Raw genomic sequence first — 144,179 nt, forward strand, 5'->3', positions numbered from 1 at the left:
GGAGGCCAGAGTAGTGCCAATTGTGGAAAGAATGGTAAGGTTAAGGAAAGGACACATGCTCCGGGAACCTGATTGGCAGGGACCCAGGGCACACACAGTCAAAGTGCATCGGAAATCTGGGAAAATGTGTGTGGAGGGGGCTTACTGCAACAGAAACCCACTTTCCTACACCGTAACAGTAGATATGTCGGGCCCTCTTTAGCTTGGACATGGACGTGTGGACCCACCCGATATTATGAGATATAACTCTGCTAGCTTGGCGTGAGAGATGGATTGACGGGGGCTGCAGAGAACTGGGAGATCTATATGAGAAACCAACCTCACATTTGAAGAGGCCAACAAACATTTGCAGCAGGACCAGGACAATTTCTGACGTTCAATAGAATGACTGCGGTGGTGGGTAGATACTGGTCCAGTTTTCAGGGGCAAACACTGGAATCGCGCATAATAAATGCAGTGACGGTCCTACAGACGGGTGGTAGATGCGTTTCCCAAATATATAGCGCCTTGATCTAGGATATGGTGCACTCCCCTTTATGGTGTGGGCTAAATGGGAGTGGGATATGGGAGCCCCTTATACTGACTCGGGATGGGATAGAGTACTGGGATACCATAAGATTGTAACGAGTAATGCCGGTTTCGGCTGACACAAGACAAGATATTACATTAAGCCCATTTTACCCCTCGTGCTTCAAGTAAAATCTACCCGAACATACAGAGGAATGTCCATGATGTAGACGGACTGCAGAGGATCTGTTGCTCATGCCATGGTCCTGCCTGATAATCTCAGAAACATTTTCAAGGTTGAGAGCAGCTTGATCCCTGAAACGCTGTGGCTGGGGCTGCATCCTAAATATTAAAGAGGGAAAATAAGATACAGATTTCTGTTGCTGGTATTATTTTTATTTTCCAGGATTCATATAGAGCATGGCTACCCAACGGGCCTCCCAGTGCTGGTACAGACCTTCGCTCTGGTGGGATAAATAGATGCCCCTAGAAGAGGTACGTTTTCAATAGCTTCCTAAAGGTAATCACCGATTTCTCCTTCCTAATAAGAGAGGGAAGCTTATTCCAAAGCTTGGGAGCTAAAAAAGAAAGGGAGCTGCCACCTCTTCCTACTTTATTGATCTTGGGAATGAGAAGATTCTGACTCGGAGCGTAAGGTTCGTTTGGGCACGTGAGGAGTGATCAGACGTGAATGGACAAGGGTCCTTTTTTGTAAAAAGCTCGGTGGACTAAGCAGAGAGACGTAAACTGTATTCTCTTCCAGATTGGCAGCCAGTCAAGAGCAGCTACGGCCGTGGCTGCTGATGTGCGCTTAGGAACATTAAAAAGTGTACGCGCTGCTGCGATCTGAATTACCGGCATAGGGTTAGTAACATATTTGGGACTGCCTAGATAACAGGAGTTCCCGTAATCTAGGCGTGAATTAATCAGACCTTTGATTACTATTTTGCGCAGCTTAAAAATGTTCTTAAGGTGCGGAGAAGTCCGAAGCAACAAGGTGCCAATTTTTTGACCTGGACTTCCATAGATAATCTTTCATTAATCCAGAATCCTAAACTCTTCACTGATGGAGCAGGGCCGGGAGTCATTACTGTTCGCATTGCGCAGAATCATGATGCAACGGACACACCCAGGAGGCCCTCCTATGTCGCGGCGGTTTGGGGCGTCAGAGAATGGTTGGTGGCAGAGGAGCTCTGTCCTGCTATGGCTCGGACGGATGGTAGGGCCCAAGAGGAGATCCAAGCCTGGCAGATCAGCTGCTAGACTTGGAGTCCACCGCGGCGGCACGGACCCCTCAGGGCGCGGAGTCCCCTGAAACTGATCGATCCACCGGAGATGGAGGCAATAATGGGGTGGACATGGGTATGTGGGCAGGAAATAGGATATGGCTACAGAGAGCAATCTGACGGTCTAAACGCGGTTAACGAAAAGTGGAAATGTCGACAAGCACTGCACTTGTAGTATTTGTTGTTATACAAAACAAATACATAGCTGTGGTTTATCCTGCATGGTGAACCTTTGGCAAACAGTTAGAGGTGTGGCAGCATGGTGCAGGTATTGAGGGGCAGGAAAGGCGGGATTCCCAATTGGACCTTGGGAGACCAGGTAGTAAGGAGAGGGAGACCAGGTAGTAAGGAGTGGCAGCTTGGTACAGGGATTGGGGGTGGGTGGCAGAAAAGGTGAGTTCCCCGATTGGACCTTGGGAGGCCAGGCAGTGACACATGGCAGGATGGTGCAGGCATGGGGGGGCAGGAAAGGCAATCCCACTACTGGACCTTGGGAGACCAGGCAGTGAGATGTTGCAGGTATGGGGGACGGGATAGGCGAGTTCCCCCATTCGACCTTAAGGGACCAGGCAGTGAGGTGTGGCAGCATGGTGTAGGTATGGGGGCAGGAAAGGTAGTTACCTATTGGACCGTGGCAGACAAGGCAGTGAGGCATGGCAGCATCGTGAAGGCATGAGGGGGGCAGGAAAAATGTTTCACCCATTGGACTTTGGGAGACCAGGAAGTGAGACGAGACAGCATGGTGCAGGCATGGGGGACAGAGAAGGCAGGTTCCCCTATTCGACCTTAAGAGACCAGGCAGTATGGTGGAGGTATGGGGGCAGTTCCCCATTTGGACCTGGGGCAAACAGGCAGCACGAGGCGTGGAAGCAGAGTGTGGGCCTTCAACAGCGGTTCCTCAACCTGCTGATATTCCCAGAACTCGTATTGAATATTTTGAAATTAAAATAAGCGGCGCAATTAAAGAATGTATTAATGTTGACACGGAGTTCAACCTGGAAACGGGGATAAGAAATGGAATGAGAGACCGGCGAAAATAAATAAAATACAGCTCCATGCTTGGGGAACAGCGTGTGGGATGCAGTTACTGCTGTTAAAAAAACAGCTAAAAGAGAAAGTAATGAATCCTGAGAAAAATGTGCCCTTGTAAACGCATTTTGGTCTTTATTAATGGTGAGAACAAGTTTCTAGAAGGATTCTGCCTGCAGATGATGCACTTGGACCTTTCTTCTATTGTCCATTAAACATACATTAGGCGGCATTAACGTCCGGTGTGGAATAAGAGTAATTTCGTATTGTGGGTTTGACTATCGCGTTTGTACGCGAGGAATCGCGCGAATGTTGAATGCTTTGTGAGGGTGAAAGGTGGAGCCAGAGGCCACCTCTATTAAACACCGCGATGTTTTACATTTTAAGACTGTGCATGCATTTCACCAACAAATACAGGATACGAGCCTATGAAATGGTACTTTCTTGGAAGTCTGGGTACAGTGGATGTAATAGTTTCTAGCTTTGAATACAAAATAAAATCGTTCAGACCGGAAAGTAGCGGTGCCCTGCACATGCTGCACGAAAGGCAGCGGGGTAGGACGATCATCCAGTGGGCCCCCTTCACCCTGTCATTGTCGTGTAGTTCCTATAAACCAATATAGGATCTGCACGTTTAGACAACGTACACTATAGGATTGGTGTCCGGACTGATTCTAGACACCCCCACCGGGTATGTTCGCCTGTATAGCAGCGAGCTCATAGTGCCACTAGAAACCCCTCATACCAGGGAGAGAATAGTTCTTGGCAACTATCGAACATGACAACCCTGAGCCCTCGGGACCGTGGAAACAGTGCGATACTTTTCGCTCAGTCACTCGTGCTCACTTTGTCTCAGAGAAATGCACAGAATAAATGGTGGGGACGTTTTTCAATAAGCATTTATTGAACCAGCGTCATTCTAGTGTAAGATAGGTGTGCTGAAACAACCATTAGACACAAACAGATATAAATGATTATAAGCACCGATAACGTAAAAGGACGGTAGATGTATACCATGGTGCTAAAACAATGAATACAGGCGAGTATATAAAATACATGATAGTAAAATGCGTACTCCTACAATGCGACCCTAACTAGATGTACCCAAGTGTACCTAGCATGTATGTAGGTGTAAACCCAAGAATCCCTCTAGCATAAAGTCAACCCCATTACCTGAAGTGATAGACTGTGGGACCCAGTCTTGGTCTCGAGATGGATACCCCGCAAGGGATGTCAGACCACTGCGAGCTGGAGTGTCTGCGTGCAGGAGCCTCAGCATCTCACGTTAGTGTGCAGCAAGATACGGTGTTTATATACCCAAAGTTGTACCCTCCGGGGTTCTACCTTGCTGTGTCATGTCGGACTTAGGATGACGGAGGGAATGACCCTTGTACATAATTATGATGCAGGAGATGGTAGTCCTGCTGAGTTTCCAAGAATCCTCATGCATAATGGATGAGGCTAGTTTCCAGGGTAAACCCTACGTCCTGTAAGCAGCACCGTAACTAGGTAAAACATCAATGCCAAGAACCGTTATGTGGTGGAATGGTGGGGGAGAATATAGGTGAAAGGTTAGGTGACTACCTGAGCCTATTTTGGGGTACCTATATGGAACATAACATCAGGAGGTCCCTAGTCAGACTCAATCTGCCTGGAGACAGCGCCAAACCAGTGCCAGGTCTGGCAGAAACCTCTACCTACGGAAAGCAGGATTTGACCCCCACACAAAGCTGGCAAGTGTTATCACATGCAGGTATGGCTCTCATTCCTCACTGCATCACTCCGCACTTACACAAGTTTGTCACAATATGAGCAAACTGCCCACACACAGGCCCCACTGTACCCTCTTACACTACCAACCAGAACAGCCTTGGCGTAGCGCTGTATCCTGTCACACGAGCAATATTCGGTACGTCAGGTGAGATATACAAACGCTACTGCAATCATATAGAATATGAATCGTACAGGGCGGTGACAGAAAAGTAAATCATTAGCTTAAAAAAAGACAGGAAATGAATTCAGGTGATTGAATGAAACACCCTCCTGGCTCTCAGCGTCACTCACATGATGCTTGGGTTTCCCTCTGGGCTGGTAAGGCTCCTCATAGCTCTGGAGGTGCGGGTCATTCTTTGGTCACATTGCGTCCAGGCTATGCCTTGCTTGAACGATCGCTTGAACTCCACATGGATCACCCGCCTGTCCTCCCACAACACTTGACGCAACCAAGTGCCCTACATCCTTCACAAAGACATTCAAGACCAGAAAGGTAGGAAAAGGGTTTTATTTACAGCATAAAAATAAATAAGCCCTTGCGGGGATCTGGCGTGTTCATTGGAGGTTATCACACATGGTCTTCAGAGAGTCACAGGGACACATACCCTCGTAGTCAGCCAAGAGCAGGGTTGTGGGGGCCAGTTGGGTCACAAAAGTGGCGCCCGTGCTCTAGGCAGAGGAGGAAAGTAGGACCAACCTACAACGTTTTCCCTTGAAACCCAACCTCGGGTAGGATTTCTGCTCATTAATAGCTTTGAGAGTCCAGCAGCGACCTCACACTCAGGAAGTTCTTCAGACTGATTTCAGTCATGGTGGTACTCAGTCCTGGGGCTCACCCACGTAGTGACAGATGGCATCAAAGTCTAGTTTCAGCACGTTCACCTCATCCCGCAGAAGCTGCACCAGTGCCCGACTTTTCCCTTTATCCCTGCGGAGGATCCGGCCGACCTGCAAGGGAGGCAGAGGTTTGCTCAACACCAGCACATTTCACAAAAGCATTCCAATAACGGATACACTATCCCCCTCCCATGGCCAAGCATGGACCCTGTAAGACACCTGCACAAAGTATGGCCACATTCGATCCCACCCAGCAGCCCTTTCAGGTGAATGGTAAGTTTTAGCCCACACAGGATCCCGTCCCTACACCGACGAGTATCCCCTCTAAGGGTCACATGATTCCTCTCTGAGCACCGGCAGCTTCTGATGCCAACTGTGACTTCACTCCGGCAGCTTGAAACCTATCAATCAATCAATCATGGTATTTGTAAAGCGCACTACATACCCACGAGGGTCTCGAGGCGCTGGGGGGGGGGGGTGGGGGGGGGAGAAGCTGCTACTGTTAGAAGAGCCAGGTCTTGAGAAGTCTTCTGAAGGGGGAATTTTCACAAAGATAAATTCAGTCGCAAATCTAAATTGATGACCAAATGTTAACTTATGCCAGCTAGGAATTCACAAAGCATAAGCATGGGAATATGGGCGCCTATCTTGAGGTAATACTCTCTTTCCATTGGCTGATCTTAGGTGGGGACGCCAGGGTCCAAGCATCAGTAGCCAAGGAAGAGGGCTCAGCTCACCCATATCAGAGTTCGTCTTGTTCTTTAAAGTCTCTGACATTTCCACATCTTTTCTGCTTGACATTTACTGCATTAACAGATAGGAAACATACTGCTCGCATGATAGAAAATTTGCCTTTTCACTGTGAGCGGATTGTTCTGGTCTTAAGTCTTTATATCCTGGTCACTGCTCAATCTGCAGCTGCCGCACCTGTACAGCACTCTGTGGCCCTGGACACCTGGTTCACGCTTTAGAAAACCACGTAAGTAAAATCAGAGAGGACTACAGCTTTCTTAACACCACAAAGGATGTTTGTAGGTCCCAATGTGACTTATAAGCAGTTTTCAAATCCGCCTGATAACACCAGGCAACAGTTTGAACCAAAAGTAAACAAGGTCATGGACCGAGGGGTCTGCGCCCTGGCCACACATCAGACGGTGGTCTGCAGTGATGCACTGGAGAGAAACTGGGCCTGTTCCTGGGCTTCTGAAAACTCTTGCCTGCACACAGTAGTTCTTTGTTTCTGAAATTGATTCAGGATTCCTTGGTCCTAGAATCCGTCTCGTTTCTGCCTGTTCTCCTGCCCGGTGATATCGGTCCTCAGGCACCTCAAGTGTGGAAGCGAAGCTCCTCTGTGGATCACTAAAGGCTCCACTCCATTGACACTCTTAGAAGGTTCTCAGTGCAGAAGATGGCACATGTGCGGGACTTCCACTGGTTGGTGTGACCTCTCTACCTGTTCCCATCGCTTCCACACCGTTGACACGCAGAAGGTTCTCACTGCAGCAGATAGCACACGGGTGGCACGTCTCACTGGTTGATGTGACCTCTCTGCCTGTTCTACCGCGGATCCACTATGGATCACTGAAGGCTCCACTCTGTTGACACTCATAGCAGGTTCTCAGTGCAGGAGATGCACACGTGCAGCACGTTTCACGGGTTGGTGTGACCTCTCTGCCTGGCCATTAGGCGGATACTTTCCCTGCCCTTGGTTTATGATCATTGCTGTCCATCTGGGGATGGTCCAGTGGGTGCCATCTTCAGCCCAGAGTACCCTCTGCCAGCAATGGTGAATGGAAGGTGGAGTCTCTGGAAGAAGCGGTGATGGAGCTCAAAGCCAACACTGTGGCGAGAACATATGAAGCAAGCGCCATTCATCCCCCATTGAGGTCTCTAGTCCAGTGAGTGGGTGCAGGACACATCCACCAGCTACACTGGATACTAAGTTTGCCTATCGGAATATGGCTTTTAGGGTACCACTAGACGCCCATAAATAGGACTGCATGAGACTGGCTCCCAGGAGATACAGCTTTCGGCATCGAATGCTGATGTTGCTAGCGATAGCCACGCGTCCCTTGCTGTTCTAATGACCTGGAACTTGCAGCTTCAGATTCATGTAGCCTCCTCCACAGTGTTTGGAGTATTCTCTCATCCTGCGACATCCTGGGCTCACTCTGGCCTCTATTTTGACCAACTTTCACCAAACTATTTGCTAGCCAGCATGGAACTTCCTCTGTGGTGAAGGTGTTCTCCTTCCCTTGATTTCCCCATTTATCTTGCAAAAAAAAAAGTTCGCATTTTTGGGTGAACCTCAAATAGTGAAATGTAAATCTTTACTGGGTCTCAAAACTTAAATCTTCATAAGATCAAAGATGCCCCCAGAGCCCTTTTCTGGAAGTACTCCTTCAAAACCTAAAAGGTTGCTCTGTCCCCCAAAGCTCTACTTCCTCATATTAGGATTGGAAAATTATGAAAACCTTTCTGTTGGTGGAAACTTTCAACTCAAAGCTATCTTAATATTTGTCTTTGAAAACGTTTTGCTCCTTACTTAAATGCTTAGTAACTATTTGTTTTTAGAACAATAAATTGTGTTGTGCAGCACTTTGATGCCTTTTTGATTTTACTCAAGCCTCATTAAAACAAAATAAAATTGCCAAAAAGGTTCACATCTGCTACAAAGCAAGCTGTGTTGTTTGTGCCCACCACCAACTACAAGTCTAATCACGTGACCACAAAACACTCCACCCACCTGACCACTATGTGGCCCCAGCACCACCATGACGAAATCCTCCTCCGCCTTCGGGATGAGAGTCTCCAACATGGACTCCTTGATTCCTGTGAGACAAAGAACACATTCTCCATTAGGGGGAAAGAATCCTGCAGACACGATAGAAGCACGAAAGAGAAATGGGAGGGGTGCTAGATCCGAGGGGAGATGAGAATGTGGGAGATATAACAGCAAGCACAGAAAGGGCGAGACTGACAAGGAAAGATCAGATGAATGAGCGAGAACAAGCTAGGAAGAGTGCAGAGTCAGAAAGAGGGACCTTAGGAGAAGGGAGAGTAGAGAGAGTCAGCGCAGCTGCCAGGTGTATGCGAGACCCAAGGGATCGGAGGACAACGTGCCATGCAACGAGCATTGCCTTTCACTTGGAGACAGAGGAGCCAGGTGCTTCTGCTTTGACTCTCAGGGGGCAGCCATAAAACAGCGAGGGCTTGCTTTTAGAGCGTGGTGTGGGGAAGAACGCCTAGTTCAGCGAGCACATTACTCGATATATATACACTATGTCCAACCACTGTTGCTCATTTTGTATACACTATTATAGTAACACTTTTTCAACATTTGTGTCTTCAAGGACTTCTTTGCACTTCAACCCTGGACACAGTTGAAACGTGGTAGCCTGAGCTGCAACCAAAGCGCATTGTTGTGTTAATGTGACCAGCGATACACAGTTTAGTACATCGGATGCTTGCACGGTTCTTTGCCCGGCTGCGTTGAAAGTGACTACACTGCAACGTCTCATGGTACTTAGCAGTCAGGGGTGAAGAATGGAGAACAAGGGGCAGCGATGGTCGTGGAGGGACAAGGGCCCTTACGCTTGGGCAGATGTCGGTTGAGGAGGAAATGCAGTGATGTAGGGTTGAGATTTAGGAAGCGCTCTTGCAGGGGGCAGTGCCACATTCATACGGGCCGGAAGAGCGAGATAAGAGTCGAAGACATACAGTCCTTATCCTGGACTTACAGGGAAAAACGATGGGTGCGTTGGCACACAGACCTGTGCGCAGAGGCTGCCAGCCCTCACAGACTGGGATGTGCAGCAGTTGCATTCCTCCTCTCAGCAGTCTCCGACTCCAGATGGCAAAGCGCTGATTTGTGCTCAGGTTCTGGGAAAGGCAGTTTGCGTCCAACCAAATGACCACTTTGATGCAAGTAAGTCCAAGCTTTCGGACGGGACCAATTTTTCTGGTTCTCCCACATGTAAACACTTCCCACATAGATCAAAACAAAGACAGCATCCTTCCAACCACGCATCCTACACGGTGTAGCATGCTACCCAGGTAGGACAGCACTTCAGCCCTCCACACCGGGGTAGTACGTGCTATATAAATGTTACAATATAATACATAACCCCTTGGCACCAGCCGCAGGAGGAGTGTTTCTTTGAGGTTGTGGATTGCACTGCAGGCGACCTCTGCATAGTCCGTGGCTATAGGGGCCCTGGCTCCTACAGGACAGAGGATGTGGGGATCGTTAGGGAGCCCGTCTGCGGACTGGAGGTGTGCCGTCCTGATCTTTCCCTTCGCCGCCACCTTCAATCGTTGCCTCTCTCAGGCAACGCGAGGACCCGTCTGAGCCGGCTCGGTCCGGGACAGGTAAACAGGAAGGTTGTGAATTTACACCCAGACGTGGGCGTCTGACTTCACAACGCTTCGTACAAGGAGGTGGGGAGCGGAAGGAGCAACGACTAAGAAAACCCTATGGAACACCCGACTACCTCAAGAGCAACGTACATACGGAGGACCTCGCCTCCCACTTACCCAAGCACCAACACACTCGCATTCAGGAGGCCCAGACATGACCGAATACAAGGAATTACACTGGCAGATCAAATGAGCAGTCTTCCCCAGAGCATAAAAGGCTGCACCCCAGAAAGCGATTCGATGCTTCATGGTATGGTCAAGGGAACTGGAGCCACATTGGGTGGGCAACCATCAACCAGCAGACTCTTCTCCCACTGATGGCGACCATCAGGCAGATGATGTAGAGTGCCTTGTTAAGAGTCTCTTGATGTGGGTCTGGAACATGGATGTCCTGACCAGACAAATGTACTTGATCGTTCAGAATAAGAACATGGGTGAGTCACATGCCCTCGGCACACATAACTTGACCGTACATAGTTTTCCCTCTCCCTGCTAGCTTTCCTTCAATGGAGGGGAGAAAGAGGACCGTGGAAAGAGAAAACAAGAATATGATTAGGAAGAGACAGAGCAGGTGAGGTGGACAGATGTGAGAGGATGGTAGAAACAACGTGATGCGAGGTAGATGGCAGAACGCGAAAAGATCACACATAGTAACAGGGCAGTTTGAGAGGGACCGAGAAACAGAAGTATGATGAAAAGAACAGAGAGAAGAGGAAGCAGGAGAGGAGATATACGGCAGGAAACACGAGAAGAGACAGGAATGAACACAGTGCTGGAGAGAAGGAAAGAAGGTTAGGTGGGAGCAGAGAGACAACAGAGAGGGAAGGATTAGAGGAGTGGCTGAGTAAGAAGAGAGCAGGGGATAAATACAAGAGGCAGGGAACAGACACCGATACAGACCATCCAGAATGCGGCCCTCCTCTGTCCGACACACGCACACCTCCGGGCTTAGCACATCTTCAATTCTTATCTGTAGAGACAGGAAAAGAAATGTATATATCAGTTCAGTTCATAAACTTTATTCGGGTAACTTAATACCCATAAAAGCACAACATCATAACAAAAAATAAATAGCAAAATGGAGGATTGACAGTACACAATAATCAAACTTTTGTAAGAATATAACTATAACATTTGATACGTTTTTATGACAAATTAAAAAAGAACTTCATTGGTAATGAATAAATAATATGCTGTTAATAAAACATAGCTAGCAATTACACAGAGATAGTCAATTGGGTAAAAACTCAGGGATCGGGCATAGTCTTACGTGCTCTGGTGGCAATTCTCAAAAAGGTGCTTATGCGAAGGACCAGCTCTTCATCAGCCAGGGAAACTAAGCATGTGTAAGCATTATCCAAACTAATAGGTCTTCTCCTTTTGAAAAATTGATTTAAAAACCACTTAGTATATTTTGTGTAATACTTACAAAAAAATAAAAAATGTAAAATTGGTTGGCCGCTTACCCCGTCACAAGGGCATGGTACATGATCAAGATTATGGTGATAGGGGGGAGGAGCCAATATGGCGACCGGGACGGCAGCGTAGGCTCCCGGCTCCGTGAACCTCCGCACCCCGCACAGATATCCTGCATGAGATCCTTAGCCTGCGCTATCTGCCCGTGTTGGTGAACAAGAGCGGCAACCGATCGTGTGACCCCGAAGTTTCTGGCAGCGGTACCGCCGGAGAAATGTCCGTCTGAAGTTTGCGGCCTGTGCAACCCTGGAACCGGGACCTCGAGTGGACACCATGGCCGGGCGGCAGTTCAACAACAGCGGCCTTTGGTGACTGGGTGGAGTCGGACTACCGGAGCGGTGCGAATATCGGCCTACGTTTCGCCGTGGTCGTTCCTACCACTGAGAGTGGCGGAACGAGTGCGTGCCCGAGGTGGCAACTCCAAGACTCTCCGGTGATTGCCTCAGCCTTCGCCGGTGAGCTGCCCGGACGCCGCCCGTAACTCGCCCTGATTCTTGCGGGCTGCTCCCGGATTTTCGCGGGCGCTGGTCCGTGGTGGGGATGACTGTGGCCCGTGACCACACACCGGACACATTATTTGCCTGCCCCCGGAACCCTGTTTCCAGTGACATGGAACCCGAGGCGTTTGTGCCCGAGTCCCGGTCCCGATCTGGGTTGGACCTACCCAGCGGCCATTTTGGTAGGATAGAGTCCACCATCCTGTACACTGGGTTGCAGCAGGATTGGGAGGGTGCGACTCTGAGGAGCGTAGCGGAGCGAGCGCCGGGAGCTGTACTGGGGTACGGTGACCTTCTCGAAGCTCTCGGTGCCCTTCATTCCACCTTGGTTCACGGCGCCTGGGTGTTGGGGAGTAAGCTCGATGGAGTGACATCAGCGTCGGAACAGTTGCGGCCTGCCTGTCCCCAGGTACGCTGGGACTTCTTACACTGCACACGGGAGGACAGTGTCGTGGCCGCCCCTGTGAATAGTGCACACCTGGACACTCCGGACAGTATACTAACGTGCGATCAGCTGGCTGTGGATCTGGTCTGTTCCGGAGGTTTTGGACCTGAGTGGGGGGTGGTGGCCTTGTCCCGTGCGCGGCCTCCGGCGACTCAGGCAATATCCAAGCAACGGTCGCCTGCTCTGGCTGATTCCGCCTTCCTGGACCTGGTGTGCAGTGTAAATCCTGGGGCAGCACTGGGAAAGACGACCCTCCATAGAGCTGACTGTGTCGATCTTCAGAGCCTTCTACCCTACCTGTGTGTGTCGCTTCCTGATCTTTATTGGCCGCTTCTCTTCCTTGTAACATTGGACATGGCACTGGGTCGATGGGTATGCATGGGTAGGTTTGCAAAGAGTGGCCAAGGATAAGGCTGATCCTTCAGAGGTGGTCATCTAATAGGCGGGCGGGCTCGGGAGTTGCGTGCTCTCACGGCATAACGGTTAGTGTACTAAGTGCGTAATGCTCCTTACTTTTCTTTGACAGGGTCGATTTTGTGTTGTTTATTGTATGCTTTGCGGGAAAATATATGGTGCGGGAGGGAGAAGCCGGGGGCATGTTTTGCAGGCCCTCCTCCAGTTTATTAATACTCTCTCTACCCCCCGTCTGGTGGGGGCTCTTTTCCTACTCCTTTTTCTCTGTTTCTTCTATATTTCGGGTCTGGTTCCGGGGCGACAGGCACACTGCTGGGGAGGGGGGCCGTACTCATCTGCAGAGGTGCAGGGTGGGGGGTTGGGGGGAGGGGATTCTTTAGTCTTTAAACCTTTTTTTCCATGGCCTCCTTTTCTTCTCTTATTCTTCTTTGTCTTTTTCTGGGATCAGCCTGGTAGAACTCCTTTGTTGTTAATCACTGCTGTTTCCTGAGTGCCATAATTTCCGTGGTGTTTCCTGGGTCTTAGGGCAGGGGGTTGCAGGCGCAAATGGCCGTGATATTTCTCTACATCCTGAACTTCCTGTTTCAGCGCCATTGCTTAGATAGACTGCTGTTTATTGTTTACGTTCATCATTCTGCCTGCCATTTTTCGCTGCTGGGAAACTGTTTGGCACCTGATCCTTCCATCCTCCTCTATTATAAAATGTAAACCTTTATTATCCTGGTCTCCTACTTGGGCTGTTCAGAGACTGAGAGTATGCTAGCATCGAGATTCTGCTCCCCGAGGTGCTGACTGTGATCAAATTGCTTTCTGTTATTCTGACTGTTTAGCGGCCGGCCCCGGGGGTTGTAGGCCCATACGTGTAATTGATTGAAATATCAATAAAGGTTTTTCAAAAAAAAAAAAAAAAAGAAAAAAAGATTATGGTGATAGCCGAGAGGAAAACACAATGCAAATCTGACAGTTCCTGCTCTAAGGCGGAATAATAGACTCCTTTCCCAGTAGCTCGTGCGCAGGGTGAGATATATAGGTAGAGAATGATAATGCTGTTCTATTGACATGTAACTAAGAACGGAAGTTTTCTTGGATTCCAGGCCAATCCGGTCTGTGTTATATAAAAAGTAAAGGGCATCTCTAAGCTCCTTTTTTGGCACGGTGTCAGCTATATTTGCATTTTAGAAGATACTTTCTTTATTAACACTACACAGGCTTTGATGTACTCCCCTTAGCCAAGGAATTTCCATCCCTTTCTCACACATAAGGCAGTCATTAATAATCTCTCTAGTGAGGGAGGCAGCCTGGTTCTTCCATACCGATAGCCAAAAAAGGGCAGGACGAGCGCGTATAAAATCCTATATAAAATTAAGATTGAGTTCTCTGTGGCAAATGTATTGTTTGGTAGAGATTGGGATGCCCAAAAGTTTCCTGCAGAATGTATTTTCTTCCTGCTGGATGCAGGAACAATTTGCAATGCCCCAAATCTCAGCCCCGTAGGTGGCCACAGGGACGCACTGTAATTTAAAAATGTTTAAAATGGCCGGTATAGCACCAGTGGTCTTTGGACGGGGAAGACTAAGGATTGAGTTGGAGGCCTTTGAGAACTTGCTCCTGGAGTGAGCAAGATGCTCAGTCCAGGAGCCGTTCGTAGCAAAGACCAATCCAAGATAGGGAAATGTACGTGTGCTTGTCAATTTCTGGCTACCCACTACAATAGAACTTAACTGTCGCTTCCCAGGACCACAGGACATTAAAAATGACTTCTTAAAATTGACACATAGGTCCAGGCTATCCATGTATTCAACAAAAGTCCGAAATAAATTACGCAGAGAGATCGGCGTGCGGCCTATAATGACCGCATCATCTGCGTATAATAGAACGGGGAGAGTTTTACCATTAATCATGGGGACGTCATGGGTTGAGGTTTTAAGCAGATTGTTCAGCCCATTAATGTAAATAATAACAAGCATTTACAATGCAATGGTCTCGGCATTGTTAAAGTTAGAGCTATTGGCATTGCTCATGACATTCTTGTATGTTTTTGTTTTTAAAACATTTAAAGAAACGGCATTGTTATTTACAATGTCAATAGCTTAATCACTCTCCAATGCGAGACCTATTGCATTTGCACCCACACACAGAGCCACCTACACAGAGCCACCTACACACGCAGAGCCACCTACACATACAGAGCCACTGACATAGAGCATTCTACACACAGAGCCTCCCTCACACACACATCCTCCCACACACACACACACAGAGCCTCACACACACACACACACACACACACACACACACACAGAGCCTCCCACACACACACACACACAGAGCCTCCCACACACACACACACAGAGCCTTCCACACACACACACACAGAACCTCCCACACACATATACGCTACAGCCAGGGCTTTAAGAGGGCCGGGTCTCACCAGTGAAGAGCATCGGCAGTTTTTTAAATGGTGCCTCGAAACGGGTCTCTATCGGGCTCTGTTTTGTGCCCTGGCACCAGCGGTCCGTTTTTGCTCCGTTTTGTGTCACAGCAGGCCCATTGAAGTGCGTGCTCACTTCTCTCTAGTGGAGAATTTAGCTTTAGCGTTGTATCCTTTAAAGATTTCCCTTCTCTTGAAACTCAGGAGCAGCAACATCGTCGTGTTGTCGCCAGGGCTTAAAGTGGAAGCTTTTTCAATATTACATATAATAAGCCATAGTTGCTGCTTATTTATCTTGTGCAACTAAACCACTGACAAAGCCAATAGTCCTTACTTGTTGTAGGTCTGATGCTAATTGTTGTATCATATATCTGGATAAAATGACAGAAACAGCAAAATACAAGCCGGGTGGCATACTATGCTAAGCACAGATTTTTAATTTACGTGTTTAAGCCACGCCCTTAATTATATTTGCCACGCCCCTTTGAGCGACCCCCCCCCCCCCCGTTTTTCCATCCCACTTAAAGCCCTGGCTACAGCAATTCCGTTATGTAGTGAGAGCAACATAGCAAATGGATTACAACTTACAAGCATCTCTCCCGCCATCTCCGAATGTCTCCCGACCACGGTATTCTTCCACTCCCTTCGCTTCCCGCCTTACTGCCCCAACGCCCGGTGTCTGTCCACACCTTCTAACCAAATCCTGAGTTGCAATTTTTTCGTAAAGTCATAAGGGTGAGGTGCGCAGAATGGACAGTGTCACCGGTATGAGTGGTAAAATCAATGTACGGGGAAAGGTGCATTGGACGATGCAATGAGGGTCCCAGCAAAGGTGGCGGGGGGGGGGGGGGAGTTACAAAAATAAATACCAAAATGTAAACTGCTGTGACAGCCATCCTGGGTGGAGGGAGTCTGAGGATAAAGCGACAGCAGTGGGTGAGTAGGGCTCGTATACAAACTTTTTTGAACTGCGTACAATATTCCAATTAAAGTGGAGGGGATGATGAACCTCTACTTGAGCGGTTTCACAAAGCCCGCTCCGTCCCGCCAAAATTTCAAACCGTGGGCGGATCTCTGTCATCGCGAACCCCCCGCCTCCGTCTAATAGGGGCCCTCATTTTTGGTGCAATTAAAAGTAACCGTAGTGGGGCATTTCGTCTCTGTCCGTGCGCTCTTTTCGGCGGTAAATCAAGTTTAAGTTTATTATGTTTTGGCTCTCAAAGAGGGCCACATAAAATAAAAACACAATTATACAACAATACTTACAATAAAATCACAAACAAACAGATGAGAAGGAAATACATCATATTCACTGGTCAGACAATTGACAAATATTTCTCTATATATCATTCAATAAATATTTAAAAAACCTTTAAAAAAGTTAAAAACTTTAAAACAGAACATTTCATTTGGAGGACAATAAAGTGCATGAAAAAAGGTATTTACATTTAAAATTCCTAATTGTAAACAAATAGGTTTCAACCATTTGTAACGCAATAAGCGTAAAGCAGGACAGATAAACAAAACGTGATTACGATCCTGTACAGCATTATGACAAAGATTACATATAGGAGATACACCATACCATTTAGCTAAAAGGGGGTTTAGTGGAAGCAAATCTTGTCTTAAAAGGTACCATAACCTACGGACTCTATGGGGGATATTCCATGTGAGGTATTGTTGTGGCAGCTTTAGTGTATATGAATTTAAAAGAAGTTGCCTTTCCGATTCTCCTTGTTGGGCAATCATATTCAATTTATAACTGAGTTCCCAAGATGCACTTTTTAATTTAGACTTTAGTTCAGAGGGAGTAAGTAAAAACAGAGTACTTACATCCAACTCTAACAGAGTTACTGCTTCTCTAAAGTTTTTTACTAACAGGGAAAACTCATTGAAATTGCCCAGAAGCTCATTTTTTATGGCTTCCCGTAAGGAATCCTTTTTACCTCTAGCTAAGCAAGCTACCCACCTTACCAGGGCAATCAACCCCTGTACCCAACAACTTCGGAGTCCGAATTCCAATCTACATGAGGATACAGAACAAGCTGTATTAATGGAAGTGATTCTTCTTAATATCTTTCCTTCCATTCTATGTAAAAATCCCCAGTGTTTTAACTCCACTAATTCCAACCCATACAGTAAGGTTGCAGGGATCTTTGCCCTAAATACATCCATAAATAGTGGTGTCTCTTCCCTGTAGCCTTGTACAAGGAGCATAATCCCATACCATGGGCTAATGCTTTACGCGAGTTATGGTCTGTATGGAATTTCTCACTTAAGTTTGCCGAGATTATTTTACCCAAGAAGGTGTAGGTTTTTACCACCTCTAAATTATGTCCGCCTATGGCCCATCTATAATTTTCAGACCTACATTTTTTCTTTCCAAAAATACACATGATTTTACTTTTCGAAGCATTAATCTTCATGAAATTTGCTTCTGCGAATTGATTTAATGCATATAAGCGGTTAGACAAGCCCTTCGGAGTTAAATCTAATATGAGGATATCATCTGCATACATTAAAATTGATACAGGTGATCCTCCAATTATCGGGGCTATCCCACCGCACACTGAAATGGAAGAAGGAAGGTCTGCCGTATAAAGAGAAAACAATATAGGGGCCAATATGCACCCTTGTTTCAGCCCATTAGGTGAAGGAATAGATTGAGACAAACCTCTTTCTCCACCTTGTAATACCTTACACCACGTGTTCGAGTGAAGGGCTTTTATAAGTTCGAGTAAGTGTAACGGCATCCCTAGAATAGCGAGCTTTCTCCACAGGGTTGGTCGGTCGACCTTATCGAACGCTGTGAAGAAATCAATGAATGCCGCATATATTCCACCACCGCGAACACGTACGTATTTATCGACAATCACCTGTAATGCTGTTAAATTATCAAGTGTACCATGCTCTTTACGGAATCCAGTTTGTTCCAAGGGTAGGATGTCATTCAATTCCATCCATTCAGAAATTAAAATCAAAAGACATTTTGCAAAGATTTTCCCTATCGCGTCCAAAAGAGCAATTAAACGATAGTTCCCAGGACTATCCCTCTCTCCTTTTTTAAATATCGGGATTAATATACTTCCCCTCCAAGAATTAGGGACTGATCTCGATGAAAAGCAAGCATGAAATACTGGAAGGAGAATCCTACTCCAGGAAGTAACGTCTTGTTTTATTATAGACATGGGCAGCTCATCCGGACCCATAGCTCCGGACGCACTCATACTCTTTATCACTGAAGCGATGGTTTTCTCAGTTGGAAGCTCTATATTAGGCTGACTATTTAGGGCTGGATCCCAGCTGTCCTCCTCTACATTATTAGAGGCATACAAGCTAGATATAAATGATATCCAGACATTTTCAGCAATAGAGATAGGGATAGGGGAAGTTCTTACCCCACATCCTTTCCCTATTAGGGTCCAGAATTCTCTAGATTTATTAAAGGCCGATGCCTCTCTTAACCTAATCCAGAGTGAATCTTCTTTTTCTCTTTTTAATTTTATTCTAAGTCTAGCTCTCCTTCTTCTTAATAAGGCTATCTTATACTCATTTTCCTTAGTTCTGCTAATGTACTGTTGCCTTACGAGTTTATTTATTTCCTTATTTAGGGGTAGTAATAAACTGGGAGGGAGATATAGCTTCTTGATTCACTCGTCGCTTCCTCCTCGAGTGATCGCTCCCCTGCCTGCGCTCTCTGTGCAACGTGGTATCGTTATTTCAAAGCTGCACTGTTTGGCGATTTTAAAGCGTGTGCATTTCTTTGCCATTACTCGCTCACTTTAAGTAGACCTGTGCATTGTTTGTGTGAGCCCCCGGCGCCCTGCTCTGCCCTCCCCTCCATTTTGAGCTTGTTGTTGTTGTTGTGCTCTGTCCCTTGAGCCCGCCACGCCTCCCAGCTGAGCCGCCCTCGCCCCTCCCCCTCCACTCTCCATATATGACAGTAGTTCACGCGCGCAGCGTTTACGCGCAGCGCCCGCGCCCAACCCGCGCCGAAGGTGCGCCAAAGGTAAGCCCGTCTACGCCCGTCCTCGCCTGGACCGCGCCCAGCGCCAGACCCCCTGCCCCTCGCGCTGCGCTGCCCTCCTGCATCACCTACGATGCCGCCACCCTCCTAGCCCTCAACCCCGGTCGCGCCCCCAACTGCGTCCAAGCCGCTCCTGGACACACTCATGGCCCTTTCTCATGCCACTCCTGCAAATTCAGCGGTACCGACAACATCTCTGCTACGTCCACACCACAGATTCCCGACCCCAACCACCTACAATGCATCCTTCTCAACACCCGATCGATCCACAGGCACGCCATTGACCTATGGAATCTACTAGACACCATTTCCCCGGACATCGCCTTCCTTACGGAAACATGGATGAACGCTTCCTCCGCCCCAGACATCACCATTGCCATCCCTGAAGACTATAAGATCACCCGCAAAGACCGTACCGGCCACACAGGAGGAGGAATCGCCATTGTCCACAAGAAATCTATCCGCATCTCAACCAGCTCTGACGCCAACCTCGCCAACTCCGAACACCTTCACTTCCAGATCCACATCGACCCCAAGACCACACTCAGAGGCACCCTCCTCTACAGACCACCAGGACCCCGCGCAAAATTCAGTGAAGACATCACGGACTTCATCACTCCACACGCGCTCCCCTCCAAAGATTACATCCTTCTGGGAGACCTCAACTTTCACCTTGAAAAGACCAACGACCGCAACTCCACCACCCTGCTGGACAACCTCGCCAACCTCGGACTTAAACAACTAGTCACTTCCCCCACCCACATCGCAGGGCACACACTCGACCCCATCTTCACCTCCAGCAACCATGTCTCCTTCAGCCACACTACGGATCTCCTCTGGACTGACCACAGCTGCGTTCACTTCACCTACAACAAGCCAAAACCCACCAACCACCTCCAACCAACTCTGCAAAGAAACTGGAACAAAATCACCACCGACCAGATCTCCGCATCGCTCCTTCTAAACACCCCAGCCCACTCTTCTAACCCAAACCAAGCCGCCGCCAACTTCACCCTATGGCTATCCAACACCGCCGACACCCTAGCACCACTGAAAAAACGTCAAAGCAAACCTGGCAGCAAGAAGGCCTCATGGTTCAACGATGATCTTAAGAAGTCCAAGAAACTCTGCCGCTCCCTTGAAAAGGCCTGGAAAAAAGACCCATCCACTAGCACCAAGGACGCCTTCAAAAACGCCACCCGCACACACCACCAACTAATCCGAAAGGCCAAGAAAACAGCATTCAAGGATCGACTTGACAACAACGCCCACAACAGCAAGGAACTTTTCAACATCGTCAAAGAATTCTCCAACCCCTCAGCCAACTCCAACGACATCACCCCCTCTCAAGCCCTCTGCGACTCCCTAGCCTCATTCTTCCACAACAAGATTGCAGACATTCACAACAGCTTCGACAACCAACCCGGAGACCAACCCACCCAACCATTTGCTGAACATTCTCCCCCCGTAAACACCCTCAACGACTGGAACCCAATCTCCACTGAGGACACAATCCGCCTGATGAATTCCATCCACTCAGGATCCCCCACAGACCCATGTCCTCACCACATCTTCAACAAAGCAGACTCCGTCATAGCACCGCACCTCCGAGACGTCATCAACTGCTCCTTCAACTCCGCCACCTTCCCGGAGAACTGGAAACACGCTGAACTCACCGCCCTTCTGAAAAAACCCACAGCGGACCCCACCGAACTCAAAAACTACCGCCCCATTTCGCTCCTTCCATTCCCGGCCAAAGTCATCGAGAAAGCCGTCAACAACCAGCTCGCCGCCTTCCTCGAAGCCAACAAATCCCTCGACTCCTCACAATCTGGCTTCCGAGCAAAACACAGCACTGAGACCGCCCTAATCGCAGCAACAGACGACATTCGAACTCTATTGGACAATGGAGACACAGTCGCCCTCATCCTCCTCGACCTCTCTGCAGCATTCGACACAGTCTGCCACAGCACCCTGTTACAACGCCTCAATAACATCGGAATACAAGGAAAAGCACTTGAATGGATCACCTCTTTCCTCTCCGGAAGAACCCAGAGAGTCCGCCTCCCACCATTCAAGTCCGAGGCCACTGAAGTCATCTGTGGCGTACCACAAGGATCATCACTCAGCCCCACCCTCTTCAACGTCTACATGAGCCCCCTCGCGGCCATCGCCCGCCAACACAACCTCAGCATCATCTCTTACGCGGATGACACTCAACTAATCCTTTCTCTCACCAATGACCCCAGCACCGCCAAAACTAACCTACACGAAGGAATGAAAGAAGTTGCCGAATGGATGAAACAAAGCCGTCTGAAACTGAACTCAGACAAAACAGAAGTCCTCATCTTAGGTACATCCCCCTCTGCATGGGACGACTCCTGGTGGCCGGAAGCCCTTGGAAAAGCACCCATCCCGACAGACCACGCACGGAACCTAGGCGTCATCCTGGATTCTTCACTCTCAATGAACAGACAAGTCAGCGCCGTATCCTCATCCTGCTTCAACATTCTTCGCATGCTCAGAAAAACATTTCGCTGGATCCCCACCGAAACAAGGAAAACAGCCACCCATGCTCTAGTCACGAGCCGACTGGACTATGGAAACACCCTCTACGCAGGTACTACCGCTAAACTCCAGAAGAAACTCCAACGAATCCAAAACGCCTCAGCCAGGATCATATTAGACATCCCGCGCAACGAACACATCTCCAGTCACCTGAAAGACCTCCACTGGCTACCCGTCAATAAGAGAATCACTTTCCGACTGCTAACTCACGCACACAAATCACTCTACGACATCGGACCAGAATGCCTCAACTCACGACTGTCCTTCTACACCCCCTCCCGCCAACTACGTTCTTCCAACCAAGCCCTCGCCACTGTACCTCGCATCAACAGGACCACCATGGGAGGCAGATCCTTCACATACCTGGCTGCTAAAACATGGAACTCACTCCCCGCTTACCTTCGCCTCACCCAGAACCACCTGGCATTCAGAAAACAACTTAAAACGTGGATATTTGACAAGTAATCCTCCTCCCCTTTCTAAGCGCCTTGAGACCCTCTGGGTATGTAGTGCGCTATATAAATTCTCTGACTTGACTTGACTTGACTTGACTCTTAGGTTTACTTAATTTCCTAGCTCTCGTGGTAAGGTTTTCCTTAAGAATTTCAAAATATAAAAATTCCCTACCCTGCCAATCATCTAGTTCAAGTAAGGTTTGGGCAAGAATATTTTGTACATCTTTCATAGTGGAAGGGTCCCAGAAACACCTTCCAGACTTGCAATGAATAGAAACACCTTTATTAATTATAGACCATGATTCAGTATCTGGGGTTTGTATTGAAACTATTATATTAATCACATTATGATCGCTCAAACAAGATTGAGAGATCACCATGTCCTGAATATAAGAAAATGAATCATAATCCGTAATTACATAGTCCAAGATAGATTCACCCCTAAAAGAATTATGTGTAAACTTAGCCGGAGTGTCAGAAGGCATCCTACCATTTACAATTAACCCCTCTACATAACTAAGTTCTTCAAGTAATATCTTTCCTCTTTTGTTAGTTTTCATTTTACTAGGAAAGATTGCTTGGGGTATATTGTATGCTTCTTCCTTAAATTTACTTCTAAACAGGTCTATACTAGAAGTGGACACTTTACTATTTAGGTCACCCATAAGTAAAATATATGGGGGGTGATCGAGCTCTAGTAATTGTTTTACATAAGAAAACATTCGCTTCAGAACGGTATTAAAGATCTCTTCAGGTGGGATGTATGCATTAAGGATTACAAGAGAGGTCCGTCTGCCTGTGGACGCTAGCTTATTAATAGTTATTGATTGAAAGAGATTACTAGTGTCCTTATAATGGGAAAATTGCCATTGTAATGAATTTGATAAAAAACAGGCTATTCCTCCTTTCGCGTGCCCTTTTTGTGAGGGTGTGGCAGCGGCCTCAAATACAAAATAATTTTTCCCCCCATAAAGAGAATCTTTGCACCATGTTTCCTGAATACATAGCACATCTGCATTCAGAGAGAATAGATAATCAAACTTCTGAGGACAATTATGTAATCCTGCAGCATTCCAGGATATGATTTTTAATTGTCTGTTAAAGATGTAAAAGCGGTCTTAAGTTATTCGATGTATTACTGGATAAAACTCCTGGGAGCCAATTCCAGTGTTGATTATCTTCTGTCATGGAAGTAAGTAGATTTTCAGGGGAAGAAGGTACCTGAGAGACCATACGCTTTCCTCTAGAAACCCGTATCTTTTCGGCGGTAGTTTTCTTCCTGGTTTGGTGGCACGCGGCGGCCAGACAGACAAAAAAAAGTCCCCGCCTGCCCGCAGAAGGATCCGACGTGTCCGCGGAATCCGCCGCCCCCACCGCCGACGGCCATGATTCTGGTCAAATCATTTAATCTACCTGTGTCTAACAAAAATGACTGTGTCCTTGTGTAACGCAACGGGTGCTCGTGTAAAGTGCTATATTAAACTCCGGGAAAAAACAAAAAGTTAAAATAGGTCCACGTAGATCCCCCGTCTCCGGAAATGATATTTTCCCAAGTAGGAACATTTGGCAAACCTCGCAGTTTAGCTCAAAGCGAATGTTTCTGGGAAAGGTCTTTTGTTGAGCCGCTCATCACATTGCCCGGGCCCTCTCCTCCCCTCGTATTACACCACAGCACTCCCTCTGGCAGCTGAAAACACTTTCAGGCAGAATCTATTTCCCACGGGCCACGGCGGGGGAGGAAGGAGACTGGTAACTGCGACACTCTTCGCAAACTAGGAGAACGGCCTGAGAGGAACGTCTGAGGCGCGACGGGAGCGCGAGGATCGTGACCCACGAGTTCCCTTCCTTGCTCCGAGGATGAGGTGCCTCGGTGTTCGCTGCCTTGGCTTTCTCTCCTGTTTCCCTTTGGCCGTCATCCTCTCAGAGGCTCGGGTAACGTGTGAGTACGTAATTTTTTTGGGGTTGGTATTTCCTATATGCAATTTTGTTCTAATGCGTGTGAATATTATCGTTCGACTCCCGCTCTCTGCGCGTGCGACCAGAAGTGCACAAAACCAGTAAATGTGAGCTGAATGAATAGGATAACAAACTGTTACAGTTAGCTTTTCCAAAGTCGGGTTGTGTAATACGGTCTAGGAGACGAAAGTCGGATAGTGGCTTAAGAAAACAAGCACACCACTGCCTTTCTCCGAGGTGAAGCAGAAATGCCTCGGAGAAACGCAGTGGCGTTTTCGGATTCGGAGGCGTGTTTTTCTTTTTCTCTCCTCTTGCCATTGGCTGGAGGAGAGAAAAACACGCCCAGCGAAAAGTAACAAAAATACACGCCCCCAAATCCGAAAAGGACGGGGCTTGTTTTGCGAGACAAGCCTCTTCTCCAATGGCTGGCCAGCATTTAAGGAGAGAAGAGGGGCGGGTTCAAGCCCCTCTTCTCCAAGTCATTAAATCTCGCGAGCGAGACTGCGCAAGCGCAGCCTTTGCTAGCCGAGACCTAAAAAGGAGGGGGGCCAAGACACAACCCTGTCTGACCCCCCTTCCTACCTTGATGGCCACAGAGACCTCGCCACCCGTGCCGATCCGCACCTGCGCCTGAAGGTCTTTATGGAGGTACGCTAGGAAATGTACCAGAGGTTCGTCCAAACCATATGCCAAAAGAATTGCCCAGAGCTTCGACTTATTAACAAGGTTGAACGCTGAGAACAAGTCCATAAATGCCATATAGACCAGGGACTTCCGTGCAATGGTATATTTCCCAATAACCAAATTGAGATTGAGACATTGCTCGTTGGTACCCACCTTGCTACGGAAGCCTAGCTGACAGTGCTCTAAGATACTATTTTCCTCTGTCCAGGTTAAGATTTTATTGTACAGGACTCTTCCCAATATTTTTAAGGTATTGTCAATTAGTGAGATCGGCCTATAGTTACTAGGCTGTGACCGATCTCCTTTTTTTTAAAATTGGGACTATAATACTCTTGGCCCATGTATCTGGTAACATAGTGTGAGTTAAACTATTAAAGACATTTAAGAGTAGTGGGGCCCAGAAATCTGGTTTCCATTTTATCAGATCAATTGGTAACCCATCTGGGCCAGGTGCTTTGTTCCTAATGCTCTGTTGAATAGCCTCTACTTCAAAAATAGTTAACTCAATGGTAGTAAAGGGGCCATAATCGTATTGGTCAAGCTCTTGTTGCGGGGTAGCATAGATTTTTGAGAAATGATTTTACCAGGTCTCGCTTGAAATATTGCAACTAATGGGAGTTAATAACTGACCCATCGATCGAAGCTCCCTTACTGCGGACCAAAAAATGTTACCCTTTTTTGTGCTTGCGGCCTGGGATAAAGTTTCCCAGCGTTCATTCAAGAGGATTCCCTTCCTTTTCCGGATTGCTATGTTGTATTCCCTCCTTGCCGATTGTACGTCTGTGGCACATCTCGGGTTAAGTGACAGTGCCCTACGAAGATTCCTATTGGCCAATGTGCACTCACGGTCGAACCATCTAGGATTGTTTCCTGCCAAAGAGGCAGGTTTCGACAGGAGTGTTTTAATAGCTAGGCACAGTTTAGAGAAATCCAGAACTACCTCAATGTGTGCAGTCTGTAGTGACAAGCAGGAATTAATAAGGTGCATATTGCCTCTAACTAACGTTTAAAAAAGTTTGCCACTGTCAACGCTCTTCCATACTAATCTCAAATTATCAGTTGAGGGCATGAGATTTTTTGCCCCGCATTCGAAGGAAAACGCAGGCCTGGATGCAGAGCTCAACACTATTTTAATGGGGTTATGATCCCCATAATCCTTTGCAATTACTTCAGTGGCCAATAGTTGATCTTCAAGGCAGGGAGAAATACAAATAAAATCAATGGTTGACGAGCAACCCCTTCCCCTAAATGTTGGTAATTTTTTATTAGTGGTATTAGGGCTGCTCACCAAATCCATAACGTTAGTCAGGTTGTTTGATTTTAAAAACAATGTTAACTCTACTCCCCTACGAGACGAGGGCCCAGGATTACTTATTCCTTTGCCATGCGCCACGCCATTGATTGTAGCATTAAAATCTCCTCCCAAGAGAATCCCAGTAGATCCCTCCATGTTTCGCTGAATATCTAAGTTAGAAATGAAATAAAAAAGCCCAATGAAGTTCCTGTTGGGAACGGAATAAAAATCATTGTAAAAATTCACCAAATATAAACAGATCCTCCTTTTAAAAAGAACAACTTGATAATTTCTACTATTTGTTGAAAGAAACTTAAGACTGCCGCCAGCAGCCACGTTAATCCCAATAAATAGCCCCCCTGATGGTCTTCCCAAATTAGGGCTGGGGGCTACTACACTAAAACAATGAAACCCTTCGATGTGAAGATCATCGGTGGCCCAAGTCTCCTGGAACATGACTACATCTTGTTCCTTTGCAATGCCCAACCAATCTTGGTCTCCGAGCCTGGATTGAAGGCCCGCCACGTTCCAGCTTAGGACGCTCAGGTTAGCTCCCATATTTACCATAGTTGGAACTGATTTATCATTAGAGAGTGGGAGTGCGATGTCTAAATGATCCTCCACGTGGACCTGTTAATTGGTCAACAACGGTGGTTGTCAATCCTGTGCGTCCAAATTGGAAAGTGCATGGAACCTATTGGCTGCCAAGGGTATTACGTGAGCATCCCTAAACAATATAACTGGTGGTTTATAGAAATAACCTATGGGGAGTGCGCAAATGTCTGTATTTTGTGAAGAAGATTGCTCTTGAGTGCTAAGTAAATGACGGACTGTGTGTGGTCTACGAAAATTAAGGACAATGCAGTCACCATTGATGTTCTTATCCGAGTGGCCAACCCACCCTACTCTCCTGGCCATGATAATTTCATTCATTGAAGAGGGGTGGAAACCTTTATGTTTACGTAGTCTATCTGCAGATTTATTGCGGAGGTCTAACCAGGATTCCCTCTGTCCCTCGGCAAGGTTAGGAACACCAGCCAGTACTAACACATAAGGACTAGAGGCCGGTGGCAGGCTCAACACATCTGTGTTAGGACTTAAATGTGAATCCCTAAGGTGGTCTGCAGCGACATTGTTTGGGTCAGCCACAATAGTTCCCTGCTGAGGCAGGTTACAATTAACACTACCTGCGGTCACGTTGAGATCGCCTGGATTACATGTTTGAGATGTGCCCAAACTCCCCCTCTGCGCGACAATAGGCAAGTTGTTTTGATTACAATGGGAAGTACTGGGATTGACGAAGGGGGTAACCTGGGGGGGGAAACAACACCCATCAATTGCGTTACAGGCCCATGCTTGTTGACCACTGATGATATAGTATTCCCTCGTCCCACTTCATCAAGAACTTTGTTCAACCTCCCACCGCTTAAGTTGTCCACAATACGGTCCAATTGCTTAAATTTCCCCACAGCAATTCAACATTTTTGTCAATCACATCCTTGAGGGTAACCAACATAGTCTCAAGAGCTTCCGTTGCGAACCCTGTTTGTGTGGCTCCCCCCGCAACACCTATGTTGACCTCATTGCGCATAAGTTCAAAAGTAATGTCTGTCTGGGTTGCTACTGAGTTTGTACTGGCAACCACGACAATATTTGGGCTCCCAACAGGATGGCGGCTTTTAGCGTTTTTAGAATTGGGTTTGGCAGAGGTAACATTTTTTTTTTTTAGTAGGTTGAACACTTGATTTAATATTCCTCTGTGCCTTAGCAGCATTATCCCTAGTGTTAATACAGGGTACATCTGAAACAGACACATTAGGGGAGTCCCCAGATGGTAAAAGTGGGTTGGGGGAAACAAAGTCAGGCCTTGCTGGTGATCTGTTTGGTATGCTCAGACAGGTTGTGTTAACATTAGCAGGACCACCCAGCGACAAACGGGATTGTAACGTGGCAGGATCCAAAGACAACCGTCTTTCAGTCAAGTGAATTTCATGAGCTAAAAGTGATTCAGCCCTTACAATAAATGCGTTCAGGGTCCCGGCTACACCTTTTAGTTTGCTCATTTTATAACAATAACAATGGACAGTAAGCTGCTTCACAGTACCTTAACACGGATATCCCGGGATGAGGGGACAAGACAGCGTTGACTGCTACTGCCGGGGCCAAATAACGTGGAAGAAATGCGGCTGCGCCTCCTGTGCAGCAAAGCAGTGTGGGAGCAGTAGTCCTCCCCCTTGTGGCGGTTCCCGCGAAGCCGCGCTGTGATATATGCGCCTCCGGGCGCGGTAGAAATGTGGCAGCGCCTCCTGGCGAACGTGTGCAGCAAAGCAGTGTGGGAGCAGTAGTTCTCCCCCTCGTGGCAGATTGACAGCGGTTAAACAGGTTACTGATAAGGCTGCAGGTGCTCCTGGGAGCGAATGGGCAATATCTGGGCCATGGCTGCTGATAGTGATAGTGGTAGTTCCTCTTAACCCAAAGGCACTGCTGCCCTGCTGTCTCTCTGATAGCTTCTGTCTCTTCGGTCCTGCCTCCTTCTGACTCGGTGTATGTTCGCCACCTGTGATTCCTCCAGTGCCTGGGGCAGCAGGTGGCCGCAGGCGTCCCGCTTGCTGCTGTGCTCCCCTCCGAGGCTCAGCAGGAGCTCTCTCAGCTCTCTCAGCGCGTGGGCAGCGATATCTGAAGATCCCTATTCGCGTGGGCCACCCTCGCGCTGTGCCTCTCAATCTTCCTTGCTCCACCGTCACATTTTAAAAGGAAACCAATTTGAATCTACTGACAATGTTTAAACCATATCTGCGGGTATCCTTCCACTCTCGGCCCGGTGCACTGTTGCGTGAAGTGAAAACCGGAGGCAGCAGAAGGATTTATAAGAATGGCATCTTCACACGTACTCTAGTATTCCTAATCTCAGCGTTACTCCTATCAACAATGTGTAACAGAACAGTCTATTTTCCCCAAACTGTACACAGATGGTGTCTATCTTTGCCTCAGTAGCTGTGCGGACTACGTAGATCATTTGGTTTGTAGAGCACAAACAATTCATTCCACAATCAATTCGGGGCACGTTTGTAACAGAGCGGATGCCCAGACGGGCCTTGTGGTTCTGGGTGGGGTGGGCAACTGCCATGTTGGTAGAGATTCTGGTATTCTGTATCGGATGGGATATTGGTACAAGTGCCAAACCTTACTCCCTTCAGAGAAAGAGAGAGGGGGGCTGCTGATGGTGGACAGCGGATAACCCACTTCTACAAAGGATGCTGAAACAGGGCTGGTGCAGGGAGGCACTTCAGTTTGAATATGCTACTTACCAGTATGCATCTGTTCTTGGCATGTAGGGCTGCTGACATTCATATCTGTGCATAGATCGCCGCCTAGTGTTGGGTCCGGATGTTTGCACGTTGTTGTCCTGGAAGAGTCTTCGAAGTATCCTTGGATAGGTGACTCCTCCCCTGGACTACAGTGCGCATGGGCATCCTCTCCATCCTCAGATTGTTTTTCGCCATTGTGGCAGTGATGGAGTAGATACAGAAAGTGATGACCATGCTTGCAGTAATTCTGAGAGCTGCAGCTGCGACAGGCGCCGGGGAGGAGGGAGGGCGATATGAATGTCAGCAGCCCTACATGCCAAGAACAGATGCATACTGGTAAGTAGCATATTCAGTTCGAGGCATGTGGGCTGCTGAATTCATATCTGTGCATAGAATACATAGCAGTGCCCTCTATTAGCGGAGGCTATCCGTGCCAGCTGCAGCGGTCTGAAAAAGTGTCTTGAGAACAGCCTGTCCTACAGCTGCCTGCTGTTTTGACTGCACATCTACACAATAGTGTTTTGTAAATGTGTGTGTAGTGGACCATGTGGCTGCTCTGCATATATCATGCAGGGGAATATTCCCTAGGAAGGCCATGGAAGCCCCCAACTTACGTGTTGAGTGGGCTCGTGGTGGAATAGTTAATGTGCGTTTTGCCTTTTGATAACAGATTTGAATACACTTAACTATCCATCTGGCTATCCCTGCTTTGGAGATGGCGTTACCTTTGTGGTGTGGGGCAAAGGCAACGAACAGTTGTTTTGTCTTCCTGAATGGTTTAGTCCTGTCGATGTAGTACATGAGGGCCCTCCGTACATCTAGTGTATGTAGTGCCCTTTCTGCAACAGTTTGTGGGTTTTGGAAGAAAACGGGCAGTTCAATAGTCTGATTCATGTGGAACTGCGATATTACCTTGGGCATGAATTTGGGGTTGGTACGTAGTACGACCCTGTTGGCGTGAACCTGAATAAATGGCTCTTGAACGGTTAGTGCCTGGAGTTCACTAACTCTTCTTAGGGAAGTGATCGCTACTAGGAAGGCCACTTTCCAGGTAAGGAATTGAATCTCGCATGAGTGTAGAGGTTCAAAGGGTGGACCCATCAGGCGTGTGAGGACCAAGTTGAGGTTCCACATTGGAGCCGGTGGGTGACTAGGTGGAATGACTCGTTTGAGCCCTTCCAAGAATGCTTTGATGGCAGGCACTCTGAATAGAGAGAGGTGCTGCCTGGTTTGCAGATAGGCTGATATTGCGGTCAAATGGACACGTATAGAGGTGTACGCCAGATTGCATCGGTATAGGTGTAAGAGGTAACAGATGATGTTGTGGATGGATGCGTCCAGCGGGTTGATGTCATTATTACCGCAATAAATGACGAACCTTTTCCATTTGGCTGCATAGCAAGCCCTGGTAGTGGGTCTCCTGGCCTCCTTGATGATGTCCATACAGTCAGGTGGCAGGTTGAGATAGCCAAACTCTAGGACTTCAGGAGCCAGATCGCCAGGTTCAGCTGTTGCGGATCTGGGTGCTGAACCTCTCCATGGTTCTGCGTCAAATGCGCGGGTTTGATCCGCAGCCTTTGATGCGGCACCACGGAAAGTTCGAGGAAGGTGGTGTACCACGGCTGGCGTGCCCACGTGGGAGCAACTAGGACGAGTGTCAGGGAGTGTTGTCGTAGTTTGCGAGCCACCAGCGGTATCAGCGGCGCTGGGGGAAAAGCGTACGTAAATCTGCCGGACCAGTTCATCCATATCGCATTGCCCTGCGACTGCGGATGTGGGAATCTGGCGGCGAAGCTTTGGCATTTTGCGTTTTCGCTTGTCGCGAATAGGTCTATCTCTGGATGACCCCACTGCTGGAAGTACGGTTGGAGTACTGATGGGTGTAACTCCCACTCGTGCATCTGGTGGCTGTGTCTGCTGAGCAGATCCGCCATCTGGTTGTCCTTGCCAGGGAGGTGTTCCGCCATGAGGAACATGTTCCTCTGAATGGCCCACTTCCACATGCTCTGAGCCAGATGAGACAACTGTGGAGAGTGTGTTCCTCCCTGCTTCTGTATGTAGTACATGGCAGTCATGTTGTCCGTCCGGATCAACACGACTTTGTTGCACAGATGTACTTTGAATGCCTTCATGGCCAGGAAGATTGCCATCAGTTCCAGAAGGTTGATGTGCATCTTCTTCTGTTGTGTCGTCCATAGTCCCTGCACTGTGTAGTGGAGTACATGAGCTCCCCATCCCTGGAGAGACGCGTCCGCTGTCAGTACTATTTGCGGAACAGGCTCTTGGAACGGTCGGCCCTTGCAAAGGTTTTGTGGATTCCACCAATGCAGAGAGTTGTATGCCCGACCGCTCACCAACACTAGGTCTTTCAACTGTCCTTGAGCCTGATTCCACTGACGTGCTAGGCACTCCTGAAGTGGGCGCATATGTAACCTCGCGTGCGGGACTATGAAGATGCAGGAGGCCATCATGCCTATCAACTGCATAAACACTCGCGCTGGAAGCGAGTGATTGGGTTTGAACTTGGAGATCAGCAGTTGTATGCTGTTGATCCTCACTAAATTTGGCTGAGCTGTGGCCGCCAGAGTGTCTATAGTCGCACCTAGGTACTGTTGTACGTGTGCGGGCTGGAGATGGGACTTTGGGTAATTTAGTGAGAATCCCAGACTGTGAAGAAGGTGAATGGTGCGGGACATGTGGCTTGCACATTGCTGGGCTGACTTCGCTTGAACGAGCCAGTCGTCTAGGTACGGGTAGACGTGTATATGCTGCCTCTGTAAATGTGCTGCCACCGTAGCTAGGCACTTTGTGAAAACCCTGGGCGCTGTTGTCACGCCGAAGGGAAGGACTTTGAACTGATAGTGCTGCCCCTGAACAGTGAACCTGAGGTATTTTTTGTGTGAGGGGTGGATGGGTATGTGAAAGTACGCATCCTTGAGGTCCAGTGAGGCTAGGAAGTCTCCCTGCTTGAGAAGCGGAAGGACTTGCTGTAGGGTGAGCATGTGAAAGTGCTCTGAAAGAATGTACTGGTTCAGGGGTCTCAGGTCTAATATAGGCCTGAGCGACCCGTCCTTCTTTGGAATTAAAAAGTAGAGGGAGTAAACCCCCGTACCCTGCTCGTGGATGGGGACGACCTCTATAGCGCCTTTTAGAAGCATACTTTGCACCTCTTGCTGTAAGAGCGTTAAGTGCTCTGAGGACATAGGACGGTTTCTTGGTGGTATTGTGGGTGGAGTGGAGGTTAACTCCAGACAGTAACCGTATTTTACAATATCTTTGACCCACCTGTCCGTGGTGATGGAGTTCCACGTGGACAGGAACCTTTGTAGTCTTCCCCCGACAGGTGTTATGTGGTCGGGAGGAAGGGAGAGGGCGTCACTGCTTGTTCTTGGGGGAGGACCTGGTGTTGCCGTAGCCACGTCCTCTGCCCTTTGTACTGGAGCCACGATATCCACCTCGGGTGTTTTTATCGTAGGTGGTCTGTGTATTGCCTTTGTTATACGTTTGTTGTGACCCCTGTCCTCTACCTGCCCCCTTGTTTCCGGGGCGACGAAAGGAGCCGCTCCGAAAGGACTGAGTTTGGAGGGCGCCCATGGACTTTGCAGTGTCCGTGTCCTTTTTTATCTTTTCGAGGGTGGTGTCAACCTCTGGGCCGAATAAATAGTCGGGGTTGACGGGCTGGTTCAGTATGTTGTTTTGTACCTCAGGCTTGAATCCTGAGATTCGTAGCCAGGCATGTCGTCGCAGCATGACGCTTGTGTTTATGGCCCTGGCAGCCGTGTCTGCAGCATCTAGTGCACATTTGATGGAAGCATTTGTGAGTAGCTGTCCCTCTCTGATAAGAATTTCTGCACCTTCTTTGAACTGGTCAGGGAGATGTTGGAGTAGTTGCTCCAATGTGTCATAGTGCGCTCTATCGTAGCGAGCGAGGAGCGCTTGAGTGTTGGCTATGCGCCATATGTTGGCAGCCTGGGCGGCAACTCGCTTGCCGGAGGTCTCTAGCACCTTGGACTCTTTGTCCGGGGGAGGAGCGTCACCTGTCGTTTGCGAGTGTGCCCTCTTGCGAGCATTCGCTACGACGATGGAGTCGAGTGGTAATTGTCCTTTGATGTAAGTAGGATCCCCAGGTGCTGATCTGTATTTTTTATCAATCCTGGGGTTTATCACTCGTGCCCTGGTGGGTTCCTTGAAAATGTCCTTAGCTGGTTTGAGGACCCCCTTCAGCATTGGCAGAGTTTTTACATGTCTTTCTGAGGATGCAAAAGTGTCCATTAGAAAGTCATCCTCGATGGTATCTGAGTGAAGCTGTACCCCATGGTTATTTGCAGCACGTTCAATAAGAGCGTTGAACGCCGCAGTATCCTCCGTGGGAGATGTTTTTGCCCCATAGAGTTGTGGGTCCTGTGTATCGAGAGGTGCACTGGGGTCTGCAGGGTCGCCCCAAGTTTGATCAGGGTCCTGCTGGTCATCAGGGTCTGTGTCTACATGGTAGGGTGCTTGGTCATCCATGTAGTCCTCCAATGCATCCGTGTCGGAGCGTGTGGGGGAGAACCTGTGTGGATCCTGGTAGGAGGAATGGAACGGTTCATAAAGGAGAGGTTCCGATTCCACAGGCAGCTTCCTTTTTAGTGGGATCCTGAAAGGGTCCAATGGCGGTTCCGAAGTTATTCTTCGGTCGTGGAGAATCATCCTGCCAGTGTCGGCGTCGATGACACGTGACGGAGACGTCTCGTCCGGTGGAACCGGAGTCTGGGTAACCCGTGTCCTGAGTTGGAACATCTTCGGGATTGTTGACGGAGGCAAGCCGAAGGTAATGTTGGCTGGCCCCGTAGAGGTTGCTGGAGCTCCGATCGGGCTGGAACCCGACGGGTCTTTGAGGGCCGCCGTGGTTTTGTTGCTTTGCGTCGCAGCAGGCCACACTTGGGGCGTCTTTGAGGCTTTGGCACCGGGCAGGTTCGTAGAGCCGGGCGTGGATTTTTTCGGTGCCGGCGGGTCCTCGAGTCGAGGTGTGGAGATCACCGTCGACGTCCTCGATACGTGAGGCATCGGCGTCGTCGAGGGAGCGACGCGAGGCGAAGCAGGCGGTATTGCCCTCGGTGTCGTTGGCGTCGGTAGCCGAGTAGGTTTCTCGGTGCCGATGGCCTTTTTCCGTTTGTCGACTCCGATGTCGCCCGATTCCAGTTCGGCACCGAAGTCCCTCTTGGTGCGGTCGGTGCCGACGCGTTGCGCTGGCGTCGAAGGCCTCGATCCGACCAGCGCCACTTTCAGTTTCGGTTTCGTATGAACCGGAGCAGCTTTCGGTTTCGGTTTTGTGGTAGGGAAACCAGCTGGCTTATGCAGCAATGGCTGCCGCTGAACGTCCGAGGGCGGGGCCGAAGAACTACGGGATGGGTCTCGGGTAAGGCCCGAAGGCGATCCCTCGACCGGAGCTAAAGGCTGTGGCGCTGGTGTTTCTTCGGTTTGAACAGGTAGGCCTTGTTCATCATTGGAGCTACTCTCTTCGGCCCCTAAGGCCTCCTCGTCGTCTCCTACCTCGGTGTCGTCTTCACCTCTGTGGAAGAGTGACTCGTCGCCCTCGTCCGATCCGGGGTCGTGTTCGGAAACGGGACTGGAGGGTATGACTTCTAATTCTTCGACGTCGGCCTCGTCGAAGATGTCTGTTGGGGCCGGTGCCGCGTGCCGCGCCTCGAGTCTCGCCGCTCTTCGGTTCCTTAGAGTCTTCTTGGAACGGAACCGGGCACAGGCCATGCATGTCGATTCGTCGTGGTCCGGCGAAAGGCATTTGTTGCACACCGGATGGACGTCGATGTGTGGGTACTTCGCATTGCATACCGGACACCTTTTGAATGGCGTCCTGGATTCCATCGTCGAAGTAGTCGATGGACAGGTAAATGCGAAAGAAGTCGGTGCTGAAAGTTAGTAAACTAACAAAATGCTATCGAAACCCGATCGATAAACAGTACCGACGCGAACTAAAGGCCTTTTGGCCTCGACCAAATATTTTCCTAACTTGAGCTAAGATAGCACATCCGAACCCAATGGCGGAAAAAAACAATCTGAGGATGGAGAGGATGCCCATGCGCACTGTAGTCCAGGGGAGGAGTCACCTATCCAAGGATACTTCGAAGACTCTTCCAGGACAACAACGTGCAAACATCCGGACCCAACACTAGGCGGCGATCTATGCACAGATATGAATTCAGCAGCCCACATGCCTCGAACACATATTTACATTCCTGTAGCCAGGTTAGTGTTAGTACAGTTTATTTATATGGAAACAACCATAAAGGAACTAGTTCTTGTTACAATTTAATGTACAATTCCAAAAATAAAACCGAGAGGGAAACAAAGTAAGACATCTCTGGAGGGGTATAGAGATGCCATAGAAGCTATTTGTACAGGTGACTTAAAATATTCATTGTGGAACAATAGGAAACAGATATTTAGCCATGAAAGGGCGAGGTGGGGTTAGGATTTGTTACTAAAGATAGTGGTCAACAGGAGTGTTTTAGTGTAAGTAGCAGGTGTGACTGTCGATACACATGCTCTGCATACTCCTATCATCTATTGTGCTCGGACATTTGCAAGTTGATTTTGTTCGAAGAAGTCTTTAGAGTCACGGATTGTATTAAGATGCCTCCTTTAGTGGGCAATGTGAACACAGACAGCAAGATGCACCAGCAGGCTGCCACCCATATCCCGGACATCTTCGGCAAACAAGACCCATTCGGTGCACAGGAAGTCAGCCCTGAGGTATTCTGCCGCACCAAGCCACACCCAGCCCAGAGGCCATATTGTCATGTGCCTCCAACACAGAGGAAGAAGCGAATGGAATGCTTTGCTGACCTTCAGGACCCACGCCGCTCGACTGAAGACCACACCCTGGGTCACAAGTCGGCCAAGAAACCCACTCGAAGCCTCATAAGAGGTCTCACAATGAGGCAGAGCACCGCTCCCAAGGAAATCAAGCAGCGAGCCGGATGCACAAAACACTACCACCTCCAGGGCCTCAGCTGCTTTAAGGCTAGAGTTGACACCAGTTGAAGGCCTTGGATCAAATGAAGGACCGTTCCAAGGATGTTGACCCCTTCCAGCCACGGAGCCCAATGTGGCCCAAAGCCATGGACAAGCCTCAACACTACTCAAAGATGACGGCACCATTGACGCTGGTGCCCAGGCCCCTGTTGACTTCAAAGCCAATACTGGCACTGAAGAACCATCGATGACCGGCTCCGAGGATTCGTAACAGCCCATCCTGAAACGGCTCAAAGAGGAGCTCAATGCAAAGTAGGGGTGCCTATTTATCCATCCCCTAACGGAATATTTCAGCAGAACCACCTCAGCGAAGCTTGCAGAGAGACTGCCTCAAAAGAAGAGGCTTGCTTTCGAGGAGGAACCCCTCACTCTGAATCAGATGCCCAGGAGACAGGGGCACCAGCCCTCACCTTATGCTCTGTCTCCACCTCCTCCACCTCTACCTTCACCTCTTCTACCACCATTGCTGTGCTCACACACATCCCCACTTCCGCTGAGAGTTAGCTTAGGAGCCAAAAGGCTCCTTCTCTGAGCCAGGTAGCCTCTTTGATCCCACTGATCCATGTAACAGCCCTTTCTAGTCAGGGCCCACAGATGACCCTTGGAGTGACCATGATGTAGGTACTCCAGGTGACTGAGACCTCTACCACAACCCCATCATGGCATCTTCCATAACAATAAATTCCGCTGCATAACGCCGTCGTCGTCAAGCAGGCAGCAACTTTTCACAAGGTGGACATGCAACTACTCCACACAAAAAAAGAGGATGCCCTAGTTTAAACACTTGCAGAGTGGATGTGCAGTTCCTGCCCATGCTCAAGCGCATTCTTAAATCCAGCCCTGAAACTTTCAAAGAGCACATCAAGGCAAGGGTATCAACACCCCAGGGTGGTAAAAAAATACAAGCCTTGCCCAGTGACCCTGTCTACATCAGAGGCCATGCCCCTCCGGCCCGCTACTCATCCATACTGGCCAGCAGAAGGGCCCCTGCTCTGGGCACAAGCGATGCCACGCCGCCTGACAAAGAGAGCAAGAAGCTTGATGCAGAGTGGAGAAGGGAGGACATAGGGGCAGTTCGTCACAAGCCAACTCTCCACTATGACAGATCCCAGTGGGAGGAGATGCAGGAGCTGGAAAAACTTCTCCCAGAGTACAGGATGGGGGGGGGGGGGGGAGGGGGTGCTTGAGGGCAAGACCATCATCAACGCCAACAACCATTGCGTCCTTAATGCAGCAGACACGGCCTCCCTTCATTAGACACTAAGGTCGAGCTCACACGGATATAAGCCGGAGGTCCAACAACATTTCCTTAACCTCCCATTCAACGAGGATCATTTATTTGGGCCACAAGTTGTTGAGATCAAGAAGGACACCGACATCATGAAGTGGGTGCCCTCCAACCTCCAGCTGCTGGGGGCTCCTGTCAGGGGCCAGCCGCACTCCTGCCAGGTGGCCAGCCGCACTCCTGCCAGGGGGCCAGCCGCACTCCTGCCAGGGGGCCAGCCACACTCCTGCCAGGGGAAAAGCCGCACTCCTGCCAGGGGAAAAGCCGCACTCCTGCCAGGGGGCCAGCCGCACTCCTGCCAGGGGGCCAGCCGCACTCCTGCCAGGGGGCCAGCCGCACTCCTGCCAGGGGGCCAGCCGCACTCCTGCCAGGGGGCCAGCCACACTCCTGCCAGGGGGCCAGCCACACTCCTGCCAGGGGGCCAGCCACACTCCTGCCAGGGGGCCAGCCACACTCCTGCCAGGGGGCCAGCCACACTCCTGCCAGGGGGCCACCCACACTCCTGCCAGGGGGCCACCCACACTCATGTCAGGGGGCCACCCGCACTCATGTCAGGGGTCCAGCTGCAATCCTGCCAGGGGTCCAGCCGCAATCCTGCCAGGGGAAAAGCCACACTCCTGCCAGGGGAAAAGCTACACTCCTGCCAGGGGAAAAGCCACACTCCTGCCAGGGGAAAAGCCACACTCCTGCCAGGGGAAAAGCCACACTCCTGCCAGGGGAAAAGCCACACTCCTGCCAGGGGAAAAGCCACACACCTGCCAGGGCGCCAGCCACACACCTGCCAGGGCGCCAGCCACACACCTGCCAGGGGGCCAGCCACACTCCTGCCAGGGGGCCAGCCACACTCCTGCCAGGGGGCCAGCCACACTCCTGCCAGGGGGCCAGCCACACTCCTGCCAGGGGGCCAGCCACACTCCTGCCAGGGGGCCAGCCACACTCCTGCCAGGGGGCCAGCCACATTCATGTCAGGGGCCAGCCACATTCATGTCAGGGGCCAGCCACATTCATGTCAGGGGCCAGCCACCCTCCTGCAAGAGTAGTCTTTCCACCTGCAAGTGGGTAGGAGCTGCACCAAATGTACCTTTAGGGGCAGTAACAATAAGGGAAGGGGAGGAGGTGGTCCTGATAAAGAGGCCTACAACTCCAAACACTGACTTACCAGGCCTCCTCCCCGAGCACACTCCTGTCAGCAGAAGACTACAGGGTTTCCTTCCCTGCTGGGAGGAAATCACCTCAGAATAGTTGGTTCTCGCAGTCGTCTTCCACTGACACTACACAGAACTTTGCAAACCCCTCCCCCCCCAAACATCACACCGCACACACATCCTCAGAAGAGAGTCTTTTCCTGTAAGAGGTACAACTGAGCCTGGTCAAGGGTACAGAAGAGGTGCCCCCTCACCACAGGGGCAAGGGTGTCTATTCTACTTACTTTCACATTCTCAACAGGCCACTTCCCTAAAGCAAATCCTTAACCTCAGATCGATCAACAAATACATCTTGTCGGAACAATTCCACATAACCACCTTCATCATTCCTCTGATACAGGAAGGTGATGACATGATGGCGTTAGACCTCAAGGAGGCCTGCTTTACACCCCCATCCACCACTCCCACCAGCAGTACCTTTGTTTTAAGGTAAGTGGCCAGCACTACCAAATCAAGGTACTGCTTCTGGGGCTACCACAGCCCTCAATGTGTTCACCGATCGCCTGGCGGTGGTAGCCACTCATCTAAGGAGGGGCGTGTTCTCTCATCTCAACGACTGGCAGATGAAGGGTGCAAGAAGGCAGCAATGCCCAGCCCACACTCCAGCTGCACTCTCCCTGGTCCACAGCCTGGGATTCCCTATAAATGCCCCTCCAGGTCCAGCCCTTTCTGTGGTTGATCCTAAACGCCAGTACAGACAAAGCCTACTCCAACCAACAGACGGTGTTGACATTTCAATAACCATTGCCTCTTTTTCCCCCCAGTCGTCACCTCGCAGAACAGTATTGTGCCGCCTAGGTATGAAAGCTTCTTGCATTGCTGCACTACCCCATGCCAAGCTCCACATGTGCCCATTGCAGGAGTGCCTCTCAGTGCAATGGTCACAAGCGGAGGGTCACGGGAAGATCTACTGTTTCTAAAGTCCAGAAACAACACTCTCTGCAGTAGTGGAACAGCAACAAGCTGTAGCAGGGCAGGCCCTCTGCAGACCCCATCCCACAGGTGACCGTTACCACAGACATCTCTCTGGCTGGGGCAAATCTAGGCAACATGACAAACAAGAAATGTGCCCCCCCCCCCATGCCAAGGATGCCACATCAACTACCATGAGCTATATCCCTAGCTCTAAAAGCCTTGTTTTAGGTCACTCAGGGCGAAAGGATCCCCATCAAGGCAGGCTTTATTACCACATATAACATCCAGATGCAAGGAGGCACACATCCTCGCCAGCTCTCAGCACGAACGCCGCAGAGCTGGTGCTGGGCGATCTGCCACCTGGCGGAGCACCTTCCCAGAGTAGACCAAGACTCAGCAGGAAGCATCCACAAGTCGATGGGTGGAAACTCCACCTGCAAGTCAAACTCCCATTCTTGCAGCGTTGGAGCATTCCACTGATGGACCCGTTTGGTACCCAAGACAACGCAAAATACCCAGACTTCGCCTCCAGGTAGCCGCCCCACAGTGCATGGCAATGCTCTATGGATGGAGTGGTCAGGGTTGTTTGCCTCTGCTTTTCCTCCTCTTTCGCTTCCTCTGTATATGGTAAGGAAGATGCACTCCTGCTGGCCGCCTTGTGCCGGACTTGCCTCCGGAGCAGCCGGACCCTCTAGAGCCCCCTCTGGAGGGCTTCATCTGCTAAGTCTTGCCCCTGCAAACGCCAGGACTTGGCGCCGCCGCGCTGCTATCGCCGCCTGCACGTGAAGCAGGGAACATTCTTCCTCGTGTAGAATCCCCGTCCATGCGCTGAGCTGGAGGCTCGGCGGCGGATCGGCTGCTGGTTTGTAGGGTCTGATGGCAGAGCCCATTGAGGCCCAGCACTTCCCCACCTCTAAATGCGGCTCAAGAACTACAGGTTTGGTGGTTACGCTGCTCAGTCAGCTTACAGCTGGGACCCCCGCTATGCCACACCCTAAATGAGCTCCTTAAGTCTTTTCTACAGATGTACAATTTTTTTCAAGTATAATCAATATGGGCATTCATAGAGAGCGTGGATCAAACCGGGAGCCCGTGGAATTGACTTCAGAGGAGAGCTTTGGAGTGACACCACGTAACCACCCATGTAGAGACCTGCGCGTTGGTGAAGTTTGAACTTATTCTTTCATCTAGACAAGCCAACTCCGTTCTGGGTTGACACTAAGAAGGGTTTAGATTCTGCGCAGTTCGGGAGGTTTTGTAGGCAGGTTTTAGGTACATTTGTGTATTGTCTGCATGCTGGGGAATTTAGACACTGGACTCCTCCATCATGACTCTCCGGGGCTCCATTTTATTAACACACTTTTGATGTTTTACAAGTTAACAACAATCAGTATATCAAACCCTTTCCAATTCAGCCATCGCGAAGGCCAACTAAGAGTACACACATTAGAGGCGCGGCCGCTGTCCTACCAGGATAGTTGAGAATGTTCCAATAACTTGAGTGATAAGTAATGAGAATGCAGAGGTGATCGCAATACATGGGGCACATGAATACCTGCTGGTCTAAGAGGTGATATCCTTAGCAAACAATACTTTATAAAAATAACACGTGAATATTCTGCTGGTGGGGTGACAAAGATGCTAAAATACCGCAGCCTGTGTAACGAGAGCTAGGGAGGTGCTGACAGGAGGGCGGGTGTAAGTTGTGGGAGGGGTCGGGATGTCAGCCCAGAGTTGGTGGGTCTCTCAAGGGGAGAGAGGATGTTGCCCGTGCTATCTATCTGGGGGCAATCCTGCAAAGTCCATTGTGGTGCGCCAAGCATCTGCATGCTCCACCTGGTACTGTGCACACCTCCCTCTGGAGGGCTTCCTCTTTAAATTTGCCCATTTTGGTACTTCTCTGCACTAGCACAGTAGATCAGGGCCCGGGGGTCCTTCCAGTAGATCAGGGGCCCGGGGGTCCTTCCAGTAGATCAGGGGCCCGGGGGTCCTTCCAGTAGATCAGGGGCCCGGGGGTCCTTCCAGTAGATCAGGGCCCCGGGGGTCCTTCCAGTAGATCAGGGCCCCGGGGGTCCTTCCAGTAGATCAGGGCCCCGGGGGTCCTTCCAGTAGATCAGGGCCCCGGGGGTCTTTCCAGTAGATCAGGGCCCCGGGGGTCCTTCCAGTAGATCAGGGCCCCGGGGGTCCTTCCAGTAGATCAGGGCCCCGGGGGTCCTTCCAGTAGATCAGGGCCCCGGGGGTCCTTCCAGTAGATCAGGGCCCCGGGGGTCCTTCCAGTAGATCAGGGCCCCGGGGGTCCTTCCAGTAGATCAGGGCCCGGGGGTCCTTTCAGTAGATCAGGGCCCGGGGGTCCTTTCAGTAGATCAGTGCCCAGGGGGTCCTTCCAGTAGATCAGTGCCCCGGGGGTCCTTCCAGTAGATCAGGGCCCGGGGGTCCTTCCAGTAGATCAGGGTCCGGGGGTCCTTCCAGTAGATCACTATTTGGCAACAAGTTAGTATACGTGCCAGGCCAATATAGCTGGAAAATACAGCTTTTGCCTTGAGCCTGGGAAAGAGCCCCAATAAGCAATAGGGTGGGGTTTTCAAAATGTGGCACACTAGTTGTAGTAATGTACTGAACAACGGTCTCCCGATCTAGGATGAGGGCAGGGCATGCCCATACCATGTGGTAAAAATCAGCACCCGTTACAACGCTTGTGCTGTAGGGAACATAAGATTTATAAGTTTAGGGGAGATATAAACTCTAAAAAATATATATTAAATACGCTTGAATCTGGAGTGTCTTGAGGTGCGTCCGGTGTGCTCTGGTATAGAGTCCCAAGCCTTCTCCGAAACTGGAAGTTCCATGTCTTCTACCCAACAGTCTTGTAGGTCCCCCAAGTTCCCTTTAGCTTTTCTCAGAGTGCTTTATACAGTAGAGTGAAGGCTTTGACCCTGCTGTTCGTCGTGCATGTGACCTGCATGGCTTCTTGGGGTCAGTGGTTCTTTCGCCCCATGGAGCCAGTATGCCTGAACCGTGGCCCACACTGCTCCATAGATTAAGAAATGGTGAGGGGTGTGAGAAAGTGGCTCTGTATATACTGTTCCCAAATAGGTACAGTGTGTACAGAGTCCACAGTCCCCAGAGGTTTGGCAGAGGTTAACGTTAGATATAACCTTACTCTCTAAAGTGGTAGCTTGGTCGAGCAGTAAGGCAGTATCAGAGGACAGTGTAAAGCATTTGTTGTACACACTCAGTCAGCAAATGGTCTCACACACACAATAACTGAACTCTAGGCCAATGGTTTATATATAAAAAATATATGCTTGTTTTATTTTAGAACCAACAATTGGTATTAAAATATACTTTCTCAGAATGAGATGCTTTATATAAATACTTTTGCAATATGCAATTGACTTTTGTAAACAGTTACAAGTGGTTGCAATAGGCAACACTATTTTAAACACAGTAATGCATAGAGTTCAATGGAAGTTTCATGTTATTTGCCACAGATTACTTTTAGGATTACTTTTGGAATTCCAGGACTGGATCCTAGATTCAGTCCTGGGTCAGTACTTAGAATCAAGTGATGAAAGTCGACTTAATTACTGTAAACAATATTTAGCTATTTTAAAAGTTGACATATTTCAAAGAAAACAGTCAATGATTCCCTATGGAAGAAAATTCAAGTTGCAGGTACAGTATGTTCTCGTTACTTTTGTAATCCAGTACTGGGTGCCTAGACTCAGTACTGGGACCTTTATCCAAAACAGGTAAGTAATTACGTTTTCAGATATTATATGATTTTTAAAGAATATTTAAAGTTTGCAGAAATTGACACTTACAAGAAATTTCACAGAAAAACAGTCAATGATTTCCTATGGAAGAAAATTGGGTTACTGGTAAGTACAGTTGTAAGTATTTTTCAGAGTCAGTGCTGGGCACCAAGATCCAGCACTGGGAGCTCACCTAAGAGCAGGTGAGTATTTTCGTTTTCGTTACTCGGCTGATTTTTGGTGAATATTTTAAGATTTGAAAAGTCCACACTTAGAAGAAATTTCAGGAAAAAGCCAGTCAATGTTACCCTATGAAGAAAATCGAGTTAGCGGTTTAAAGGTAAGTACTCGACTGGCAGAGTTGAGGTTCTGGGCATAGACTCAGGGGTCCCCCAGGGTCAGGTAGGTACAGTTGGTTCACCCTCAGCGACTCTAGGGCGGCCGGGTGCAGAGAGAGTTAGGCCCAATGTTATCCTATGAGGGATAGGGGGGCCTTGGTTGGTGGCTGCTGACTAGCAAGCCACGCGGCTGTGGGAGCTGGGCTCCGGGTCACTTACTCAGGGAAAGTGGGGAAGTAGGTAGGTGTAGAGGTTGCACTGCCAGGGCCACTCGGGCGGCTAGGTGCAGGGTGCTTTTGAGCCTTCGGGCACTCAATTGGTTTCAATGGGAAATCTCCGGTTTAGAAAAAGACTGCAAGCTCGGGGACGAGGACTCTTCAGGTGCCACCACCACTTCGAGAGGTAAGTTGGGTAGATGGAGGATGGGTAGGTACCCTGGGATTGGACACAGGGGGCTGCAGGGCGCCGCGTGCAGGGGTGCCTTTTGGTGTCGGGAAATCTTACCCTCTGTTGATCGCGGTTGGGGTGGCACTCTGTTCTGAGGCTGCAGGCTACTTCAGGAGTGTCGAGGGAGATCCTTGGGTGCCGGACTCGGGGTCACAGTCGTTGTGGGGTCGTCCTCGTGGTCTTTGTTCACTCTGGCACTGGCCAGGCTTGGCTGGTGCAGAGTGTGCTGGGTTCGCGGTTCCGGTCTGCTGCCAGGGATTAGAGGTAGGTTTTGAGTAGAGCCTCAACTCATGGGAGTCCCAGGGGCTTAGAGCCAAAAGGTAGCCAGGTCCTCCGGGGTTTGTGAGGTTGCTGGCCACAAAAGATGCCGGGTTGGAGCAGGAGCAGGTTCAAGGGTCGACAGGCCGGTAGGGCTGGGTCCAAAGCAGTTGGTGTCTTCCTCTTCTTAGCAGCTGCAGGGCAGGTCTTCTTTCTTCTTGCTCTTCTTTGTATGTTGGAATCTGGAATCTGGGGAAGGAAGGTTCAGGGTGCCCCTAAATACTAGATTTAGGGGCGTTACAGGTAGGTGAAGAACAGGGGCCAATGGGTCCCTGTCCTGGGGTGGGTACACCCCCTATCCTGCCTCTCTCCTTTGGGAGGGGGGCAGGAGCCTAGTCCTGATTGGGCAGGGCTTCCCATCTTCAAGATGGCGAGAGCCCGGAGATGGGCTTCACCTCGCCTCCCCCACCTGAGGGGTGGGGTTGGCAGGCTGGCACATCCCCTGTCCTTATTTGGGGTTTCCGGCCAAGCTTCCCGCCAGAGTGGGGGGTTGCAGTGGGCGGGGGAAGCTCACAGAGGCGGCATGCCTTTGAAGCTTCCCCCTGCCCATCCTGGGGGAGGAGATTTAGCACCTCGCCCAGGATGTGCATTGTTGCAGACCCAGGAGAGCAGGGGCTCTCCTACCCAGAGGTCCAGCAACAGGTCTGCTGTGTGGCAGCCGAGGAAGCCTCAGAGCAGACGTGGATTGTAGGTTAGGTTTCAGGGGTCCTCTCTAAGATGCCCTCTGTGGTGCTTGGTACATTAAATCTCACACTGGCATCAGTGTGGATTTAATGTGCTGAGCAGTTTGATACCAAACTTCTCAGTCTTCAGTGCTGCCATTATGGTGCTGTGGAGTTCGTGTTTGACAAGCGCCCAGCACCATATACTCTTAGATGGCAGCACTGCACTTACAGGACCCAGGAAGGGACCTGGGTACTGTAGGGGCACAGGGCTCCTGCCTCTGTGCCCACACCACTGGCATAGGGCACCCAGCTAGACGGGTGGCTGATGTATGCCAGGGCAGTGTAGGTTGTGGGCATGGCACACAAGGATGTGTGCCATGTCGACTCTCTGTTTTGTCTTGTATCCAGACACGCAGCCTGCAAAGGCAGTGTGCGAGTGTCAGGGTACAGGGCCTCTAAGGGTGGCAGAATGAGTGCTGCAGCCCTTAGAGGCCTTCCCTGGTCACAAGGCCCTGGGTACCTAGGGTACCATTTACCAGGGGCTGACATGTGGCCAGGGTTTGCCAATTTGGGTTTTGGCTGTTAGGCAGTTTTTAGGGAAGGAACACAGGCCCTCGGCACCTGATTGGCAGGAGCCCAGGGCACAACAAGGAAAAGTGCATCAGCTATTAGGCAAAAAAGGGGGGGGGTTACTGCAACAGAAACCCACTTTCTTACAAGGGGGGGATCTGAAAAGTTTCCACAACAGCCTAAAGAGTCCTAAACATATCCACGAAGAGGTCTTGTAGCGTTCGGGGTCCAGCCCTCTCCCAACTCTCGGGGGCTCCATAAACAAGATGTACCGTGTTGATGCCAGAATGGAATCCCGTGGGATTCAGCAGGTCATTAGTACATGCTCAGTGGAGTCGTTTCCCGTTCTAATAAGTTGTTTACTGTTTATTAAGTATGAGGCGAACAAACCTAGAGCCTTCCCTATGAAACCTGTGTGCGTTTCTAGAATGTGAAAACGACTCTCATGCTCGATCATTATAAAGGCCACAGAGAGGTTCAGAAGGATGAGCAGACAAGTGTCACCTTTGTCCAATATGCGCTCAGCTGCCCTGCCGCCTTCTTCTGGAGTACACCCAGTTAGACTGCCCTCATTACAGCCGAACCAGCTGAAGAAAAATGGATGAGCTGTCATGAACCGAATACACATACCAGCAAAGGTGAACATGATTAGAGAGAATAATACAAATAAACATTATGGATACAAATCCTGGCCTATATTCATAGCAATATCTGCGAAGCTATGTAAAGCTTTCCAGATACTTGGTACAACCCAAGTGACTGGCACAACCCAAGTGACTGGCACAACCCAAGTGACTGGCACAACCCAAGTGACTGGCCCGCTGGTTTATCAGTGGGACAATGCCCCTGGGATGGGCACAGTGGCCGGGGTAGTTAAGATGATCCTCGTCTTCTTGACAGAGGAAGTTATACATTTTTGTGCCTTCACAACCGGTAATTGCTTTGTGCGGCTGCATAGTAATCCATTGGTAGAATAGCGCACCTAGTTATCGTTTACTGAGCTCGTGTCTTAGGGACCTGTTGCTAAGCAGCTCAGCTTGGCAACCGCCTATCATGAGGCAGCTCGTTCGTGAATAGCACAGCAGCCGTGCTCATTGTTACTATGGTTAGAAGCCATGTGTGGAAGTGTCCCTCTTGAAGAATACAATGAACTAGCCATACCGTACAGCCATCACAATGCGCACACAACAAATACTGTTCGCCCCATTGGTTTATATCCAAAAGACAGATGGTAAGGGTATTTAGTGAGACATTACACTATGGCGTACCTTGTAGCTAATCATCATCAAGATATCTTTATTTCGGCGATTTGCCTTAAAAAGTACAAAGAATAAATATATACACAGACAGACCTGACACAGAATAAAATAAGTCATAGCAATACATTAGGTGATGATCAGACCCCTTCTTCTATTCCACATTGCTAATAGAAATTTGGAAACTGCAAAAACTATACATTCAGATGTGTCTGTTTTAAGGATTCTAAAAGCATGGCTACATTGCCGAAACCCCATGTTTTTGCAGATAGGCACTATCCAACGTTTCCTTGCTTTTGAGTATGCAGGGCAAAAAAATAATACATGGAGCTCATCCTCTTTATCACAGCTACAGCCAGGGTAGGCCTCAGTAGAGGTAAGTGCCCAACTACTGGTGAAAGCTCTCAGGGGTAAAGTGCCATATCTCCATTGAAGATATAATTTTCTTGATGCAATGGGATAGATAATATCCATAAAATTCTCAAATTGATAAAAATCCTTGACACTTAAAAAAGATTTGGTTAAAACTCCATTCTTAGGGGCAGTCTGTACTCTGTTTACTTGCTCAGCCACGTAGATCTTAGTAAGCATCTTCCGCGAGATCACCTTGCAGCTTGTTTCCGGTTCATACCACATGTCGTCTAACCCGAGTTTGATAAACTGGGATTTTATAAACATAAACCAAGGGATTTTTAGTACACCATTGCTAGCCAAAATTTCCTTCAACTCTAGTCTATAATGCAATAGTTCCGGCGTAGTCCACAACCTGTGCCAGTACCTAAGGGGCTTCAGGGCTAGTTCATCATCGATCGGCCTCAGGTCCAGATCCATCCTTAAAGGATGCAGCGGGGTACTTTGTGGGAGTGATAATAGCTGTCTGATGAACTTATTTTCAATTTTAGGAAGTTCCAACCCTGTTAAATGCCCCCAAAGTTCCGCTCCATATAAGATTGCTGCCCTAGCCTGGCTCTTATATACTTCAAGCGGGGGTTTAATAGGTTTATATGTAGACGTATTAGAAAACCTAAGAATACCCCCTGCATACTGGGATAGTTTCAGCTGCGCTTTAGCTATTTGTGGACCCATGAAAGATTTTCACTTAGAGTTACTCCTAGATAATCAAAGGTTTTTACCCTTTCCAAATTTGATGAATCTAATTTTGGGTTCGGCCGTGTGGAAGGTGAGGGATTAAAAACCATATACTTTGTTTTATTCACATTGATTTCCAGGCCACGACCTCTACAAAAGTCCTCGAAACTGTCGAGCACACGCTGAATTCCCATTGGTGATTTAGAAAGTAGCAGAGTGTCATCCGCGAACATAATCGCTGGCACCCTGCTACCTGCCAAAATTGGGGCATCATTATTAGGGGCACTATTAAGATGGGAAATCACACCATTGACGTATAGGCAGAACAGGGTAGGTGCTAAAACGCACCCCTGCCTCACCCCTCTGCCAATGGGGAACTTGGAAGTTAAAGCCCCATTCTTCCCATGACGCACCTGGGCAAAATTACCCTCATGCAACTTAATCAGTATTGCCAGGATTGGTAGTGGCACCCCCAAACTGACCAACACAGCCCAAAGTTTTCCTCGGGGCACTAGATTAAAAGCGGAGCGGAGGTCCACGAATACCATGTAGAGGCTGCCACCCTCAATCTTTGCTGTTTTCCAGAATAGTAATAACAAGCGAAAGATTTGGTCCATGGTAGAGGTGTTCCTCCTAAACCCCGCTTGGTATTGGCACAGTATAGCGTGCTCCTCCATCCAGTCCTGCAGTCGTTCAAGGATGAGCCGCGCGAAGATTTTTTGCGGGACATCTATGAGGCTAATGGGCCTATAATTTGCCGGTAACAGAGGGGAACCCTTCTTGAAGATGGGAACGATTTCTGCACCCAACCAAGTGCAGGGCACATTCATTCCTCTCAAGATTGCATTAAATAAAATACATAGATATGGTCCCCAGATCCCCATTTGATGTTTAAAGAGGTCTCCCGGCAGTTTGTCTAGCCCTGGGGCCTTACTGGATGGAATTTTAGAGATGGCATTAACAACTTCCTCGACCGAAAACTCTATATAGTCGTAGGGATCATTCGATGTTGGTAAGACCGGATGTAAATCCATATCAACTTCAATAGCGTACAGGGCTCTAAAATGGTCTTCCCAAATGTTAGCCTCTATATTAGGTTCGGTTGCAGGTTTGGGATCGCCGCTTCCTGTGTTAATTATAGCCCAAAATTTACGGGCATCATTCTGTTCTAAGGCACAGGACAGGTCGGTCCATTTTGCATAGTCCCAGTCCTGTTTGGTCAGCTTCTACATAGCTTTATAGTGTGTTCTCTTGGCGGAGATAAGGATCTTGTCATTGCCATATTTTACAGCCCGAATCAACTCTTTTTTTGCCAGGCGACAAGCATCATTAAACCAGGAGGAGAGAGGAATCCTATTCTTTCTCTTAGTTACCAATGGATTGAACACATCAAATAAGGTACTAACTAGATTCGTATGCAGAGCCTGCAATTTGATATTAAAATCAGGAGGAGGTTGTTGAGATGTTAGAACATCTAGTTCAATGAAACATGGCAAGATTGAATTATACAATTTTGCCAGGTCCTCGGAAGACGCCTCCACCTTATCCCACTTGACCCTGCGCCGATCATTCGTTAGGACTAGCCTATCTGCTCGAACATCTGTGTCCTGGTTCCTTCGGTTGTGTGACCGGAGAAACCAACTCCAGCCTCAGCAGATTGTGATCACTGTCATCCCTTACAATGACCTCAAGGTCGATAACCTTTGACCACAGCTGTGTCCGAACCATGATGTAGTCTAGACGTGATTTGTGGCCCTTTTTATTATATGTGCACCTAGAAGGTGTATCTGAGTAGGTGCGTCCGTTACAGGCCCTAATTGAGTGACTTAGTGTAAGGGCCGTTATTTGGACTGCTAAGGGGGACCATGACCTAGTGTGTGGAGATTGGATTTGCGGAATGGACCAGTAGTCATCCTCAGTTGCAAGTGCACCGTAATCCATCCCCGGTAAGGGTTCATAGCGACAATTCAAATCTCCTGCTACTAATAGGAACACATCCGTTGGAATGGAATACAGAAAATTTGATAGTTCGTCAACCGTAGTGGACTCACTAGCTAGACTAACAGGTCTCGAGTAGACATTCACAGCAGCCAGCTTAAAGCTATTAGGCCATTTCAGGATTACACACTGTATGTCATCCGAGTGGGTGCAAACAGACTCAGCTGTGCAACCCAGATGAGTTGCCACCCATGTGGTAAGACCCCCAGATGGTCGTCTGTTGGACAGGCCACACGAAGGGCTTGCTCCCTCCCCGCACGACAGGGCCCGAGCTCCGGACCACCAGGCATAACCCACGAAAAGCACCTGTACCCCGTCTCCCGACGGATCCTCTGCCCTCGGACCTCTACTCATCACGGGGCCCAGCCCCACCGGCTTCCCCGGCCGGTTCAAGCCGCCATCTTGGGCCCTGCACCACGAGGCCGCATGGCCTCGCCCCGACCCTAACCCCGGGCCTGGCCGGCCCCGACATCCCGGCACCACCATCCACCCAGGAGGTGAGCGGACCACTTGGCAGGTCAATGGGAGAACGAAGTGTCAAGAGCTCTTTCCCCGCCAGGTGCCGATTGCCTCCAGCTCCCCCAGGCGCTGGCTCCACCCCCTGCTGGGTGTCTGGACACCTTCATCCCGGGCCCTCCGACCTCCAAGTGCGAGGGTCCGGACATCAAAGGGCGCCTGCCCTATAACTGGGGCAACTCCGGAGCAGGAAGGCAGTTGTATCCTGGAGTCGAGAGACACCGAGAGAACTCAGCCTTGACGGACTACTGGCGCTGCCGTAGCCCGCTCTTGTGAACCATCGTCCTGCCTGCTGGCGCTGCCGCGGCCTTCTGCAACATCCATCCTCGTCGGGACCTGCTGGCGCTGCCGCGGCCCGTTGTAACGACCATCCTCACCGGGACCTGCTGGCGCTGCCGCGGACCGTACATCGACCATCTTTCCGGGACCTGCTGGCGCTGCCGCGGACCCTGTACCGACCATCTCGACCGGGACCTGCTGGCGCTGCAGCGGCCCGTACCAACTAAACCACCAAGCTCGAGGATTGTGAGCTAGTCATCATCTCATCCGAACTACCTGACTGGTAAACAGACTGTCCCGCTACCCCTTACCCTGCATTGAGAGACTTGAATCGAGGGGACCCCTGAGTCCAGACCTCCTTGTACCATTCAACCGTACCTTAAGAAGTGCTTATAAAGAACACTGAACCTTATCCGTGTGTGGTATCTGTCTGTGGGGGGGGGGGAAGTTACTTGTCTGTACGATCGCTGGAGACGGCTCTCCCCGGAGACCTCTCCTCCTGACCCCGGCCGACCCTCCCGGTCCGTCTACCCTTTCTAACATTGGTGGCCAGCGGCGCGATCCGAATCAACGCGTAATCGTACAGAGAGTAGCTCACCCCACGACAAAAACACGATGTCAGCCAAAGATAGCAGCTCCACCGAGAAATTCCAAATGGATAAGTTAGAAGAATACAACCACCGCGAACTGAGACAATTCTGCATAGAACTTGGCATTGCTACCACCGGCCTGAGTACCAAGGATGATCTAAAGCACGCCCTAGAGTCGTGGACAGAAACTGGGGTCGCCGGACCCTCCGACCAAAGCAGCATCACACCAGAGGGGAACGCCACGGCTCCCGAGGAGCGGGGAACGGGCCTCTCGCAGGAGGAGATCCGAGAAAGAGAAAGAACCAGATTGCACGAGTTGGAAATGGCACGACTCAAGATGGATGGGGAACTCAAGTTAGCTGAACAGAAACTCAACCTCGAGCATATGCGGCTCCGAGAAGAACGAGAAGAGAAGCAGAGACAGAGAGAGCTGGAGGAGAAAAAAATAACGCTCGAGCACGAGCGCCAACTAGCGGAGATAGAACTTCGGAAACAGAATAAAGAACTGGGGGTGCCTGAGCGACCACACACCCAGGGGCCAATCGAGAAAAAAGTCCACATCCCCAAGGATGTTGTCCGCGAGTATGTCCGAGAAGACGACATACAACAGTGGTTTAAAGCCTACGAGATCGCCATGACCTCCCACCGGAGCGACCGGAGTGATTGGGGAGCCGGACTTTGGGGGAGGTTTATCAACGAGGGTCGCGATGCCCTACTGCAGCTCCCAGATCACCAAATGTCGTCCTACGACCACATGAAGGCTGCCCTCCTCACCCGCTACGACCTCACACCCGAGATGTACCGCCAGAGGTTCAGAGATTGCACCCGGATCCCAGGTACAACTTGGGTAGAATACGTGAACTATTTCAGCCGTGCCTTCGAGGGTTGGATCAAGGGGAGCCATGTCACCACCTACGAACAACTCTTTAACCTTATGGTATGGGAACACCTGTCGAACAACTGTTTCGTCGAGCTCAGGCAGCACCTCCTCGACAGTAAGCTGACTGACCCCCGGCAGCTCGCCGCCGAAGCTGACCGATGGGAAAGCACCCGAGTGGGCCGGAGGGGGCCACACGAACAGAACAGAAGCAACCAAGGCCAGCACCGTCCTCGGGGAGGAGGAGGGGGCCAGGGGCGAGGGAGAGACGCCTTGCCGGCAACACCCGTGGCCAGCACCCCGCCTCCGGCCGGCCGGGGCAACCCCCCGTGGCGTCCTGGGTTCCGAGCCAACGTCACGTGCCACCGATGCCAGCGAGTCGGCCACTACGCCAATGACCCGAGCTGCCCGCAGAACCAAACACCCAAGCCCCGCCAGGTAGCTGCCGCCGCCCTGGGGGAAGAGCGATTATCGGAGGAACCAGAAGGGTATGAGCCGGCCCAGCAAGAGTGGGAACCGGCCGCCATGGTCCTGGCGTGCTTAGGGGGAAGAGACATGGTCCCGCGGGCTCCCCTACCCGCTAACACCAGGAAATACGGTCAGTGGGTGACCATTAATGGACAGCGAGCCGAGGCCTTGCGTGACACAGGCGCCAGTATGACGGCCGTCCGCTGTCACCTGGTGAAGCCCGAGCAGATCCTGCCGAACATTCTCTGCCCCGTCCGCTCGGCAGACAACTCTGAGAGTATGTGTCAAATGGCCTGCGTCCCATTCGAATGGGGAGGGGTCTCCGGCCTGTTGAAGGTGACGGTCCGGGACGATGCCCCCGTGGACTGCCTCCTGGGGAATGACCTCGAGAGTTCCCCGTGGGCCACCGTTGAGAGAAGAGAGCACCTGGGGATGCTGGGCCTCCCGGACTGGGCCTGCATAACCACCCGGTCCATGGCCGCCCGTGCCGTCCCCCGATCAGAAGAACCGGAATGGCCAGCACCTCCGCCCCCGGTCGCCCCAGTAGAAGACAACGACGAGGCCAGCCTCCCGGACCCGACGACCGAAGGGGACGCGCAACCCCAGGACCTTCCTGACCTGGCTCAGTGGCGTCAAGAAGGGGGGCCCACCCAAGAACAGTTCCGCCAGGAACAAAAGACCTGTCCCTCCCTCGAGGGACTCCGCCAACAAGCCAGCGCCCAGAACGCAGGGGACTCCACCGGAACTCACTGGGTCTACTGGGATAACGACCTGCTATACAGCGAGCAAAGAATCGCCGAGCTGGGGGCCGGTCGAGTACTGGTGGTACCTCTCCACTTCAGAGACTTTCTGCTCAACCTGGCCCACGATGTCCCCCTGGCTGGACACCTGGGCCAGGACAAAACGTACAGCCGCCTAGTGACCCACTTTTTCTGGCCGAAAATGAGGAACGACGTCCTGAACCACTGCCGATCTTGCCCCACATGCCAAGCCAGCGGGAAGAGTGGTCGGAAGCTGAAAGCCCCTCTGCAACCCTTCCCTGTGGTCACCACCCCGTTCGAGAGGGTGGGGATAGACATTGTGGGGCCTCTGGACCCCCGCACGGCACAAGGACACAGGTTCATCTTAGTACTGGTGGACCATGCCACCCGCTACCCCGAGGCGGTGCCCCTACGGACCGTGACAGCTCCGGTGGTTGGCCGGGCCCTAATGGGGATCTTCTCCCGGGTAGGCTTCCCCCGAGAAGTCGTCAGCGACCGAGGCACGAACTTTATATCCAAATACATGAAGTCCCTCTGGCAACAATGCGGGGTCACCTACAGATTCACGACCCCCTATCACCCCCAAGGGAACGGACTAGTGGAGCGTTTTAATCGCACTCTCAAGGGGATGATTGGGGGATTGGAAGAGCCCCTCCGTCGCCAGTGGGATGTACTACTCCCGTGCCTCCTCTTCGCCTACCGAGAAGTTCCCCAGAAGTCCCTCGGTTTTAGCCCTTTCGAACTCCTGTACGGGCACCCTGTGCGAGGGCCCCTCAGCCTAGTAAAAGAAGGTTGGGAGATGGCCCCCCCTAAAGACCCCTCCAGACGTCTTCAAATACATCCTGGCCCTACGCAATCAGACCCGGCGCTTCAGAGAGATGGCCAAGGCGAACCTCGAGGCCAGCCAGGAGGACATGAAGAGGTGGTATGATCACAATGCCTCCTCCGTTGAGTTCGAGCCTGGACAACAAGTATGGGTGATGTCCCCCACCGAACCATGTGCCTTGCAAGATAAGTGGACGGGGCCCTTCAAAGTGGTCGAGCGCAAAAGCCCCGTCACTTACCTCATCGAGCTGGGGACCTCCCGGAACCCCCTTCGGGTCCTCCACACCAACCGACTCAAACCACACTTTGTGCGCTCAGAACTCAGCCTCCTGATGGCTACGGACAGTGGGGCAGAGGAAGACTCCGAACCCATCCCGGATCTTCTGAAGACTCAGGAGAATGACGGCTCCGTGGACGGGGTCCGGCTCTCTGACGCCCTCACTTCGGAGCAACGCCAGGGCTGCCGGAACCTCCTGCTGCAGTTCGCTACCCTGTTCTCCCTCACCCCCGGGGTCACCCCTTGGTGTTTGCACCACGTGGACACCGGGGACAGTCCCCCTGTCCGACACCGGGCCTACCGTGTACCAGATCGGGTACGGGCCTGCATACAGGAGGAAGTGGCCAAGATGCTCACAATCGGGGTCATCGAGCCCTCGGACAGTCCCTGGGCCAGTCCGGTTGTATTGGTTCCCAAAGCCGCTGCCCCCGGCACCGCACCTGAACTGAGATTCTGCGTCGACTACCGGGGCTTGAACGCTGTCACCCGGACCGACGCTCATCCGATCCCCCGAGCAGACGAGCTGATCGACCGGCTGGGGGCCGCCCGCTACCTCAGTATCTTCGACCTAACAGCGGGCTACTGGCAGATCAGCCTCACACCCAGGGCTCAGGAACGGTCAGCCTTCTCTACCCCCGATGGCCACTACCAATTCAAGGTCATGCCCTTCGGCATGAAGAATGCCCCCGCCACGTTTCAACGCCTCGTGAACCAGGTCTTGGCGGGGCTCGAAGAGTTCAGCGCTGCCTACCTGCCTAATGGCAGCCCCCCGTCACCCAGACCGAGGTCCGAGCCTTCTTGGGGCTCACCGGCTACTACCGGCGGTTCGTGAAGGACTACGGCAGCATCGTGGGGCCCCTCACGGGTCTCACGTCCAAGAACCAACCGAAGCGGATTAACTGGACCCCCGATTGTCAAGCGGCCTTCGAGAAGCTGAAGGCCGCCCTGTGCACCGCCCCTGTGCTCCAGGCCCCCGATTACAGTCGGGAATTTGTGGTACAGACCGACGCCTCCGACCACGGCATCGGAGCCGTCCTTTCTCAGTTAAACCCCGAAGGTCATGACCAGCCGGTGGCCTTCATCAGTCGACGTCTCCTGGCCCGAGAACAGCGCTGGAGCACCATCGAGAGGGAGGCCTTCGCAGTGGTGTGGGCCCTCAAAAAGCTCCGGCCCTATCTCTTCGGTACCCACTTCCGGGTACAAACCGACCATCGACCCCTGCAGTGGCTGATGCAGATGCGGGGGGAGAACCCAAAACTCTTGCGCTGGTCCATTTCCCTGCAGGGAATGGACTTCACTGTGGAGCACCGACCAGGCCAAGACCACGCCAACGCGGATGGCCTGTCCCGCTTTTTCCGCCTCGACGAAGAGAGTCCCCAAGGAGATGGGTGACTCTCCCCGCCTTCAGCTGGGGGGGACGCATGTTGGACAGGCCACACGAAGGGCTTGCTCCCTCCCCGCACGACAGGGCCCGAGCTCCGGACCACCAGGCATAACCCACGAAAAGCACCTGTACCCCGTCTCCCGACGGATCCTCTGCCCTCGGACCTCTACTCATCACGGGGCCCAGCCCCACCGGCTCCCCCGGCCGGTTCAAGCCGCCATCTTGGGCCCTGCACCACGAGGCCGCGTGGCCTCGCCCCGACCCTAACCCCGGGCCTGGCCGGCCCCGACATCCCGGCACCACCATTCACCCAGGAGGTGAGCGGACCACTTGGCAGGTCAATGGGAGAACGAAGTGTCAAGAGCTCTTTCCCCGCCAGGTGCCGATCGCCTCCAGCTCCCCCAGGCGCTGGCTCCACCCCCTGCTGGGTGTCTGGACACCTTCATCCCGGGCCCTCCGACCTCCAAGTGCGAGGGTCCGGACATCAAAGGGCGCCTGCCCTATAACTGGGGCAACTCCGGAGCAGGAAGGCAGTTGTATCCTGGAGTCGAGAGACACCGAGAGAACTCAGCCTTGACGGACTACTGGCGCTGCCGTAGCCCGCTCTTGTGAACCATCGTCCTGCCTGCTGGCGCTGCCGCGGCCTTCTGCAACATCCATCCTCGTCGGGACCTGCTGGCGCTGCCGCGGCCCGTTGTAACGACCATCCTCACCGGGACCTGCTGGCGCTGCCGCGGACCGTACATCGACCATCTTTCCGGGACCTGCTGGCGCTGCCGCGGACCGTGTACCGACCATCTCGACCGGGACCTGCTGGCGCTGCAGCGGCCCGTACCAACTAAACCACCAAGCTCGAGGATTGTGAGCTAGTCATCATCTCATCCGAACTACCTGACTGGTAAACAGACTGTCCCGCTACCCCTTACCCTGCATTGAGAGACTTGAATCGAGGGGACCCCTGAGTCCAGACCTCCTTGTACCATTCAACCGTACCTTAAGAAGTGCTTATAAAGAACACTGAACCTTATCCGTGTGTGGTATCTGTCTGTGGGGGGGGGGGAAGTTACTTGTCTGTACGATCGCTGGAGACGGCTCTCCCCGGAGACCTCTCCTCCTGACCCCGGCCGACCCTCCCGGTCCGTCTACCCTTTCTAACATCGTCCCTTGCCCCCCCCATCGTGCAGGTATGTGAAAACCCGCAAATCCCATTCTCCTTTCCTCTGTTCTCGCCCACGTCTCCTGGAATAGACATATGTCCATTCCATCAATAAAAGTGCCCCAGTCATCACTCGCTATTTTACTATGTAGCCCCGCAACATTCCAGGATGCAATCACCAGGGATTCAATATTCGTGGTTGCCCTGGGGTTGCAGACACTCCTGTTTGTAATGATGGTTTCACACAGGTGCTGCTCTATGACCACTTGGGCTTCTAGGCGCCTGCCATCAGATGTAACCTCTTGGGGTTCAAGGGGGAGTTCGGCGGTGGGGGTATGGTTCTCTATAGCAGTGATTAATATCCCATCTATTCTTGACGAGCACTCAGCCTCACCAACAGCCCTACTTTTACTATTGTTCTGAATTTGGGTATCGCCCATTACCCGACCAAGTCAATCCACTTGGTCCAAACAGCTGTATCTGTTTTGAATTGATATTTTGGGAGGTGCTAGCAGATGATCATATGGAGCCCTTAATGACCTATCTCCTCCTCTGTGTTGTACTAATGACCACCCATTCTCCATAGTGTTCCAGCGGGTCGGTGGGTAAAAGTGAGACAGAGGGTAAGTTTGAATCATTGCTCCCTGGTCATAATGCCTCCAATTGCAGATATGTTCAGCAGTTCGGGGATCTTTAAAATTTACTAGGATACAATCACCCCTAATAGTTTTAGGACCATGACCCACCCACAATACTCTACGTGCCATAAGGATTTCACTAGTAATTTGGGGGGGGGGGGGGGGGGGGGGGGGGGGGGGGGAAGTGGTCGATTTTTATTGAGCCAATCTATTACTTTGTTTTTAAGAGAAGGGTATGGTTCTATGGTTGAATTTGGAAGCTCAGGGACTCCAACCAAAATTGCCACATAAGGGCTGCATTCAGGTGGCAAATCTATAATACGTTCCTTGGGGGGATAACCCTTGCTCTCCATCTGACCACCCTTCCCTTTATCTACGTTGGCATCCCCCCTCCGCAATGATGTAATTGGCGTAGTAGTTGGTATTATTGATATTGGTATTGTTGGTGGGACAGGCGTGGTGTTATTAATTATAGCTAGCTCAGGCTGGGAATGCCCAATTGCAGCTGGAGCAGGACATAGATTAGAGGTATCTACCTTTAGATTACTCTGTATATCCAGCGCCACCTGTTCCATCCGCAAAAGCTGTTGCTCGATACGAGACAATCTCAATTCCAGGGGCTTGATAATAGCACTCAAAAGAGCACTTACGGTGGCATGTGTCTCTACTGGGGTGTCATGTGTCTCTACTGGAGTGTCACTTCTAATAGAGGTTCCTAACCGGATTTCTGAGGGTGTAGGTGGGGCATGAACTAGGGCAACAATAGGTGGAGCTGTTGTAGTTGAATTACTGGTCATCTGGCTACCCGTGTGACCTTTGGCAAGTTTAGCTTTTTTGCCCCCCGCCCTAGGGGCCATATTCATTTTCCTTTTTGGCATAGCTCCCTCACGTCTTCCTCGCAGCTGGGGGAGACTTAATCTCTCGGGTGAGCTTGGCATTGTTAAAGCTAGAATGGAATCTAGAGCTTGCTCAGGTGAAAGAGACTGCGGTGGATCTATGCTACAAGGTACATTATCACTACTTGAGGGGCCATTGTCTAACATTTCTCTCCTAAGAGCATCCGGAGTGCGAGCATTGGCGATATGACCCATAGAGGATCTTTTTGCAAAAGCTAAATCTTGGGAGACTCTTCTTTCCATTAATACTATCCCCTGGTCAATTACGGAATTTGCTCTTGTAATGAAGTTGTCCAAAGTTCCTGTTAATGCAGTCCTGCTTCTGGTTTGTGATGCAGCCATACTACGTTAATCAAGCAACAAAAATAACAGTACTTACAATCCTCCTCGATACTCAGTACGGCAGGGGGTGTTTGGGATGACAAAGGGGTAGCCCGGTCCGGTCTTGTCCGTGCTTGAACGGGCTTAAACGGGCCCGCCCTTGGCCCGGGCTTCGCCCCGGACGCGTCCCGCGTACGCGTGACTGTGGGATTAGTTATAATGGAAAAGGGGGGAGGGGCCGGGGAGTCAACAGCTGCGGCCAATGTCCGTCAGCAGAGGGGCCGCTGGTACTCGCAGTCCCGGCTCCGTTTACAGGTCGTCCCCGATGCTCCCAAAACACTCAGCAACCCGCAATCACCGCCAAAAGGCTCCGCCGTGCAGCTTCCAGAGTCCGTGGGCAAAGACCTGCCTCCGAGCGGCTCCCGCGAAGCGGGGGCCGTGAGGCGCTATGTAGGGCTGTGGAGATGGAGGGAGGGGCCGGGAAGAGTCAACAGCAGCGGCCAATGTCCGTCAGCAGAGGGGCCGCTGGTACTCGCAGTCCCGGCTCCGTTTACAGGTCGTCCCCGATGCTCCCAAAACACTCAGCAACCCGCAATCACCGCCAAAAGGCTCCGCCGTGCAGCTTCCAGAGTCCGCGGGCAAAGACCTGCCTCCGAGCGGCACCCGCGAAGCGGGGGCCGTGAGGCGCTATGTAGGGCTGTGGAGATGGAGGGAGGGGCCGGGAAGAGTCAACAGCTGCGGCCAATGTCCGTCAGCAGAGGGGCCGCTGGTACTCGCAGTCCCGGCTCCGTTTACAGGTCGTCCCCGATGCTCCCAAAACACTCAGCAACCCGCAATCACCGCCAAAAGGCTCCGCCGTGCAGCTTCCAGAGTCCGTGGGCAAAGACCTGCCTCCGAGCGGCACCCGCGAAGCGGGGGCCGTGAGGCGCTATGTAGGGCTGTGGAGATGGAGGGAGGGGCCGGGAAGAGTCAACAGCTGCGGCCAATGTCCGTCAGCAGAGGGGCCGCTGGTACTCGCAGTCCCGGCTCCGTTTACAGGTCGTCCCCGATGCTCCCAAAACACTCAGCAACCCGCAATCACCGCCAAAAGGCTCCGCCGTGCAGCTTCCAGAGTCCGTGGGCAAAGACCTGCCTCCGAGCGGCACCATCAGGTCATGTGATGCAATGAATGTAAGGCTTGAAATGACTTCCCTGTGGGTGAAAACTGCACGCAATACAGTAAATCTGGTGTAGTATTTTTAAGACAGCAAATCTGTCTAATTGATCAACTGTTTCTAATATACATTTCGAGGATTTGCCCCTTCTAACCACTGACATCTTTATCAGCTTCTTGCAGTCACCGAGTTGTGACTTTTGTCAGCCACATGTTGGCTCTGCCCAGAAGAGTATTTCCGTTTGGGCTGTTGATGGGCACCCTTTCACCTCCCACGGAGTGCATGCATTGCAAAGCATAAGGCTTATTTTACAACTCCTGCCTCTCCCTCTATTGGCTCCTCATGGCTAGTGCATGCATACATGGTGAGTCCATATGCACAGGTGTGAATGCCTCTTCACATGTAGCAGCACATTAAGCCCAGGCATTGGTGATGGTAAGGTGGCGGTGTTTGCAGCACATTAAGCCCAGGCATTGGTGAGGGTAAGGTGGCGGTGTTTGGCAGCACATTAAGCCCAGGCATTGGTGATGGTAAGGTGGCGGTGTTTGGCAGCACATTAAACCGAGCATTGGTGATGGTAAGGCGGCGGTGTTTGGCAGCACATTAAGCCCAGGCATTGGTGATGGTAAGGTGGCGGTGTTTGGCAGCACATTAAACCAAGCATTGGTGATGGTAAGGCGGCGTTGTTTGGCAGCACATTAAGCCCAGGCATTGGTGATGGTAAGGCGGCGGTGTGGGCGACGCATCCTTTGAGTATTCCAGGTTTATACGGCTCAAGAAGCGTGGTTCTGCGCTTGTTTTTTGGATGGAAGGGAAGACTATTTATTTTCAGTACTTCAAACATTCCAGGACACACAAGGCCCAGGTGAGCTTTGCTTAACACAGGGGTTTTGGAAATACTTGTCCTGGAATTAATGTTTCTGACTGGTATTTCAGTCCCTGTACCAGGTAATCATGATGGTCAGGCTTGGAATGGGGAGTGACGTGTATGTTACGAATTAACTAGCACTGTGCAGCATGATTTCCCCCGCTGTCTGGGCTTGTCTCCACTCACCGATCCCACTTGCCTTGGACAGTGATTTGTGCGGGGATACAAAGAAGGAACGTGCAAGTCTTCACCTGGTAAACGCAGAATTGATGGCACGCAGATACCACTTTGCAAAACGTGTATTTGGCTCATGACAGGGTTCATTTGACAACAGATCTGGTGAGTACCACGCATATGTTCGAACAAGTGATCTGGTCAGTTCGACAAGGGCTCTCGTTTCAGGTGCTGAGTGAATTTACAAAAATGCTTTTCCTTCCAAAGACTGAGTGGAAATTAGCGTTCCGCTGCTGTTTCATGCAAGTTCCCTGACCAGCTTTGGGAAGTTGTGATGCACTGTATGATTTTTCTGCCCTCCGTAAACGGAGAAGCCAGCCAGCGCTGGCATGTTCCTGCACTCAAGGCCACCTCCCGAAAACTAGTCATGCCTGCCGGATGGGGGTGGCTTCTCTTCCCTGTCTTTATGTTCACCTGCTATACCATGCTCTATGCAGCTATTTTATTTAATGTCTGTCGCCTAGCAGCGGTGACCTACGGCTGAACTTTTTTTTTTAACCCATTTTTATTGAGTTTTCAGCAATAGGCGTATAACCTACACTGCCGGCCTCACCAGACGAAAGTACAAGGTGCACATTACAATGCACAGCGTTCCATGACAGGAGTATGTGGTTCATTACTATAGAACTCAATGTCAGAACAAGCCAAACACGACAGCAGATCACAAATACATCATGGGCCTTAATAAAGACAGCAGATCTTATGCCGTGCAATCCAGTTAGGAGGGGTGAAGGACCTACGGCTGAACTTCCTGCCGGTATAAAAGCCTCTGTTTGGCTTCGATAAACTGCTTCCTGTCCAGGGTTGTTCATCCAGTGAACTAGATAATCATGCAGGGCACTGTCGCTGCTTAATGCCTTTCCTTTCCGTCATCAGAGCTGTGCCATGCTACTGAGGAACCTGGCACTGCCCTCTTCTATGTGCTGATACAGCGGTGGCAGCATCACTCTAGTCAGGAGCCCCCTTGTGAGACGGATACCTGCTGGCTCTTCTCAGATAAAGATCCATCCACTATAGCAGTCCATGCTCCTTTAACATGTAGGACACATGTATGCATGTGATTGACTGGTACTGGGTTAAAGGTACACGCATGCTTTACAAGAGGGTGGTCCTACTTTGGAAAACTTAAAATCTCTTTCCCATCGTCTCATCTCACCCACCCTGAAACCTGCTTTACCTGGAGTCTGTGGTTGTAGAAAGGGAAGGGAGTGATCAAGAGCTTACTAAGACTTTCCACCATGGACACCAGAGGAGAATAAATGCTGGTCTCATTAGGCAAGTATTCTGCAGATCTGGACACCCAGGAGGCCCCACACACCGGTGCTGGGCAGATCTAGGATTAGCAGTCGAATCTCTGCTAGGCTCCATCATGAAGCCTTGAGAAGGGACAGAAAACCTACCCGTGTGATGTGGAGCTGGGATGTGCCTTCCAATGGCCCCAGGAGAGCTCGGCCTGATGCCACCAGCATAGGGCACAGCTCTAAGGATCGGGTTCAAGGACATGATATGGAGCTGGGACGTACCTTCCAATGGCCCCAGGAGAGCTCCGCCTGATGCCACCAGCACAGGGCACAGCTCTAAGGATCGGATTCAAGGACATGATGTGGAGCTGGGATGTGCCTTCCAATGGCCCCAGAAGAGCTCCGCCTGATGCCACCAGCACAGGGCACAGCTCTAAGGATCGGGTTCAAGGACATCTCAACAAAACAAGGTGGTTCCGGAGCCTCAAGATACCTGCAGCCCATCCGGCCCATAGAAGCAAGTAACACTGCCTGCCTTCGATGTGGCAGTGAATGTGCCCAGTCCCTGGCTCTTCCATCTAAACGCCACTTCACCAGTCTTCTAACGTTTCAGTACCACCCGGAGACACCGTAGAGGTGCTGGCCCACTACTACATCTGCCCCAATGCAGAGATACAAGCCAATTTGGTCCCAAACTGTTTTATGGGAGCTCTGTAAGACTAAACAGTGTGCTAACTGGACACCAGTGACCAAACTCCCAGTCATGGCCATCCTCTCTGAAGTACGCTGCTGAGGTCATTGATGCTTGATGTGTGGGTAGTGGGTTTTTCAAACTCACCGCTGGTCCTGTACAGAGACCCGTGATCCAGAGGTCTCCCTTGGGTATCTCTCGCACACACCTTCAAATGAGACCACCGAGGATTCTTCCCAAAGGCATCTCAATAGAAGCTGCAAAACTTTATAAACTTTTCTTTTTTTTTTTTAAGTTGTATATACGGGATACATCCGCACAGGCCTACTGGATACTTGGTAGTTTGCAGTCTGTTGTGGGTTCATTGTTTTGAGGTGAAGTAGTGTCAGCCTCTAACATCCAAGGGGCTGATCTAAAGTTTGCCAGACGGAGGGTACTCCGTCAGGATGGAGAAAGACACAGCCCCCGCCATCCAGAGGAATCTAGACTCGTGCACCATCCCGAGGACAACTCTTAACACCTTATCAGTGACAGGAACTGCCATCATGATGGTTCTAGTCTATGTTGTAAAACACTCGAAAGGTAGGCATGGTCGCCAGATTTCACCTCATACAATTAAAATACTTCCACTGGGTATATCTAACACAACGTCGGCTGTGAAGGACGAGGGTGGTGGTCTCTATCTGTCTCTGCCGTTAGGTGGAGGAAGAAACCTCCTACATAAGGTATGGGGCTGCGAAGCCCTGCGATCACATTGGAGAGGAGTTTTGCCTCTCTGGGGGTCAGTCCTGGGGTGGAGACTCCCGATAGACCCTAAACTTACACTTCGACACATTAATGAAGACGTATTCAGTGATGGATACAAAAAAAAACCTCCACCTGGGGCTCACAGTGGCCAAAAGGGATGGAGCGTGCAGGTGGAAGGACTCAACCCCTGACGGTCACTGAATGGAAAAAAGGCCTAGATTATTAAATGGAAAAATCAGTAAACACGGCCCAAGGGTGGCCGGGAAAGCATACTTGGATTTGGTAGGCATGGGTAGACTATCGGGGCATTGACTTAGAACCGACAATCCCTGCGAACACACTACTGGAGGCTGAAATCAAAGACTTCAGGGAAAGGAAGTTCTGAAATGGGAGAGGATGTACCACTATGAGGTAATAGACGGCGACAATGGGGGTGGCATGTGGATGGGGGTAAAGAAGGGGGTGGAATCGATGCTTGTGAGAAGCTGGCTTACTATATGGTGCACACTTAGATAAGTGTGCACACTGCACTAATCCATACAACCCTTATAGTGATTTTAGTGGTCTTAGACAAACGTAGAAAGCTCTCTAAGTGGTAGCTGTGGAGAGCAGCCTTTAGGCTTAGTCCAGAAGGAGTGTAAAGCAGCTTGTTTTACCAGCACATAATCTTATTGGTATAGATTATGTGAAAAAGAACCACACAGTGTATTTATAAAAATATGTATTTATTATAAGACACTCACTAACACATACAGATATCTCCTAGCTGGAGATATACCCAATGCACACAATACTTTTCAATAGAAACAGGTGAGAAGCACGAAATACACAGCGGTCACCACGCGGAGACCAAACCATATACTAAAATAGTGGGATGCGAACCACGACTTAAGTCAAGACTATACCCAGAAGACGTAGAAGTGCCAGGGACCCAAGGACTCACCCGAGGTAAGTAACCAGGAGCCCCACGGAGGCCGTGTGCAGTGTGGGAACACGACCGCTCAATACAAGTCAATGAGTAAGTCGCGGTTGCAATTTTAAAAAAGGACCTTCCCAGTGGACCCTGAAGCAACCCCGTGGAGGACAGAAGGTTGGAGAGCCACCCCACCCGTGGATACCCTAGGAAGAACAATTGTTACTTACCTGTAAACAGGTGGTTCTCCAGTATTGGTGTCTTTCATAGATTCACATGCTTGAATATTCCCCGTCGTCGGAGTGGGAGTCCCACGGTAAATAAAATAGCAATATATATATATATATATATATATATATATATATATATATTAAAAAATATATACATAAGTAATCATATAATTAGCGCCTGTAGGTGTAAAACACACCTAGTGTACCTATAAGAGAAAACTCCATAGGAATACAATGGAGAGAGACAAAAGACCTTTGTAGTCTATCTCTGTCATTATGTTAGTCCGAACTCCAGCCAATCAGGCGTCAGCCCCTCTCTAGAACCTTCTCCTCAGAGCTTCTCACCTCAGATTTTCGTAGCACAAGAGTGACTGTAAAGTGCATGAGGAGAAGAGAGAGCCTCTGAAGGGAGGAGGGAGGGTCGCATGTGAATCTATGAAAGACACCAATACTGGAGAACCACCTGTTTACAGGTAAGTAACAATTGTTCTTCTCCAGTATTAGGGTGTCTTTCATAGATTCACATGCTTGAATATAGAATAGCTAGCAGTAACAATCACCATTGTTTCCATGCCAAAATAGATTCAAAATATAAAGATAATCAATCTTCTTATGCATAAAAACAGTATTGAACAACTGTAACATTGTAAATGCATAATATACATATATGGAAACAATATGGAGGCGGGAGGAAGAGGCTCACCTTACTTAAAAAGATTGCGCAGCACTGCCTGTCCCACTGCAGCATCCTCCTCGCTTAAAGTTGCCAAGCAGTAGTGCTTAGTAAACGTGTGTCTGGTCGACCACGTAGCTGCTCTGCAGATGTGTTGCAAAGATACTCCAGCAAATAAGGCAGTAGATGATGAGACTGCCCTAGTGGAGTGTGCCCTCACTGGAGACTGCAGAGGCTTATTTGCCCTTTGGTGACAAAAGACAATAGCTGCCGAGATCCAGCGTGCAATCGTTGGTTTAGTAACCGGACGTCCTTTATGACAGCGTCCATATGCTATAAAAAGTTGATCGGATTTCCTGAAAGAAGCTGTCTTACTGATGTAGAACTTAAGACACCGCTTGACGTCCAAAGAATGTAATCTTTGTTCTGCAGGTGTCTGAGGATTGGCAAAAAAGGTCTTTAATATTACTGGCTCATTAATGTGAAAGTCAGTAGGCACCTTGGGTAGAAATGATGGATTGGTGCGTAACACTGCAGCATCCGGTTTGAACTGCAGGAACGGAGGTTTGATGGTAAAAGCATGGATGTCACTGACACGACGAGAAGACGTTAGTGCCAGAAGTAGAGCTACTTTCCAAGTGAGATATTTTAGGTCGGCCTTGTGAATGGGTTCAAATGGAGGTCTCATCAATTGTGCCAACACAACGTTGAGGTGCCACAACGGAGGAGGACGCCGAACTGGCGGAAATTTCCGGAATAGGCCCTTAAAGAATTGGCGGATTATTCTTGAGGAACAAAGGGAACTTGATCCATCTTGCCGGAAACGGGAAATGGCTGCTAGAAAAACCCTTAGGGTTGCATGCGACAGTCCAGAACTGGCTAGGTGCAAGAAGAATGGTAGCAATTGCTCTGCCGTGGAATGTATCGGATGAACTCCGTTAGCAGCACACCAATGGCAGAATCGTTTCCATTTAAACTTGTACGTCCTGATTGTAGAAGGTGCTCTTGCCTGGGCCAAAATATCCCTACAATCCTGCGGGATGTCTAGGTGGGCGAACTCATGGTGTTCAGGTTCCATGCTGATAAGCTCAGTGAGGAGGGATTTGGATGACAAATTTTCCCTTCGCTCATTGTGAGCAGATCCGTCCGATGTTGCAGGAGGATTGGCTGGCATTGGGACAGGAGGAGCAGTTCTGAGAACCACGCTTGCCGTGGCCAGCGCGGGGCTATTAGGATCAGGTGGCAAGGTTGTCTCCTCATCTTCCAAAGAACCCGAGGTATGAGGGGTATTGGAGGAAAGGCGTACGCAAATAGATTGCACCAGTTTATCAAAAGGGCATTCCCTTGTGATTGTTTGTGGGGATGCCAGCTTGCGTAATTTCGGCATTTCCGGTTCTCCGGCGTGGCAAAGAGATCGAGTTGCGGACGGCCCCATAGTTGGAATATCCTCTCTAGAGTGGGTTGGTGTAACTCCCACTCGTGGGTCGACGAGGAGGACCTGCTCAGGGAATCCGCTAGGACATTGGATACTCCTGGCAGGTGGACTGCCGTAAGCAAGATCTGATGACTGAGAGACCAGTCCCAAATTCTTTGAGCTAACCTGGAGAGACTTGGGGATTTTGTTCCGCCCTGTTTGTTGACATAGTGCATACAGGTTGTGTTGTCTGTCTGTATTAGCACTGACTCTCCTTGGAGCAAAGGCAGAAATGATTTTAGAGCCAGAAAAATCGCCATGAGCTCCAACTTGTTGATGTGCCAAGATCTTTGATGTGTGGACCATCTTCCCTTCACAGAGAGATCCTCCAAATGAGCGCCCCATCCTTCCAATGAGGCGTCTGTTGTGAGTGTCCTGTCCGGTGGCAGCAACAGAAAGGACATGCCTTCCGTCAAGTTGGCTGGAATTGCCCACCATGCGAGTGCTGACTTCATTTGATCTGTGACACATATCATGTCGTGGAAAGATCCCGTTACCTGACGCCACTGAGCATCCAGAGCTTCCTGGATAGGACGTGTCCTCAGCCGGCAATGAGGGATCAAGGCAATGGATGATGACGCCATCCCCAGAAATGATTTTAATAGTCTCACAGAAACTGACTCTTTTGATCTGATCAGAGCCACCAGTCGCAGCATCTTTTTTAGACGCTCCTGGGAGAGGAATGCCTTCGCTGACACAGTCTCCAGAGTTGCGCCCAGGAAATCTCTTTGTTGGTACGGATGAAGTTGGGATTTTTCCACATTTACGGACAGGCCTAAAGAGCGAAGCACGTTCTGGCACAGAAGAGTGTGTTGTCGCAGGTGAGTGCTTGACTGAGATTTCAGGAGAAAATCGTCCAGGTAAGGAAATATTTGCACTCCCTGGAGGCGCAAATACGCTATTACTGGAGCTAGTACCTTCGTGAACACTCGAGGGGCCGAGCGCAGGCCAAATGGTAACACTTTGAATTGGTAATCGTGTTGACCCACTCGAAAACGCAGGAACTTTCGATGCCGCTGTAAAATAGGGATATGAAAATAGGCATCCTGGAGATCTATCGTCGCTAGAAAATCTTCCTGCAAGAGTAAGCGCAAGATGTCTACCAGCGTCATCATACGGAAGGATTGGCTCTTTATATATTTGTTTAGTGCTCTTAGATCGAGGATGGGCCTCCACTCTCCGTTTTTCTTTGTGATCAAAAAGAACCGGGAATAAAAACCTTTTCCCTTCTGAGACACTGGTACCAGTTCTATAGCTCCTTTTTGCCTTAAAAGTCGTACTTGATGCAACAGTTCTTTCATGTGAGCTGGTGGCGGTCCGGAGGGTGGAGTGGGAGGAGGGAATTTGGTGAATTCTAAGGCGTGTCCCTTCTTCACAATGTCCAAAACCCAACGGTCCTTTGACATGGAGGACCATTGGGAAAAGAACAGAGAGATTCGACCTCCAACCTTGTCTGTCCGGTAAGAGTCACTGTCTCTTTGATGCGGTTCCTCTGTATGAGGATTTTCCTCTATATGACTTGGAGGTTTGCTGCCGTGATGTTTGCTGTTGCTGTCCATAAGAGTAACGGTTAGATCCCTGATTGTAAGGTTTGTATTGTTTATTGTCTCTTCGAAAACTGGAGGAGGTGCCGCGTCCGCGTGCACCACGAAAATTACTCCGCTGAAATTGAAGGTTTCCTAGTGATCTAGCTGTTTCAGTGTCTTTCTTTATTGACTGTAGAGCTTCATCGACGTGGCTCCCAAATAAAGACTCGCCGTCATATGCCATGTTTAGGATCATGGACTGAACCTCCTGACGAAAGGATGTAGATTTTAACCATCCTTGCCTACGCAGAACAGCCGCTCCGGCAAGCTGACGGAAACCCATGCAGGCGATGTCTACTGCACAATCGATTATTTCCGCCGATGCCGCTTCTCCCTCTTGGAGCAACTTCATTGCCTCCACTTTAGATGGCTCTGGTAACTCCTGAACCACATCCGAGATATCAGCCCAAACTTGTCTGTCATATCGTCCCAGGATGGCCAAGGCATTAGCTGCTCTAACCACCGTAGAGGCCATAGAAGAGAATTTACGCCCTATGGCATCCATCCGACGTCCGTCACGATCCGGAGGCGAGGTGATAGAAGATGCCGGATTTTTCACCTTACGTTGCGCTGCCTGCGTAACGACCGACTCAGGTTTAGCCTGACCCGTGAGGCATGCTGGGGTTCCTATTGGTGCCTTATATTTCTTTTCTAATCGAGGCACCTGAGCTGGCAAGGTATTCGGTGTCTGCATTAATTTCTTGCCTTCTTCCCAAATAAACTCAACTATGGGAATAGCATGAGTCTGTTTGTAGGGTTGATTCTTGAAATCATAAAGGAAGCAATCTTCCTCCCTGCGCTCCGTTGTTAACTTAAAACGGTGTGATGCCCTTTCCATCAGTTGGTGAAAATTGGCTATGTCCACTGGAGGTGAATCCCCTGTTACTATCTGTGAGGGGGATGGTGTTTGTGCCTGGTAATTGTCCCACTCCGCCATATCATCATCATTGTCATCTACATCCCCATCATCATCTGGGATTTCACCCTCTTCTGTGTCCTGAGGGCCTTCCTCTACAGGCTCATAATGAGGCAACAACCTTTCCGGAACCTGTTGTGGAGGTACAGGCGGCATCTGAGGAGCAGGATTTACAATAGGTACCGGTGGAATAATTGCTGGAATCACCGGGGTTGACGGAACCTCTGAACGTTGAGGGGATAGAGGGAACCGTTGGTTGTAGTCGTCCAACATGCGTTGGAGATTAGTAATGAGCGACAGAGGAAGAGTCGCCGTTTTATGCTTCGGAGGGGCTTGGTGTATATATACCGGATCCTCATCCTCACTACTGACATCCTGGCACTTAATAACCAAGTCGGATGGACTTTGTGCCGTTCCGAAAGACTCCGGTAACCCCTCGGATTCCTGATCCGAATCTGTAGCGAATAATGGTGAGGGAGGCTGTGCAACTCCCAAAGGAATATTATGTTCCTGGCTCTCCGAGCCCACAGTAGGAGGTAATGGTGTCCAAGAAACTCCTTCCCTTCTTGTTTTCTGGGTAGCCGCCACACCGCTTATTCGTACCCTTACGAATGTCTGTGGAGATGTACTCGTCGATGGAGCCGTCGTCGAAGGAATGATGGTCGACGGAATTATCGTCGACGAAGTCTGTGGCAACAAAATTGCCGTCGTCGGATTCGCCGTCGACGGAGCCGCAGTCGACGGGGCCATCGCCGACGGAGCCACCGTCGACGGAGCCGCTGCCGACGGAGCCGTCGTCGAGGTCTTCGTAGACAAGGCTTTCGTCGACGGAACCACCGTCGACAGTGTCGTCGTCGGGATCTTCTTTTTCTTCGCCGACGGAATGGGCGTCGACGAGCTCGACGACGTCTTCGTCGACGACACAGTCTTCGTCGACGGAACCTTTACCTTCTTCGTCGACGTCGAAGTAATCGGCACAACAGAAGTCACCGCCCTTGAAGAACTGATGGTAATCGTCGACGAGGATAACGTCGACATAACGCTCGTCGACGACGAAGCAGCTGACGTCGTCGTCGGGGTCACCGTCGACGAGGTAGAAACAGCAGATCTCGTCGTCGGGAGCATCGTCGACGAGGCTGACAAGTTTTTCCCCAAGGAATGGGAAGTAGACGCCTCAGCAGCCTGAGAACAGTGTCCCTTAGGCGACAAAGCAGTAGGTGAAACCACAAAGGTGGCAGTTGTCAGAGGCAAAGCCAGCTTCTTTTTCTTCAGGAAAGGAGATGGTAACTCCTGCACACTACTGCGCTTAGAGGCTGTTTGAGAACGACCAGAAAAGAGACTTTCCACATCAGAGAGAGGGTTATCCTTGTCCTTCAGTCTCTGTAGCCATAATAGCAGGCGGCCTTCTCTGTCCTTTAGAGTTTTTGTAGAAAAAGTTCTACAAAACTTACATTTTGCCACCTCATGGTCAGGATATAAACAGTAAATGCACTTACTGTGTGGGTCCTCAGAGAACAAACGCAGTTTTCCACATGAAGAACATGGTCTAAACAAAGATTTCTTACTAGAAGACATCGTATTCCTATGGAGTTTTCTCTTATAGGTACACTAGGTGTGTTTTACACCTACAGGCGCTAATTATATGATTACTTATGTATATATTTTTTACTATATATATATATATATATATATATATATATATATATATATATATATATATATATATATATATATATATATATATATATATATATATATATATATATATATATATATATATATATATATATATATATATATATATATATATATATATATATATATATAGCTATTTTATTTACCGTGGGACTCCCACTCCGACGACGGGGAATATTCAAGCATGTGAATCTATGAAAGACACCCTAATACTGGAGAACCAGGATACCTACACCAGGGAAGCCGGGTGCATAGGTGTGAAGTGGTGCCGGAAATCGCCGTCAAACTCAATGGAGGACTTCAGAAAGATGCCGCTGCTGGAGAAGGTGAAAGTGTCCGGTGGAACCCAAAGGTGGATTCACGTCAAGAAGTACCTGAAAGCAGAGGGGACAGAGTCTATGCCACTCATGGTTGAACAGGAGGCACAGAAGATGAATGCACACCAATGTCTGGAGTTGCAGGAGAGCGGACGATGACCTTGGTGCTGCAGCTGTGCGGACCAGGGAATGCTGTGGAAGACCCGGAGCCGTTCATGAGCTATCCCACGCTGGATGTCGAGAGTTGAGGGGTCGATGTCTGTCGAGAGCACCAACGAACCTTGGCAACTGCAACCAATGTGGAAAGCGAAAAAGGTGCAGTGTTGGGACCAGCAAGGTGCAGGAGACTCACCGCAAGCAGGGGAGTCAGGGCAGGCCCCAAGCAATCAGGGGAGCACACTGAATTCAAAGAAGACCCACAGGCCAGAGGCACTGTATTCGAGAGGGGACCTCGAGCAGCTCAGATGGTTGGGGCTACTTGGAGCCTAAAAATCTCGGATCAAGGAAGCTAACACGCCTTTGCAACTGCAAGTTGACGCGGTGCACAGGGGTTTGGATCCTGCGGCTCAGACGAGGGATGCTGGCCTCACACTTGGTGAGAGGACAGGGCAGGCCTCGAGGCATGTGAAGAACCACCATCTGTACTGCTGAGCCTTTCGGAGTCCATAGGAGCCCTGGATCAGCAGTCCAGTCAGCTTAGTTGCGGTGCCTGCAGATGCTGGGAAGTGACTCCTTCACTTCCAGGGAGATCCCTTCAGGTGTCTTGGAAGCCCACAGGCCTTGGAAGGTTCCTGTATGGAGCATGGGCACAGGCGTTGCAGCAGACGAGCAGGGCAATGAGATCAGGAGCAGCAGGAGTCTTCCCGGTTGCAGCAATGAGCGATGTCCAGACCGCTAAGACGGTCGAAGTAGAAGTGGTGTCTCGAAATGAATCTTGTCCCACGTTGAATCTAGGGTCCCACCCTCGGGTAAGCCCTTAAGTACCCTAAGGAAAGGGTTGGGTGGAATCAGGGTTCCCTCCCAGGGGAGGGGTCAGACAGTGGGGAGGATACTCCCATGTCCTCTGTCCAGTTTTGTGCCAGAGTGGGAGCCAACGCCCCCCTGAGCTAGTTGGAACTGGACTATGCAAGGAGGGCACCAAATATGCCCTACAAGCAGACGGAGTGTCTGCAGTGGAAGTGCAGCTTTCAGAGTTGCTTGGGGATCCAGCAGTTTCTAGTTATTTCCAGCCACTTAAATATTAGATTAGTGACGGTTCACCTGCCACGGTGGCAGCTTGGGTACCAGTGTCAATAGGATAACTAGAGTTTGCTAACAGTGTCTCTTCCAAATTTAAATATTTGTTGACGTGGGCTGACCGGCAATATCCATTGTTACCGCAGGAACAAGTGGCATCTGCAACTACAGGGGCAGCAACATACACTGCAGCTGTGGGCATACAAGGGTCTAGGTGATACTTGGTAAGTTCTGGTACCAACCAGAAGGGGTATTATTGACGCACAGTACCTGGGTGTAAGCGCACGGTTCACAGGAGGTATTATTGACGCACAGTACATGGTGTAGCGCACAGTCCACCGGCGGTATTATTGACACACAGTACCTGGGTGTAAGCGCACTGTAAACCAAAGGTATTATTGAGACACATTAGCTTGGTGTAAGCGCACTGTAAACCAAAGGTATTATTGACACTCAGTACCTGGGTGTAAGCGCACGGTTCACAGGAGGTATTATTGACGCACAGTACATGGTGTAGCGCACAGTCCACCAGCGGTATTATTGACACACAGTACCTGGGTGTAAGTGCACGGTTAACAGGCGATATTACAGACACATAGTACATGGTGTAGCGCACAGTCCACCGGCGGTATTATTGACACACAGTATCTGGGTGTAAGCGCACTGTAAACCAAAGGTATTATTGACACTCAGTACCTGGGTGTAAGTGCACGGTTCACAGGAGGTATTATTGACACACAGTACCTGGGTGTAAGCGCACGGTTCACAGGAGGTATTACAGACACACAGTAACTGGGTGTAAGCGCACTGTAAACCAAAGGTATTACAGACACGCAGTAACTGGGTGTAAGCGCACAGTCCACTGGCGGTATTATTTAATATACTTTACCTGGGTATTAGCACAGAATACTTTGGACAGTTATTACTCATGATCACGCCGTACCTGGATGTACGCATACAGTACACTGCAGTCCTAATATTACCATGCATTACCTTGGAGTTATAGTATTTGCCGCCTTTGTACTGCTTGTCGATGAAGCGCACCCGGAGGTCCCTCTGCAACCAGTGGGCGGACCGGGAGGAGGAAGAGTAGCTGACATGGTCACTGTTCTTAACTTGCTTCACCACAGGGGACTCTCTGTGGGCAAAGAGAAAGGGCTGAGGTGATTATGAGCTACCAACCTCGAGCAAAGTTAATCAGACACCAGCAAAGATAATGTGTTTGTGCAATGGTCCAAACTCAGTCTGGGTCCTGGAGGGGCAGCTTAAACATGACTGAGGAACTCGGAGGGCTTCATGGACTGCCTGGGCTCTGGAGGGGATATTAACACAACCAAGCAACCCAGAGGGCTTCAAAGACAGCCAAAGCTACACATTGAGACGAGGCGCTCCACACAGGTTCAACACACATGGGAAGGAGGTGGGGAAGATCTCAAACATTCAGGGCTTTTGAAGGGCTTCACAAAGTGTCAAGACGCAGGAGGCTGGGCAGCCACGGTTTGGGACTACAAATCCAGTCTGACCATGCCCAAATCTGTTTTTCCATCAAACATGGGCAGGCCTCAAAGGGTCCCTATCACCAGAGAACTGATCACCAGCCACAATGAAAAGTGCTTCCCTCCCAGCACTCCGTTAGTTAAATTTCCCAGCACCAACTCCTTTTATGGAATACAAACCTTAAGGGACAAGCCTGCGAACGCTACTTTAGGTCATGTGCACACTACTGCAAACCCAGGGCCACATCAGCGAAGGCGCTGAAAACATAAATGGGTTTCAGAAAACAGCCTCTCCTTCGAGGCCGGGGAAGTCCTTCAGAAAGACGAACGAGGTCGACTTGAAGTCTTCCTGCCGAGGAAACACCTTTCCGCTTCCATCTACGGAACCTCTCTGGAATTCTGCCTTTGTGCAAGCCCTAGTTCTACTTGTGGTTTGGTCCAGGCTGAACTCTGCAACAGACTCCACGGGAGTCCACCTGCCAAGACACTGCACAGGCTCCTGAGGGCACAGAGCCTTGCAACCCACTGCATTCTTGGTCTTCAGCAAACTGGGACACCGATGTCACTCCAAAAGACTACCAGGGTCAGCGATCTCACATCAACAACAATGGACACCCACCGTACCTGTGTGGATGCGCCTTACTCGCCATTGTGTTTTTCTTCCGATTGTAAACATTTAATTGCTCGTCCTCCACTCTGAAGTAAGCTAAAAGGTCACGTGCAGCAAATAAACGTATGCAAAAAGAACAAATGATGGACTGAATGTTGAACAAGTCAAACATTCACCCCTAGTCACAGAGCTGGGTTTAATCCATCGTTTTTTTGCTCACCACGCCATCCAAGTTTGGGCCCAGCCATATGCATATCAGTCTGACCATGTGCCTCAAGGGTCAAGACTGATTTGCATTTGGCTGGGTCCAAACTAAGGTGGCGAACTGAGCTAAAGAACGATGGTGGATTCAACCCAGATCTTTGTGACTTGTGGAGAATGTCTGCAGTGTTCAGCAGTCCGTCCATCATTTGTTAATTTTGCAAATACATTTATGGCACGCCATTAAACAAGCTGAATTCATGCCTGCATGACTTGCGAAAGGCCATATAGCCTAGCGCCCTCTACCTCTCCAACCTTCTGATGCCAGATCAGCTGAACAGAAACCCCAGATTCAACACCCAAAGTAGACTCTCCATTCAACAAAATACAACTCTTTTGGGGAAGAACATTATAGATACAAGCCTCCTCCCTCTGGAGTTTGCTTCCTCTCCCCTTTGACCTCACAGCAGACTCGGACTTTCAGGAAAAGCTGCGTAAACACTACTGCTCCGATAAGCTTCGGATTTAAACACAATGCAGCGACCGTCTCCCAGAAGACGACACCGAAGCAGCGTCCATCTGCCAGGATATGAGGTCAGTGGGGATGTGAAGATCCAACCTCCTAAACCCCTGCACTATCCTGTCTCCATCTCTAAAAAGCCTCCCTGTTTTGCAGGCTAAGGTATACCCCCAGGGAGCCCACCCACCCCCTTAGCAACCCCTCGCTGAGGGAGTAAACACACCATAACACCATGATGTCCCAGTGGCATAGGGGTGGGTAGGAGGTGTGAGCAGGGCTAGTATGGGAGGTCCACACCCACCTCTGCCAGGTACTACTGAGTATGCTCACCACAGAGTCCACTACTGAACAGAGTGACGCCCCCTCCCCCCCACAAGACTGAGCATGACAAGTGTGTTGCCCACCGCACTCCGGCACTGCCTCCATTTTGTTACCTCAGTGGAAAGGAGATTTGTTTACCTGGTCAGGAACACAAAGCAGCCTCCACTAACACAAGATATCCATTAACCTACGCACAATAAACACAGTCTTATTATACAGAATTTCATTTGGTCACGTGCCAGGTAGGCTGCATTACAGACTGTGGCACATGCTCCATTCACGTCACACTGTGGCAAAGCTAGAAATTTCAGGGCCATTGTATCATCGATGTGAAGTAGGTCTGTCGTACGGATCATATATAATGCTAGCGATGTGACGTGTCTAGTCATGCCTGTACAAGCGTATTGAAACCTACATGCGCAGAGCCACTGCGCGACTGAGGTATGGAAGCTATCAGCCTCCTACGATGAGGCGGTGGAAAGGTTTCCCTGCACCTGAGGGAGAGGGTGAAAAATAAAATCCCCAATTCTCAAGCAAATTGCATACTTGCAACTGGCAAGGTCCCCCTGTGCAAATTTAGTCCAATAGGAACAAATAATCAGATTTCTGGAGAGCAACAGTGAAAAGGCATATTTACAAAACTTGCATCTTAAAATACGCCACAATTATTACAACCTAGAAACATTCAAAATTCAATTTAACATCCTACTTCTAAGTTGTGGTCTTGAGCCTCACAGGCCTCCCTTGACATTCTTTGAATTGCTAACACAAGAAGTCCAACAAGGAACCTACAAGTATAAAACAAAACTCAGTGGGATGCGCAGCAGCTCTCTGAGCTGCAGAGTTCCCTTGGCCACTGCTCTTCAGTAGAGAGGTCATGAGAGCCCTGCAATCGCTCTCATCCGCTGGGTAGGAAAGGGGCTGCAGCCGGTGGTTGTAGGTGGGATCCTCTGGCACTCATTTTGGGACAGCACTTGTTTTTCCTTATCAGACTTTGACCCCGAGCAAGAGAAAGACAAAAGAGAGGCGAAGAAGAATGAAGAGAAGAGAAAGACAGAAAAACAGAGACAAAGAAAGAAAGCAGGGACGAAAAATAATCTGAAACAGTGAGTTAAATAGGCAGGAGTGTCTGGCTGTGGGTGAAAGAGGCACAAGGCGGAATGAAGACTGTGCAGCCTTGGAATCTGTCCCCCTGACATTCACTGTCGTCGGCTGCTGGCTTTTGAGAGCAACTTTGGGCACCAGCACTTATTAAATTGAGCACCAGCACAGAGTCTGGGTCACAAATTCTGGTGTGGCTCCATGGCCTGGTCTCCTTCTAAAGGGGTCACGAGGGGTTACCTGTCAGACTCCCGGTGGAGTTTCCGCTTCTTGTCGCTCTGCACTGAACTCTTCTGGTCCGCCCCGTCCGTCTGCGAAGCCGGTCCTGATCCGTCTCGTTCCTCCTCTTTCCTCTTCTCTTCAGCCTTATGGGCTTTGCTTAAACGACCTGGAAAGAGGAGGAAGACACAGGAGAAGCACGAAAGGCCGACGTTACATGGATCTGTTTTGCGGCCTACAAGGGAGCGATTGACAGATCCAAGTTGGAGTAAAGGGTCACATATTCTGAAGACCTCTCCCCCCCCCCCCCCCCCGGTTCCCGCCCCCCCCCCACCCCTTCAAGGCTTGCCGCGGTTTCAGGCTCCTAAATCTTTCGGGTGAACGCAGATCATGTGAGGAGATTTTGGGGCCAGAAAACACACACACACCCACACACACACAGGTGCACACAAACTCAGTGAAAGCAAGAGCTAACCTGAAGACACGGTGACCCAGTGAGGGTGGGTACGGTTGTAGCTACCGTCAATTCTTCTAGTGATTGAATTGTATTTTAAAGACATATCTATTGTAAAATGAATACTTGTGACTGGACATTGGGCGGTATGAAGCGTGATAAAGTATGGCAGCTGCCCTCGAGTCTGGACAGTTCTAACACAGGCAACCACAGGAGATTCAAGAAAAACTAGGCTGTAGCTAAACTTTGCCAGGAGTGATTTAGCACCCAGAGTCCTCGTTCATTCTGGAAAACAAGCATACTCCCCGATGGTGCTCCTCGTGTGCTCTAAACCCACAGGATCTGGGGAAGCACCTGCTACCAACAGCACCTTTGTAACTGAAGAGCTTCTGAAGCACTAGACCAACATGGACATTTGTTGGTGACATCACCAAGCCATAAGAGCACAGGGCCGCCTAGGTGAATGAAATCTAAACCCACAAGGAGAACCTGTGAGCTTCAGCACTCTCAGTGCCACCTTAGTACAGCTTCTAAAGCTAAAGGATTCGTACTATAATATGACAACTGATGGGCTTCCCCAGAGAGCAGCACAGACCAGGGAGCGACCTCTTTGCAGAAAAGAAGCGCCCGCTTCCTCTTAGACTGACAGACCGCCCCAAAGGACATCTCGGAGACCAAGGAGTCACCTAGCATTACAGAAAAGACGATCCTTCTTCTTGGGTGGACAGACTGGCCTAAAGGACATCTCAGAGACCAAGGAAAAGATGGCCCGTCATCTTGGGTGGACAGACTGTCCCAAAGGGCATCACAGAAACTAGGGAGTCCCTCCATTGTAGTGGTTTCTTCCTGTCCTAGAGGGCACACACCTTCAGTTACTTACTTAAGTCTTTGCTGTTTTTCTCATATTCTTTCTTGCCAACCAATCGAAGGGAGTACTGAGTGACTGTCACAACCTTTCCCCCAATAGCAAGCTTCACCATGACTCGAGCATTGTCGGGGTCCACGCCCTCCACCTACAAAAGAAGGGTGATCCATGAGCAACAGGAAAAGCACAATACACCAGCGAGACATCTAAAAGAACAAAAACAACAGGCATAGGTGGCTAGGACAAGGGGTGGGCTAATGGAACTGAAGACCAGGCAAGGCCAGCGTACACCCTCAGCATAGGGAGAGCAGAAGGGTGAGGGGGTGGGTGATGGTGCTGCCGAATGAAGCTTGTATTTCCAAGACGGAGGAGTGACCACATCAGAGGCCAAGCAAGAACTGTAGTCTTCCCCGGGGTAGGGGAAGAGGGACAATGTAGCGCTAAAGGGGTTGTATAAAGAGGCCTGTAAGCAGTACCAAGACAAAGGAGGGCCCGCAGGGGGGAAAGTGACAGACAGCACTGTAAACAGACAGACAGCACTGCCTACTGACCTCCGAAGGAGGCCAGGGGGAGTGCTAGACACAGACCCATGAGGGACACCCCCAGATGGGAAAGTGCCAGGGGCCACTGTAAACCGGCTAACAGAACTATCAAAAGACAGACAGACAGCACTACCTACTGACCTCTGAAGGAGGCCAGGAGAGGGGGCTGCCACTGAGGTATACGGACAGCTAAGTATACTCAGGAGAGGGGGCTGGCAGTGCTGTATACGGACCACTAAGTATACTCAGGAGAGGGGGCTGGCAGTGCTGTATACGGACCACTAAGTACACTCAGGAGAGGGGGCTGGCAGTGCTGTATACGGACCACTAAGTACACTCAGGAGAGGGGGCTGGCAGTGCTGTATACGGACCACTAAGTATACTCAGGAGAGGGGGCTGGCAGTGCTGTATACGGACCACTAAGTGTACTCAGGAGAGGGGGCTGGCAGTGCTGTATACGGACCACTAAGTGTACTCAGGAGAGGGGGCAGGCAGTGCTGTGTACGGACCACTAAGTGTACTCAGGAGAGGGGGCTGACAGTGCTGTATACGGACCACTAAGTGTACTCAGGAGAGGGGGCCAACAGTGCTGTATACGGACCACTAAGTATACTCAGGAGAGGGGGCAGGCAGTGCTGTGTACGGACCACTAAGTGTACTCAGGAGAGGGGGCTGACAGTGCTGTATACGGACCACTAAATATGCTCAGGAGAGGGGGCTGGCAGTGCTGTATACGGACCACTAAGTACACTAAGGAGAGGGGGCTGACAGTGCTGTATACGGACCACTAAGTGTACTCAGGAGAGGGGGCTGGCAGTGCTGTATACGGACCACTAAGTACACTCAGGAGAGGGGGCTGACAGTGCTGTATACGGACCACTAAGTACACTCAGGAGAGGGGGCTGACAGTGCTGTATACGGACCACTAAGTGTACTCAGGAGAGGGGGCCGACAGTGCTGTATACGGACCACTAAGTATACTCAGGAGAGGGGGTTTGCAGTGCTGTATACGGACCACTAAGTATACTCAGGAGAGGGGGCTGGCAGTGCTGTATACGGACCACAAAGCATACTCAGGAGAGGGGGCTGACAGTGCTGTATACGGACCACTAAGTGTACTCAGGAGAGGGGGCTGACAGTGCTGTATACGGACCACTAAGTGTACTCAGGAGAGGGGGCTGGCAGTGCTGTATACGGACCACTAAGTACACTCAGGAGAGGGGGCTGACAGTGCTGTATACGGACCACTAAGTGTACTCAGGAGAGGGGGCTGACAGTGCTGTATACGGACCACTAAGTATACTCAGGAGAGGGGGCTGACAGTGCTGTATACGGACCACTAAGTGTACTCAGGAGAGGGGGCTGACAGTGCTGTATACGGACCACTAAATATGCTCAGGAGAGGGGGCTGGCAGTGCTGTATTCGGACCACTAAGTATACTCAGGAGAGGGGGTTGGCAGTGCTGTATACAGACCACTAAGTACACTCAGGAGAGGGGGCTGGCAGTGCTGTATACGGACCACTAAGTATACTCAGGAGAGGGGGTTGGCAGTGCTGTATACAGACCACTAAGTACACTCAGGAGAGGGGGCTGGCAGTGCTGTATACGGACCACTAAGTACACTCAGGAGAGGGGGCTGGCAGTGCTGTATACGGACCACTAAGTACACTCAGGAGAGGGGGCTGGCAGTGCTGTATACGGACCACTAAGTATACTCAGGAGAGGGGGCTGGCAGTGCTGTATACGGACCACTAAGTACACTCAGGAGAGGGGGCTGGCAGTGCTGTATACGGACCACTAAGTACACTCAGGAGAGGGGGCTGACAGTGCTGTATACGGACCACTAAGTACACTAAGGAGAGGGGGCTGACAGTGCTGTATACGGACCACTAGGTGTACTCAGGAGAGGGGGCTGGCAGTGCTGTATACGGACCACTAAGTACACTCAGGAGAGGGGGCTGGCAGTGCTGTATACGGACCGCTAAGTATACTCAGGAGAGGGGGTCTGGCAGTGCTGTATACGGACCACTAAGTATACTCAGGAGAGGGGGCTGGCAGTGCTGTATACAGACTACTAAGTACACTAAGGAGAGGGGGCTGGCAGTGCTGTATACGGACCACTAAGTACACTCAGGAGAGGGGGCTGGCAGTGCTGTATACGGACCACTAAGTATACTCAGGAGAGGGGGCTGGCAGTGCTGTATACGGACCACTAAGTATACTCAGGAGAGGGGGCTGGCAGTGCTGTATACAGACCACTAAGTACACTAAGGAGAGGGGGCTGGCAGTGCTGTATACGGACCACTAAGTACACTCAGGAGAGGGGGCTGGCAGTGCTGTATACAGACCACTAAGTACACTCAGGAGAGGGGGCTGGCAGTGCTGTATACGGACCACTAAGTATACTCAGGAGAGGGGGGCTGGCAGTGCTATATACGGACCGCTAAGTATACTCAGGAGAGGGGGCTGGCAGTGCTGTATACGGACCACTAAGTACACTCAGGAGAGGGGGCTGGCAGTGCTGTATACGGACCACTAAGTACACTCAGGAGAGGGGGCTGACAGTGCTGTATACGGACCACTAAGTACACTAAGGAGAGGGGGCTGACAGTGCTGTATACGGACCACTAAGTGTACTCAGGAGAGGGGGCTGGCAGTGCTGTATACGGACCACTAAGTACACTCAGGAGAGGGGGCTGGCAGTGCTGTATACGGACCGCTAAGTATACTCAGGAGAGGGGGTCTGGCAGTGCTGTATACGGACCACTAAGTATACTCAGGAGAGGGGGCTGGCAGTGCTGTATACAGACCACTAAGTACACTAAGGAGAGGGAACTGGCAGTGCTGTATACGGACCACTAAGTACACTCAGGAGAGGGGGCTGGCAGTGCTGTATACGGACCACTAAGTATACTCAGGAGAGGGGGCTGGCAGTGCTGTATACGGACCACTAAGTATACTCAGGAGAGGGGGCTGGCAGTGCTGTATACGGACCACTAAGTACACTCAGGAGAGGGGGCTGGCAGTGCTGTATACGGACCACTAAGTATACTCAGGAGAGGGGGCTGGCAGTGCTGTATACGGACCACTAAGTATACTCAGGAGAGGGGGCTGGCAGTGCTGTATACGGACCACTAAGTATACTCAGGAGAGGGGGCTGGCAGTGCTGTATACGGACCACTAAGTGTACTCAGGAGAGGGGGCTGGCAGTGCTGTATACGGACTGCTAGTTACAGGCTCGGGGGGTCTGGCAGTGCTGTATACGGACTGCTAGTTACAGGCTCGGGGGGTCTGGCAGTGCTGTATACGGACCACTAAGTACACTCAGGAGAGGGGGCTGGCAGTGCTGTATACAGACCACTAAGTACACTCAGGAGAGGGGGCTGGCAGTGCTGTATACGGACCACTAAGTGTACTCAGGAGAGGGGGCTGGCAGTGCTGTATACGGACCACTAAGTGTACTCAGGAGAGGGGGCTGGCAGTGCTGTATACGGACCACTAAGTACACTCAGGAGAGGGGGCTGGCAGTGCTGTATATGGACCACTAAGTATACTCAGGAGAGGGGGTTTGCAGTGCTGTATACAGACCACTAAGTACACTCAGGAGAGGGGGTTTGCAGTGCTGTATACGGACCGCTAAGTATACTCAGGAGAGGGGGCTGGCAGTGCTGTATATGGACCACTAAGTATACTCAGGAGAGGGGGTTTGCAGTGCTGTATACAGACCACTAAGTACACTCAGGAGAGGGGGTTTGCAGTGCTGTATACGGACCGCTAAGTATACTCAGGAGAGGGGGCTGGCAGTGCTGTATACGGACCACTAAGTACACTCAGGAGAGGGGGCTGGCAGTGCTGTATACGGACCACTAAGTATACTCAGGAGAGGGGGCTGGCAGTGCTGTATACGGACTGCTAGTTACAGGCTCGGGGGTCTGGCAGTGCTGTATACGGACTGCTAGTTACAGGCTCGGGGGGTCTGGCAGTGCTATTCAATGATTCGCGGATAAGGTTACAGGATCAGATGGCCTCATGACAGCCACTGGAGGGTCCGACGTTGCCATAAACTGACCTCATGGCCCAGTGAGAAAGGGTCAGGCGGGGCTCTAAACTTCTTCATGACACAGCCAGAGAGGGTCAGATGGTTCTGTATACTGACCTATGGTAACACTCAGGAGGGGCAGGTGATGCAGTAAACGGACCTCTGGGTCTGGCCAGAGAGTGAGTTAGTAGGACTATGTACTCACCTTTGGCTATAGGCAGGAGATCGGCTACCAGTGATGTACACTGACCTCTGAACACAGTCAAGGGGGTAGCTAACAGTACGGTATATTGTTCTCATAACCCGGTCAGGAAGGGGCAGACAGTGCTGGACCCAGTTAGACAGCGAGCCAGCAGTGCTGTATACAGACCTCTAAATACAGTCAAGAGATCTGGCACAGGTGCCGAAATCTGTCCTCTGCCTGCAGTAGAGAGGAGTGGGGGTGCAGGAAGTCAGACGGGGCTGTCCACGGATCTCTGGACCTGGCCAGGTAACAGTGGGCCTCTAGCTAGACAGACTGGCCTCTGGACAGGGGAGGTGGGCGGACTTCAGGAATAGTCAGGGAGTGGCTGCCGGTACAGTACACTGACCTGTGGATACAGACGGGGAGGGGGGCTGTGCTTGTAGGTAACTGGGCTTTGCTGCAGTCACCCTCCCACTTTTATGCCTAGTATTTGATGCAACTTTGACGGAGGTGCACTGGGATCCTTCTAACCAGGTCCCCAGTGCTCTTTCCTCAAAACAAGACAACTGGTCACTTGATCCCCAAGTGACCAGCCCTTTAGCACCTTCAAGTCCCTAGAAAGTGTTACCTCTGGTACCAAGGGCATAGGTACTATAGAGGGTCCCTAAGAGCTGCAGCTGTGTCACCCTAAGAGACCAAACTCATACAGACTGTCACAGCATGAAGCGTGCCAAGGTGATCTTAAAAGTGAAAACACAACATGTCACATACTCTGTGTAGCCTGTCCCCCAACACTGCATGTAATATTTGTAAGTCCCCCCTACAGCAGGCCTTACAGCCCTATGGCAGGGTGCATTATATATATTATATATGTGAGGACATATATGCATGAGAAGATATGCCTCTGTGCTGGCCAGTTCAATTACTGACAGTACAAGTGAACAGGGAAGCCATCTTAAGGTATGTACTGGGCATTGGTCAAAACGAGCTCCCCAGCTACATGATGGCTTCCCTGAAACATATGATGTTTGGTATCAAACACCTCGTATTAATAAACCCACACTGATTTTAGAAATGGATTTATTAATACATGCATGCAGAGGGTCCCCTAGAGTACCCCCTGACCCCCAGTAGCCTGGTAAATCAGCATTCCAAGGCAGGAGGCTTCAAAGACCTCTGCCGCCTTTGATGTGTGCCCCAAAGCCTCCCCAGACAGGGGAAAAGACAACCCCCTGCCCCTCTTCTGCATTTGTCACACTAAGTGGGACGGGTATGCCCAGACGTAGGTCCCGTGCTCACTGCGCCACTGGATTCAAGCTAGCCTGGCTGAAGAAGGGTGATGCCCTGAAACCGGTCCCAGGATGCTTGTTTCCGGTCCAGGGAGGACCTGGCTTGTCAGTTCGGGCTGGACTGTTCTCACAAGGAACAGGGTCAAGACTGATTTGCATATGGCTGGGTCCAAACTGGGGTGGCGTGGTGAGCAAAAGAATGCTGGAATAAACCCAGATCCTTGTGACAGGGGTTGAATGTTTGCATTGTTCAGCATCCATCCATCAATTGTTTCTTTTGCCTGCGTCATCTGGAACCAGGACAGGTGGGAAAATTAGCTATGCAGGAGTTGTGTTGCACTGCCAGGCTGGACACACGTCTAGGGTGACCAGTCTGAAGTGAATACGAATTTAGAAATTCCACCATCTTGTGTGTGGTGGAATTAGGAATTCTGGGAAAGGGTGATGCCCAGTCCCCAAAGGAAGTAGTCATCTAGGGGGTGCAGTGACCCCAGGGGTAAGCAGCCCATTGGCTTATACTCCCCACCCCCCTTAACGCCCCTTAATTGACTATTTAGGGGACCGCCTGAGACCAGGACTTCAGATTGTGACGGACACAAAGGAAGAAGTGGATTGAGAAGACTGCCGACCAGAGAACCGAGGAATATGACAGACTTGGCGCCAACCCTGCTAGCCTGCTAGCCTGCCTCCTGCACCCGACCCTTGTGGAGCAACCGACTCGTCCTGCTGCTATACAGACTCCAAGAAACACGGAGCACTGCCAGTGCTTCGCCAATTGCCAAAGAAACTCCCTTTGATTAAAGGAGCTACCCCACTGTAGCCATAGGCACCAAAGAAGCGAGACTCGGTACATCGACCTGCCGCCTACGGAGTCTACTGACGCAGCAGCCACCCTGGGAAGAGGTAGCCATACTCCCACAGGTCAGATCCATCCCCCCTCCAAGGGTGGGGATGCCAGGACCTACCGGAGCACCACAACACCAATACCTGGGGTACCGGACCTCTTGCAGCAGCCAAGGCTTGATGTGTCTAGACTGGACACCAACGCAGATGAAAACCGACCTGCATGACAAAGGACTTCAAGGACACTGAGACCCACATTGTGAGTGGCCGAGCTGCCCTGTGTGCTCCTGTGCAGGAGAAACAAAGGTAAAGAAGTGTGTCTTCAACCGCCGCCACCCGATGCCTCAAGGTACCTCTCCAACCGCACTCTACAGCACGAGTCATAGGGATGCGATGGTGACAACGGGGTCCCCAGACACACAGAGGCTAAACCCATCCTTGACTTCCAGTAGCCGCATGCAGCCTCTTTCTGCAGGCCCCCTCCAACTGCGAGAGACTCCAGCACCAGATCCGACATCAAAAGACACCCGAGAACCATAGCTCGAGAAGTGGATCAACGATGTCCCTACGTGCCCAAGCATCTTAAGGGTCGAGCTCCCGCGGGTTCACCCGAGCTGGACCCCCCAGTCCCAGCCTCTTTTTGACCAGGCCGCTTCCCACTGAAGTGAATAGGACACCGGGCACCATAACACACTTTGCATCCGGACGCCTTAGAGCAACCCAAGGTGACCTGCTGTGACCTTGCCCCATACTCCACTTAAGTTCTGGAGAACAATCTCGTACGTCATTGTTAAGTGCCTGAATGCAGTACATGTTTTTCCCCATAGGATAACATTCCTGCACCCAAACATGGGTTTTGCTTTTGGAAACTGTAAAAATTCCTAACTCAAAAAGTACTTACTGATTCAGATGATCTTGTTATCTAAATCTATATAAAAGTATGTGTTCTTTTTATAAATTGGTGTTAGATTTCTTTATTGAGTGTGTCTCTCACTTACTGCCTTTGTGTATGCAATAAATGCTTAGCACTACCATCTGATCTTCCCAACTGCTCGCCCACACTACCACAAAAGAGAATTTGGGGTGTCATTTGTGACCCTGTATCTTCTTTGGGGTTTGCCTGGAGTCTTTACACGGTCCATCTCATTTTGGTCCACTATATAAAGAGCCAACTTCCTACAGCGCTGTACACTGCCCTGTGGATACTATCGGGGAGAGGCTTTCTGTGCTGTACACTGACCTCTGAATACGGAGGGGCTGTCTGTGCTGAACACTGACCTCTGAATACGGAGGGGCTGTCTGTGCTGTGCACTGACCTCTGAATACGGAGGGGCTGTCTGTGCTGAACACTGACCTCTGAATACGGAGGGGCTGTCTGCGCTGAACACGGACCTCTGAATACGGAGGGGCTGTCTGCGCTGTACACTGACCTCTGAATACGGAGGGGCTGTCTGCGCTGTACACTGCCCTGTGGATACTATCGGGGAGGGGCTGTCTGTGCTGAAAACGGACCTCTGAATACGGAGGGGCTGTCTGTGCTGAACACTGACCTCTGAATACGGAGGGGCTGTCTGTGCTGAACACTGACCTCTGAATACGGAGGGGCTGTCTGTGCTGAACACTGACCTCTGAATACGGAGGGGCTGTCTGTGCTGAACACTGACCTCTGAATACGGAGGGACTGTCTGTGCTGAACACGGACCTCTGAATACGGAGGGACTGTCTGTGCTGAACACGGACCTCTGAATACGGAGGGACTGTCTGCGCTGAACACGGACCTCTGAATACGGAGGGGCTATCTGCGCTGTACACTGACCTCTGAATACGGAGGGGCTGCCTGCGCTGTACATTGCCCTGTGGATACTATCGGGGAGGGGCTGTCTGTGCTGAACACTGACCTCTGAATACGGAGGGGCTGTCTGCGCTGTACACTGCCCTGTGGATACTATCGGGGAGGGGCTGTCTGCGCGGAACCCTGACCTCTGAATACAGAGGGGCTGTCTGTGCGGAACCCTGACCTCTGAATACGGAGGGGCTGTCTGTGCGGAACCCTGACCTCTGAATACGGAGGGGCTGTCTGTGCGGAACCCTGACCTCTGAATACGGAGGGGCTGTCTGTGCGGAACACTGACCTCTGAATACGGAGGGGCTGTCTGTGCGGAACACTGACCTCTGAATACGGAGGAGCTGTCTGTGCGGAACACTGACCTCTGAATACGGAGGGGCTGTCTGCGCGGAACACTGACCTCTGAATACGGAGGGGCTGTCTGTGCGGAACCCTGACCTCTGAATACGGAGGGGCTGTCTGCGCGGAACACTGACCTCTGAATACGGAGGGGCTGTCTGCGCGGAACACTGACCTCTGAATACGGAGGGGCTGTCTGTGCGGAACCCTGACCTCTGAATACGGAGGGGCTGTCTGCGCGGAACACTGACCTCTGAATACGGAGGGGCTGTCTGCGCGGAACACTGACCTCTGAATACGGAGGGGCTGTCTGCGCGGAACACTGACCTCTGAATACGGAGGGGCTGTCTGCGCGGAACACTGACCTCTGAATACGGAGGGGCTGTCTGCGCGGAACACTGACCTCTGAATACGGAGGGGCTGTCTGCGCGGAACACTGACCTCTGAATACGGAGGGGCTGTCTGCGCGGAACACTGACCTCTGAATACGGAGGGGCTGTCTGCGCGGAACACTGACCTCTGAATACGGAGGGGCTGTCTGTGCTGTGCACTGACCTCTGAATACGGAGGGGCTGTCTGTGCTGTGCACTGACCTCTGAATACGGAGGGGCTGTCTGTGCTGTGCACTGACCTCTGAATACGGAGGGGCTGTCTGTGCTGTGCACTGACTTCTGAATACGGAGGGGCTGTCTCTGCGGAACACTGACCTCTGAATACGGAGGAGCTACGGAGGGGCTGCCAGTGCTGAACACAGAGTTGGGATAGGGCACAAACTGAGAAGAACTTTAATTGCGATCAACAGGTTAGTGCCCGGTCCACACCAGGTGCGGATAGATTCCTGAAGCGTAAACAGGTAGGAGCAGAAGCCACCAGAGTGAATTTACCTTGCCGTACAACTCCTTATGCGCTCCAGTCTCAATCTGCACAAGAGACCCAGTCACAAGTCCTCCCACCTCCTCCTCCTCTCGCTCTTCACCAGGCTTGGGGGGCCGCCGAGGTCTGCTGGGCTCCAAGTCCTTCACCGCAGATCTGTCCGCTCCCAGACCAAGTCCCTTTGGCCTCAGCTGATGCTCCAGGGGCTTCACATCTCTGAAATAAATGGGACAGGTCACTGGTGTCCCGCGACGCCCAACCTCATTCCATGCGTCCTAAGAGGCACTAAGGCAAGATACTGAAACGTGTATACAGGATGGAGCTGTTCCACACAACCCCGGAGTCATCGTCCTGGAAAGGAGCAATTGTCCATCCAATTTATAGACGAGGCCCAAAAGATGATCCGTCCAGTTACAGATTAATAGCATTGTTGGACTTTGAAGGGAAATTGTTCGCAAAACACCTTAAAAATAAATTAAGATCATGGACAGAGGAAAAGTCATTAATACCAATAACCCAAACTGGATTTCGCTCAGGATGTTCGACACTCGATAATACCACTTCATTGGCCCTGTTAGGAAAAAAGCAGGCATACAGAAGACAACGCTATACTCCCGTTTGTGGACTATGCCACAGCGTTTGATCAGGTTAACCGACAAAGGCTGTGGAGTAAATTAACAGCATGGGAAATCGATCAGAATCTTTTGAATCTCATTATTGGCTGCATTCGAAGACATGGCTTCAGGTGAAATTGGTTCATGATAACACACTGTCGCCAAAAATGGTCTTAAGCAAGGCTGTGTCCTCGCTCCGCTGTTATTCTCTCTATATTGCAGACATAGATTTGGCGCCAAGTTCCGATATGGGTGTGGCAGCTAAATTAGGAGGCAAAAAGATACCATACCCAGCATATGCGGACGACTTAGTAATTTTGTCCCCAACTCTGAAAGGACTCCAGAACCAACTGTGAGAAAGTGGCTCTGTATATACTGTTCCCTAATAGGTACAGGGTGTACAGAGTCCACAGTCCCCCAGAGGCTGATAGAGGTCAAAGTTAGGTATGACCTTACTCTCAAAAGTGGTAGCATGGTCGAGCAGTAAGGCAGTACCAGAGGACAGTGTAAAGCATTTATTGTACACACTCAGTCAGCAAATGGTTTCACACACTCAATAACTGAACTCTAGGCCAATGGTTTATATATATAAAATATATGCTTGTTTTATTTTTAGAACCACAAAGGGGGTAAAAATATACTTTCTCAGAATGAGAGGTTGAATATAAATACTTTTGTCTTAAGCAATAAATTTGTGTAAACAGTCACAGTTGGTTACAATAAACAATCCTATTTCCTAAACATAACAATGCATTGAGCTCAATGGTAAATTCAGGTTATTTGTAATAAATTACTTTTCAGATTACTTTTGGAATTCCAGGTCTGGCTCCTAGAACCAGCCTTGGGTCAGTATTCAGAATCAAGTGATGAAAGTCGACTTAATAACTGTAATGATTTTTAAATAATATTTAGCTATTTCAAAAGTTAGCACTTAGAAAATATTTCAAAGAAAACATTCAATGGATCTCTATGGCAAGAAATTCACATTGCAGGTAGAGTACTTTATCGTTACTTTAGTAATCCAGGACTGGGTGCCTAGACCCAGGACTGGGGTCCTTATCAAAAGCAGGTAAGTAATTTCGTTTGCAGAAATGGTACGATTTTAAAAGAATATTTCAAATTTGCAAAAATAGACAGAAGAAATTTCACAGAAAAGCAGACAATGGTTTCCTATGGGAGAAAAATGAGTTAGAGGTAAGTATAGTTGTGAACACTTTTCAGAGTCAGGGCTGGGCACCAAGATCCAGCACTGGGAGCTCACCTAGGAGCAGGTGAGTAAATTCGTTTTTGTCACTTGGCTGATTTTTGGTGAATTTTTGCAGTTTTGAAAAGTTCACACTTAGAAGATTTTTGAAGAAAAATCCAGTCAATGTTACCCTATGAGGAAAATGAAGTTAGCGGTTTAAGGGTAAGTACTCGACTGGCAGAGTTGAAATTCCGGGCATGGACTCAGGGGTCCCCCAGTGTCAGGTAGGTACAGTTGGTTCACCCTCAGCGGTTTCAGGACGGCCGGGTGCAGAGAGAGTTAGGCCCAATGTTATCCTATGAGGGATAGGGGGGCCTTGGTTGGTGGCTGCTGTCTGGCAAGCCACGCGGCTGTGGGAGCTGGGCTCCTGGTCACTTACTCAGGGCAAGTGGGGAAGTAGGTTAGTGTAGAGAGGGCACTGCCAGGGCCACTCGGGCGGCTGGGTGCAGGGTGCTTTTGAGCCTTCGGGCGCTCAATGGAAATCAATGGGAATGTTCTGGTTTGGAAAAAGGCTGCAGGCTCGGGGACGAGGATGTTTCAGGTGCCACCACCACTTCGAGAGGTAAGTTGGGTAGTTGTAGGTTAGGTGGGTACCCCGGGATTGGGCACAGGGGGCCGCAGGGCGCCGGGTGCAGGGGTGCCTTTTGACGTCGGGAATCTAACCCTCTGGTTGATCGCGGTTGGGGTGGCACTTGGTTCTGAGGCTGCAGGCTTCTTCCGGGATGTCGAGGAGGGTCCTTGGGTGCCGGACTCGGGGTCACAGTCACCGTGGGGTCGTCCTCAGGGTCTTTGTCCACTCCGGCACTGGCCAGGCTTGGCTGGTGCAGAGTGTGTTGGGTCCGCGGTCCCGGGCTGCTGCCAGGGGTTAAAAATAGGTTTCTTGAGTAGAGCCTCTACTCATGGGAGTCCCAGGGGCTTAGAGCCAAAAGGTAGCCAGGTCCTCCGGGGTTGGTGAGGTTGCTGGCCACGAGAGATGCCGCGCTGGTGCAGGTTCGAGAGTCGACAGGCCGGTAGGGCTGGGGCCTAAGCAGTTGGTGTCTTCTTCTCTTTTTAGCAGCTGCAGGGCAGGTCTTTGTTCTTCTTGCTCTTCTTGTAATTTTCTATCTGGAATCTGGGGAAGGAAGGTTCAGGGTGCCCCTAAATACTATATTTAGGGGCGTTACAGGTAGGTGAAGGCCAGGGACCAATGGGTCCTTGTCCTGGGGTGGGTACACCCCCTATCCTGCCTCTCTCCTGTGGGAGGGGGGCAGTAGCCTAATCCTGATAGGGTAGGGCCTCCCATCTTCAAGATGGCGAGAGCCCGGAGATGTGCTTCACCTCGCCTCCCCCACCTGAGGGGTGGGGTGGGCAGGCTGGCACATCCCCTGTCCTTGTATGGGGTTTCCGGCCAAGCTTCCCGCCAGAGTGGGGGGTTGCAGTGGCCTGGGGAAACTCCAAATGGCGGCATGCCTTTGAAGCTTCCCTTTGCTCATCCTGGGGGAGGAGATTTCTCACCTCACCCAGGATGTGCATTGTTGCCGGCCCGGGAGAGCAGGGGCTCTCCCACCCAGGGGTCCAGCAACGTGTCTGCTGTGTGGCAGCCTGGGCAGCCTCAGAGCAGACGTGGATTGTAAGTTAGCTGTAAGGGGGCATCTCTAAGATGCCCTCTGGGGTGCTTAGCACATTAAATCCTACACTGGCATCAGTGTGGGTTCAATGTGCTGAGAAGTTTGATACCAAACTTCCCAGGCTTCAGTGTTGCCAATATGGTGCGGTGGAGCTCGTGTTTGACAAGCTCTGAGCCCCATGTATTCTTAAATGACAGCACTGCACTTACAGTGCCCAGGAATGGACCCGGGTACTGTAGGGGCACAGGGCTCCTGCTCCTGTGCCCACACCATAGGCGTAATGCACCCAGCTAGAGGGGTGGCTGACATATGCCTTGGCAGTGTAGGTGATGGGCATGGTACACAGTGATGTGTGCCATGTCGACTCTTTGTTTTGTCCTGCACCCAGACACTCAGCCTGCAAGGGCAGTGTGTGTGTAAGGGTACAGGGCCTCTGAGGGTGGCACAATGAGTGCTGCAGCCCTTAGAGGCTTTCCCTGGCCACAAGGCCCTGGGCACCTCATCTCTCTCTTTTCACCCTGTTGATGAGGTTTGGGGACCAGAACCACTGGGCTAGCCCAGGGGCTCTCTGAAGGCTCAATGACCCCTAACTCCAGCATCTTGCTGACCTCAGCTTTGATGCTTTCCTTGACTTGATCTGACTGTCGATAGATTTTGTTCTTGACAGGTGCACTGTCACCAGTGTCCACATCATGGGTACACCAGCTTGTCAGACCAGGGGTCAGGGAAAAGAGGCTAGCATATTGTTGCAAGACTTGCTTGCAGTCAGTCTGCTGTTGGGCAGAGAGGGTGTCTGAAAAAATCACACCATCTACTGACCCATCTTTTGGGCTGTAGGATAGGAGGTCAGGGAGTGGTTCACTCTCTGCTTCCTGTTCTTCATCAGTCACCATCAGCATGGTGATGTCAGCCCTATCATTGTAGAGTTTAAGGCGGTTCACATGGATGACCCTTTTGGGTGTCCTGCTAGTGCCCAGGTCAACTAGATAGGTGACCTCACTCTTTCTCTCTAGGATAGGGTAAGGGCCACTCCATTTGTCTTGGAGAGCCCTTGGTGCCACTGGCTCCAAAACCCACACCTGTTGCCCAGGTTGAAATTCAACCAGTGCAGCTTTTTGGTCATACCAGTGCTTCTGGAGCTCCTGGCTGGCCTCAAGGTTCTTGGATGCTTTTTCCATATACTCAGCCATTCTGGACCTTAGGCCAAGCACATAGTCCACTATGTCCTGTTTGGGTTCTTGAAGAGGCCTCTCCCAGCCCTCCTTTACAAGACACAGTGGTCCCCTTACAGGATGACCAAACAGAAGTTCAAAGGGTGAGAAACCTACTCCCTTCTGTGGCACTTCCCTGTAAGCGAAAAGCAAGCATGGTAACAGGACATCCCACCTCCTTTTGAGTTTCTCAGGGAGTCCCATGATCATACCTTTCAATGTCTTGTTGAACCTCTCAACAAGGCCATTGGTTTGTGGGTGGTAGGGTGTAGTAAACTTGTACTGCACTCCACACTCTTTCCACATGTGTGTTAGGTAAGCAGACATGAAGTTGGAACCTCTGTCTGAAACCACCTCCTTAGGAAAACCCACCCTGGTGAAGACACCCAGGAGGGCCTTGGCTACTGCAGGAGCTGTAGTAGTCCTAAGTGGAATTGCTTCAGGGTACCTAGTAGCATGATCCACTACTACTAGAATGAATTTGTTCCCTGAGGCTGTGGGAGGTTCGAGTGGACCCACAATGTCCACGCCTACCCTTTCAAAGGGGACCCCCACCACTGGTAGTGGAATGAGGGGGGCCTTTGGGTGGCCACCTGTCTTGCCACTGGCCTGACAGGTAACACAGGAGCTGACAAACTCCTTCACCTTTTGGTGCATCTGGGGCCAGTAAAAGTGACTCACTAACCTTTCCCAAGTTTTGGATTGCCCCAGATGTCCAGCTAGGGGGATGTCATGAGCCAAAGTTAGGAGGAACTCCCTGTACTTCTGTGGCACTACCACCCTCCTGGTGGCTCCAGGAGTGGGGTCTCTTGCCTCAGCATACAGTAATCCCTCTTCCCAATAAGCTCTGTGGGTACCACTGACATCTCCCCTGGCTTCTGAAGCAGCTTGTTGTCTCAGGCTTTCAAGAGTGGGACAGTCTCGCTGACCCTGGCACAGCTCTTCCCTAGAGGGTCCCCCTGGGCCCAAGAGTTCAACCTGGTAAGGGTCAAGCTCCATGGACTCAGGTCCCTCAGAGGTATCTACATCCTCTCCAGGGGGAGAGGGGTTCTGAGTGTTGGGCTGTGCAGAAGCTGGTCCCCCAGTCTTCTTGTCCTTCCTCTTGGTTGGTTGGGCCATTATTCCAGGCTCCAAACCTACTTTTTCACCCTTCCTCTTGCTCTGTGCTCTGGTTTGCACACACACCAATTCAGGGATGCCCAGCATGGCTGCATGGGCCTTTAACTCAACCTCAGCCCAGGCTGAGGTTTCCAGATCATTTCCAAGCAGGCATGCAGCTGGCAACTTTGGAGAGACCACTACCTGTTTCAGGCCAGTAACCCCCCCCCCCCCAGCCTAATGTTACCATGGCCATGGGATGACTAGTGGTGACACTGTCAGCGTTGGTGACTGGGTAAGACTTCCCAATCAAGTATTGCTCAGGGGAAACCAGTGTGTCTTTCACCATAGTGACACTGGCACCTGTATCCCTCAGAGCTTCTACCCTAGTTCCATTTACCCAGGGGTACTGTAAGTATTTCTTTAAGTTGGGGGGCCACACAGCCACAGTGGCAAACTCCACTTCTCCCAAGGAGACTAAACTTGCTTCAGTGTGTTCCCAGATTTGCTCAGGGTACACCTCTGATCCCATTTGTATACTTGCTGCCCCAGGAGTGGCTGTACTGGGTGGCTTAGGGGCTTTGTTTTGGGGGCAAGATACAGTTAGGTGTCCCTGCTTCTTACAGGTATTACACCAGGCCTTTAAGGGATCAAAGTTCTTCCCCCTATATGGTTGGGGCACATAGGGAGTAGTTTGGGTCCCACCCACCTGAACAGGTTTTTGGGGCCCTTTGGAAGACTCAGACTTTTTATCTTGGGGATTCTCACCACCTTTCCCCTGGGGAGGTTTTGTGACCACCTTCTTTTGGTCACCCCCAGTGGTTGTCTTGGTCACCATAGTCTTGACCCAGTGGTCCGCCTTCTTTCCCAATTCTTGGGGAGAAATTAGACCTAGGTCTACCAAATGCTGATGCAACTTTTCATTTGTGCAGTTACTCAAAATATGTTCCTTCATGAATAAATTGTACAATCCAGTAAAATCCTGCACACCATGTCCAGCTAACCAACCATCCAGTGTCTTCACTGAGAAATCTACAAAATCAATCCAGGACTGGGTCTGGGTTTTGTGAGCCCCCCTGAATCTAACTCTATACTCCTCAGTAGTGAATCCAAATCGCTCAATCAGAGCTTTCTTCATGAGGTCATAGGATCCTGCTTCTGGCCCAGAGAGAGTCAGAAGCCTGTCCCTGCAGTTACCAGAGAACAGTTCCCACAGGAGTGCCCCCCAGAGAGGTTTCTTTACTTTCCTGATATCACAAGCCCTCTCAAAGGCTGTGAACCATTTGGTGATATCATCACCTTCCTCAAATTTAGGGACAATCCCTTTGGGGATTTTAGGGTCAGAAGTTTCCTCTCTATCCTTGTTTTTATTATTGCTGCCACCATTGATGGGTGCTAAACCCATCTCTCTCCTTTCCTTTTCTAGGGCCAGGAGTCTGGACTCTAGATCTATTCTTCTGGCCAGCCTCACAAGGCTGTCCTCTTCACTGGGGGGTCCCCCAGTGTCGTCTCTGGGACCAGAGCCACCTATGTGGTCTCTAGGTGCCCAGATGCTATGTCTTGAGTTGGAGGGTATGGGTGCCATCTCCTCCCTAGGGAATAGTATGGGGAGGTTGCTGTCCACCTCCCCTGTTTCCCTTTCCTCATCTGACTGGCCATCACCATGTTCAGATGGGTGGTCTTTAGCATACTCAGCCAGGAGCTCCTGGAGCCCTTGTTTGGTTGGATGCTGACCCATTTGTAAATTTTTGAGTTTACATAAGGACCTCAATTCCTTGAAAGACAAGTGTAAGTAAGGTGTGAGGTCGAGCTCCTCCACCAGGTCCATGTTATTATTATCACTAATAGCTGGGTTTGTTTGAGACAGTCTAACCTGACAGTTCTAACCCTCTACCCTGACTATAGTGACTTATTTTTCTAAAATTCTAATGGGACTTAAGCAAGGCCCTAGCAAGACTTTTAGTAACTTTGGAAAAACCAATCAGAATTCTAAAGGCAATTTTTAAGAGTTCTGTCGGGTGATCAGATGGTAACCAAGTAGTCCAACAAATGCAAGTTTGTATCCCACCGCTGATCCACCAATGTGAGAAAGTGGCTCTGTATATACTGTTCCCTAATAGGTACAGGGTGTACAGAGTCCACAGTCCCCCAGAGGCTGATAGAGGTCAAAGTTAGGTATGACCTTACTCTCAAAAGTGGTAGCTTGGTCGAGCAGTAAGGCAGTACCAGAGGACAGTGTAAAGCATTTATTGTACACACTCAGTCAGCAAATGGTTTCACACACTCAATAACTGAACTCTAGGCCAATGGTTTATATATATAAAATATATGCTTGTTTTATTTTTAGAACCACAAAGGGGGTAAAAATATACTTTCTCAGAATGAGAGGTTGAATATAAATACTTTTGTCTTAAGCAATAAATTTGTGTAAACAGTCACAGTTGGTTGCAATAAACAATCCTATTTCCTAAACATAACAATGCATTGAGCTCAATGGTAAATTCAGGTTATTTGTAATAAATTACTTTTCAGATTACTTTTGGAATTCCAGGTCTGGCTCCTAGAACCAGCCTTGGGTCAGTATTCAGAATCAAGTGATGAAAGTCGACTTAATAACTGTAATGATTTTTAAATAATATTTAGCTATTTCAAAAGTTAGCACTTAGAAAATATTTCAAAGAAAACATTCAATGGATCTCTATGGCAAGAAATTCACATTGCAGGTAGAGTACTTTATCGTTACTTTAGTAATCCAGGACTGGGTGCCTAGATCCAGGACTGGGGTCCTTATCAAAAGCAGGTAAGTAATTTCGTTTGCAGAAATGGTACGATTTTAAAAGAATATTTCAAATTTGCAAAAATAGACACTTAGAAGAAATTTCACAGAAAAGCAGACAATGGTTTCCTATGGGAGAAAAATGAGTTAGAGGTAAGTATAGTTGTGAACACTTTTCAGGGTCAGGGCTGGGCACCAAGATCCAGCACTGGGAGCTCACCTAGGAGCAGGTGAGTAAATTCGTTTTTGTCACTTGGCTGATTTTTGGTGAATTTTTGCAGTTTTGAAAAGTTCACACTTGGAAGATTTTTGAAGAAAAAGCCAGTCAATGTTACCCTATGAGGAAAATGAAGTTAGCGGTTTAAGGGTAAGTACTCGACTGGCAGAGTTGAAATTCCGGGCATGGACTCAGGGGTCCCCCAGTGTCAGGTAGGTACAGTTGGTTCACCCTCAGCGGTTTCAGGACGGCCGGGTGCAGAGAGAGTTAGGCCCAATGTTATCCTATGAGGGATAGGGGGGCCTTGGTTGGTGGCTGCTGTCTGGCAAGCCACGCGGCTGTGGGAGCTTGGCTCCTGGTCACTTACTCAGGGCAAGTGGGGAAGTAGGTTAGTGTAGAGAGGGCACTGCCAGGGCCACTCGGGCGGCTGGGTGCAGGGTGCTTTTGAGCCTTCGGGCGCTCAATGGAAATCAATGGGAATGTTCCGGTTTGGAAAAAGGCTGCAGGCTCGGGGACGAGGATGTTTCAGGTGCCACCACCACTTCGAGAGGTAAGTTGGGTAGTTGTAGGTTAGGTGGGTACCCCGGGATTGGGCACAGGGGGCCGCAGGGCGCCGGGTGCAGGGGTGCCTTTTGACGTCGGGAATCTTACCCTCTGGTTGATCGCGGTTGGGGTGGCACTTGGTTCTGAGGCTGCAGGCTTCTTCCGGGATGTCGAGGAGGGTCCTTGGGTGCCGGACTCGGGGTCACAGTCGCCGTGGGGTCGTCCTCAGGGTCTTTGTCCACTCCGGCACTGGCCAGGCTTGGCTGGTGCAGAGTGTGTTGGGTCCGCGGTCCCGGGCTGCTGCCAGGGGTTAAAAATAGGTTTCTTGAGTAGAGCCTCTACTCATGGGAGTCCCAGGGGCTTAGAGCCAAAAGGTAGCCAGGTCCTCCGGGGTTGGTGAGGTTGCTGGCCACTAGAGATGCCGCGCTGGTGCAGGTTCGAGAGTCGACAGGCCGGTAGGGCTGGGGCCTAAGCAGTTGGTGTCTTCTTCTCTTTTTAGCAGCTGCAGGGCAGGTCTTTGTTCTTCTTGCTCTTCTTGTAATTTTCTATCTGGAATCTAAGGAAGGAAGGTTCAGGGTGCCCCTAAATACTAGATTTAGGGGCGTTACAGGTAGGTGAAGGCCAGGGACCAATGGGTCCTTGTCCTGGGGTGGGTACACCCCCTATCCTGCCTCTCTCCTGTGGGAGGGGGGCAGTAGCCTAATCCTGATAGGGTAGGGCCTCCCATCTTCAAGATGGCGAGAGCCCGGAGATGTGCTTCACCTCGCCTCCCCCACCTGAGGGGTGGGGTGGGCAGGCTGGCACATCCCCTGTCCTTGTATGGGGTTTCCGGCCAAGCTTCCCGCCAGAGTGGGGGGTTGCAGTGGCATGGGGAAACTCCAAATGGCGGCATGCCTTTGAAGCTTCCCTTTGCTCATCCTGGGGGAGGAGATTTCTCACCTCACCCAGGTTGTGCATTGTTGCAGGCCCGGGAGAGCAGGGGTCCAGCAACGTGTCTGCTGTGTGGCAGCCTGGGCAGCCTCAGAGCAGACGTGGATTGTAAGTTAGCTGTAAGGGGGCATCTCTAAGATGCCCTCTGGGGTGCTTAGTACATTAAATCCTACACTGGCATCAGTGTGGGTTCAATGTGCTGAGAAGTTTGATACCAAACTTCCCAGGCTTCAGTGTTGCCAATATGGTGCTGTGGAGCTCGTGTTTGACAAGCTCTCAGCCCCATGTATTCTTAAATGACAGCACTGCACTTACAGTGCCCAGGAATGGACCCGGGTACTGTAGGGGCACAGGGCTCCTGCTCCTGTGCCCACACCATAGGCGTAATGCACCCAGCTAGAGGGGTGGCTGACATATGCCTTGGCAGTGTAGGTGATGGGCATGGTACACAGTGATGTGTGCCATGTCGACTCTTTGTTTTGTCCTGCACCCAGACACTCAGCCTGCAAGGGCAGTGTGTGTGTAAGGGTACAGGGCCTCTGAGGGTGGCACAATGAGTGCTGCAGCCCTTAGAGGCCTTCCCTGGCCACAAGACCCTGGGTACCTAGGGTACCATTTACTAGGGGCTGACATGTGGCTAGGGTTTGCCAATTGGGAGTTTGTGTGGTTTAAGGAAGGAAGATAGGCCCTGGGCACCTGATTGGCAGGAACCCAGGGTACACTCAATCGAAGTACATTCAGCAATTTAGCAAAAAGTGGGGGCATACCATGCAAGAAAGATGGCACTTTCTCACACCAACTGAATCAAGTACACACCTACAACAGAGCGAACGGTCTGATCGCCAATGTGTCAAATACAATAATTGTGACGTTTGGACAGGCTATAAAACCTAAAAGTGGACACTAGGAGAAAACTGAATTGAGGTAGTGGAACAATACAACTATCTCAGAGTAATCTTTCACAACAAGTTCTCATGGTCAAGCCATAAAGTTAGTAAAAATGCAAAATCAACTGCTATTACTAAATCAATTTCGAGATTCATGAAAATGTTTGGAGGAAATGCTATTGATCCATCACTTAAAGCATTCCAAATGGAAACGATTCCATACTTGTTATATGCAGCTCCAGTAATGAATAAGAAAGTCATTCCTGAGCTTGAGAAATGCTTTATGAAATGTGTACACACCAGACTTCATCTTCCACATTGTACCATACGAGAGGAATTGGGTCTAAAATCTCTGGAACGGTTGCATAAGAGAAGTTGTGTGAACGACATTATGGATTGTGCCAAGGCTGATCCGTGCACATCGAAACATCTAATATTTGAAGAACTCAAGAGCAAAAGTCAGAGATTTACAACTATATAGTATAATGATGGAACTAGGATCTTATGATCTGCCTGATATACAGGAGATGGGGCGAATGACCAGAGATGTGCAGAAAAATCTAATACGTAATACGCTAACTACAAAGCAGTGGAATTCAGATCTTCTACAAGCTGGGAAACATAAACATATGGACCTAGTAATCGATACATATACCACACAGGCTCAAGAATACTTGGGATGGAATCTACCCAGTTACATAAAACGGAAATACTTAAGGTTTAGACAATTTTACATACTGATTGGGGAGTTTGAAGGGACTTGGAACCAGGCACTTTAGGTATACAAGCATGTCGGCTTTGTGGAATTGGTAAGGAAACTCTTGAACATTTAATATGTGTCTGTCCGAAGCTGCTTCCCATATGGAGGACATATTTACGCCCCTTGTTTAATAACGCTAAAATAAGAACAACTGCAGAGTCCGTACGATACTGTTTCAGGCTCAAAGAGGACAGTGCAATTAAAAGGACGGTACTGATCTTAGAGCATGCCTATAAAGCATTAATTGTTTAGACGGCATATATATATGTATCCATCAAAAATCCTTCGAGCATCGGAGCCCCCAACCCTTCAGGGCGGCCTCTTTAAACAACAGGCACGAAGAAGCCCATCAATTCACTGCTGTGACACAAAACACAGAGGCCCATTTCCGGAGTCAGCTAATTTTTAATCAAGGTTTAAGCAGCACCACATGCTTCCTTTCACCCTACGCGTTTCGGCGTTCTGCCTTGGTCACGGGAGGAAACAGTTGGCCAAGTGCATACGTGCATATATTTAATAGTCCTGGGTCACATGACCTATGCACAATACATCTCCCACAATGCATCTTAAAGTTCAAATTAGTGCAGGTATTATGAAAGTTCTCATTTTATTTGCATAAATCATGTTGTACTTTCTTTTACTTTAAAATGCATTCATGTGAATAAAATCCAAATGGAACACAGTCATGAAAGTTCTTACTTTCAGCACAATGCATATTTATTCCGGTTCCCTTGATAAATGTTTTTCCTCCGGAACGATCGGTACAGAAAGTCATTCTCACCAAATCCCTTCCAAGCTGCTGCTATTTTCGCTATATTAGTATCTCCTTGAAGGCAAGTCAGCAGCGAGTGGGTCATGCTCCTGTATTTAATCCATCAAACATCCTTCGAGCATCGGAGCCCCCAACCCTTCAGGGCGGCATCTTTAAACAACGGGCAATATATGGTATTATGAAATGTGTATGTCCTTTTTATAGGAAATGTTAATCACAGAAATTATTTTATTTTATTCATTCATTCAATCCCCTCAGTAAAGACCTCTTCTCCTAAAAGAGCTATTGGTGTTTCTGGGCACGTAAAGGCTGGAGACCACAGAGCCAGACAGGAGTCGCTGGACAGGAAAGGGGAGGTCTGCCATCTTAGCAGGGCAGGAAGCCGGTCACCTGTGTCCAGAGCATCTTAGCATTTATGTGTGGCCAACAAGCTATGGTGGGGGCGGAAACCCACTTGAGATGTCCCAATGAAGCTTAGCCACCTCTGCGAGGCACGAAGAGAGATCAGTGCGATGCCCCTTGCTTAAAAAGGGCCAAGAAAAAAGATGGACTAAATATGATGAAGAGATACCAAGAACCGAAGACAAACACACAGCCACTAAAACAGAGCAGACATCTTGAAACAATTCGATCCAATTCTGAGGCGTTGAGCTGTCAACTGTATCTTCCTCTCTAGATGTTGGTGGAGGCATTTATAAGAATCTGTCCGTGCGCAAGCTGCCCTTCGCTGAACGCTCCTGGAAAATTAAACTCAAGTGACACAGACAATATTCCAAACGACAATTCTTGGAAGGGTGGGGTGGCTAGAGAGTAGTGTTTCCCGAGACACCAAGGGCGTTCTAATAGAATGCCTATGCACTGCGAGTGGAGAGCCACCTGAAAAATGTCCGAATACATATGTAGGCATGGGCCACCAGAACGAGGCAACCCTTTCTACATGCCCCAACTGTGATGCATGGCAGACGCCCAGTTGTGCAATTCAGCATTCGGGTGCATGAATGGCTTCCTGCCTTGCTATAAACGGTGCTTGCTCACGGCCAGTATTTGTATGTTTTCAGAGGTGCAGGACCCAGGTTGTCATGAGACACATTGTGGGCCAATCAAGTCCCTAAAAATGAGTTATTGGTACCCTGACATCAATAATCACAGGAGGAAAGAGAGTGGCGGGCTGTCCAAACGTGTTTTCTCTCATATGTAACTGTAGAGATATCAAATGAACAATCCGGGCCTAGGAATCTGGACCTGTAGCTCTGCAGACAGCAGACAACCCACGCAGTCTTGATTATGGTCTCGGAATTTAAAAGAAGGACACAAACCCTCACCCACCACCCTCTGTGGCATGTTTCATCACTGGGCTGCTCCTCATCTGGACCCCATGAGGGAGAGCGATCAATGGCCCTCTATCCCGCTGGTTGGCATGTTTCAGCCATTGGCCTCAAGTGAGGTCCCCTGCCTTCTTCAGGACCAGATTCCTGCCCTAATTACATTGCGTCTCTACCCTTGCTGCCCATCGCTTGCTGCAGAAGGTCAGTAGGGTGACCATGTGGGTGGCCCCGTTCACTCAATCACATCCATGCATTCTAACTCAATACTCGTGCTAACGTTCTTCATCCTTGAAGAGTGGGAACATGTAAAGATGAATGCCAATCGGATTTAGAAGTATAAGGATTGACAATCTGGATTATCACCTCATTGGTTCCAACAAGCATGCTAAACAGTTGCCCTCGACATCACGGAGACACTTGTGAATTCACTGTTTTCAAAACTGGTGGGTACATTAATGCAGAAAGCTGTGATGCACAACAGAGGAGAGTAAAACCAGGAGAGATGCTGAAATACAGTCAAGGACACAGTGGGGTCTGTTTTTACTACAAGCGACAGGGGAGGCGGGGAGGCTTTAGTAACCAAGGGATAGTTTCACAGTCCATTCCTCACAAATATTTCATAGCTTCATAATCTAGAGACTCGGTTGCCTAAACGAACACCTCTGCAGGAGTGTGGCCCCTTGGGAAAGTTTAAATGACCCCTCTGCTCCCCAAAATAATTCCAAAGCAATCAGATTAACATCTGACCGCGATTTCTTACACTCACTGTTTGAAAGTTCGTCCAATGCCTTCACCCTGCTTCCAGCCCATCCCGCGCAGCATAGCCATTCCATAGGCCTCAACGGGAACCACATCGTAATCCACATCTGTGGCCTGTGAGAAAAAGGAATTCAAGAATTACATCCTACAAAACGGAGTACATGGGTGTGCACAATACTTTTACACCAAGAGTTTAAATATATGGCCAGGAGATCTGAGTGATGCAGCCACTTCAAACGCCCGATCAGGCCGAGAGAGGTGTGTGGCTTAAAAAGCAAGGACTTTGGAAACCCTGAGGCCAGCAGCCCTGGGACCATGAACCTTTGATAGATGAATGTCAGCAACAACTGGAGCGGGAAGCACCGCAACAGACCTGCACTTTATTGAAAGGGCGCGAAATGTGCAGAAAGGGTCAGATTTGTGGGATGAGAGGCTGAAAGGGGCGCGGGGGAATGCAGGTGCAGGTGATGAACATCTATTGAGAGGGTGTGAAATATGCAGCAACGGTCAAAAAGGAGAGCTGCAGAAAGGTGAAGGCGATGCATGTTCGTTGCAAACGGGATGCTATGGCGCATATAGGGGGGTCAGAAGGATTTGCCGAAGCTTAGCTAAGTGCAGGCGATGCTCGAAGCAATTTACCGATTCCGGGCGCAGGCTCACATCCACTTTCTCCCCATCCTCAAAACCGTCAGGGACTCTATTCTGCATCAGAAGCGGGATGGTCATGTTCAAATCAACCTTCTCTCCATTCTCCCAAATCTCTTGGGACCTCTTGGACTCTGGAAGTCATAAGGCAGCAATGATAAAGACATGAAGACTAACAGCAGCAGGAAGGAGGCGAAGTACTACCGGGAAAGGAAACAGCCAACAACAAACAGGAAACAGGGGGCAATAGTGAAGACATTAGGGCAAGAACAGAAGCAGGATCGGTACTACCAGGAAAGGAAACACCCAACGACAAACAGGCAACGGACAGCAATGGGGTATATGTGAAGGTTTGCACAGCAGCAGGAAGGAGGCGAAGTGCTACAGGGAAAGAAAACACCCAACAACAAACCGGCAACGGACAGCAATGGGGTATATGCGAAGGTTTGCACAGCAGCAGGAAGGAGGCAAAGTACTACCGGGAAAGAAAACACCCAACGACAAACAGCCAACGGACAGCAATGGGGTATATGTGAAGGTTTGCACAACAGCAGGAAGGAGGCTCAGTGCTACATGGAAAGAAAACACCCAACGACAAACAGGCAACGGACAGCAATGGAGTATATGTGAAGGTTTGCACAGCAGCAGGAAGGAGGCGAAGTACTACCGGGAAAGAAAACACCCAACGACAAACAGCCAACGGACAGCAATGGGGTATATGTGAAGGTTTGCACAGCAGCAGGAAGGAGGCTCAGTACTACCGGGAAAGAAAACACCCAACGACAAACAGGCAACGGACAGCAATGGAGTATATGTGAAGGTTTGCACAGCAGCAGGAAGGAGGCGAAGTACTACCGGGAAAGAAAACACCCAACGACAAACAGCCAACGGACAGCAATGGGGTATATGTGAAGGTTTGCACAACAGCAGGAAGGAGGCTCAGTGCTACAGGGAAAGAAAACACCCAACGACAAACAGGCAACGGACAGCAATGGAGTATATGTGAAGGTTTGCACAGCAGCAGGAAGGAGGCTCACTGCTACAGGGAAAGAAAACACCCAACGACAAACAGGCAACGGACAGCAATGGAGTATATGTGAAGGTTTGCACAACAGCAGGAAGGAGGCTCAGTGCTACAGGGAAAGAAAACACCCAACAACAAACAGGCAACGGACAGCAATGGAGTATATGTGAAGGTTTGCACAGCAGCAGGAAGGAGGCTCACTGCTACAGGGAAAGAAAACACCCAACGACAAACAGGCAACGGACAGCAATGGAGTATATGTGAAGGTTTGCACAGCAGCAGGAAGGAGGCTCACTGCTACAGGGAAAGAAAACACCCAACGACAAACAGGCAACGGACAGCAATGGAGTATATGTGAAGGTTTGCACAACAGCAAGAAGGAGGCAAAGTACTACCGGGAAAGAAAACACCCAACAACAAACAGGCAACGGACAGCAGTGGCAAAGGCAAGAACAGCTGCAGAAAGGAGTGTGGGCACTAAAGGGTACTACAGGTGAAGAAAATACCAAGCAACAAACAGCATGGGTGAATTCATGATGATTTAAACAACAGCAGGAAGGTGGCTCTGTACTAAAGGGAAAGAAAACACCCAGCGACAAAAAGCAACGGTGAACACATGAAGGTTTATAACAACAACAAGAAAAATGCTGAGTAGTACAGGGAAAGAAACCATCCAGCGACAAACAGCAATGATGAATATATTAAAGTTTGAAACACAACAAGGTATCCTACAACCGGTAACCAACAAAAGTATTTATTGGATTTTAGAGAGGGAGAATGACATGCAACCCACAGGAAATCTATTTAGGTTTTTAAATGATCCTCGCCCACTCTATTAGCAGCATGCCTCATCATCGGGTGGCATCCTGATCCCTAAAAAACAGGATGAGCTCAACCACATTCCAGGGAGCACTTTAAGATATTGTTTTTTAGCTCGGGTCTACTGCAGTTCAAAAATAGCCAGTGAATGCCCAGGTATACCTTTAATATTGGGCACCCACAGTATAGATAAAAGCAAAAGTAGGGTATATGTGGGGTATAATAGCCCTACACCCTTTCTAGTGTGGACATGTTTCAGCCTCTACTCTACAGCCACTGAGGGTCCAAGGCTTTCCTCAGGACCAGAAGTACCCCAGGAAATAGTATTGGTGTAATAACCACCCTCGCTTGTCCTGTCCCTAGTGTCACTGGACAAACAACACTCAAAATTAGAACATGCAATGGGTCTACACCTCCTTAATTCTTTCCACTTGATCCCTAATTTAAGAACTTCCATGTGACATAAGGGGGAGGGCATGTGCCTGTAGTCACACAGTCATCAAGGGTGCAATGTTATACTTTGACACCTAGTTACACCCCGGTCTCTTCTTCAATTTGAATTCATACACCCTGAGGTGACCTGAGACGACATCTATGAAAATCCCCAGACCACGCTGCAAGCCCAGCGACTTGATCTTGCTGACCAGTCAAAGATAATGAAAAACACAGCGGCCTTCCAACTCTCTGCTTACTTGTTAACATTTTCTATTTTGGGTGATGCTGAATCAGCTTTCGCCCTGACAGAGGTACTGAGTCAGCTCTAGTAGCAGTTTCACCTCCTCTTCGAAGGGCTTCCGACTGTAGCTAGACGTGTGTATTGATCCTATTCGACCCGTCTGCAGCCTTGGACACCGATCATAACTTGTCAATATCTAGATTAGGTGATCTTGGTATTGGTACTTGACTGACGTATTTCTTACCTCCAAGACAGATCGAGTAGAGAGGCTAACCACTTTTCTGTCAGAGTCGGTCCCTCTAACTGCTGGAGAACTGCAAGTCTGTGGGTTTCCGTTGCCTGTTTAATATACACATCCAACCTTTGTCCAAAACCAATCGGATTCTTTGGATGTAAACGTTTATACCTACGCCGATGACACCCAACGCATTTTCTCTCTTGCCGACTTCGTCCTTCAGCCAGAAGGTCTTAGTGCGCAGCTTTACTCGGTTAAAGAATGGATGGACAGTATCTGGCTGAAAACCAACTTGCATTGTATGGTCTTATCCTCTTCCTTCTGGCCCCACTCTCTGCCCCGCCATCAACCCAAGCATCATGTAAAAAGCTTGGGGTTCATTTTGTAGCATAAACTTAAAATGATCGTCCACGTTTGCTCACGCTCTTCCCTTTTCCTCGAATGATGGTCTACTCTTTCCTTATTGACAGACGAATGCACAGAGACTGCTGTTGCTGCCATTGTCGGTTCCAGGTTGGACGACTGCAATTACTTATATTAAGCTATTGTAGACGACGAAAGAAACAGACTCCAAGCAATTCAAATTAAAGTGGCAAGAGCCGGCCTAATTTCCTCGTTTCACTTCAGCCAAGCCTTTATTGAAGAAGTTTCATTGGCTTTGGGTAAGAAAAAGAATCCATGCGAACAGTCCTCTATCTTATCCCTTACGGCTTGTCACAAATTTTCTCAAAATGAAACTGAACAGATGTTTTCCCCAGCCCAATCGTCGGTCTGCCTTAAGCAATCTTCTGCTTATCCCTCGGATTAAGAAAGCCACCAATGGAGGGAAAGCCTTTTCAATGGTCGGTCCTGAGCTCTAGAGTGGACAGCTTTCTGCGCTGGAATCCATTTCTTCTCACATGGTCTTTGGGAACACGTTAAAGTGTTGTCCTTCACAGTTAACAATATCTTATCCTTATCTTGGCACCCCTTTCGTTTTCACCACCTTAAGACTTTTGGGCATAAGTGTGTTTCGCAAATACTAAACATGATATGCAGATAAGAGACAGGGGGCCTGTGACAGTCTAGCTCCGACCAAAGAACTGCGACCGAAAAGGGCACAGCCTTCGGCCCCCTGGTATTCTCAGGAATTGAGAACGCAAAAGGCAATCTGCAAGAAACTCGAACGTGCCTGGAGGAGCAATTATAACGAAGCCGAGCGGAAAGTGTATAGAGCCAGTCTTCATACCTACAAACAGACAATCGCTTCTGCTAAACAAATTTATTTTGCTGCTCAGATCTCAGAATCAAAAAACTCAGCAAAAGAACTGTTCAAGACTGTCAAACTTTTGGCCTCACCTAAATCAAGCCCTGTCCAACCTAGTCAACAACTCTGTGAAGAGCTAGCCAACTTTTTCTTGTCTAAAGTTGAACGCATTTTTGAGCCATTTAACAAGGGATCTAATGACACTTTGGAGTTGTGGACAGAACTCCCAGGGTCTGAGCTTGCTGCCAGCCCAACTTTCGATAAATTTCGGACCATCCCCTTTCTAGACATTCAAACTGGCATGAGGGAAATTAACTCTGGCTCCCCTTTTGATCCCTGCCCCAGCAGAGTGGCAAAACTTGCATCCGTTCCGATTGGAATGAAGCTTACGAGCATTTTTAACCTTATGTTCGAAACCGGTCGATTTCCGAAGCAATGGAAGCTTGCTTCCATCCTACCTCTTCTAAAAAAAACCAACCTGCCTCCAGATGACCCCAATAGCTTCCGACCGATCGCCAGACTCCCCTTTCCGGCCAAATTGGTTGAAAAATCCATGAATAAACAACTGAGTCTCTACCTAGCCGAAACTCAAGCATTTGACCCCACACAATACGGTTTTAGGCCAGGTCACAGTACTGAATCTGCCTTGATCAAAGCAACGGAAGAAATTAGAGAGGCGGTGGACCAGGGAGGGAAAGCAGCGCTGATCCTGCTTGACCTGTCGGCAGCGTTCGACACCGTCCACCACTCTATTCTTCTGAATCGCCTAAAAACGTGCGGAATAGTCGGAAAAGCATGGGACCTCATTAGATCTTTTCTCACAGATAGAGAACAAGTGGTTACCTTGGGGGAGTTCCATTCTAGACCTTTTGCCACACCTTGTGGCGTCCCTCAGGGGTCTTCACTTAGCCCCACGCTCTTTAATATTTACGTGAGTGCTCTGGCCCCGGTGATCAGTGCGTTTGGATTTGGAATTACTTCCTATGCAGATGACACCCAAATTGTGGTTTCTCTGACACCTGAGGGCGAGCTAGACACGGTGAAGCGCTTACAGGACTGTATGCTAGCAGTGGGGAGCTGGATGGCGAAGAATTGTCTCAAACTAAATTCAGATAAAACTGAGGTTATTCTGTTCGGAAATGTTACCAACTTCTGGACCCCTTCCTGCTGGCCGGACTCACTTGGCACGCTTCCACTCCCGGTCGTCAAAGCAAAAAATCTTGGCATAATCCTGGACGACAAACTGACCTTTGACTCTCATATTAAAGAGGTGACGTCCAAAACCATGTATACCATTAGGATGCTGAGGAAAGTGCTACCCCTACTTCCATCGGACAGTAGACACACAGTGGTCAGGGGGCTGGTACTGGCCAGACTGGATTACTGTAACGGTCTGTATTTAAATGCGCAAAGTAGAGCATTGAACAAGCTTCAAATTTTACAGAATGCTGCTGTCCGCCTCCTCACGGGCGCTTCTCGGTTCGCCTCGGCGTCTGCAGGAAGAAAAAGTCTGCACTGGTTACCAGTCAATAGCCGCATCCAGTTCAAGGCCTTGACCCTGACCTTTAAGGCTCTGCATGGCTTAGGCCCAGATTTCCTGAAGAATAGAATACACTGGTATATGCCAGGCAGAAACCTACGCTCCAAAGAAGCAAATTTGGCGAAGGTTCCGCGAATTAAGAAAGCTCGTTGGGGAGGCAGAAGTTTTGTCTACGGGGCCGCCAAGGCATGGAACGAACTTCCTCTGTACCTTAGGTCGGCAACGGATCTGCTGTCTTTCAGAAGGGAACTTAAGACGTGGCTGTTCCGTAATGAATAACTCTGATTTCCTCCACCATCTGCCTTTGACTCAGCCTTCCTAGGATCTGCTAGACAGCGCCAGGACGCCTCCGGGTAATTGTCGCGCTATATAAAAACCAATAACATAACATAACATAACAGAGACAACGCTAACTCCAGTACTGCCCAGAAATTCGCCAAGAAAACTACTGCCCATGAAACCTACAGTACCTGCTAAGGATCAGGCCCTACAAGTGGTCAACAATGCACAGATACAGCCATCGCCAAGGATAGACCTAGAACTCAACATGATCCGAAACTATCCTTTATGATAGACACAGAACCAAACACAACAACCCTTTTGATACCCCAAACACAACAACCCCTTTTGATACCTCGGGTCCACCTGATACAACCGTCACCCATCACACACAGATTACCCAATACATCCGAACTCTGAGGTTCACCAGAAACAACCGTGCAGTAAGAAACAAGTGCGGCATTTCTTGCAAGGTTCCCTGGTTACCGTAAGAATGCCCGCCGTCACAACATCGGCATCACATGGAAGGTTGGCCAACTTGAAGAAGGCCCATTCGTGCATGGTGTGGACACCGGGAATAGTCCCCGTCAATGGGTGAGGTACGCTCCTTGGCTCAGAAGCTAGGTTTGCGCTCTGCACAGAGCAATACATATACAGTGGAGAGCACGTACTGGAGACAGCAGTGGATGGGGAACATGGATCAGGGCCTAATGCTCTATATATGCTCCACCTGTACTGACCTTCTATTAACTCCTTCACCGCCTGCGAGAGGACCCCATCTACGGGTCTCTTGTCCTGCTCTCCTTCTGTCCGTGGTCGCGGGGGATGCTCGGCTTTACTCCAGCGGTTCTTCTGGATCAGTGGAATGATTAGCTCCTTTGGGGCCTCAACTGGGTTCACACTGGAAAACAGAGGTAAAGCTCAGGCCCAAGAGAGCGCTGTGTCACCCAAGTACCACTAAAATCCCACATCTACAGCCTCTCCAATCTCTCGCACGTCAGCGCCCGGTGAACTTCTTCAGAGAATTGTGGCACCACCCTGAAATCAGCTTATACTTGGTTTATGACTAGATGCCTTTCATGTGAGGATTACATGTTTGCAGTGAGTGTCAGATCTATGTAGTATGAATGTGACATGACTAACATGAGGATCAGATCATCACAGGCCACGTCCTACGCCCAAACCCATCACACATGGTAAAGCCATGGGCGCAGCACAGGCTGGAGTTCCATGGCGGGTTGGGAGCAGGGGCGAGGCTCTAGGAAGGGCCCTGCGGTCAACCCAAGCTGCACACAGCAAGGGACATGCACAGTGGGCGTTGGCAGCCATGGCAGTTTAGGCACACGGCCTGGCCGCATGCAGCTGGTTGTGCATGGGGATGGGTGGAGGGGTTTGAAATTAAGTAATGTATTTAAAAAACAATTAAAATCACTGAAAAAAACCCTGGAGTTATTGTTTGTCTCTAACCTGAAAAATGACTGAAATTCACCAGTTATGGTTATGAACGCACACATTACATAACTCATGGTGTCCGCCACGCACAAAACACCTATTTGCTAATGACACAGATACACAAAAAAAGTTAACAGGAGAAGATCATGGCAGACGCTGAGAGTTATGGCATGTTGTGTGCATTCAAAACCATAACCGGTGAATTATAGTGTTTTTTTGCGTCTGTGCCAGAACCCTAACTGTTTTAACTGTATTTTTTTCAGCGACGCTAATCTTCCCCCGAAGACATGACGTGCTAAAAGTGGATACACACCCTTGCGACTCTGCACCTTGCACACTGCCCCTGTAGTGCCCTCTCTCCTCACCTCAGCACTTGGCTGCCCCAGCGTCTCGGTAGGAACATCTAGAAAGAAAAACATTAGAAAAGCCTTTGCAGGCCAACAACCTGGGATGTGGGATGAGCCTTCTGTAAGATACACAATGAAGCCAGCAACCTATTTCACATATGGCCCTCTGTATGCTCACTCCTCCCAACGAGGAAGTGTTTGGAGTTCACCGAGGACTGGCACGACAAGTAACATCAGGGTGGCACTCTGTCTCAAACCCAGTAAATGGCACTACAGGCTCGGCTTGGCAAAAGAGCACAGAAGGCACACAGAGCGCTCACTCCTACCAACTAGGAAGTGTTCGGAGTTCACCCTGGGCGAGGACTGGCACGACAAGTAACATCGGGTGGCACTCAGTCTCAAACCCAGTAAATGGCACTACAGGCTGGTCTTGGCAAAAGAGCACAGAAGGCACACAGATCTGTTACTGGAGGAACAGGAAACCCCCATGCACGTGGAGTCTCCAAAACGAGAGGAGTAGCGGAAGTGACATCACACATGTAGACCTCAATAACATCACAAGAAGTGGCATCATATAACCTTTGACCCTAAAGCCCAAGAAGTGATGCCACATGACATTGAGGGTGATGACAGCACAACAGTTGAAGCCACTGACGCCTGGTGCATGCCTCCAAGAGGAAGTGTGCTGATAAAACACCGGCAGGACCACAAAAAAGGTTTAACCAAATATTGGAGCCCCCTCCCCCCGGTATAATCCAGGTGGGCCGTGTGTTGAACATGAACGGTCTCACTGCGTGACTTCTTGGTAACAAGCGTGGTTCATGATCACTTGTAAGGACCATCACACTTGCGAAGTGTAGACATGACCGCTTCATTCAAACACATCCATCGGTGTGACCAAAAGACAACTCTAGCCGTTTCCCCACCCTCGTAGAATAAATAATGGAAAACAAAAATGAAAAAATATAGGCGCGCAGAGGGCTTTGAGTCAGCTCTCGTCGTCCATTGGCCTGTTCAGCAGTCACTCACATTGTGCTTCCGCCCACAGCTTGGCACAGCGAGGGGCGTGGACCAGCCCTCCAGGCTTGGCTTGCCTTGCAAAGTGAAGAGCAGCATTTTGCATGGACATAAAAAGGTGCAGGAGTGCCAGGGAAGGTTGTCCAATGCTAGACTCTTCCAATGCTTGTTTTCTATTCTATATCCTTGTTGCTATTCATCTTTGTGAGTTTAATGTAGGTCTTCTGGGTACAGTAACTCGGGGCCAACAGTACATTTTCTTGTGCCATTAAGAATCCCATTTTCCTGTTGCAAGTATTAGGTCCAACATAGTTTTCTATCCATCTTTGAGCGCACGTGCCTGCTGGCACAGACGCGCGCTCTTCTATTATATTTGAAAGCAGAGGGCGCCGGGTGTAGGCAGCTTCTTGAAAATAAGCATCTCAGCAGCTTGCCAAAGCCACACCGCCTGGCGTTGCTAGAGCTTCTTTAATGTATTCACAACAAGGAGGCTCGGCCAGGAGTGTAAACGCGCCTCTCCTTCTCCGTTCCCTTTTGGGGTATTCTAGGGAGAGCTGCTCTGCTGAAGGTCATTATTCACCCGCCAGAGAGTGCACTGCCCCAGTGGGAGCTGCAGAGGGCGCGGTCTCCCCTCTGTTCTAGGCACTGCTGTAGTCACCTCTCAGGCCGAGGGCCACAAAGGCATCGCTGCGGCCCTTGGTGACCCCTAAATGACACACTGGCTCCCCCTCTCCAGGCGCTAAACGCGGATAGAAATGTCAGCCAGGAGCTTGGTCCAAACGTCCCCAGGCCCGAGAAGGTGAGCAGTATCTGTCCAGTGTCTCAGGGAGAGCTCCAGGGCCTGAACTCAACCTGTGTTTAAAGCCTGAAGACAGGGAGGAAACTGAACAGATTTAACCGGAAGGAAAAATGGCAACTATCTGGGGCCGCCGGGTGGGGGAAGAGAAACTCCACTTACCCCTTACCACCCACCCCCAGCCTCATCGACCACTCCTTTCAACCACCACCTCAGGATCCAGCAGCCTCAGTCCTCAGTGAGCCCTTTGCAGCGGCCCTTACCCATGGCTTATGCCTCCCCTCAGTACCTTGCAGTGTTTCGCCTCCCCTATCCTCAGTACCTTGCAGTGCATTGCCTTCTCTCACCTCAGTACCTTGCAGTGCCTCCCCTCACCTCAGTACCTTACAGTGCCTCGCCTCCCCTTGCCTCAGTACCTTGCAGTGCTTTGCCTCCCCTCATCTCAGTACCTTGCAGTGCCTCCCCTCACCTCAGTACCTTGCAGTGCTTTGTCTCTTGTCTACCCTTATCTCAGTACCTTGCAGTGATTTGCCTCACCCCAGTACCTTGCAGTGCATTGCCTCCTCTCACCTCAGTACCTTGCAGTGCATTGCCTCCTCTCACCTCAGTACCTTGCAGTGCATTCCCTCCCCTCCGTACCTTGCAGTGCTTCATATTCCCTCACCTCAGTACCTTGCAGTGCTTCATTTCCCCTCACCTCAGTACCTTGCAGTGCTTCATTTCCCCTCACCTCAGTACCTTGCAGTGCTAACGCCTCCCCTCACCTCAGTACCTTGCAGTGCTTTGGCTCCCTTCACCTCAGTACCTTGCAGTGCTTACGCCTCACCTCACCTCAGTACCTTGCAGTGCTTACGCCTCCCCTCAGTATTTTGCAGTGCTTACACCTCCCCTCAGTATTTTGCAGTGCTTACACCTCCCCTCACCCCAGTACCTTCCAGTGCTTCGCTTCCCTTCATGTCAGTACCTTGCAGTGCTTCACCTCCTCTCACCTCAGTACCTTGCAATGCATAGCCTCCCTTCACCTCAGTACTTTGCAGTGCTTACGCCTTCCCTCACCTCAGTACCATGCAGTGCTTTGCCTCCCCTAACCTCAGGACAAGCAGTGCTGTGCCTTCCCTCACCTCAGTACCCTGCAGTGCTTCGCCTCACCATTCCTCAGTACCTTGCAGTGCTTCACCTCAGTGCCTTGCACTGCTTCACCTCAGTACCATGCTTTGCTTACAACTCCCCTCACTACCTTGCACTGCTGTGGCTCCCCTCGCCTCAGTACCTTGCAGTGCTGTGCTTCCCCTTGCCTCAGTACCTTGCAGTGCGGCGCCCCCCCTTGCCTCAGTACCTTGCACTGCTGCACATCCCCTCGCCTCAGTACCTTGCAGTGCTGCACTTCCCCTCGCCTCAGTACCCTGCAGTGCTGCGCTTCCCCTCGCCTCAGTACCTTGGAGTGCTGCGCTTCCCCTCGCCTCAGTACCTTGGAGTGCTGCGCCCCCTCGCCTCAGTACCTTGCACTGCTGCGCTTCCCCTCGCCTCAGTACCTTGCACTGCTGCACTTCCCCTCACCACCTTGCAGTGCTGCGCTTCCCCTCGCCTCAGTACCTTGCACTGCTGCTCTTCCCCTCGCCTCAGTACCTTGCACTGCTGCACTTCCCCTCACACCTCAGTACCTTGCAGTGCTGCACTTCCCCTCGCCTCAGCACCTTGCAGTGCTGCACTTCCCCTCGCCTCAGCACCTTGCACTGCTGCGCTTCCCCTCGCCACCTTGCAGTGCTGCGCTTCCCCTCGCCTCAGTACCTTGCACTGCTGCGCTTCCCCTCGCCTCAGTACCTTGCACTGCTGTGCTTCCCCTCGCCTCAGTACCTTGCAGTGCTGCGCCTCGCCTAGGTACCTTTCAGTGCTGCGCCTCGCCAACTTGCAGTGCTGCACTTCCCCTTGCCTCAGTACCTTGCAATGCTGCGCTTCCCCTCGCCTCAGTACATTGCAGTGCTGCGCTTCCCCTCGCCTCAGTACATTGCAGTGCTGCGCTTACCCTCGCCTCAGTACCTTGCAGTGCTGCGTCCCCTCGCCTCAGTACCTTGCAGTGCTGCGCCCCCTCGCCTCAGTACCTTGCAGTGCTGCTCTTCACCTCGCCTCAGTACCTTGCAGTGTTGCGCTTCGCCTCACCTCAGTACCTTGCAGTGCTGCACCTCGCCTCAGTACCTTGCAGTGCTTCCCGTCGCCTCAGTACCTTGCACTGCTGCACCTCCCCTCAGTACCTTGCAGTGCTGCGCTTCCCCTCGCCTCAGTACCATGCACTGCTGCACTTCCCCTCGCCTCAGTACCATGCAGTGCTGCGCCCCCGCGCCTCAGTACCTTGCAGTGCTGCACTTCCCCTCGCCTCAGTACCCTGCAGTGCTGCACTTCCCCTCACCTCAGTACCTTGCAGTGCTTTGCCTCCCCTCATCTCAGTACCTTGCAGTGCCTCCCCTCACCTCAGTACCTTGCAGTGCTTTGTCTCTTGCCTCCCCTTATCTCAGTACCTTGCAGTGATTTGCCTCTCCTCACCTCAGTACCTTGCAGTGCTTCGCCTCACCTCAGTACCTTGCAGTGCATTGCCTCCTCTCACCTCAGTACCTTGCAGTGCATTGCCTCCCCTCCGTACCTTGCAGTGCTTCATATTCCCTCACCTCAGTACCTTGCAGTGCTTAATTTCCCCTCACCTCAGTACCTTGCAGTGCTTCATTTCCCCTCACCTCAGTACCTTGCAGTGCTAATGCCTCCCCTCACCTCAGTACCTTGCAGTGCTTACGCCTCCCCTCAGTATTTTGCAGTGCTTACACCTCCCCTCAGTATTTTGCAGTGCTTACACCTCCCCTCACCCCAGTACCTTGCAGTGCTTCGCTTCCCCTCATGTCAGTACCTTGCAGTGCTTCACCTCCTCTCACCTCAGTACCTTGCAATGCATAGCCTCCCTTCATCTCAGTACTTTGCAGTGCTTACGCCTTCCCTCACCTCAGTACCATGCAGTGCTTTGCCTCCCCTCACCTCAGGACAAGCAGTGCTGTGCCTTCCCTCACCTCAGTACCCTGCAGAGCTTCGCCTCACCATTCCTCAGTACCTTGCAGTGCTTCACCTCCCTTTACCTCAGTACCTTGCAGTGCTTCGCCTCAGTGCCTTGCACTGCTTCACCTCAGTACCATGCTTTGCTTACAACTCCCCTCACTACCTTGCACTGCTGTGGCTCCCCTCGCCTCAGTACCTTGCAGTGCTGCGCTTCCCCTCGCCTCAGTACCTTGCAGTGCAGCGCTTCCCCTCCTCAGTCCCTTGCAGTGCAGCGCTTCCCCTCCTCAGTACCTTGCAGTGCAGCGCTTCCCCTCGCCTCTGTACCTTGCAGTGCTGCGCTTGCCCTCGCCTCAGTACCTTGCAGTGCTGCGCTTCCCCTCGCCTCAGTACCTTGCAGTGCTTCGCATCTGGTACCCACAGCTCTCGAGTTTCCCACTCCATGCAGGAGTAACTCATCCTGTAATGCTTCTTCCTTTCCTTTGGGGTACTCGCAGCCCTGCACGTCCCCATTGGATGCACTGGACTAAAAGCTTCAGAATGCAAAGTCAACAGAAACTGGAATGGGTGAGTCTCTCAAACAAGGACCTGGGAACCCCGAGCCCTCTGGTGGCCTCTGCCCCCGAAAAGCTGGGTAGAGTACGTCTGGGACTTAGGATGGTTGTGTAGCTGCTGCACAGAATGCCACCCTTACTTCCTCTTTCAGCTGCTCGCTCACTTGATGTAAACACAGCAGGCAGTGTTCGCCATGCACCGGTCATGTCACCAGCTTTCAGTGCTGCTCCAACTATTATTCGGATTATATGGCGAAATTTGAAATTATCCCGGCCTTAAAAAAAGTCTCTATAACGTGTCATTCAAAATGTCACACATAAACATTTTACAAATGTGTACCCTATAACTCATGGAGATGTCACACACACAGAAAAACGGAACACTTTACACCTACGCTTGGAGGCCCTCCTGCCCACACCTCCCACCCCAGCACCTGCATGCCCTCCTGCACGCTCCCCTCACCCCCAGCACCGGCATGCCCTCCTGCCCACACCTCCCACCCCAGCACCTGCATGCCCTCCTGCCCACACCTCTCACCCCAGCACCTGGATGCCCTCCTGCACGCTCCCCTCACCCCCAGCACCGGCATGCCCTCCTGCCCACACCTCCCACCCCAGCACCTGCATGCCCTCCTGCCCACACCTCTCACCCCAGCACCTGGATGCCCTCCTGCCCACACCTCCCACCCCAGTACCTGCAGGCCCTCCTGCCCACTCCTCTCACCCCAGCCCTGGATGCCCTCCTGCCCACTCCTCCCACCCAGGCACCTGCATGCCCTCCTGCCCACTCCTCTCACCCCAGCACCTGCATGCCCTCCTGCCCACTCCTCCCACCCAGGCACCTGCATGCCCTCCTGCCTACACCTCCCACCCCAGTACCTGCATGCCCTCCTTCCCACTCCTCTCACCCCAGTACCTGCTGCCCTCCTGCCCACACCTCCCACCCCAGTACCTGCATGCCCTCCTGCACACTCCTCTCACCCCAGCCCTGGATGCCCTCCTGCCCACTCCTCCCACCCCAGCACCTGCATGCCCTCCTGCCCACTCCTCTCACCCAGTACCTGCATGCCCTCCTGCCCACTCCTCTCACCCCAGCCCTGGATGCCCTTCTGCCCACTCCTCTCACCTCAGCACCTGCATGCCCTCCTGCCCACTCCTCTCACCCCAGCCCTGGATGCCCTCCTGCCCACTCCTCTCACCCCAGCACTTGCATGCCCTCCTGCCCACTCTCACGCCAGCACCTGCATGCCCTCCTGCCCTCTCTGATGCCAGCACCTGCATGCCCAGTCCTCTCATCCCAGCCCTGGATGCCCTCCTGCCCACTCCTCTCACTCCAGCACCTGCATGCCCTCCTGCCCACACCTCCCACCCCAGTACATGCATGCCCTCCTGCCCACTCCCCTCACTCCACACCGGCATGCCCGCCTGCCCGCACCTCCCACCTCAGTACATGCATGCCCTCCTGCCCACTCCTCTCACCCCAGCCCTGGATGCCCTGCTGCCCACTGCTCTCACCCCAGCACCTGCATGCCCTCCTGCCCACTTCTCCCACCCCAGCACCTGAATGCCCTCCTGCCCACTTCTCCCACCCCAGCACCTGCATGCCCTCCTGCCCACACCTCCCACCCCAGTACCTGCATGCCCTCCTGCCCACACCTCCCACCCCAGCCCTGGATGCCCTCCTGCCCACTCCTCCCACCCCAGCACCTGCATGCCCTCCTGCCCACTCCTCTCACCCCAGCCCTGGATGCCCTCCTGCCCACTCCTCCCACCACAGCACCTGCATGCCCTCCTGCCCACTCCTCTCACCCCAGCCCTGGATGCCCTCCTGCCTACTCCTCTCACCCCAGCACCTGCATGCCCTCCTGCCCACTTCTCTCACCCCAGCACCTGCATGCCCTCCTGCCCACTCCTCTCACCCCAGTACCTGCATGCCCTCCTTCCCACTCCTCTCACCCCAGTACCTGCATGCCCTCCTGCCCACTCCTCTCACCCCAGCCCTGGATGCCCTCCTGCCCACACTTCCCACCCCAGCACCTGCATGCCCTCCTGCCCACACCTCTCACCCCAGCCCTGGATGCCCTCCTGCCCACACCTCCCACCCCAGCACCTGCATGCCCTCCTGCCCACACCTCTCACCCCAGCACCTGCATACCCTCCTGCCCACACCTCCCACCCCAGCACCTGCATGCCCTCCTGCCCACACCTCTCACCCCAGCACCTGCATACCCTCCTGCCCACACCCCCCACCCCAGCACCTGCATGCCCTCCTGCCCACACCTCCCACCCCAGCACCTGCATGCCCTCCTGCCCACCCCTCTCACCCCAGGACCTGCATGCCCTCCTGCCCACTTCTCTCACCCCAGCACCTACATGCCCTCCTGCCCACACCTCCCACCCCAGCACCTGCATGCCCTCCTGCCCACACCTCTCACCCCAGCCCTGGATGCCCTCCTGCCCACACCTCTCACCCCAGCCCTGGATGCCCTCCTGCCCACACCTCCCAGGACCTGCATGCCCTCCTGCCCACACCTCTCACCCCAGCACTTGCATGCCCTCCTGCCCACACCTCTCACCCCAGCACTTGCATGCCCTCCTGCCCACACCTCTCACCCCAGCACCTGCATGCCCTCCTGCCCACACCTCCCACGCTAGTACATGCATGTCCCCCCAGCACCTGCTTGTCCCTCACTCCAGCCATTACCCCAGCACTTAACTCCACACCTCCCCATCTCCTTACCTCACCACCTTGCTGTCCTCCACGCCTCGCACCCATTCCTTTCCCTCGGCCTGCTCTCCCCCCTCTGCTCCCGACAGTTTTTTCCGGGGAGCAGTACGGGTGAAGCCGAACGACAGCGGGGCCGGAGGAGCCCCGGGTGCTTTCTCCTCCGCCATCTTCGCTATCACAGCCAGGGTCAGGACACCTAATAAACTACAGCTCCCAGCATGCATCTAACAGCGGACACTCGTTGCTGCGGTCCCCATTTTGGAAATGCAGCGGTCTTCACGGCCATCTTGGAACGGGAAGGAGTCTCGTTCACCCAAAAGAGATTTGCATTATCGCCATTTTAGGATGGGGTTCTTCCCATGCACCACAATGGGCATCGTCACACTCTCCATTTTGGAACGGTACACTTTGAACGTGCTACAAAATGGCTATTAACACACGACTACGGCGGCCGTCTTGAATTGGGAGAGCTTGATTATGCGTCCACGCAACCCTGTATCCATAGGAGGAGCCCCATTGGTTCACATGAAGCGGCCCTTGCGTAGAGCTACGCGGCGCGCCCTACGGAGGCCGAGGTGGGTCGTTCCGATGGGTTCTCTTCTTTGTCATCAGTCATTACAGAAGGCTGTCCTGGGGGAAGGAGTCTTGATGGCGGTCTGCTCCTGTGGTGGAGCGCAGCCCCACTTACCCAGACATGCCAGTAGACCCGATTCACAGGAAGACTCCCGATGTTTGAAGCAGAAAATGGCTTTCTTTTACCTATCTCCCGCCTGAAATTGCATCTTCTTCAATTGAAGTCAATGGGGACATTACATTTTCCCTATTTCTATTTCAAAATCTCCCACTTCCCAGTCCTAAAATGTTGGCATGTATGCTCTTACCGGTAGAGTGCTGCTAAAACATCCAGAAGTAAAACCCGCCCTCTTGATATTTAACAAGCATTGGCATAGCCAATAGGTCTCACCTTTAGGACCTTATAAGTGTTTAGCCATGCAACAGTTGATGTTGTTGCACCAAGGATATTGTGCTGGATAACTAAACACTTATAAGGTCCCAAAGGCGAGACCTATTGGCTATGCCAATGCGTGTTTTTAGATCTCGCCTGAGCCAGCGCTTTAGCGCTGCTCTGGCGAGAGCTATAGAAAACGTGGATTTGGAAGTGCAAACAAGTGCTTTTCAGGCCCCCAACTACAGTGCATGTGCGCCGGGCGCGCGCAGCATTTGGCAGCCAGCGTGTACATTTCGCGGGCGCTTTGATGTTCTCAGTGAGCCGCGCGGCCACTGCGATCATCAAAGCGCCCGCAAAATGATTACTTTCACTTTAGCGGCCGCACAAGTGAAACATACCCTCTAATTCTTCTTTGAGCCACACCTAACCAACCCTTTCATCCTTACAATCTAACGTTCGCACCTACTTGGCAGACAAGGGAACATTAGCACCCCATCTCTACCTCACGTACATGTTTTTTTTAACTAAGGCCATGTGCTATACTTTTGTGATTTAAAATAGGGTTCGCTTTTTTAAAAACTATTTCGGTACTTATATGCACTTTATACCGTAGTATAATCCTACACACTTCACGGCTTATTAACATGCATCCAGGTGTAATTAATTATTGTTTACATTGCTTTGCCGCGCAAAACAAAGGGAGCGTTTTGAATCCTCCTTTACCAGCATTGCAAGTCTTATCACATCAGCCTCCGTTACACATAATTGGCACCATCCCACACATGCTACAATTTCTAAGAGCAGCCTCTGGTGTTCCTGGTGTGCATCTCTTCTCTGTTCACTGTCAGTGCACATCGCTTGCAGTTCACTTTAGTGCGCTTTCTTTATGTACACTTTTTAGTGTAGTCTAAACATACACACTTCAAGGCCTCCTAAAATACACACTGCCGCCGTTATTTATTTAATCCCATACTTTTTCGCACGCCTTCTCTGGACATGGAACTTTTATAACATCAACTTGCATAATATGTGTTACACATAATTGGCACCATCGCAGGCGTGCTACAATTTATATGGACAGACTCATGTTTCTTAATGTGCATCTTTTCAGTGTTGACTATAAGTGCACTTCACGTGCGGGACACTTAATATGCTTCCTATATGTACACTTTTTAGTGGAGTCTAAACTTACGCACTTCACAGCCTACTTACATGCGCACTGCCGCCCTTATTTATTTATTACATCGATTTTCCGTACAGAACAAACAAAGCATTTGAAAGTTAATTTTTCCGGACATGCAAGCCTTATCGCACCCACCTGCAAAACATGTTTTACGCAAAACTCATCAACCCAGGCGCGCTGCAATGTTTGTGGGCTGTCTCTGGTGTTCTCACTGTGCATTTCTCTACCGTTAACTATAAGTGCACCTCCACTGCAGTTCACTTCAGTGCGCTTCCTGTATGTGCACTTTTTAGTATAATACAATCCTACGCACTACATACTCCTAATATACAAACTAGCTTTCGCGCTGTGCCTGTACATGCTACTACCATAGCTTGTATAAGCGCCAGCCTTCAACATGTTGCGGATTAAACATCGAAGTGGTGCCTTCCCTTATTTAGACATTTTGGCAAAGCAGCTACTTTAACCGCACTGCTGGCTTCTTTTATTTCTGAGGCCCATCTTCTTTCTTACAGTTCGCTAGGCTTTAGTGTAAGCTCGTACAGTTAGTGTTAATTTCTTTATATACAGGAATAGAATACTGCATGCATTTAAAATAGTGACTACACTTACAGGTTCATATACACCATTGTTTCACACACACGCTACTTTGAAGAGCACTTTGCATTACTTTTAAATTCGCGCACTAAATGTCACTGCGCTTGCAAGTGTGAGATCGATATCACTGTAGATATAGGTGTGATATCACTATTACTGCAGATGTAAGTGTGGAATATCTATTATAGCAAATATTGGTGTGAGATTGCCATCACTGCAGATATTGGTGTGAGATCACTATTGCTGCAGATATAGGCCTGACATCACTATCACTGCAAATATAGGTGTCAAATCACAACAAGCATTGGCATAGCTAATAGGTCTCGCCTTTGGGACCTTATAAGTGTTTAGACATGCAAAAGTTGCATAACTAAATACTTATAAGGTCCCAAAAGCGAGACCTATTGGCTATGCCAATGCTTGTTCTCTGTTGCCTCCTGGCGTTTATATAACAGCTGTAGTGGTGGAGACCAAGGGGCGTGGGGAAGGGGGGGGAGCACGCAGAGCTGTAGCATGGGGCCAATTTGGTCCCCTCTATCTACGCCAGTGGATATTACAGACTCCAGCGTTCTTTGCCTGATATCTCTTCAATTAGCTAACTACACAGAGATGGCCACTCACGTGATCTGTGTGTTCAGGATCTCTTTGTCAGGCAAAGGTCTACCACTTACACACTCGACTCTATTATATCAAGATGAGTGCGTCACAAACACATAAGACACTATTATCACCATTAAAATTCGGGAGGGGAGTTCAGGGCTAGAAACACTAAAACATGTAAGTTACCGTGCTGCAGGCCGACTCCTCTGACAGACTATACCAACCGATCAAGTCAAGCAAGGAATGTGTTTTATTAACCAAAACTATATATATTAGAACCCAATCCTAATATCTCCAGTTAATGGGAACTGAGCCTTCTAAATATTGGCATCGTATGTAGGCACATGCATTTAGAAACAGACACACACATGCAGAATATAACATGCTATGTGTTTGCCCACGTTGAGTGTGTTAGGGGCTACACCTCACAAGAGGTGGGCCCAGCTGCTATATTTCCCCTTCATCTGCAATAAAAATATATTGCTAATTATTCCGAGCCGATGTACGTATTCCATGCTTTATCTTGGATAGAAGGTGTACGCAAACGCGGGAATCTAACTAGAATTAGAGCACAATGGATTGAAAATATGTGGTGAGATTATGTCTCATTAAATTCGCGTTCTGAATTTGAGACCAGTAGTTTTCTTTTGTAAGACCACTTTAAGATTACCTAGACAACCTGCATTGTGATCGTAAAAAATCAAATTTTTCTTACCACGGACACCTCACACACTTCTTAATACTATATTCATGCATTGCTCTCCCGTTATTGAATCGATGTTAATTTGAACGCGTTCTCGTATTTCACACGTCATAAAAGTGCTAAAGCATCCTGACTGAAATCTCTGCTGAGGAATGCTTACAATGTTGCTGTTGGTTTCCACCCGTGCTTCCTGGCTTTCCCCGATATTTCAAATTTGCATCCAGCAGCCTTAGACGTTAATTTACTAACACACACACTTCATATTTCCAGAAATGATGACTGCTCGTCGTGGGCAATGTAACGCCGATAAAGCTGGCAGTATTTACACCGCTGCCGTAAAACACGCTCCAGCGGGGAGGTGGCGTAATGGCCTCTCCTGCCAGTCAAAGGCGCAGAGACCTGCTTCATTTAATGAGGGAATAAAAACTTCCTCCCTGTAGGAAGGTGGATATCTGACTATGGTTACCCCCAACTTTTTGCCTAGTGTCTAGCTGGTTTTTCGACTTAGTTGGCCTGAGATCCTGCCATTCAGGGCCTCAGGCTGTCTGCTCTCTCTTTAAAATGGACTCCATGTACCCTAGGTACATAACCAATTGGTAAGGATCACCTTATTGGACCCTGTACAGTGTACCCTAGGTACCCAGGGCATAGGTGTACCCTAGGCCTCCCAGGGGCTGCAGCATATATTATGCCACCCCTGGTCTGGCCTTCCAATCAGACACAACTGGCTGATCACTCAGCTGGGGCAAGGTTGTGTAATCACCCCTTGCTTAGTGTCACGGGTATCTGCGAGCTCCTCCTCGGGATGGCACTGATGCTAAATAAGGCCCCCCTCCCATCCGTCCCCAGCCCGGAGTATGTATGAGACACGCGGACTAGGGGGACGGGTGAGCGAGGGAAAACGGGACAGGAACAGCCGGGAAAGCGAGACCTAGAAGAGAAGATGCACAGAGTGAGAAGAGGAACGTGGAACCCCGCACCCTTCCCGACGGCTCTTGAATAGTGGAATAACCCCGGTACCTTCGTGCTGTAGGCGGAAGTCTCGAGGGTCCCTTCAACCAGAAGATACTGGGAACCGAGTGGCGCTACCACTTCCACGCTCGGAACTCCGTGAGCGGAGGAGCGCCAGCCAGGAAGGTTCTCTCCTCCTCACGTTTCCCAAGGAGGAAGGAAGTGGGGCGAAAGCTCGGTTTTCACTCGTTGGTTGAGAGGGGTGGACAAACAGTAAACAAAAGTAACCAGAAGGAGTTGCGGGTATTTCCCGATAGAGATGTTCGCGCTGCTACTCACATACTCACGATTCTGCCGTGAGTAGAGGAGCGCACTCTGAGGAGTTGACAAGCCCGGAAATCCGTGGGCGTAGAGGTAGAACGGGGAGTCCGTCTGGTTGTTAGCCGTTAAGGTAACGGCGGAGTGTGGATTCGGAAGAGGGGCGTCTACAAGGGTTGAAGATAGAACCGGAGACGCACACCTCTCCACGAAGGCGTCGAGATGTCGTCGGCACTGGAGGGCAAAGGCTGCAAGGGCCGCGGGGAGCTCAGGAACTCTGTAGAGGAGTGCGGGCTGGGAACCGCGTAGGTCGGCAGCCGGGGAGCCGTAGATGAATGTAGGAATCATAGGCAACGCCCCCGGGATGTTTGCGGTCTTTTATAGGCCGACAGGAGATTACGTGATCGGGTGGCCGCGTTGCCTCTGGGACCTGTAGTTCTTCCGGGCCCGCTGTGGCGGGGTCGGTGCGCTCGGATCGTGACAGCACATCCCCCTTTACCCCGTCACCGCCGCCCCCGGGCCCCCGGGCTTGGTTGGACAGCGACGGTGAAAGGCAGCCACCAGGCGGTCGGCATGCACCGCTGAGGCGGGCTCCCAAGAGTCTTCTTCAGGACCGTACCCCTTCCAGGACAAGAGGTACCATAACTTCCCCCTCAACAGTTTGGAGTCCAAAACTCGGCGAACCACGTACTCACGATCATGGTTGATCCACACCGGAGCAGGAGCCCTCCGCGCCAGACAGCGCGAGGGTTTGAGGAGAGAGACGTGGAACACCGGGTGAATGTGCATGTGCGGTGGGAGGCGTAGTTGCACCGCTACGGGGTTGATGTGTTTAACCACCGGTTAGGGTCCTATGTATTTCGGATTGAAAACACGGGGTTTTCGAAATCGGAGGTTCTTAGTGGACAGCCACACTCTGTCCCCCTTGTGATACACCGGCGGGGGTCTGCGGTGTTTATCCGCCTGCGCTTTGTATCGGGCCTTGGCTAACAGGAGATGGGACCGGGCCTTTTTCAGGGCCGAGCGTATGGAATGAAGCCGGCTCTGGAGATCAGGAAGGCAGCTGTTGTCTCGCGGGAGAAAGAAGGGGAGAAAGCGTGGATGGAACCCCGTGGCGAGAAAGAACGGAGACTGCTGGGTTGAGGAGTGTTGTGCGTTGTTGTATGCCACCTCAGCCACCCAAAGTAAGTCCACCCAGGTGTCTGCGGCTTGGTCAACGTAGCATCGCAGGTACTGCTTGAGCGTCTGATTCAATCTCTCCGTTTGTCCGTCTGTCTGTGGGTGGAAGCTCGTAGAGAGGGAGGAGTGAATACCCAGCGCTTCACACCACACCTTCCAAAACCGTGCAGTAAACTGCGACCCTCTGTCTGAAACAATCCCCGTCGGTAATCCATGAAGTCTCACCACGTGTTGCAAGAGGAGTTTCGCTAACGCTCCCGCTGTGGGCACTTGCTTGCAGGCTATAAAATGTCCCATCTTCGTCAGATAGTCGACGACGACAATGATGGCTGTGCACCCTTGATCTTTCGGCAGCCCTACCACAAAGTCTATGGATATGCGTTCCCAGGGGTTCAGAGGAGTGGGTAGTGGCATCAGAAGACCTTGGGGCTTTTGGTGGTCGCTCTTCATCTGGGCGCAAACAGCACATTCCTTCACCCACTGCAACACGTCCGGTCGAACGGAGGGCCACCAGAATTGACGCATCACTTTCTCCAGCGTCTTGGTGCCTCCTGTATGACCAGCACATGGCAGGTCGTGACACCAGGAAAAGACGAGTTTGCGGAGTTTGAGCGTAGGAATCAGTATCCGAGATCCGTTTACTGGGAGACCACGGTGCAGTCGCCATTCTCTATGTCCTTTTAACCATGTGGACCATGCACATGTCCGTATCCCTCGCTTCACTCCTTGCAGGAAGGATTCGGTGTGCGTGTTGCCGATGACCTGTTCCGGAGATAAGATGGGCTGATCTGGTGTTGTTAACGGAAGGTGCGAAAGGGTTTGTCTTGAGAGGGCATCGGCCTTTTTGTTTTGCGTCCCTGGTCGGTAGGTGACCACGAAGTGGTATTCCGCAAAAAAGAGTACCCATCGCTTCTGCCTGGGAGAGAGGTGTCGGGCTGACCGCAGGAACTGGAGGTTGCGGTGGTCCGTGAACACCGTTACCTGATGTTGGGCCCCCAGTAGCCAATGGCGCCATTCCAAGAATGCGTCTTTGATGGCAAGTAGTTCCTTCTCGGAGACGGTATAATTACGTTCCGCTGGATTCAACTTCCTGGACATAAAGGCCACTGGGTGTAGTTGGCCCGTGTCGGGCTGGCGTTGGGAAAGAATGGCTCCCACTGCTTCATCTGATGCGTCGGCTTCCACTATGAACGGAAGGTCGGGTTGTGCGTGGCGCAAGATGGGAGCGGTGGTGAAGGCGTCTTTGAGTTGGTCGAACGCTGTCTGGGCTTCTGGTGACCAAAGGAAGGGGATGCCTTTCCTTGTTAGTTTTGTGAGTGGTGTCACCATTTGAGAGAAGTGGTGTATAAAACGCCGATAAAAGTTTGAAAACCCAAGAAAGCTTTGGACCTCTTTCACTGTCTTCGGCGGAGGCCATCTGGTTACCGCCTGGACTTTGCGGTCTGTCATGACTTGTCCATCGGGGGTAAGCAGGACACCAAGGAACTCCACCGTGGTGACATGGAATTCGCATTTCGTAAGTTTACAAAACAGGTGGTGTTTTTCTAAGGCCTGCAATACCGATGTTACATGGCCCACGTGTTCTTCTTCCGAGGATGAAAAGATGAGGATGTCGTCTATGTACACCACTACATAGAGATCTAGAAAATCCCTCAAGACTTCGTTCAAAAAGAATTGGAAGGCGGCTGGGGCGTTGCAGAGCCCGAAGGGCATTACCAGATATTCGAACAGGCCGAATCTTGTTTTGAAAGCCGTCTTCCACTCATCCCCCTCTCGCATTCGCACCAGGTGGTATGCCCCCCTGAGGTCTAGCTTGGTGTATATTCGCGCTCCTCGCACCTGTTCCAGCAATACCGGGATCAGAGGTAGCGGGTATTGATTTTTGATGGTCATGGCATTGAGGGCACGATAGTCTATGCAACAGCGTAGTTCCCCATTGGCCTTTGGTATAAAGAAGAGGGGGGATGCTGCGGGCGATCTGGAAGGGCGAATGAACCCCAACCGAAGGTAGGTATCAAGATAGTCCCGGAGATGACTGGTTTCTGGGCCCGTGAGAGCGTACACCCGGCTACACGGAACAGCGGCTCCCGGGGTGAGGTCGATCCTACAGTCGTATTCGCGATGTGGAGGGAGAACCTCGGCTTTCTGCTTATCAAACACTCCTTTGTAGTGGTGGTAACAAGGAGGGAGCTCCACGTCCTTCTCTGCAGCTGTAGCTACATGGTGAGCCTGTGGTTCGTTGAAATCTGGAGTGGCCTCACGGCGTTGGCACCGTGTGCGGCAGAAGAGGGAGCAGAAGGTTACAGAGTTGGAAGCCCAATGTATCTGGGGCTCGTGACGACGTAACCAAGGCAATCCAAGGATAAGATGGCATCGGGGTGCTTGGATGATGTTAAACGCGAGTCTCTCGCTATGGTCTTCTCCTATGGACACCTTTAAGGAGGGCGTGGTATACCTTATGGGGCCGGATTCCAGCTCCTTGCCGTCCACAGCATAGACGAGTTCAGGGGTGTCTTTCGCCACCAGCGGTATCCCCAACCGGTGGGCTTCGTGGTCATCCATGAAACAGCCCGTTGCTCCAGAGTCAATCATGGCCCGTACATGGTGGGTTTTGGGACCTATAGCGAGGAGCACGGTTAGATAGAAGTGGTCTGGCTCTATGGAGGTGTTTGCGTCCAGAGAAGGGATGTAATGACAGCTCGAAGGGGCCCCTTCTTGCTCCTTCAAGCGTTCAGGTTTCCCACCGGTCCAGTGTTGGTTACGGTGGCTGTTTGTCCCACCTGAGGCCGGCGGTTCTTTGGGCGGACGGGGCATTCCCTCAGGAAATGGCCTTTCTTGCCACAATACAAACAGAGACCCTGTGTGCGCCGGTGGTCTCTTTCGCTGAGGGTCAGGGACGCTCTCACCGCTCCGATGTCCATGGGTACGGGTCTCGGGGAGGTTGGTTCCAGCAAGCGAGGGTGTTCGAAGGACAGGGGTGTTTTATCCTTGCGCTTGTTTTCCCCTTTTCGTACTCTGAGCCGGTATTCCAATCGAGAGGCCAGTTCGATCATGGCCGAGCATGTGCTGGGCTGGGGATCTATCTGTGCGATAACATCCTTCAGGTCCTCGGTGAGACCTCGATAGAAGATAGCAGTCTGCTTCTGTTCGGGCCAATCCGTTTCCGCCACCAATCGTCGGAAGCTATTGACGTACCCCAGAAAATCCGAACTCTGTTGGCGTAGCTCAAGGAGGTCTCGATCCGCAGAGAAGGTATCCGCCCGACGGTCGAAGGTCTTCTCAAACTCCTGACGAAAGGTGTCCCAGTCATACAGGAGTGCGTCGTCCCGGCGAACGATGGGGACAGCCCATTGCGCCGCTTCTCCTGTCAAGTAGGAAATCAGAAACGCCACTCTGGCCTGGTTCGTGAGGAACAATTTGGGCTTGCAGTGGAAGTGCAAGAGCACCTGGGTCAGGAAGACTTGGACCTTCTGGATATCTCCCTGGAATCTCTCCGGAGGGGCCAACGGAACGTGTGACGGCATTTCCACCACTACTGGCGGGGTCGAGGACGGGAGTACCGGCCCAGCGTCAAACGGGTTTCGTTGGAGGCGGTCCAGTCGTGTATGCAAGGCTGCGGTTTCCGCTCGTGACGTTGCTAACTCCAGCTGGAGTTGCGCTAAAGCAGCCAACACGTCGTCCAATGTGGACATTGTAAGCGATCAGTGCTATCAAGAGGAGAGGTAATTTCGTGGGCCTATGATTCTGTCACGGGTATCTGCGAGCTCCTCCTCGGGATGGCACTGATGCTAAATAAGGCCCCCCTCCCATCCGTCCCCAGCCCGGAGTATGTATGAGACACGCGGACTAGGGGGACGGGTGAGCGAGGGAAAACGGGACAGGAACAGCCGGGAAAGCGAGACCTAGAAGAGAAGATGCACAGAGTGAGAAGAGGAACGTGGAACCCCGCACCCTTCCCGACGGCTCTTGAATAGTGGAATAACCCCGGTACCTTCGTGCTGTAGGCGGAAGTCTCGAGGGTCCCTTCAACCAGAAGATACTGGGAACCGAGTGGCGCTACCACTTCCACGCTCGGAACTCCGTGAGCGGAGGAGCGCCAGCCAGGAAGGTTCTCTCCTCCTCACGTTTCCCAAGGAGGAAGGAAGTGGGGCGAAAGCTCGGTTTTCACTCGTTGGTTGAGAGGGGTGGACAAACAGTAAACAAAAGTAACCAGAAGGAGTTGCGGGTATTTCCCGATAGAGATGTTCGCGCTGCTACTCACATACTCACGATTCTGCCGTGAGTAGAGGAGCGCACTCTGAGGAGTTGACAAGCCCGGAAATCCGTGGGCGTAGAGGTAGAACGGGGAGTCCGTCTGGTTGTTAGCCGTTAAGGTAACGGCGGAGTGTGGATTCGGAAGAGGGGCGTCTACAAGGGTTGAAGATAGAACCGGAGACGCACACCTCTCCACGAAGGCGTCGAGATGTCGTCGGCACTGGAGGGCAAAGGCTGCAAGGGCCGCGGGGAGCTCAGGAACTCTGTAGAGGAGTGCGGGCTGGGAACCGCGTAGGTCGGCAGCCGGGGAGCCGTAGATGAATGTAGGAATCATAGGCAACGCCCCCGGGATGTTTGCGGTCTTTTATAGGCCGACAGGAGATTACGTGATCGGGTGGCCGCGTTGCCTCTGGGACCTGTAGTTCTTCCGGGCCCGCTGTGGCGGGGTCGGTGCGCTCGGATCGTGACACTTAGATATAGTATGCCTATATCTACCCTTATATATAGACACATGTGTACCTATCAGTCACTCCTATGGCAGGCCTTAACAATCCTGGAGGCAGAGTGCTTGGTAACATGTGAGATGGTGCTCTAGCATGAGCTGAGCCTGTCTGCAGCTTTCGGAACCTTGTCCTTATAGCTGTTCTATGATATAGCCTACCATATACTCTTAAAGTGCCTTATAATCTTAGACGGTTATGGTAACTATGGTTTGGCTTTATCGAAACATGTCGTGTAAGGTGTCTAACACTGTGGAATAATACCCCCATGCCATTTCTGGACATGAGAATATTATTCCCCCCTTCTAGAGGGAAAGACATGTTAAAATCATACTTCAACTGTTAGCCTCTGACCAAAGCCTCAGCATCACAAAATGGATGCTGCTGCCACGACACAAGTCTGACCTCCTGCAGCTGGGAGTGATCCCAGCCAGGGAGGCCTGGACAATAGGTTTCCTGCTTGGGGAGGTGCTAGCACCTCCCCAGACAGCCTTTAGTGTATTGGGGCAGGGTGGGTTGAAAGGAATGAGACATGCCTGGGGCACACAAGGTGTTCCTTGCATAGTCCAGTTCAAACCGGCGCTGGGGCACTCCAGCCCCAGCTCTGGCGCGAAACTGGACAAAGGGAAGTGGGTGTAACCACCCCCTCCCAGGTCCCACCCATAAGGCGTGACCTAGCAGGTATCCCAGCCCCCCAGATTAGTATAAGAGTGGGAGTTGGGCCTCAAGACTTTAGATTATCCTGAACCTGCAAAACTGAACAGAAACTCTGGACCTTCGACATTCGACGAAAGAAGAAGACTGAAGAATCTCCCTTGTAGCCAAGGAGTGGCTACCCTGTGCAAACAGGCACCATCAAGAGACTACCCTTTGCTTTGCCCACGTTCTACGAGGAACCGACTGCAGAGCCCGACCAGAGCCTTGACTTCCAGACTTCTCCGACCCTGATCCACATCGACAGCAAATCTGAGATCCGTGGAGGCGACGAGCGACGTGGGACCGGCTACCTGGAAAAAGTGGCTAGTAACTTAAAGCGCAGCTTCTGAGGTACCCTCGAAGTTGTGCACCGGGATTGAGAAGCCCCAACCCCAAGCACCATCTGCACCGAAGATTAGCCCCCCACACTCCACGAGTCCTGCGTGGGGCCCTTCAGCATTTTCCTGCTTGCCGCGTCTGTCCGGTTGCTTGCCCGCTGGCTAGTGGCCTTTGTGACGACGCACCCTGAAATCTTCTGCGCTGGTTTGGCTCCTCCAGACTGGCTCCCGCTTCTCTGCAAAGAAGAAGCACCCCAGACCTTCCTGGTCTGCACCAGAAGCAAGTCCTCCGTTCTTCATGGGTTCCGCTTGCCAAGGCTTGGTAAGTCCTAGTCCAACTTCGACGCCGCCGACAGCAAGAGCCTTCGTGGGACAGCTCGCCTCCTGGTCCTGGTCATCCTCGACGCTTCCTGGTCCTCCTGGCTGCAGCGACAAGCTTCACCTTCACCTGCAATCTTCACAACATCGCCTGGTTCCTTCCTGGTTCCACGTGGTCACTGGCTAGTGACCTTGACTCTGTCCCTTCTGCTTGCAGGTTTCCTCGCTTCTTGATCCCAGCCTTGGGATCCACCGGACACTCTTCACTGACTGCCTGTCAGCATCTTTCTTCAGGCATCCATAGGAGTCGACGACGAAAACGACGCATCTTCACCCCTATGCACCCGCAGCCTGTGGGCTAGGTAACTTGGGTACTCCGGTGCTCATCAGGATAGTGACTATCCTAGTGTCTAGTTTTCAAGTCTCAACTTCCTAGCTACTCCGGAAGTGTCCTAAATCTACCGTTTTCTAAACTGTACTATTGCTATTGACTTTTACGCATTACGTGTGAGTGTTTCCACTCTGCACACGAATCCCGTGGGCCTCCCACTTCCTAACTAACGCTAGTGTAGTGTAGCCCCAGCGATTCCCTAGGCCTAGGCCTATTCTATTTCCGTGACAGTGGTCCTTATACCACTTACTTAGTATATGGTTTGCGTGGCCCCTAGGGCCTAACTGTATTACTTACCTGTGTGACTTAATGTATGCTTAAATAAGACTGTGTTGTACTTACCTCTAATCTCATAAAGAGTGCTGAGGGTTTGACTAGAATAAATACACTTTATTTTATATATATATCTGTTGTGGTGTCCTTTCATTTGGTATTCAAGGGATTATATATGGTATCACAGCTGGCTTCACATGCCATTCAGAGTTTAGCCTAAGACTGCTCTTGTCCATGCTACCACTAGGATAGCTCGTCTATAAGGTTGACTTTACAACCAATCACCATAAGGGTATTTGGACTGATATAAGGTGTACACTAGAACTAGTGACATCATACATCAGGCCAACTTCTCACACTCCCTGAATGTTGTGCTTCGTGGTTATTGGCGTGGGGGTGCTGTTCGGTGCTGGCCTGTTTGGCACAGTAAAGCCCAGGGCGATTAATGCGGCAAGTGTGAGGACATTGGCCCCTCATTACAGCAAGGGCTGCAGCTGCCTCACAGGGGGTGTCCAGGGTTTCGGGAAGTTATGGGTAACAGAGCAAAACAAGCGCTCGCCAGGCAGCCTATGACGTTTACGTTTGGCTTTTTCTGCCGTCCCACTTGGACGGCCTGCTTTCCTTCTGAAGTAAAGGGTTTCTTATCTTTATGGGGCATGTGTTTGGCCCCATAAAGATAAGAAACCTTTTACTTCAGAAGGAAAGCAGGCGAGGCCGTCCAAGTGGGACGGCAGAAACAGCCGAACGAAAACGTCACTACCAGATTTTTTCCAATGACTGGCCACCGTTTAGCATAAATGGTGACGCCGGCCAATGGAAAAGAGGGGCGGGGCTTAAAGCCCTTTACAGAAAAGACCTAAAAACGTTAAATCTCGCCAGCGAGACTGCGCATGTGCGCAGCCTACGCAGGCGAGACCTAAAAACCGAATTAAGGAAACGCGTTGGTTTCAGGGAAATATGTAATAATAACGTTGCGCACCCAGCCCGCTGTGAAATGCCGTGCTTTCTATCATTCAATAGGTGTCTCAATGCCACTCTTCCTTTTAACCCCTTCGACGCGCATGACGGAACGGTTCCGTCATGCACGTCGGTTGCGCTGTGCGCATGACGGAACCGTTCCGTCATGGCCCCGCCCGCGCACGGAACCTTCAGCGTGGCGCGGAAATCCGCGCCGCGCTGAAGGGGTTAAAGTCACTTGATCAGCGGGATTTATCGGGCCGTGCTGAGAACAGATACTTCGTTCGGATGTTGTAACGCATAGAATTGAAAGGAAGACAAATGAAATGCCAATGGGAGAAGATTACATTTGAAATAATGAATACCTTTTGGAGGATAATTAACTAACGAATCTAATTGAGGATAAATAAACGTGAATTGGAATATTGATTACTCGTTCTCAAGCTGCTAGAAAAAATAATTAGGAAAAGTGGATGGAAGAGTCATAAAAATTGTTGATTGAGATTATCATGACAGCCTGTCTTTTGATAATATTGGAGCCCTGATGATGTCCTTTTAGGACAAAACGTGTCGGCTGACTTAAAATGTGGAGTGTAATCTGAATTGTGGAGCACAGCTCAGCTACTGGACATGAGAATCTAGCAATTTGAAATGAATCTTTGCTGATTTACAATAAAGAAGAAGAACTTTGTACTGAATCCACTGCCTGAGGACTTGTTAGAAAGATTTCAATAATTAATTGAGAAACGAACAGTTAAAGTGTGGCGCTCCTTCTCTCTATAGTTTAGTTTTCTGTAAGGGTGGTTGCTGGGCAGTGGACCACGAGGAGTGAGCACCAATATTCATTGAAAAAAAAACATTTTTTTCTAAAAATACTAATTGACTAGTGCACTATTGTGCTTAGCCCTCACCACTGGAGCTGGACAAATAGTCACTTTCTATCAGGCTAACTTTCCCAATCTAAGATGGAAGCTGCCTTCATCTTCTTGTCCTTCTATATATTATAGCGTGAACTAGACCCGAAGGTATCAGGTATCAGAGCACCTTACACGAGCACCAGATGCGTTACATGAGGACACATTCATTTTTGTTAGGCATGGGGAGATTAAGTGATTTGCCCAGAATGACAGGATGTTGCGCGTCCTTGTTGAGACTCCCGGTTCCCCAGATTTGAGGTCGACCGCCCTAGCCATTGGGCCAACTCCTCTCCCCATTGTCTGTAGGTGCTATAATCATGGCCATTTGAAATTCTGTCAGATCCGGAGGCGAGGATAAACATTTTTCTAGCTTACGCGTCAAGAATTTTCAGTTCTATTAAGGACACTGAGGCGAGGATTATGCTTCTCTTTTCTTTACTGAACATTACATCAGCCAATAAAACTTTGAACGCATCAAAGCATGCCCTGACACCACCAATCACCACACACCCCTTAAGGTATATAACTCAGTTCCAACAGGCATTGACCTCTTTCTTTGTGAACTGTCCAAACATGAACATCAACTTCAGAACTTCTGGTCCTTGAACCGCACTTCTTCACCGGGACCATTAACAGAAGAAATCCTTTGTCTTTCTCGCAGCCAGGTCTCTAGCTTAACAAACTTTTTCAGGTCGCCTTGCTCTCCGTACCTGAAAAGAAAACTAAAGCCATAATATCTCTTGTCTCAAATACCGCATCAAAAATGGGCGGGTATCTGTAACGTCTTACAATCACAAGTGATAAAAGTCATTAGCAATGATAAACCATCAATTATTCAATATTTCAAAATATCACTTCTCTGGGTGGGATAATTCTCGTGTCCTTAATAAAATTGAAAATTCTTGACTGGTAAGCTAGAATATTTTTTATTCTATGCCAGGAAACGGAGGCTTCTGATTATGCTAGTTTAAAGTTTTTCCACCACATTTAATGCCACATCCACAATAGGTTATGATAAAATGTTTTAAACATTGAATCAGATGACCAATCCGCCGCAGTCATAATGTCCTCTAAACAAGAACCAGTCAAAGGCTTTAGATGCCATAGCCCCTCTCACAGAATGAGCTCCAAATATGGAGACGTCAATACCGGCTTCACTCAACAGCCATTTGACCCATCTGGCCAAAGTCGCTGAAGAGACTGGGCGAAAAGGTTTCTGAAGGGAAATCAACAATTGACCTGACACATCATTTCTAAATTCACGAGTACAATCCTCGTAACATTTTACACATTGAACTACACATAGTTTACTATGATGTGGAAAGGCCGGATAACTCACACATTTTGAATTTGTCTTAGTTTGTTTAGAAATTGTGAAAGAAACCCCAGAGGGAGTAAATACTCTACCTGCCAAATCCAAGGCCCGTATATCCGAGACTCGTGTACAGAAAATGAGACATAATCACAAGGTGAGCTTTGCTGACAACTGTTTCCGTGAGAGTCCCTCATTCGCCAGCCAGCTTTTAATAAAACAGAGCTCCACATCTACAACACAAAGGGTAGAATGTCTGGGCTTCTGTGGTTTCACCAATCCTATGCCTCTCAAGAGCTTCCAAATAAAAGGATGTTCCCCAACCGGTTTCCCTTCAATATGGGGATGTCCTGCCGAAACTGCTGAACGAACGCACCTGCGCCCAGCGAGTGGTACAGAGACCTGAGAAGACTTTGGGCAGCATTTCCAGCACCCACAAAAAGAGTGTGTTGCTCTCTACTGAAGAAGGACAACTATCCTGAAACACGTGTCTAGAGATACACAGCACTGGCTGCACCAACATGGGTGAGAAACTAAAGCCTGTCACCGAAGCAAGTCTTATCATGCACTGCATTTACTATGATGCGTCGGGGCAAACTGAGTGCTGGGATGTGAGTCAGTGTGCGCCCACCCTCCTCCTCAAGGTGTATGCCCTCCATTTTGAAATGGCGATACACCATCCAGGAATTGAATTCCTTGAGATTTAACAGTAGGCAGAATCCCTGATCTTTCTTTGGCACTAGAAAAATGGTTCTGACAAAACCGTGAGGGTGAGGTAAAGACTCTATGATCGCCCTTTTTTCAATAGAGATACTATCTCCTCATCTATGAAAGAGCTTTCTGTTAGGTAAAAATGAAGAGGTTGAGTCCTCCGCCGTTGTTCTGTGGAGGAATAGAACTGTAACTTGAAAACCCTGTACAGTCTGGAGTACCCAAGGGTCTTGTGTTATTACCTCCCAATTTTGAAGAAACAATCCAATTCTTCCTCCAACCGACACCTCCCCGGCCTGTACCATGCTTTCCTGCATAGGAGGTGTCACTGGCGGTGTTGTTGTTGCCGCCTCTAGTGCCACCTCGCTTTTGTCTGTCTCTCTCGCCTCTATTACAGGTGGGATAGAAGTTCGATCGGGTGGCGCCGCCACGACCTCTGTTGTCGAAACCTCTGGAGGCCCGGAAGTTTTCTCAGCCGGTCGCTCGACCCCTGAAGTGCCCTGCCCTGCTAAAAAGGCCACTGTGAAATACATTTTTAATCAAAACCTGGGCTATGTCCAGGGCCGTAAAGGAAAGGTGGCCACGTCCTTCCCTAATTCTTTGACAAACTCGTTGCCAAACAAAAGGACATTAGCCAGCGTGCCCGCTTCCTTATTGGCCATATCCGCCAATTGGGGATCCAGTCTCATCAGGAACAAATTTCTGCGCTCGGTGGACAGTGCACAATTGGCGTTTCCTAGAAAGCACAAAGCTCTCTGAGCCCACTCTAGACTCCCTGTACGATAAAGGGATGTGTTTAAATCCTTAGCCCTGACTGCTAAGTCTAGAATCTTGGTGAGGGGCTCTAGTAATTTATCTTGGCATCCCTTCCATACCCTATTGTGAGAAAGTGCCCTCTTTCTTGCATGGTGTACCACCACTGTTTGCTGAATTGCTGATGTTCTTTGACTGAGTGTGCCCTGGGCTCCTGCTAATCAGGTACCCAGGGCCTGTGTTCCTTCCCTAAAACTGCATTGAAGCCTAAACCCAATTGGCATCTCTGGCCACATGTCAGCCCCTGGTAAATGGTACCACAGGTACCCAGGGCACTGTGACCAGAGAAGGCCCTTAAGGGCTGCAGCACTTATTGTGCCACCCTTAGAGGCCCTGTACCCTGACTCACACACACTGCCTTTGCAGGCTGAGTGTCTTAGTGCAGAACAAAACAGAGAGTCGACATGGCACACATCCCTGTGTGCCATGCCCACAAACACACTGCCCTGGCATACCTCAGTCACCCCTCTAGCAGGGTGCACTATTCCAGTGGTGTGGGTACAGGTGCATGAGCCCTGTGCCCCTACAGTACCCAGGTCCATTCCTGGGCAGTGCTGCCATTAAGAGTATATGGTGCTGGGAGGTCGTCATCAGGAACTCCACAGCACCATGATGGCTACACTGAAGACTGAGAAGTTTGGTATCAAACTTCTCAACACATTAAACCCACACTGATGCCAGTGTGGGATTTAATGTAAGATGCACGACAGAGGGCATCTTAGAGATGCCCCCTGAACCTAACCAACAACCAGCGTCCTGACTGAGAGGCTGCCTAGGCTGCCACCCAGCAGACATGTTGCTGGACCCCTGGGTAGAGAGCCATCCGCTCTGATGGGTCTGCAACAATGCACATCCTGGGCGAGGTGCTAGGTCTCCTCCCCCAGGATGGGCAGGGGAAGCTTCAAAGGAATGCCGCCTTTGTGAGCTTCTCCAGACCACTTGCTGTACTCAGCAACTGGCCCCCACCGGTTCTGACCCCCACTCTGGTGGGAAGATCGGCGGAAAAACCAAAGTGTGGAAAGGGGGTGTGCCAGCCTCTGCCAACCCCACCCCTCAGGTGGGGGAGGCGAGGTGAAACACAACTCCGGGCTCTCGCCATCTTGAAGATGGGAGGCCCTACCCTATCAGGATTAGGCTACTGACCCCCTCCCACAGGAGAGAGGCAGGATAGGGGGTGTACCCACCCCAGGGAAGGGACCCATTTGTCCCTGACCTTCACCTATCTGTAACGCCCCTAAATTTAGTATTTAGGGGCTCCCTGAACCTTTCTTCCTCAGATCCCGAATCCGAAACAAGAAAGAAGAACAAGAAGAAAGAAGACCTGCCGTGCAGCTGCTAACAAGAGGACGACACCAACTGACTTGGCCCCAGCCCTACAGGCCTGTCGACCCTCGAACCTGCTCCTGCTAAATCCCGGCGTCTCTAGTGGTCAGCACCCTTGAAAACCCCGGAGGACCTGACTGCCTTACTCATCTACCAAGACTGGGACTCCCACGAGCAGTGGTTCAGCTAAAACAAGCAACAACCCCTGGTGCCAAGCCAGGAACTGCGAATCCAGCACACTCTGCACCCGCCGAGCCCGGCCTGTGCCTGAGTGAACAAAGATCATGAGGATGTTCCCCCGGCGACTGTGACCAAGAATCCAGCACCCAAGGACCCCCCTCGACGCTCCTGACGACGCCTGCAGCTTCAGAACCAGGGACCCCTCCAACCGCGACCAGCAGAGGGTAAGATTTCCAGGTGCGAAAGGACACCCCTGCACCCGGCGCCCTGTGGCCCCCTGTGCCCAGCTCCTGGGTGCCTACCTAATGTACAGCTTCCCAACTTACCTCTCGAAGTAGTGGTAGCACCTGAAGATTCTCCGTCCCGAGCTTGCAGCCTTTGTTCATCTTGCAGCTTTTCCATTGAAATACATTGAGCGCCTGACGGCTCAAAAGCACCCTGCACCCAGCCGCCTGAGTGCCCCTGGAAGTGCAACATCTATCATATCTTACTTCCCCACTTGCCCTGTGTGAGTGACCAGGAGCCCAGCTCCCACAGCCGCGTGGCCTGCCTGCTATAGGCTAATATTGGGCCTAACTCTCTCTGCACCCGGTTGCCCCTGTGCCGCTGAGGGTGTAACAACCGTACCTACCTGACCCTGGGAGACCCCTGAGTCTGTGCCCAGAACCTTAACTATGCCAGTCGAGTACTTACCTGAAAGCCGATATCCTACATTTTCTCCATAGGGTAACATTGACTGGTTTCACTTGGAAATTCTTCTGAGTGTCGAGTTTTGAAACTTTAAAATATTCACCAAAATCAGCCGAACAACGAAAATGAAATTACTCATCTGCTATCAGGCGAGATCCCTGTGCTGGATCTTGGTGCCCAGCACTGACCCTGAAAAGTAATTACAACTGTACTTACCGATAACTTGATTTTCCTCCATAGGATAACATTGCCAGAAATTCTGTGTCGATTTTTGAAACATACAAATATTCCTTAAAAATCGCCTGTGTAAAAAAACGATTTCTTTCAACTGTTTACAGTAAATGCACCAGGGCGGAATCCAGGATCCAACCCTGAGTAAGAAAATCATACGTAAAGTAACTGAAATTGCATTTACTTAAAAACTCCCATTGAGTTCAATGTTATAATTGTGTTTGAATTGTGTTGCTTATTGCAACAACTGTAACTATTGCATTTAAAAGTCTATTACTTATTGAAAGTATACAAGTACAGCATTTCATTCTGAGAAAGTATTTTGATACCTACTTGTGGTTCTAAAATAAAACAACCATATATTTTTTTATATAAACCATTGGCCTAGAGTTCAGTTTTTGTGTGTGAAATCATTTTGCTGGCTGAGTGTGAACAACAGATGCTTTACAATGTCCTCTGATACTGCCTTACTGCTCGACCAAGCTACCACTTTAGAGAGCAAGGTTTTATCTAACTTTAGCCTCTACCAAACCTCTGGGGACTGTGGACTCTGTACACTGTACCTATTTGGGAACAGTATATACAGAGCCACTTTCTTACACGTATCTAACCTCTTCTTTGGGTCCTTAGTGAATTTTTAAGGAAGGTCGCCATGTTGTGGTCGTTCCATGATGGGGTCTAGTTCCAGGGTGTCCATCACTTTACCTAGTAAGGAAGGCCTTGTACACTCTGACCTTCAAGTACTGTGTACCTCACGCTCATACCCCTGCCTCATGTTCTCCTGCACATAGTGTGCCACTTCTGCGCACGGCACCCGTTCTGTGGACCAAATAAGAAATTTATATTCAATGTCTCTGCTTCCACATAGTGTGATTTACGCTTGCGTTTTGCCGCCTTATGCGGTTTCTCTGTGTCCTTGTCTCACTCTGAAGTATTGTGCGCTGAAGAAGACGACTCCTACGCCTCCCCAGGGGTAGAAAGGGAGGAATTACCAATGGGAACTAACAGGGAGGGGACCAATGATGCCACCGGGGACAACACCTCAGCTGAGGAATTAAATGAGGGTCTCCCCTGGATGAAGGCTCACTCCCCCAATTATGCAGATTTTGTTGAAGATTCTGCTACGGAGGCCCTCAGTGCTCTCTTCCCATGATTTTTAAAGGGTTTAGTGAAAGGCTGTAACGCCCTGATTAACGCCCTGTTAACCGAATGCTGCACGTGGGAACCCGGGGCCTCTACAAAGTTTGCTCCTTAATTTGGTGTTCGTAAGGCACCTCTTCAAACTCAGCATAGTCATTGTAATTGGCCTATTCATCAACCTCCTCGGCGTAGTACGCCATCTTTCACTAATGGAGGTGTGGAGGAGCTTCCAGGGGAGAGTATCCCAGGCCTAGAGCCGCCAGTCGGCAGGCCCAAAATGATCTGGCGCCATTTAAAACTACCTAAACTTGCCTGCACTACTTATTTTAACTGGGGTTAAAACGTTGAGGGAGCCACCCCTTAACACTCTCCTAGGGCAGTGCCTTGCCACGTTTTTGCGCTCCATCGGTGTTGGACTTGGCCCTTTTTGCAGGGTCATCCCTAAACTTTTTGCCTTCCTCTTGTATTTTTTCTGACCTGTTGTTGGCTGTTTTATGACTCTGGGCACCTTACCACTGCTGATCAGTGCAAAGGTGCATATGCTCTCCCTATGGTAAAATGCTGATGTTCATTGATTGGTTTCCGTGATTGGCTTCTTTGGTTTACTATCAGCCCCTAGTAAAGTGCACCAGGAGTGCCAGGGCTTGTAAATACAAATGCTGCTGGTGGGCTTGCAGCACTGGTTGTGCCACCCACAGAAGCGGCCTAGTAAAATGTGTCTAAGGTCTGCCATTGCAGAACCTGCGTGCAGCCTGGTACTGTCATGCTGACTGTGCAAGTGCCCCTACTTGCCAGTCCCTAAACCTTCCCTTAACTACATATTAGTCACCCCTCTGGTAGGCCCAAGGGCAGGGTGCATTGTAGGCATAAGGTAGGACGTGCCCTGATGTGTGTGGCATGTCCTAATAGTGAATTACAGCCATTTTCGTATTTCACTATTGAAGGCTACCTGCTCTCCATAGGCCAGAATGGGCTGCTGGAATTTTTACACTCTATAATCCCAGCGCACTCAGAGAGCATGGTAGAAGGTCAAGTTTAGTATGCCTGAACTCAGAATAATAAAATACTTCTTTTAGTAAAGTTTATTTTAATATCCTGTGTTTGTAAATACTACTTTTAGAAAGTTAGTATTTACTGACCTGGCCACTTCAGTCCGCCTCTGCTGTGTGTGTGTGTGCTGCCTAGTTTCAGTGAGGGGCAGAGCTGGGGAATTCCAGGAGACAGGCTGGCTGCCAGGTGGTGGGTAGAGAGATTACACCAGGATGGTGGGAGGAGTACACCTTGACTCTGAATAGACCTGTGCTCTGCCACCACAATGCTGGCTCCGCCCCCTGTGGAGCAGCTGATGTCTCTGCCCTGTGCACTGAAAGGAAAGAGCAGAGTCACCACAACAAAGTGCTCCAAAACCGGACTGAGCCAGGCACTGGCCCCCCGGCGACAAAGAACAAAAGAAACTGTGTATAAAAGAAGGCGCCCTGCTCCTAAGAAATCAGATCCTGTTTACGCCAAGAAGAAACTGCCTGAAGAGAAGGACCTGGGAAAGCTGCATAGAGGAGTACTGTCTCTAAGCCTGAGAGACTGGCCTGTGGTGGGTGCCTTGCTGCAAGAAGGAGAGGAAAAGACGGAGAGAGACTTTTTAAATCAACTTGTGCTGTTTGAACAATCTCCAAGGGCTTGCTGGTGAACTTGCCCCCTGAACTGCGGCCCAGGAACAGTGGGCGCTACCCCTCCCTGGAAGAAAGGAAGCTGCGACTGGTGATTTGCAAACGCTGACCCCAGAGAACTTGTGTGGCCTCATCTCGCTGAGCACCGTGACCTCTGCCCGCCTGTGCTTCTGTGAGCACCGTGACGGCCTGCCCTGCCTGGCCTGATCAAAGTGAACAGCTGCCCCCTCGAGCCGGAGCTCGCAACGTAAGGAGAGACTGCCTGCGTCCAAACCCCGAGCCTCTGTGGCCCCGAGCCATTGAGACCACCGTGAGGAGCATTGCCACGCCAGTTCACCCCATCTGGCCGAAGCCGACAGCACTGCGCGCTGAAAATCACCCCCGAGCCGCCCCTCCTGCTTCCCCCCTCGAGGCGAGCTGTGGAAGTCACGAGGCGCGCTCCCCAAGCACCGTGGTCCTCTGTGAAGGAAGATTGCATCTGCGACATGGGACGCCCCTCCTGTGACTGCTGTGGCTGCCCCAAACTCCCTACCAAGATCTAAGGTACTGTGCGTCCCGTCCCGCCATCCGTACGGACCGTACGGCCCTGTACGGAGCGTCCCCGTAAGCTTGCCCACGCCGGAAGCGTGAGCTTTTGGAGGGAACGTCCGGTGAGTGTTCGGCTCCGTACGAAGCGTACCGACGATGGTACGGCCCGTACGGCTTTAAATAACACTACGCTGCTCACGCGGGAAGCGTGAGGAGTGGCAAGAGGCGTACCGGACTCGTACGAAGCGTACCTACGAAGGTACGGCCTGTACGGCTTGAGTCCCAGTACGCGTGCTCACGCGGGAAGCATGAGGAATCGCACGACGCGTACAAAAAGG

At 50.6% G+C, this 144,179-nt stretch overlaps 1 protein-coding gene across 1 annotated transcript; it reads right to left on the minus strand.

Annotated features, from left to right (window-relative positions):
- Nucleotides 1-5,087: 5,087 nt before the first annotated feature.
- Nucleotides 5,088-120,417, minus strand: GPKOW (G-patch domain and KOW motifs). The gene is made up of 11 exons (XM_085629871.1): nt 120,138-120,417; nt 110,939-111,099; nt 104,374-104,513; nt 103,742-103,848; nt 89,001-89,205; nt 79,048-79,180; nt 77,735-77,882; nt 74,239-74,383; nt 10,752-10,821; nt 8,179-8,264; nt 5,088-5,543 (listed from the first exon to the last, which is right to left on the minus strand). Exons 1-11 carry the CDS (start codon nt 120,347-120,349, stop codon nt 5,415-5,417), a joined length of 1,536 nt encoding a protein of 511 aa, XP_085485997.1. The 5' UTR covers nt 120,350-120,417; the 3' UTR covers nt 5,088-5,414.
- Between the last annotated feature and the right edge of the window lie 23,762 nt (nt 120,418-144,179).

Source organism: Triturus cristatus, chromosome 10, assembly GCF_964204655.1.
Source record: "Triturus cristatus chromosome 10, aTriCri1.1, whole genome shotgun sequence".
In the NCBI taxonomy this organism is placed as follows: domain Eukaryota; kingdom Metazoa; phylum Chordata; class Amphibia; order Caudata; family Salamandridae; genus Triturus; species Triturus cristatus.

What these genes read in the sequence shown, in the direction of transcription:
- GPKOW (XM_085629871.1), bottom strand. Translation starts at nt 120,349, where the DNA reads ATGCATGCTGGGAGCTGTAGTTTATTAGGTGTCCTGACCCTGGCTGTG. An exon ending in TGAGCCTGCGCCCGGAATCG is followed by an intron (nt 103,849 to 104,373) that starts GTAAATTGCTTC and finishes TTTTTCTCACAG; the next exon opens with GCCACAGATGTGGATTACGA. An exon ending in CTCCACCGGGAGTCTGACAG is followed by an intron (nt 74,384 to 77,734) that starts GTAACCCCTCGT and finishes CTTTGCCCACAG; the next exon opens with AGAGTCCCCTGTGGTGAAGC.